Here is a 144179-nt window from a genome sequence, read left to right on the forward strand (position 1 = left end):
AAAAAAAAAAAGTAGTTCTGAAGAAGTTTTCTACGGGAAGACGTAAGGACTTGACTGTTTATTTTGGTTCAATTAAGTGGTCCTGAAAGGTCCTGAAAGGTTCCTGTGCCTCAACCATTTGTTCTTTTTGGTTCTTACATATCTAGTGTGTACATAGGTCAGTGATGGAGAATCTATGACACGCATACCTGTCAACTGTACAGATTTTCGCAGAATGTCCAGATTTTTGTCACATATTTTTTGTCTATATTTTATAAAATTGTGGTTTTCTGGCAAATTAGTAGCAAATCATTAAATACTAAAGTTAGAAAATAATGGCAGACGTTTGAGTTTCAGACTTCATACCCTTCGGAAAATTCATGCTAATGCAAAAACTGTTATTCTATCAACTTTCTAGGTTTGTAAGAGCAATATTTAAAAAATGTCCCTGTTTTGGGGCCTTTGTCCTACTTTTATTTACGACTTTGTCCAGATTTCTTGTTCTAAGAGGTTGAGAAGTATGATGGCAGGCGTGTCAAGGGTGACCCGCCATGATGTTTTGATGACACGCCAGCATTCACCAACACCTGAGTTACCAAAGAAACTGCTTTTGCATTCGTTGCTCTTGTGAAGTGCATTGAATTATTTTGTTCCAGGAGCCAGTTCAACAACACTGCTGCAGAGGTATGGAAGTTATTAACCTCAAAGACTATTCCGGTATACTGTCTTGAAAGAGTCTGCAAAGGGCAAGTGGTCTACATTTCTAAGCGTGTGCTGTTTTACATTCCTCTCAACTCTCACTCTTAATCCCTCCTAAAACTGGTGACATTTACACATAATAACTGCAATAATTAAATTTATAGACTTATTTTACTTCAGAAAATGTATATTAATTCACATTCTTTTTTTGTCAGTGTCTCAGATTAATAGTAATAGTAGTTTAAAACTGTCCATGCCTCTTATTTCTAGATTTGTCCCCATTCTGTTAAGATTTATCCCTGATGCATTGAGACCTATGCTGATTTATTTATATTTATTTATTTATTTATGTTATTTTATTTATTTATTTTTGTTTGGGGGGTGACACACCAGCAGTCATCTGCAATCTTGGTCAGCCATAGCCCACTGGTTTTGGCCTGCACCTAAGAGAAATATATCCCAAATAATAGAGGCCCCAAGACTCAGACTTCTCAGACTTCATATCCTCTAGAAATGCATTTTAATACATATCCTGTTATTCTAGCAACTTTCTAAGTTTATAAAAGCAATATTTAAAATCTGTCCTTATTCCCCCCCCCCCCCAGTTGTTTTAGGCTTTGTTATGATTTTGTGGGCTAAGAGGTTGAGATGTATGACTGGACATTCCCTCATTTACAGTACAGTAGGGAGGGAGGAGCAGATCACAGTCATTATCTGTTTCACATACTATATCTTCCTGTGATGGCATAGGTATCCAACTATGTGACAATGACCTGAGTGTTTGTAGCAGGACATCAATTTCAGCTGGGCTGAAATTGTCTATCCTTTGCCATCCAACTCATACTTCAGATGCATAGCACCCACAAGCACATGACACAGAGCTAAGACTGTATACTAATGGAATTGATAGACTGACCACTGCAGACAAAGGAATAACCTATATAGTGCATACACTAATTGATGGGATGGCTGTAGGGGTATACCACACTACAACTGGAGACAGATCTAGAAAGTGCACATGTCGATGGTATGTACTGTGTAAGACAGACATCCCTGCTGCTGACAGCTGAGGTCACCTTGGCTTCTGTCAGTGATGTGGACCCATTAGAGTACTGTGGAGGTAATTGTGAGGGAAGAACTTGTGTGTAGGCATAGCACTTTTATACTCAATACCATAGGCCAGCACATACTTTTGACCAGCACATACTTTTGACAGACCGTAACAGTTATGTAACAGTGATAGACATATAGGGTAAAAGACTGTCCTGATATTGTGGCCTGCCTTGTTGCCAGTACTATCTGTAAACCTGTGGTATATGCAAGCAGGCACACACATTCCAGTTGTCACCCTTTAGTAATGTGAATTTCAAGTGCATATCCTTCGGCAGATACAGGATATACAGCTTACCACACATATTTAGACTTCTGTGTGCCTCTTCACACTGCCTATAGATCCAAACAATACTGCTCTTTCTCCTAGTACTTCTGCCTAAATATGCAATATGTCTTCCCAATCCAGCATGGCTTAGCTTAGAGTATGATGGTGATCTGTGGTCTGAACACTGCAAGTTTATACTTATTTGGGCATTACATAGACAGATTAGACCAGAAGGCATGCATGTGTGTGAATCACTATATTTTGCCAGGGCATACCAGCAGCATATAGTGTAGCCTACTACATATACTGGCCTCTAACAGCTCATGTCCACAAGTTCATGCTGGAAACCTGTGTGAGTGTGCTCCTTTTGATACTTTGTGAGTAGCCACTCTACAGTAATCATATTGTAGGCATACCTCATGAGCTACCATCCTTTTCCTTTTGAAAGTGACGCCATTTTCAGAGAATAGTGAAAGTGATAACAGCTTCTGTGAGTGTTCACCAAAGAACGTTTACATAGTGCATGAAGGAGAGCAAGATAATGCTTTATCTCCTTTACAGTTGATTTAGGGAGCACTTAACAGGGCCCTATTATGAAGCATTTAAGAAAATGGATGCCTGGTATAAACTGGCTGATGAGTTCTCCTCAGCCATGTGCATCACCAGGGCAGGAGAACAGTGTGGTGAAAGAATCCTAATGAACTTTTTGCTTGGGATGCTTATCCAAGAAATCAATTCTGCTACAGTGTGGCTCTTCCATGTTAGGTGAGGTGGTAACAGTGGAACTGCGTGTAATATGCCTATATGTTTTGTTTGGGTTTCTGCAGAGTCTAACTCTGGGTTGGGTTCACAGTGCATTGCATTACAGGGACTGCACACTACCTGTTGTGTCCCCATGTATACCCATGCAATATTCAATGTGTGTGTTTTAACATACATGTAGGGTCACAAACGTACCTGCTGTCTGCCATGCAGATAAAAGAGAATATTAAAGGGACTAAATATGGTGGTCTAACTTCTCAATTTACAATTGTCATGGTTCCTTGCTGCAGCTTTTCTCTTTTAGCATGAACAGAATGTGATGTAAACTGTCTCACCATCCACAGGAAACAAGAGTGGCTTAGGCTACCCATGGTTAGTTCCACACACAAGGGCTGACATGCTTAGCTTCTTTATTTCATGTGTAGGGTGCATTCATTTACGCATGCCTTCTCATTTTATCTCCTTACTACAGCTTCAAATAATAAATTTGCTCCACAGACACCTCCATTATGTCCCGCCCCTGCCAAGGTTGTGGCTGAGGTTCATGAGTTTTAAGAGGGTGATGAGGCTGTGAGCACCTAAATAAAGGGTAGTTTTACCTCTTCCCTGGCAGGTAGCTCACCTGTGTTGCCTGAAATGGCTTTGCAATAGCTGGAGCAAGTTATAGATTTTGCAGTGGAGTGAGCAATGGGCAGATATGACCAACTCCTACCGTTGGGTCAGCACGGGAGTGTTTTGCCCATACTACTGGTCATCCTGATCATCACATGGTAACAGATACCTGTAATGTCCCTCTGGGCCAAGATATGTATGGTACAACAACTGCATGTATCTGACCCTATCATCAGTCATACTTGCTCCCTTTCTCTTGTATTCCACCCCATACCCTGTGTATCGTTCAACATTCCTCTTCACAATGTGTCTACCCTCTGTTTATCTCTCTTCTTCCATTATCTCCCCATCCTACTCTCTGCACTTCCAATCCTATTTATCTGTGCTATTGTTTCTGTCTGCCCCTGTGAAGTATAATATCTTCAATTCTTACTCCCCTACTTCCCATTCACCCTTCTCTTTCCCTCTGCCAAAAAGTGGTGCCTCATGAATCCCAAAATGTTTACCTCCTACCTCTCTCCCAGCCTGCATATTTCTAAACGTTGTCCTTATGTGCTACCCTCTGCTTGTTCTTCCCTCTTTCTTCCTGTCTACTCCATTCCTTCTCTTCTATGAATCCAACAGGTGTCCACATATATGCACAGCCCAGCAGTGCAACTGTAAATAGTATATGGTTTATAAGCAGTCTGCAGTGTATAGTGCTAAGTTGTCAAGGAATTCATCAGCATGTGCAGACTAGCTGTTACAAATAATGCTTTATATTGCAACATAGTTGCTGGAGTTCGGGTTTTCTTTTACTGTGAAATTGTGCTATATGGCACACAGCTGCCATATGGATTGTTTTCTGCACTTTGGAGTATACATTTCACTGCATGGATTTGCCTTCACACAGAGTAACACTGCCCAGCAAGGTACACTTGCATGCTTGCTGCTTGACTCTTATACAGCTCTGAGCACAGCTAACCACCCATAAGTACTGAACATTTTGTTTGGATATTCATTACATCCTTCTTCCTTCTATTGACGTACAGTGTTGCTTGGTTGCATAAGCCTTGAGCAGAAGTACAGCTCATCTCTATAAATCCCAACTTACGTGTCAGTGTAAGGAGTCCTGCATCTTAAGATTCAGATGTGCTGACAGTGTGTTTTGACATTCCTTAAGTGCTTCAAAATTTCATTCTTTCTTTTTAAGCCAGTAAAGTCTGTTTTAGTTACACAGTCAAACTGGTGCTCTATGCATTTTAAACTGGTGGATTTCTTGCATACATGCAAATGCCTATGTCAATTAAATGCAGTAGAAAAAAGCATTTAGGAAGACATAAAAGGAAACAGTGTCTAGATTGTCACTTCAAATAGCATAATCAGCCATTACATTAGTTGTAGAGTGAAGGAGTGACTAAAAGGTTGCTCTGTGTGTGTGTGTGTGTGTGTGTGTGTGTGTGTGTGTGTGTGTGTGTGTGTGTACACGCACATGCGTGTGTGTGTGTGTGTGTGTGTGTGTGTGTGTGTGTGTGTGTGTGTGCATGCCCGCGTGCATTTGTTGGAAGAGTTATAGCATGTATTTCAAATTGTTTGAGTATATTGTGTGAATGATGTGACATGTGATTGCTATCTGAGTAGGGTGTTTGTGCAACTCTGTGACCCAAGTGGCATTTACCCGAAGGGAAATGTGATCTCATTGTTGATGCTATACATTTGGGGGAAAGAAAACTTGCCTTTATTTAAAATGTGTATTTAGTGTTAGGTTGTATGGATGTTGACCAATGTGTTATTTGTTTATGTTGGTGTTTGTGTGCAAATCTATGTATTCCGTAGGTTGCTGTGCTGACTAGCTGGTTAGCTGACTACTGTGCTCTGTAGACACCAGCTCCAACACTTGGCACTTTTCAGTCTGAACTTCAGTCCAGTCAGCATCTCTTCCAGGACCAAAGCGGGCCTGAAGGCTTCATACAGCCTCCTTCAGAGTCTCAAGCAGAGTTTTCTGGGGTTTCAGATGCATCTCCACTGGATCATCCCAAGAAATGAATGTATAAAAGGAGGCACACTGACTTTCCAATAGAGTTACTTACTTCAGACACTGATTTGGATGAAATTAAGTATTCCCACATTCCCGTCTGTAAGATGTCAGATTTGGTGAAATTCTGGATTGGATGCACAAGAGGCATTGTGTTCCTTCTGACCCCCCCCCCCTAAAAAAAAAAGAAGAAGGAGTAGTGTTATTTAATGCATTCAGGTATGGCTGTCTACTTCCTGGGTGATATCACCCCCTCCCCCTGCTGATCACTTAATTGACCTGATGGTAGGGAGTGCATTACAGGAGCAAAATTCCTTGGAAGCTATGACTAGAAAACTAGACAAAGTTGGTCATCTTCCAGAGGACAAGCAGCATTGCAGTAAGGCCCTCTGGTGGCCTCTATCATTGTTGTGGCAGCCACCAAAAGAAAATTGTCAGAAGAAAGAGTGGCTGTCCTTCTCCCAAGAAACAATCTCATACATTGGGCAGAATGGAGAAGCATGCCTACACACTGGGCATGTTTGCCCTGAGAGCATTACATTATATATTACTCACATGAACCACTTCCAAATTGACATAGCTGAGCATTCAATGGACTCCTTAATAAAGCCAGCCACTACAGAGTCTAGAAAACAAGTCAAAGCTCATGCAGCCACAATGTTTACTATTTCTAATACGTCCATGCAACTGCTACACAACGCAGCTGAAAGAAGAGGCAAAGTGGTGGCAGCAGCCATAACTATAAAATGACAAGTATGGCTCTGCCTTTGTGATTTCACAGACAAGTTTAAATCACTCTTTGTTCATGCCCAATATGATGGATCTCATTGTTTGGACCAAATGTTAAGGAGAAACTACAGAAGAGTGACTAGGAAGAAAATTTTTCTCTGCTGTATCAGTTTAGTTTGATACCATTACCCCCACAGCAATCCTACAATAGATGGGTCCCAAATCATTCCATTTTGAAAAGTCTTGTTGTCAATCCTTTGACTACACTTCTGACAGGAGTGACCAAAGCAGAGGTGGTCCCTTCAATGGGCACTGCTCCAGGAGCAGAGGTGGCCTGCAAAATCAATTATTTAGGGGGTCCCTTTATGGGAAACAACCTCAAAGTCCTTGAAGACTTCTCCCTTCTGTAGACCATTGGGTGTCAATTATTTCATTACTCAGATGCATGGATGACATCACACAAGATAAATGAGCAAGGAGGATAACATCCAAATGCTCTACCATACCATACCCTTTTACACCCCTCCACATCAACAGTCTGTACTGCTCTAAGAAGTTCCATCCAACCAGTGTAGAGCAATAAAAACAGAGATCACCAGTCTATTAGAAGAAAGGGACATCCAAGAGACCCCCCAGACCAGAAAGACTCCAGAGTTTATTCCAGATTCTTTTCAGTACCAAAGAAAAAACTGGACCTCTGGCCACTTATAGATTTCAGTGGCCTAAATCAGTATGTTACAAAGTCCCAGTCCAGGAAGGTCACTGGGAAAATGAGTTTGCCTTGTTTACAGGAAATGACTGGATGTACTTGATACACCTCCAAGGCACCTACCTCCATATCAAAATGTTGAATGGGTCCAGGAAGCTCTTGCCCTTCCAGTAGGGAGCCAATCACTATCAGTTTTGAGACTTGCCCTTAGGTCTTAACACGTCCACCTCCACCTTGGTATTTACTAATTTCATGACATTATTTGCAGCCAATCTGCAGCTCAAGGTAACTGTATTTCCCATATCTAGACAACTGGATCTTAACCATTACATTGACAGAATCCCTAATCACTGCCAGAGATTTCTTACTGCAGGTCAGCCTGTCCTTCGATATTTCTGTAAACACAGAAAAATTCCATTTTCAGCCTTCTTAGACATTGTTTCATAGGCTGTCATCTGAACCATCTGAACACAAAATCTTGCATACTAAAATTACCAAATAACAGATTGCAATCAATAATGAATACCATTTCCTCTCTACTAGACCTCTGCACTCCCCCAGCCACTCTAGTCTCACAAGTTCTCAGAAGATGGCTTCATCCATACTTCTAATTCAATATGCTTGAAGTACATGAGAGTAAAAAGTAATGTCTTTCGGCTTTTCCCAATTAGGGGTCGCCACAGCGGAACTCCGATCCACTAATGACTGGCAGTGGATTTTTACAATGCTGGGTTGCCAGCCCGATGCCCAACCTTCAAAGAAGGCACACCCATTCACACACGCACCTACCTGCATGTTTTTAGACATCACTCGACCATGGGGAGGACATGCAGACTCCACACAGAAGGCGCTTCAGCCAAGAATTGAATGGGAGAGCCTCTTGCTGTGAGGTGACAATGCTAACCGCTGCACCACCGTGGCTTCTTGAAGTACATGAGAGTACTACAGTAGATTCTAAGTGTACAGTACTCCCTGCTTAACAGCTGTATGAGCACTCTAATTCATATGACTCCAATATGCAGACATCACCTGACCTAGTGGCTAAAATTTCCTACAGTTTCTCTGCTGAGACCACTTGACTGTATCACTCGCAACAACCATCACAAATGCCTCTGTTTTAGGGTGGGGAGCAGTATGAAAGATGGATGGTCCAAGGAACCTGGAGATACTTAGAGTTGAATCTTCACATCAACATCTTGGAGATGAGGGCAGGTCTCCTAGTGTTGCAGGCCCTTCAAGACTATCTTCCTCCAAGAGTAATGACCAGTCACTCAGATAGTTTGAGTAGTATTGCATCATAGCCTCACAGTGCCTATTGATAGCAATGCACATCCCAAGAAAAGCCAACAGCAGATTTGTTTTAATGTCTCACAAGTGATCTCTCAGTCGTAAAGTATCACAGCTCATATTATGGCACTGGGGCCAGTCTTGCTGCAATCTCTTTGCAACCCCATACAATACCAAATGTTGGAGCTACATTGTTCTGACCCCTCCATAAAGACAGTCACAGAGGGATACTCTATTCTAAGAACCAAAATAAAAAGGAAATGCACATGCGTAGCAACCAGGAAGCATGAATCAAACCATGAGGTACAGCACAACTAAATTTATTTGAATCTGTGAAAATTTTAAATTTCAATGCAAGTTGAGTTTATAGCTTTCCTCCTACTTAATGTGAGAACTTCATCAGAACTATGCTAATCTAGTAAACTCAGTAAACTCAAGTATACATAATTCATGAACACAATTAAAGTCACATAATTAATCTTGTACTCCATTTAAAATGACTATACTATACCTCACTTGCACTTTGATAAATTATAAAATATATTGTAAAATAGATTATGAAACATAAACATGTTTTAACAATAATATAAGCTAAAATATTCAACCTATATTTTAGGATCATCTCTATTTTAAAAAAAATATTTGGTCTAGAAAATACAAGCTTAATTCATTCTATTAAAAACTTACCATATTAAATACCTTATCGGTTGTTTAAATACCCTCACCCAAAATCAAGATCTTAGAATAATGAAACCTGTTAAGGGTGGGAGTATTGTGTTATATGATACCACTGATTATGTATCTGAAATGTTTACAGTTTTACAAACTAATGAAGTGTATTAAAGACATGCTGTAGGTGGATTGGACACTCTAAATTGGCCCTAGGCGTGAGTGCATGTGTGTGTGTGTGTGTGTGTGTGTGTGTGTGTGTGTGTGTGTGTGTGTGTGTGTGTGTGTGTGTGCCTTCTGTGTAAGGTTGGGCACCGGGCTGGCAACTCAATACCGTAAAACTCCACTGCCAATCATGAGGGGACAGGTGATCCGCTGTGGTGACCCCTAACCGGGAAAAGCCAAAAAAGAAGAAGAAGATTCTGAGATATTTAAAAACAAGGTTAATATAGCCTATAGGGGTATTGATTTATACCTGGAAGACTGTTTATCACAAGGATTAATATCTACTTTTTTGTTTGATTTCTTATCTAACTTAACACCAATTATTCAAAAAACATTTGGAATTCCTAAGGTACACAAAAAATGCATCAAAAGCACCATTCAGGCTGACAAAAGCATCCTAGGGGTCCAAGGTGAACCCATTAGCAATATATCTTGACAGGATGTTGAAACCAATTTTGTGGAATTTTCCCCACATTCTGAAGGACTTGTGGAATGTTTTTATGTAGATTTAAAACTCAAGTTTGAGACAAAAATGGAAACGTAATCACTGATGTGGTAAATTTATTTAGTTGTTTACCAAAAGATATAGGGTTGGATTTTTTTTAATGAAGTCCTTACTACTTGTGTATTTTTAACAGACAGACAAGCTAGGTTAATTTTAGATTTTATGGATATTATGTAATCCAGTAATTTGAGGGTTTTTTTGAGGACAAACTATACAAACAAGTAGAAGGGGTTGCTAAAGGAGCAGCCTCACATTTGTTAACCTAGTAATGCTTACATAGGAGAAAAATTACTTATGCACATCAGTTTCTTTAAATACTGTAAATTATTTTTACTTTTTCTGGATCTGGATGACATCTTTATTTTATTGGATGGAATGGAGGAATGCATCCCAACATTTCTGGAATATCAGGAAAGAGCCAGTGGATTTTTAAAGTTTACTTGTGTTTATGATTTACATCAAATTATCTGGATACAGCAATAATAAAAGGAGAATCAGGGTTTATATCTATTTTTAGAAAACCACGTTTTTCTAATATGTATTTCCATTATATGAGCTGCCATCCATATAGTTTCGAGAAAAGTTTAGTTAAGGGGCACTTTGTAAGGTTGGCCAAGATGATTTCAGATAAGGAACTGCTTATTAAGGAATTTAATATTTTGGAAAAAATGTTTATCAATAGAGGTATCCAAAACTATGGTTAAGGGAATTAGTGAAAATATATTAAAGAAATTGGGTGGTCTCTATCAACCTTTATTGGGTAAAGAATTAGTCCAATGTGAGAACAGTAAAATAAATATATGTAATAGGGCCATTAGTGACAAAGAATCCAATAATGATGTCAACAAAGATTTTAATAAAGCCCTAGTAGTACAATACAACCTAAAGTCGGTGGTTAAAGATACAACTGAGAAAAAATGGAATATTTTAATATTTGTGAATATGTAAAAAGTGTAATTGGAGACACCCAATTATTGTATATAAAAAAGCAAATAGTATTAAAACTTATTAGAAAGAACAAGTATAGGAGACTATCCTAGGTTAGAGAGAAGGGACACTAAAAATGTGGTTTGTGCAACCAATGATAATCCATTTTTGAATGAGATGAAATAAGTTTAGAAAATGGTATCAGTTCCAAGATACATTTAGATTTTGGCAATTGTGATACTAGGGATCTCATTCATATAGCAATCTGTGATTCATGTCCTTTTTATATTGGTATGACATAGAGATGTTTCAAGAAGTGTATATATGAGCATTGGTATGATTTAATAAAAAGGCACACTGACATTATTTAGACATAAGGAGTCTTCTGTGACACACAAGACATTTTATTTTGTCGTTTAGGAGATGTAAATGTGAACCAAGAGGTGTTTAATGGGCAACCAAGATTGAATATAAGGAATTATTTTGAAAATTAAAATTGAGAGCTAACCCCCCCCAGGTTTGAATGATTATATATCCTTTTTACCTGTGATTAAATTGAGAGCTGCAAAATTGTAAACAGTAGATAAGGTATTTAATATGGTTAGTTTTAACAGAATGAATTAAGTTTGTATTTTTTTAAACCAAATGTTTTTAAAAATAGTGGGGATTCTAAAATATAGGTTGAATATTTTAGCTCATATTATTATTAATATGTTTATCTTTCATAATTATACATTTTAACACATTTTCAAATAAATTTTACAATATATATATTACAATATATTTTATAGTTTATTGAAGTCCAAATGAAATATAGTATAGTCACTTTAAATGGATTAGAACCTTAATCAAGTGACTTCAATTGTGTTCACAAATTATGTATGTATATGTGTATATATATATATATATATATATATATATATATATATATATATATATATATATATATATATATTTGAGTTTATTAGATTAGTTTATAGGTTCATAGGTGTTTACTAGGCTAACAATCACAAGGGCCTTTTTAAGCCTAACCATGCATCCCATATTTAGTTCTAAAAAAGTCTTCACATTGAGTAGGATGAAAGCTGTAAGCTCAACTTGCATTGGATTTTAATTGTATTTTTGTTTTTTATTTTTACAGATTCAAATAAATTTGTTAGCTCCATTCTTAATGGTTTGATATGTGCTTCCTGGTCACTACATATGTGCATTTCATGTTTTATTTTGGTTCTAGGATGGTCTATTGCACATTCGTTGTTTTTTTTGAGTAGTGGATGCTGTGTTCTGTTAGTGGTCTCTCAGAGTTCTCTTTGCCTTTCCTCCTCTTCTCTGCTCACCAGATTTCCAAAGAAAGTCTTTGTATGCAAAGCTAATGGGATCCTCATTGTACCACTCTAGCCAAGACAAATATGGTTTCCCTTGTTGTGGCCTCATCTTATGAACCAACCATGTCTTCTTGAGCTGAAACTGGATCTGTTGTTTTACCTGCCTAGCAAGCCTCACCTGAACATTCTCTTTCTCAGACTAACTGCTTAGTTTTTCCAGTTCCAGTAATGGCTTCTGATCCTGCACTTCTCCAAAGAGTCATTCAAATACTATCAGCACAAAAAGAATCCACTTAACAAAATTTACAAGAAAAATGGAAAATTTCTCCATTTGGGCCTACAGTCATAGATTAGACCCATTCTTTACTGCAATTCTATCAGTCTTGTATTTCCTCTTATCACTGTTTGATGCTGGCTTGAGGAATCTACAGTGAAAGTTCAGTTGGCAGTCATCTCTAATTTTCATACAGGCTTACAAATTTTATTGCTTTTAGCACATAAACTGTGCAAAGCTTTCCTAAAAGGGACCTTCCTATTACACTCTCCCAATAAAGATCCAATACCATCTAGGGAGCTTAACTTTGTGCTTGAAACCTTAAACTCACACACATATTTGAGTCAGCATCCTCCAATGAAATTAAATGAAATACCTTTCATAGAAAACACTGTTTCTAGTTGCTATTACGTCAGCAAGAAGAATTTCAGAATTACAAGTACTCTTGTCTGAGACTCCCTGTTTAATTTTCTACAAAGATGGAGTATCATTGTGAGGTAATCCTACATTTAGTTCTGAAGTAGGCTAAGTCCATCCTTAACCAGCCCCTTCACTTTCCATTTTTTCCCAAATTATTCCAGTAGAGGGTAATATCTACTTCATACCTTGGATGTCCACAGACAAATATATGTCTACTTTAACCAAATAAAATGTAAATAATAAAACCTAAAACTCATTCAGCAAGGATGGTATTAGTTCGCACTGCCCTCTTCAAAAACTCTTCAGTGGATGAGATTTGTTCAGTAGCAACTTGATCTACATTGCATTCTTTTTCCAAGCACTACAAACTGGATATTGTTTCTAGGTGTAGATCATCCTTTGGTGCTACTGTCCTCAAGGGGTGAAATATTATACTTAAGTTATGTATTTAGCCTAATACTGGAACATTTTCATCCCTGGTCCATTCAGTTTAACAACCTATCCACCTTCCCTGTGAATTTGTCTCTTTTTGTCTGGAGGGACATAGTAGATCTATTTGAAGTCCATCTTCTCCTCCACACTTTTCATATCCCGTAGCTCAGTCCACTACAAAACACACACACAGCAAACTAAATCTGAGGTTCGGTTAGGTACAGATGCAATATGGGAGGTTGAAGTAGCTCAAGGTTTAAGTGCTGGCTAGATTTACTAGACTGGATCCATGAAATGGCTGCAATCCCATTAGTTGAACTGGATAGACTAGGGATGTAAAGGAACTAGTATCATGGTAAATATAGAAGATATTTATCATTAGATCACTGTCCAGTAGAATAAAGCTATATGGGACATATCCTGCCAAGGCATCCACCCAGTATACTAAGGTTTTTGGGCACCTTGCTATCACACCATATATCTGCTAAAGCACGACAGCATCCTAGTATAAAAAAGATTGATGCACACCAAAATTCAGAACTTTCTTGCAGTTGATGTGTTTAGTCAGATGCCTTATCTTCTCTGTGTGTTTGCTATCAGGGTCTGGGTTGCGACTAGATCTTTGTGAACAGATAAGCACCCCAGTAGGGATCTACCTTACTTTTTACAGAAAAGTGTGTTATATTACTGTATTTAATTTATTTATTTGTGTTTTCCACTGAATATTAACTCAACTGAAGTTGTGGCTGTCTCTTTACAGTGTACTTTTTAGAATTTCTGTGTAGCCATTGATAGCAGTGGGGGGTAGTTTCACATATCACTGACATCCTGTCTTGCCTTATATAAGTGATACATTTTGAGTTATCTCTGCTTAATATTTTATTTATTTATTTTATTTTACATTTGTTGACCGGGCTAGTCCAACTGGATATATATCCGTTTACAGTAGAGGCCCGGGGAGAAAAGCTCCACTACATGTGAAAAAAATATCACTGATATATCACAAAAAGTTATTATAAAACAATATAAAAGTTTAAAAGTTTAAAAAGAGAGATTACAAAGTCAAATCTAAGAACATATAAGATAAGTACAACAATTTGAAAAATAGGCTAGCTTTTAAGAAGTAACTCTCAACAATAGAAGTGTAAGTTTTGAGCTCAGTGAGGGGGAAGGGTAGCAAAAATTAATGTGGGGAGACATACTTTCAGTCGGGATTAGTACAAGGACATAGCCATAGAGTTTTAAGATGTTCCTTGATATGTTTTTTGAAGAGTGTAGAGTCTTGATTAGTCATATGTTGAGGTAGTTGATTCCAATGTTTACCTATGGAATTTGAAATTAATGCATCTCCAGCTTTATTGTAAGATTTAGTTGAGGATAGTAGGAGTTTATTAGCAGAGCGAAGTGTGGCTAGATTTTTATAAGGAGAAATCAGTCTAGCCAGGCTAGGAGTATTATCTGGGAAGTGAAGGGTCTTGTGAATAATTAGTAATTGTTGGTAGAGTATGTGGTTGTTAAGCTCTAGCCAGTTTAGTTGTTTGAGGTTGTGACAGTGGTGAGTTCTAAGGGGAGTAGCAGTAATGAATCTGGCTATACTATTATAACAGGTAGAGAGTTTGCTAATGTTATTTTTAGATAAGGAAGTATATATAGCTGAGGCATAGAAAAGGGTGGAAATCAGGTGGGTCTGTGCAATGGTTTTCCTGGCTGCTGGGGAAAGGAAGGGTTTAATTCTGTAAAGTGTCCCAATTTTTTTATTAACAGCTTTAATAGTAGTGTTAATATGGTCATCAAAGTTAAGATGATTGTCAATGGTTACACCTAATAGTCGTGTGGTTTTATCAGGGTTAATAACTGTAGCATTATTTGAGGAGATAGTGAAGGAAGGTATAGGAGATTTATTAGTAGGAGTAAAGAGAAGAAGCTTAGTTTTTTTGGCGTTAAGGAGGAGGCAGTATTGCATAAACCATTTTTCAACGTTTTGGAAAGTTATTTGGGTGATAGACTGGAGGGAAGAAACATCTTTAGCAGTGCAGATCAAAGTCGAGTCATCTGCATATTGGATGCAGGTAGCTTGTGTCACATTCAAATAGAGGTCATTGATAAATAAAGAGAAAAGAAGGGTCCTAGGATTGATCCTTGAGGAACACCAATATTTACTGGAAGTAAGCTTGATAGATTGTCCCCCCAAAGCACTGATTGTTGCCTGTTTACTAGATAACTTCTAAACCATTGTAAAGAATGTGAGCTCAGAGAGAAAAGGTTAAGTTTATCAAGAAGAATATTATGGTTAACCATATCAAAAGCTTTTGATAGATCTATGAATAGTGCTGAGGAGAAACAATTATTATTGCGATTATTATTTATGGTGTCAGAGAAGGAAAGGAGAGCAGTGGTAATGCTGTGGAAAGGTCTAAACCCATGTTGACAGTCAGCTAGAAGTTTGTTTTGAAGAAGGTAGTTAAGAAATTGTTTGTGTATGCATCTTTCCATTATCTTAGCTAATGGGGACAGTAAGGCAATGGGGCGAAAGTTGGAGAGCTCAGTAGAAGAGCCCCCTTTATGTAGAGGAATTATATGAGATATTTTCCAAATGGTGGGGATGTTTCTTTCCGAGATAGTCCTATTAATCAAAATAGATACAGGGAGATAAATAGCTTTTGCAGCTATTTGTAAGTATTCAGAAGGGAGTTTGTCAGCAGATGGGGTACAAGGTTTGAGTTTACTGAGAAGCTTGTAAATAAAGGATGAAGAGACAGGTTGAATTTGAAAGGCTTTAGATGAGACTGGAGGGGTATGTTGTGGGGATACAGTAGGAGTGGGTAATAAATTAGCTAGGGTTAGTATGGCTTCTGTAAAGTATTTATTAAAGGCATCAGGGATCTGAGAAGCATTGTTGAGGTTATAGCCAGAAGGGATGGGGGTAGGCGAATATCCTGGTTTAAGGAGTTTATTAACACCTAACCAGAATTTTTGAGGGGTATTTTGATTGGCTTTTTGTAGGTGAAGATAAAATTCTTTTTTGTCTCTAATAGTATCTTTCTTGGTGGAATTTCTTAATTGTTTGAAAAGGAGATGATCAGATGGACATTTGGTAGCTCTCCATTTAGCCCAGATTTTGTTTCTAAGGATCATTTTTTCTTTAGTTTGTTTTGTTAGCCATGGGGCAGTCTTGGCTCTTAACCTGGTAGAGCGTAATGGAGCGTGCTGATCAAGAACTTGAAGGAAGGTTTTGTTAAAATAGGCCACTGCTTCATTAAGTTCAAGGTGTGTCAAAGGTGACCAGTCACATGCTTGCAGTTCAGCAAGGAAGTTATCAGGGTTAAAAAATCTTTTTGAACGGCATATTCTTAGATTCTGGGTATTAGGATTATTTAATTTTTGTCTGAGGACATATGTAAGTACATGATCGCTAATGCTATCTGGTAGGGTACCAGGAGTATAGCTATTGTGGGGGTGATTAGTAAGGATCCAGTCCAAAATTGTCTCTTTATGATTTGGTTTATGGATTCTAGTTGGAGTTGTTATTAATTGGGAGAAACCATAAAGATTAATATGGTTGGTAGGCTGCTGGGATGAGCAGGTTTTCCAGTCAATGTTAAAATCGCCAAGTATTACGGTTTCTTGGGGTAGGTGGATTGCTAGTGAACTGAGTAAGTCTTCTAATATTTGAATATTATTACCAGGGGGAAGGTACACGCAAATTATATAGATAGCTTTATTGTTGTTGATCTGAAGTTTGGTTGACAAAATTTCTGCTTTATTGCCTGTTGATGGAAGCTCATTAAAAAGGGTAACTTGTAGATTAGATTTATAAATTATGGCTAAGAGCTTTGGCCGGCTAACATCTACCTGAAATCAGCTGGACGTATAAGTGAATTTAAGTACACTTTTATCTGCTTTTTTTGCATATAGTACTGCATTTAATTTACTTATTTGTGTTTTTCACTGAATATTAACTCAACTGAAGTTGTGACTGTCCCTCTACAGTTAGTTTCCCACCCACCCTCACTGTTCTTGTTTTGGTATTAATGTTGGTGGCTTTGAAACTACCTGCCCCTCTTGTTGATGTGTATTTGGATACTCCTGGGCCCATCTCATTTGCTCACTCAACTGAGTGCAATGAGATCATATTCTAATTTCAGGTACTCCTACTGTGTACAAGGAACATTTGGGAAGGACAACCCCTGTAGCCTCTTAATCCTGCTCTGTTTCTTCCCTCAAAAAAAAAAAAAAAAATATATATATATATATATATATATGTATATATATGTATATATATACATATATATATATATATATATATATATATATATATATATATATATATATATCTTATTCATCTGCTCTTACTGTAACTGTCTTCGTTGCTCTTCTGCGTGCTGTTATCTGTTCATTCGCTCTTACTCTGCACTTATTACTGCTTGTTAGTAGCCTTCTAATTTACTGCCTTCTGCACTTGTTTTTTAGTCATTTATTTATTTAATTGCATTTATTTGAACTGTATTTGCCGTAGTGTTGCTACACGCTCGGGTGTGCTGTCCTGCACTACAATCTGAATTGTATTTACTGCTGTTTTAGCTGCTTTTCTGTAACAAAAAAAAATTCTAAGCTTGTTTCCTGCCTTTCCTGTAACTAGTCAAGTCCAGATACAGACTTGCTGTATCCAGGACTGTTGGTAAGCTTCTGAGCTCCCAAGCCTTTCTGTGTTGGAGGGAAGCCTTCTAGCTTATCAGTGGGAGTGGTAAGCACTAGGTAGCCTATCTACCATGGGTGGGTTTTGGCCCTGAAATTGTAGTTCACTGGCCATTTGGGCAGTTTTTCCATCTCTTTCTACTTTCTGGTTAAAAGCCCATTTTACGTTTGGTCCCCGCCGTTCCTATAACTAGTGTAATCCAGGTACAGATTTGCTGTATCCAGGACTGTTGGTAAACTTCTGAGCCCCCCAAGTCCTTCTGTGTTGGAGAGAAGCATTCTAGCTTATCAGTGGGAGTGGTAAGCACTAGGTAACATATCTACCACAGGAGGAGTGGTTTCTGACCCAGAAAGTATAGTGTATTTGACAGTTTGGGCAGTTTTCCATCTCTTTCAAATTGCTGGCTTAAAAGCCTACGTTTGTACTTGTTCCCCACCTTTCCTGTAACTAGTCTAGTCCAGGTACAGATTTGCTGTATTCCAGGACTTTTTGTAAGCTTCTGAGACCCCAAGCCTTTCTGTGTTGGAGGGAGGCCTTCTAGCTTATCCGTGGGAGTAGTACACATTAGGTAGCCTATCTACCACAAGAGGAGTGGTTTCTGGCCCAGAAATTGTAGCTATTGGCCATTTGGGCAGTTTTTTTCCATCTCTTTCAATGTTCTAGTTTAAAAGCTGCACTTTTGCTTGTTTCCCACCTTTCCTGTAACTAGCCTAGTCCAGATACAGACTTGCTGTATCCAGGACTGTTGGTAAGTTTCTGAGCCCCGCAAGCCTTTTTGTGTTGGAGGAAAGCCTTCTAGCTTATCAGTGGGAGTGTCAAGCAGTAGGTAGCCTGTCTACCACGTGAGGAGAGGTTCTTGGCCCAGAAATTGTAGTTTATTGACCATTTGGACAGTTTGTCCATCTCTTTCAACTTTCTGGTTTAAAAGACCACATCTGCACTTGTTTCCCATCTTTCCTGTAACTAACCTACTGGGTAGCACTAGAAAGCCTTAGACTGATACAAGCCTTCTAGCTTAGGAGAGAGACTTTGGAGTGATTAAGTTTCAGTTTTCTGTGCTTTCTTGCTGTACTTAACTGTTTTCCGCCTAAACGCAGATTTTCCAGCATTTATTGTGATTTAAAAGCTTGTTTTTTTCACATATTGTACTTATTTGACTGTCTGCACTTTTAAAAAGTTGTTTTTTGCTTAAATAATTTGTTTAACTGTTGTAGGCTACACACTAAAGTGAGATAGCCTTTTCTGATTGTTTGTAGTCGTTTAAAGCTGTTTTAAGTGTATTTTTTACTGTTTTTGCCTTATCTTTTCAAAAAACCAAAAAAAAAAAAATTCCTTGTTTCCCACCTTTCTAAGCTAGTATAGTCCAGTTTTCAGGCTAGTGCTGAATTCAGGGCTATGATACTAGTTTCTGAGTTGCCCATACCTTACTTGGATAGAAGGAAGTTTCTCTGTTCACCTGTGAGAGAGGGGAGCTTTGAACAATCTATCTGTCCCTGGAGGAGTGGTTCCAGCCCAGACGTTAGTAGTTTATTGGCCATTTTGGGCTAATTTCTATCTCTTTCATTTCCCTGCTATAAAAAATGCATTTGCATGGTTTTGCGCACCGGGCAGTGCCAGTTAGCTACGGTTAAATTATTCCCGGCTCCACTAAGTCTCCTCTTCAGTTTTTCCCTTGAAACTAGTCTAACTCTCAACCTAAGCACTCAAAAAGCATTTTACAGCCCAGCACTTGCTCAAACCTAATAGCAAGCATTAATATACCCTGATACTGATTGCCCAGCAGGGCAAGGCTCTTTATTCACAAATCACCAATCAAGCAACTAAGCAGCTCACCCTACTATTCAGTCCAGCTGGTGAATCTGGGTATCCTGAGGCAATGTTCCAACTGCCTCATGTACACAGACAACCGTCTCCTCCTACCTCAAAACACTAACATATGCAAGAGATGCAATTATACAGCCAAACTGGAAGCTAAGCTGTCTCCACCCAAGACTGGAACAGACAGTCAAGAGGAGAAGGTTAACACTTGCACCACAACTCCAGCCGCACACAGACCTACTAAAACAGCACTGGTAAAAAATACACACAAATACACAAAATCATACTTGGAGGCTCTAAATAAAAACCTGCAAAAGCATCAGAGACCTCCAAAGCAGACACTCAAACAACCTGCACTTACCGTCACAAACCAGACAACACATAAAACACAAAATCAGTGTGCCGCACAATCATAGCTCTTAAGGCGAAATAACATACCTAACACACTAGTAATAGGTGACTCTATAGTCAGACACACTGACGTCCCACTTACAAGCTAGACAAGCAGAAGGTTACTGTTAGCTGCCTGTCGGGAGCCAGAATCCGCCACATAACACCAGCACTCAGGTCACTCCAGAACAAGTACAAATAGGACTCTGTCATTGTTCATGTTGGTGTGAATGACCTGAGACGTACCTCTCTAGACTGCATGAAAAGAGACATGGAAGAGCTCTCTGATCATGTAGCCCAGGCTGGTATGACCCTGACCCTGAGTAGCATCCTGCCCTCACCAAGAATGATACCTCAGTATAAAGAAAAAATGATCAATTGCAACAATTGGCTAAGCTTCTGGTGTCATTCAAAGGGGATCCAGTGTCTGTCAGCCTGGGACGACATGCTCGACAAGCCACGTTGCTTTGCAAGAGATGGCTTGCACCTGTCACTCCTAGGCTTTTGAATATGGGCCAAGGTTCTTGCTGCCGCCATAGTGCCTTTTTGAGGCAAGGCTCAAAAGTCAAACCCACCTCCATAAACAGCACAATTAACAAAAAACTGAGACTTATGCTACTCAATGCCAGGAGTTTAAATCTCAAAATGCACATGCTCGAAGCACTCCTCAGTATGGAGAATGTCGACATCTGTGCAGTAACTAAAACCTGGTTCAAGGCTCCAGAGAGCACCCCAGCACTAACGGGCTACAACTCATACCACATGTTTTGGCCACAGAACACGGACCGAAACACAAAAGAGGGGGTGTATACATATTCATCAAGTATACCTACACCTCCAGGTTAGTGGCGCAGCATGATACCTCTGAGATCATCCATGTGCAACTAACATTGGGCAAAACTGCAATGCAAATTGTGGCCTGCTACAGATTACCCTCCATGACCCAGGACCACCACTCCACCTTTCAGGAGACACTGGAAAACATGAAGGTCCTACCGAACACCCTGATATTGGGTGATTTCAATTACCCTACCATTCACTGGGAAAACTACTCGAGTACAAATTTCCAGGCCCAGCGCTTCCTGGAATTCATCAACTCAAACACCCCGGATCAGCTGGTAAACTCCCCTACCAGAGTTGAAAACATATTGGACCTGGTCATCACCAACATGGGCGACAGGTGTTCCACACCATAGGTCAACCTGTCACTGGTTAAATCAGACCATAAACTAATCACTCTGGATGTTCACACCCTACCACCACCCCCAACTAAGGAAACCACAGTAAAATAACTTTTCTAAAGCAAACTTCACCTTATTTAAGACAGAGGTGGTAAGTTTCACAGCCCCCACACTAAAGGATAATGCTGCCCAAGATGCAGAAACCTTTACAAATGCACTCTATGAGCACCTACAAGGATGCATGGATCATGCCATCCCTAGCAAAACCAAGACTCACTCCTCTAAGAGAAGGAAACCAGTTTGGTGGACCCCTGCAATAAACAGGCTATACAATAGAAGGAGGAAACTAGTTCAGAAAAAAAGCAAATCCCAAGAAGGAAAAACATCTCTGATCAGTATCAGTAAGAAACTGAGGTCCCTCATGAAATCATCCAAGGCTAACTTCGAAAGAAAAATAGCTAAGTACTCAAAAGATAACCACAAAGCCTTCTTTAGCTATGTTAAGAATCTAAGTGGCAACTCGCAGATATGTACTGAACTAGTGCAAAATAGCACAAAATATACTGAATCTACTGATATTGCCAATATCCTGGCAGATAGATTCAGTGCAAACTTCACCCCCCTCTCACCTCCAAAAGGGCCCACAACAATACCGGAAAAGTGTAGTGTCCCAAAAGTCACAGACGCACAGGTGAAAACAGCCTTTTCAAAAGTCAAAAACACAGCGTCAATGGGACCTGATGGTGTCCCAGGCTGCATCTTGCACGAACTACAGAACGAACTAACCTCCCATCTAAACATGCTGTTCAGCCTCAGACTCTCCACAGGCTACGTGCCAATAGAATGGCGCACAGAAACGGTTATTCCTATCCCAAAGGAGGGGCCACAACTGACCCTGGTAACTATTGTCCCATAAGCCTGATTAGCCTGGTCTGTAAGGCTATGAAGCGCATCATCATGGAACTCATTAACAAAGACATTGGGAACCTCCAAACACTTGACCCGACCCAGTTCAGCTTTGTTAATGGCAGATCATGCCTACTAAACCTGGTTGACTTCTTTGAGACAGTCACCAAGGCCATAGACAAGGGAAAGGTGGTTCACACAGCCTACTTTGACCTCGCCAAGGCTTTCAACACCATTCCCTACTCGGGTATTACAGAAAAACTCACCAGCCTGAACATAAACCCCTACGTAACAAGATGGGGTGGCAACTGGCTTACAGACAGAACTCACACGGTAAGAATAGCAGGCTCCAGGTCCGCCTCTAAACCAGTCACAAGTGGTGTCCCACAAGGCTCGGTCCTGGGACCCCTACTGTTCGGCATATACTTCTCAGAAGTACAGGCAAACACAGGAAGACTATGGCTAAGTTTGCCGATGACTGCAACCTGGGAGCCATAATTGACTCTCCGGCTGACATGGACATCTTCCAAAAGGGCCTTACTGAGACGGACACCTGGTGTCAAAGTCATGGCCTCAAGCCAAATGCCAAAAAATGCATATTCATCCCATTTGGGAAAAACAAAACACCCATGAATTACCACATAGGTGGCAGCCCCCTTAATACAGAAGAGGTAATAAGAGATCTGGGGACCCAGGTAGATAGTAATCTCTCCTTTGACAATCATATTGCCAAAGTAGTTAGGAAATCCTTCTATGTGGCCCATCTAATTACTAAAGGGTTCACATCTAGAAATAAAGAGGTTATAGTGCCCCACTACTTGTCACTCATTAGACCCATCATAGAGCACAAAGTCCCATTTGGGATGTACCTCGCAAGACACTTCCATCAGCTGGAAAGACCACAAAAGTACCTCACCAAGAGGATTACTAGTCTCAAACATATGTCCTATACAGCCCGACTGAAAAAACTCCGGCTGTGCTCAGTGGCATATCGCTTACTCAGAGGTGATCTCTGCCTGACTTACAAAGCCATGTCCAACTCAGAATTGACGGACATGCTTCACCTAAAGAAATCCAAGTCACTGCGAGCCACATGCTCTAGTGAGCTAAACCTCACCACAACAATAAATAGAACATGGTGGAGGGATATATTCCTGTCACAGAGACTCCCCATGCTTTGGAACAAAATTCCAAATTACATCAGGCAGAGCCACTCACTAACACTCTTCAAGAGAAACCTTGACGAGTGGATGGGTAACAGAAAATACACCCCTGGGATCACTTCATTGGCTCTGCTTGACAGAGGATCAGTTAGCTAATCAATGGGGCAGCAAAAGCCGACACACTCTGGCTAGGCTTATAAATGCCCTCGGGCAGATAGCCTATTCCCTACCTATGAACCTATATGTGTATCTTACATTTGTTAGAAAGGGGAAATTTTCATGTGATAGGCAGATTCCATACAAGGACTTCCACAATGTTTATGTTGTCTGCCTCAAAGAAGGTCACAATGTATAGTCTTGACAGATTGTCTTCCACACTGAAAACTATTCATAGTAGACTGAATAAGCTTAGACTTTTCTTGGAGAACTGGTGTTTGAAGGCCTTGGTGTGAGTTTCCATGGCTACTAATTCATCTTCCTCATATGTCCTCCGTCAGCTAAAAAATAAGGGAACATTTTTGAAAGAGGTTATTGATGGATGTCTTCCTTTTTTGAATGGTCTTGGACAGATGGTTCCACTGTAGTACTGTTTGAACCTTTGGACCATCAGTGCAATCTTTCAGGCCCCCTCTAGCAATTCATCATGGGAAGCCACTATAGACCAGGGTTTCAGCATATCCAGTAAGACAGTACATTAAAAAGGGAGAACCCTGCTTCATTTTGAAAGAAGAAGAAGAAGGAGGAGGAGATGAAGGTGTTCATCAGCTCTTAGGTACCTAGTTTGCTCATGGAAGTTCAGATGTCTGTGTTGTCCAAAACTATCTACTGTGAGATCCCTAGAAAATAGTTCCTAAAATATGAGCATTTTTACCCCTTCATCTCCATCCAATTTGAAAGTTTTCCAAGAAGACTGGTATACCTTTGCTCATGGCCTTTTCAAAGATTTCTAGTACTTCCAGTCTTCACCTCCTGGGTCTTCACATTCCTAGAGAAAGAGATACTATTTTTCATCTTCAGAAGAGGCTTTTTCTGATTCTGAGAAAGAAGGTTTGAGTTATGCCTTGCAGCACTTCTCTCCTATCCCTTATGAATCTGAATCAGAGGACAATATACCTTCTGTTTCTTATTCTGAATAAATTTTAGGAAGGGAGGTTTCAGAGGCATAGTAAAGGCATTATGACCTGTTGAATTTGGATTCCCCCAAACCCATGGCTGTCCCTTCATACTAGCGTCTTTGGAGGATGCTTTTCTTTTAGTCTTTGCTCCTCCAAATTTGCAGTCTCCTGCACCTAAGAAGCCTGTATTAAGTATCTGATTCACACAAATACCATTTTTTAGGAATCCTTCAGCTGACCCTGCTGTGATTTCTGTAGACAGACAAGATGGATATAAACCTTTGACCTCTGCTGTTCATGTCTCATTCAGAAGGATATCAGGGTATTTGACATATAGAAAGAAAGTGTATACATAATCCAGACTTGCTTTCAGGGTTATTATCTTCCAGGCCCACATGGCTAAGTATCTGCTCTCTTTATGTTCTGATGTGCAGAAGGCTATTTCAAACCTTCTGGCGTCAAAGACTCTAAGGTTACTTTATCAGTCTTGGTATCTTTATCTTCACATGTCACAAACCATTCAATAAAGTGCTTTTATGATGCAGTAAATACTGTGTCTAGGGCTACTACAGCAAGCTCTGTAATACATAAACATGTCCAGGTGTGACTTCAGAGCTTACTAGGGGGACATAAAATCTACTACAATTAGAAAAATACTTTTTTGGGAATTCCTCTGCAGAGGTCCTTAAAAGATTAAAAGATTAGAGAAAAGAAATACGTTAACACAAGGGGAGAAACAGCTCTTTTTCTCTCTATTTTTTAGGTACCAGAGGAACTACCACTCAAACCCTGGACCCTTCTTTAGAAAGCCATTTAAAGCCAGTAATCAAAAGTCCAGTAAGCAACAATGCAAAAAGAAGTGGCAAGGAGATCCAAAGAAGAAATGGAGTGGTCCTCATAGATCAGCATAAGAAAAAAGAATGGCTATCCCTGTGCCTCTTTCTCCTTTATCTCTCACCACACAGGCCATCCTATAAAGCTAACCAACAATTTATCGCATTGTCTGCACCTTTGGAGACAAATACCCATAGATTTTTGGCACTGGAAATAATTCATCACAGTTGCTAGTGCAAATGGACATCCCATCATTGGCAGACAATAATACCTCTTCCTCCAAACAATCAAAACCATTTATTTCCTCAGATTCTAATAAAGATGTTAGCACAAGGAGTAATATAACCTCTTCCCCTTCCCAATGGGAAAAGGTTTCTATACAAGGATTTTCCTTGTATCCCTCTACCATTTCTCCTCCAACTATCACAAAAGAATAGGTCCTCATTGCACTCTCTAGAGCTTAAAACACTGCATCAATGGGTCCTGATAAGATTCCAGGATGCCTCCTAAATAGCTTGAAACATCACCTGTTGGGACCATTAAAATCTCTGATCAGCTACAGACTTCAGATATGCTTCATCCCTAGGAAATGGAGGACTGCAACTGACATCCCTCTACATAAAGGCAGGCCATTAACAGACCCAAAGAACTACAGACCCCCACGTTTGACTATGAAGGACTTGGAAAGAATTCTTATGGACCTGATAAACAAAAACAAAGGAAATCTTCAAACACTAGAATCATCCCATTTCAGTTTTGTCAAGGGCATGTCATGCCTACTAAACTTGGTGGACTTCCCCAAGTAGGAAATAGAGCCGTGAATGAGGGCAAAGCAATACATACTGCCTATCTTGACCTGGCAAAGGCATTTGACACAATACCTCACTCAGGTATTATAGACAAACTCACAAATTTAAGCTTAAATCCCTGTGTCACCCGATGGGTACCCAAATGGCTCACAGATAGGACACATGAAGTTAGGGTGGGGAAATCCACCTTCTCCAAGAGGCATGATACTAATGGCATCCCACAGGGCTTGGTACTGGGACCTTTCCTGTTTGGAATATACTTATCTGAAGTCAAGGCAAATATAGAGGGCCTTTGGCTGACCAAATTGCTGACACCTGCAAGTTTGATGCAATCACTGAATCCTCAAAGATGTAGCTATCCTCTAGAAGGGTCTGACACAGACAAATAACTTGTGCCAGAACCATGGCCTAATACTCATTGCAAAAAATGCATACTTATACCCTTTGTGAAGACAACTACCCTTGGAAATTACAACATTGATAACACTCCCATAAGAGGAGAGCTGGTGGTAAGGGACTTAGGAAGTCAGGTTGACTGTAACCTGAAGTTTGATCACCATGCGTTCATGGTGGTGAGAACATCCTTCTACATGGCACAACATATAAGTTAGGGCATGGCATCCAGATCAAGGAGATCATAGTCCCACTATACTCAGCCCTCATTAGACTAATAGTTGTGTACAACGCACCCTTCAGCATTTACCTGACCGAGCATTTGCAACAACTGGAGTGGCAATAGAAGTTCCACACTAAAATAATACAGGCTGCAAATGGTATGTCCTATGTGGACCACTTCAAATCCATGTCCCTTTATTCTGTCTCCTACAGACAACTGAAGTGCAATATATGTCTAACCTTCAAGACAGTCTCTGATCTAGCCCTGATCGATCTGATACACATTCACAAAGCAAATAGCACTAGAATTATGTGATCTAAGGATCAAAATCTCATCAGTGACATAAACAAAAAATGCTGGAGAATAGGTGTATGTCTCAGAGATTACCTCTTCTCTGGAACAGACTCCCCATTTATGTGAAACAGAGCTCTTCCCTAAGTCTATTTAGATGCAGTTTAAATGAATGGATGGGAAAACGCAAATTCACCCCTGGTTTGTCACCTGTGGCCCTTATGAACAGGGGCAGTTTGTTGATATCCCAAGTCACAGGCATATACCAAATCTGTTCTAGCCAATGGGCATTGATAATTGGGAAATTTGGGGGATGAATGGCTAGGCTGAAAAAGGTTCTAGGGACATTTGTCTAGCAACCTCCTATGATCCTAAGATCCTATAAGAAAGAGAGTACCTGGAGACCAGTGTTAGACTTGTCAATTCTGTACACCTTCCTTACTACAACAAGGTTAAACATGTTAGCTTTGCAGTCTCTTTTTCCTCTTCTTACACAAAATGCCTTCTTGGTCACTCTAGATCTCAAGGATGCATATCACCAAATTACTGTTCATGAAAATCACAGGTGCTATTTAAGGTTATTTGTTTAGGGATTCCACTTTCAGTTGTTTATTTGCCTTTTGGTCTATTCAGATCTCCAAGGGTGCTCACAAAGTGTCTGGCACCAGTCATTGTCTTCTGCAGACTTCTGGGAATTCACATTTACATATACTTGGATGATTGTTTCATCTTATCGTAACATAGTCCATTCAAGAGACTATAAACTCCCTCCAGTTTACTATGAGCCTTTTCCAGAGTCCAGGGTTTCACTTAAATCTATAGAAATCTTCCCTGATTTCATCTCACAGGATATTTTTTCTAGGATGACTTATAGACACCTTAGGCATGATGGCTTATGTCCCTCCACAAAAAGTTTCATTTTACCAGCTTCATTTTGAAAATCTTGTTCATCAGACCAGTTACACAGCAAGAGATTTCCTCAGAATTTTAGGCTACATCTCATTTTCCATCCTCATCCTTTCATTATCCAGGGTTCACATGAGGAAAATTCACTGGTTCCTAAAATATGTCTGGTCCCATCACCAGTATTTCTTATCCTTTCCAATTCCATTCTTGGACTTCATAAAAAGGAAACTTCTTTGGTGGGTTAATCTGGTCTAACAAAACCAAAGTCTCCCCTTTTTCCCCTCCATTCCTATCCTTCAAGTTACAACAGACACCTTAGACTTTGCTTTGGGGAGCATTTTCTCATATAATCAGAGTCTAAGGGGGTGCAGGAGCCCCATTTCAGGAAAAACATATGGACTTCAAGGAGATGATGGCTCTGATAAAGGCAGTCAGGAGCACTCAATCAGTTGTGGACTGCATGAGCAGTCTTGCTCATAACAGACAATACCACTATTATGTGGTACATAAGCAAACAAGGGGGTTATGCTGTCTTACTGCCTGTGTAGGATAGCCATGGTTGCTTGGGAAATGGCAATTCAGCACAGTCTGTCTCTTCAAGAAATATGCATCCTGTAGAGCTGCTTATAATGGTAAACTCTCTGAACAGATCCAGGGCAGACCCTCACAAATGGATGTTACATCTCCAGGTGTTCCAGGAAAGAGTCCACCTGTGGGGAACTCCCAAAATAAATGTGTTTGCCTCCATTGTCCATTCACAACAGACAGTTAAAGAAGCTCTGCGCCAGGACATCTTGCAGAAATGCTTATAAAAATATTCCTTTTCTTTCCTATGGACAGGAATGTTCCTTTATACCCCCCCCCCCCCATTAACCAGAGTCCTATTAGAGATAAAGAAATCTCCAAAGATACTCCTGGTAACTCCCTTTTGGCCTACACAACATTGGCTCTCTTTTCTCATGCAGTTGGCTATGGCAATTACCAAATATTTCCTCATGGAGTGAACCTGCTTGACTGTTTAGATAATAGGCTTTTGATCCCATTTAGGCACAAATTTTTTTCTGAGGATGTGCAATAGGTGTTAAAGGAAATTTAAAACTTGCAAGAGATTTTCTAATTGGAGCCAAGGAAGAATTCAGAACCCATTCCAAGCAAAGGTTCTTCTGATTCTCCACTAACTGTTTGAATTTCTCAAATCAGGTCTGTCTTACACTTAAGTCAAGTACAACTCTTAGCCATTTCTGCTTGTCTGTCATTCACTCTCCCCTTTCTTCCTTATTCCAGGTCAATTAATTTCTGAAAGGGGTTTTACATGTCAGCCCCGCTAGGAAACAGGTGGCTCCATTCTGGGATCTTAATTCTGTATTAGAAAAATTAACTCTGTCTCCCTTTGAATCTGCTTCTGACACTTCCCTGAAGTACTTAACTTGGGAGATCACTTTGGCTATAGCTCTGAATTTGGCTAAGTGAGTATCTGAGTTGCAAGCCCTCATGTCTGCCAACCCATTTTGGTCTTTCAAAAGAAACAACCCTTCATTCATGCTTAATGTTGTTTCGGACTGTACCTGGAATCAGTGTATTCACTTTGCTGTGCTCTTTCCTGAACCCAAGAATATGGGACAGAGAGGATTCTGCACCCCTTGAATATCAACAGGCAGCTCAGATACTGCCTGTGCAGAACAAAAGACTTTAAAATGTCAGACCAGCTCTTTATTTCTTATAATGGCAAGAAAAAAGGCCAAACTATTTCAAAGCAGACTATTTCAAAATGGTTGTCTCAGTCCATTCAATTCTGTTATTCTGACTATAGAAATACCCCCCCACCCCCACGAGAGGGCCAAAGCTCACTCTTCCAGAGTTGCGGCTATCTCTAGTGTCTTTTAGGAATGGGATGGGCTCTACATCTATTCTAGAGACAGCAGCTTAGTTATCTGTGCATACTTTCACTAAGCACTATAAAACTGATTACTTTTCCAGAGCCAGGACAGTATCTTTTAAGTCTATTATTTAGGGACTTTAGGACTACAGTTGTGTTTCCTCCACCATTTCTGTTTAAGTCTTGGCAATTGACTCATATAGCTTTATGCTACCGCAACAGTGATTTAATGATGAATATTGTACAGTTGTGTAAGTAAGCTTACCATAACAGCAGATATTTGAATATGTCATTTTGCAGTACAAACACCATCCCTCCTTCCTCCTTTCTTTTTCTGGGCTATTTGCCCTTGGCCAGGGTGGGGTCCTGTTCAACTTTGTTTCTGGAATATCATATTTTGACACTCCTGGACATAACATATCTTTTGGCTGCAGACTCCCATTTTGAGGCAAGAAAGTTATGAATTGTGGTAGTCATGAATTCTTTTGATACAAACCAGATCTTAGGCTTTACTGTCTGTATGGTGCACAAGGAAGGAACCCATAAGTTTTAATATACTGCCCAGATGTCTAATATCCTTGACAGGATTTATCCCATATAGCTTTGTGCTACTGCATCAGTGATCTAGTCAAACATCTATTGTATTGTTACAGTAAGTTTACTTACAGTTTTTTCTTGTCTTATACAGTGGCAGTAAACTCAAAGGCAGCAGGTATTGAAAGTGCTTAAGCAAAGGAAAAAAAATTGCTGTGAGTCAGCTTCATAGTTGAGAGATCACTAGATAGGTACAGTTTCTGGACAGAAGTACTATGACTTTTGGGAGTACAAGCCCATAAAAGACAATTTTCTTTATTTTTAATGAATATTAAGTTTATTGACTTATCTTAAAATTTGCCACGGATCAGTAATAAAGTAGAGTCACCTGGTCCTAATGCCAGAAAAAGACTTTTATTGTAATATTAGTCTATTGTTAAAAATCAGAGTGTAATTAGTTATCCTTTATATGCATACTGTTATAAGATACACTCCATTGATAAACAAGAATGTTAATGGAGTTTAGATTGGATGAATAATCATTGTGGAGGGATTTAAAATTCAAACAAGATGAACTGATCCATTTGCCAAATGATATTTGAAAACTGGAATACAGAGTATTTTGTTGAAACTAACCTATGTATTGTTATATTACGGTGAAAGAGAATTTTTTTGAAAAACTGTGAGAAAAAAAAAATGAAATCTGAGGGGAAGAGGGTATACAACATTTATTTATTTATTTTATTTTATTTATTTTACATTTGTTGACCGGGCTAGTCTAACTGGATACATGTCCATTTTCAGTAGAGGCCCGGGGAGAAAAGCTCCAAGCAACAGTAATAACAAAAGAAATACAGTAAAGAGAAATATTAAAGTGAAATTGTGGTACATTTTTTTCTTAAGGGTCAGATCCACTTATACAGAGTCCTTTAGTAAATATAAACTGAGAACAAATACAAAGAGCAAAAATTTGAGAGAGAGCAAAGAAAAATAATGTAATTTAATTTTTTTTTTTTTGGTTCAATAATAGAAGTCCTTTGAGTTCAAAAAAGAATGTCCTTTTACAGGTAGGCTATATAGAAAAGTGGAGTAGAAAGTGAAGAGAAAGAGCAAGAAGGAGAAAGAGATATCAGTCAGGGTTGGAACAGGGACAAAGCCAGTGAGTTGTTAGATATTCTTTAAGATGCTTCTTATAAAGAAGAGTGGAAGCAAGGTTGGAAAGTTCACTAGGGAGATGGCTCCAACTTTTCCCTATGGCGTTGGTGAAAAGTGAGTCCCCAGCTTTGTTGTTGGATTTAATGGATGAGACTAGGAGTTTATTTGCTGAACGTAGTGTAGCAAGATTTTTGTAGGGGGTAATGAGGTTGGTGAGGATTGGGGTGTTATTAGGGTAGTAAAGGATCTTTTGGGTGATAACAAGTTGTTGAAAAAGAAGTTGGTTCTCCAGTTCTAACCATCCCAGTTGTCTGAGGTTATGACAGTGATGAGTTCTAAATGGGGAGCCAGTAGCAAATCTGGCTATGTTATTATAACTGGTGGAAAGTTTGGAGAGGTTGGTTTTAGATAAATTAGTGTAAATAGCTGAAGCATAGAATAAGGTGGAGATCAGGTGGGTCTGGGCAATAGTGATTCTAGCTACAGGGGTAAGGAAGGATTTGATTCTGTAAAGGGTGCCTAGTTTTTTGGATTGGAACATAGAGTGAAAGCTGTGGGAGGAAGGACATACAAACATAACTGTTGTTGAATGCTCCAAATGCAAACATAATGGATTTTGTATTGTCCAGTCTCTGTTTGGAAAATAAGGACAATTCTTTTTTTTTCTCAAATTTTTTTTTATTTTTCAAATACATTTGAATGAATTCCATAGTATTTATACATAGCATCTTAAATAACTATGTACACTATTTACATTAGCCTGACACTATAACAGATCTTAATGTATACAGTTACTTTATAAGTATGTCCAATCCATTATCAGAGTGTCTGATCAATTACTGTATAGTGTCAATCAGTGATAAGACTTTTCCCCAAGGGTTGTCAATAAATGGCTTTGGATAAATTCTTAGTTCTTTAATTTTAATTTTTAATAATGCTGTGGTCTTCAGTAGGCTGTAGAAGTCTTCCAAAGTTGGTATTGTGTTTGCTTTCCATCTTCTTGTTATACACTTCCTTTAAATTGCAAGTATAGTCCATACTAGATACATGTTTGACCTATTCAAATGAGGACCTTCGTTCACATTTAATAATATAAGAGCTTTAGTTAAATAAAATGATTCATTAAATAAAGCGTGTATAAAGTTATTAATACCATTCCAAAATGGCTTAATTTTAATACAATTAAAGAAAATGTGGTTCCAATCTACATTGTGTACTTGCTCACATCTCCAACATATTCCTTTTATGGAAGAACTAATTTTACTGATTCTAATTAAGGTTAAAATGCTCTGTGCAAGCATTTCCAATTAAAAACATTCCAGTATTGTGTAAAGGGTGTATATTTTATTGATAATAAGATTTTTGTTTTACTATCGTCAGTTAACTGTATTGAGTGTCCTTCTGTTATATATTTCCAGTTTGAGGTTTTGGGTGTTGTTTTATAGTTTATCAATATTTATAAAATTTTGAAATACTGTTTCCCATGTCAAAGTCATTGTATATGATTTCATATATGTATTTTGCAAATTTAGGTATTTCTTTAAATGAAGAATTGTTAATTATTATACTTAAATAAATCTTGGGAATATGACAGAATATTCTGTAAAATTAGCCAGTCCTATTGTGGAATTTTGTATGTTGTTTTTATTACTTGCATATCTAAAACATTTAGTTCTTTGATAAATTGGAGCCAACAAACAAATCATTTCTGTTCCCAGGAATTAATTTCTCTATATATTGTACGTAGAAAGTTCTTTGTGACTATAAATGGTGTTAAAAGATCATACCAGATTTTTAAATCTATATTTGCATTAATAATTTTCCTAAATGAGTCAATGTAATAATTAATTGTACAGATTTTAGTGGGTTTAATTATGTTATATGGCATACTAATACATATGTGCCATGGCAAATTGTTTTTATCTAGTTGAAATTTTTTTTGTAAATTAAATTCATTTATTGATATTACAGTTATTAATTCTTTCCAATTTGCAGAGTAATTTGGACTTATCCAATCTGAGATTGTTTTAGATATTGATGCTTTTATATATGTTTCTATAGCAGGAAAGTTTAACCCTCCCTGTTTCCATGGTCTGATATGATGTATTAAAGTTATTCTGTTTCTTTTGGGAAACCATAAAAAATTTATTAGGCATGAATTTATTTCTTTAAGTATATTCCTTTCTAGTAGCAGTTGTATTTCCAAGGCTATATAGAGGATCTTGGGCAGTAAAACCATTTTTATTAACTGTAGTCTATCTTCAAATGCTAATATTATGTTGCTCCATTTTTCCACAGAGATTTTAATTGTATTGATGATATTATTGTAGATTTTTTAGACTAATTCATTATTATCCTTGCATAACTCAATTCCTAGATATTTTAAGGTAGATTTTTGTTTCCCTATGACATGATTCCCCCTTAGTCTGCAGTTCTTTTTTTTTAATTTAAAAATTAAAATTTTGATTTTGATTTATTGAAATGGAGTCCTGAAGTCATGTGAAATTTGTCAATTAATATATCTAATTCTTCTAATGTCTCTTTTGTATTAGATAACGTTGGTAGTATGTCATCAGCAAATAGCATTACTTTAGAATTGTATTGTTCATAAACATCTATTCCTTTGATTTTTATAATGTTACAGATTGAATCTGCCAATATTTCAATAGTCAGAGCAAATAGAATCGGTAGCATGGGACATCCTTGTTTAGTGCTTTTTGTTATATGTATAGATTCAGAGGTAAAAGGACCTAATTTGACATATGCTAAATTATTTGTATATATATTCTTTAGGAGAAGAACAAAGGATGCAGGAAATTCAAATAGCATTAGGATTTTAAACAAATAGTCCCAATTTAGGGAATCAAAGGCTTTCTCTATAGCTAATCCAATTATGAGTGTTTCTTTATTTTCTTTATTCATAATCTATAGTAGAAATTATCCTTTTAATATTGTCATGTGTGTGTCTATGATATATAAATCCAGTTTGATCATTATTTATTGTTTTGGATAGTGGCATTTTCATTCTGTTAGTTAATATTGTCATAAATATCTTATAGTCATTATTTAAAAACGATATAGGTCTATATGAGGTACAGAGGTTTGGGGATTTATTTTCCTTTAGGATTGGTGTGATTAATGAATATCTCCAAGAGGATGGTATTAAAGCTTGTGACTGAATTTATAATAGAGTTTTTTTGGAAGAGAGATAGTATCTTTGAAGGAAAAAGTTTATATATTTCCATAATTATGCCATCTATACCTGGAATTTTATTATTTTTACCCTCTTTTATTGTATCTGTAATTTCTTTGTAGGATATGGGTGCTTGCAGAACTAGTATTAATTTTTCTGGTATTTTTTATATTAGAACATTTTTCATCTAGATTTAATTGATTGATATGTATATTTTCTTTTTGGAAATGTTCCATATAGTGATTTCTGTAGGCATCAGGAATGTCACCTATTTCTGAGACATTTTTCCCTTTCTTTTCATGGAAAACACTTTTAATGTTATTAGCTTTTGATTGTACTTTGATTCTTGTGGATAAATTATGTAGATATTTGGGAGACGTGGCCAAGGTATTAATCTTTAGTTTTTCTAAAGTTAAACTAGTTTTATGTGTTAGAATTTTGTTGTATTTATTGTTTAATACTTCTACTTTCTTTTTCATCTCCAAATGATTTTGATTTTTTTCAGCTTTTACTGACAAGTTTGGATTGTAGATCTAATAATTCAGAATCCTATTCTCTGATTTTTTCATACCAATTTAGGGTTTCACCATATATGTAAGCTTTTAATAAGTCCCATATCATTATTTTATTTATCTCTGTGGTGTAATTAATATCTAGGAAGAGCTGTAATTCAGATAATAACCAGGGTTTGAACTCTTTAGTTTTAGTTATATATGCTGGAATTCTGGAGTTAAGGATTAATGGATTGTACCCATTTTGAAGGTTTAGTATCAATGAATTGTGGTCTGAAAAGGGGCAGGGAGTGATTGAGAAATTAATGATTTTAAAGTGTAAGTCATGGGCAGCAAATATTTTATCTATTCTAGTTTGGGTACCAAATCTGTGCTCTTGATGAGAAAACAACAAAGATTTATCTTCTTTAAAATGGAAAGTATCTACAAGATGAAATGATTCTACCCACTTGTTTAAAGCTTTTGATACAGCAGATGTATGCAGCAGTCTTTTATTTGTAGTTTCAGAAATATTAGATATATACAGTTAAAATCTCCTCCTAATATTAAGTTGCCTTTATAATTACTGGAGATGAAATCCAAGTGTTTATTAACAGTTCCTGTTCCAATGCCTGGGAACCAGTATAGAGTGGCTAGGGTCCATATTCTGTTATTATATTTAACTATTACTAATGCCATTTGGTTTTCTTTATCTTCATACTTATAAATGATTTGTGGGTTAATCACATTTGTTTTCCATAAAATTGTTACCCCTTATGTCTTTGTCTTATAAATGGATTGCACCAATATCATATATTCCTTAGGATTGCATTTGTAATTGTCATTTGTTTTGAAATGAGTTTCTTGAAGGAAGACAATTTGTGCTTTGTTCAATTTTAAACATTTCAGTTTTTTGATCTCTTGCTTTGTTCACTTTTAAATATTTCAGTTTTTTTATCTCTTGCTAGGATTGTTTAAGCCATTGGTATTTAAATATAATAAAGTTAAATCCATCTTAGGTTATTTAGACTATGTATTTTTTTATTTATTGTGACTATTAATCATTTTCCTCTGATAACTATAAAGTATATTTTTGAGCTTTTAAAGGAAATTATCAGTTTTATACTTTGGGTGTTTACCAATAAAGTAAAGTTTTGGTCAGACATACTAAAATGTTTTTGTGAAATTACAAATTTTAATGAATAAATGTTAACAAAATTAAGATCTGCACTACCCATGGAATAAAAATGATTCCTAATCTGATGAATAAACCTAAGTCCATCAGATTATCACTCATACCTTTACAGTACAAAACATCTGAACTCCATAAATCAAATTATCATATGGAGAATATTTGTAACAGGAATAAGCAATATTTATATTATTTTGAACAGGTATAGTACTATTGTAGATTAGATAGAATTCTAATACAATATAAATGTCTACTTAGTGTATAAGCAATTAATATTTACATGAAAGATAGATGACAAGCAATACAATCATAGTAAAGTAGGATGTATCATATATAAAACCTCAGTAAAAGATTATAGCACACAGTTATTTAACATATTCACCCTTATTGATGAAGTCTTTCAAAACGTGTTACTTAATATAAATAGATGGTAATAATATTTATACCTAATGGTTATAATACAATGTATTTTACTGGATATATCAGAAGTTATATTTCATTGCTTGCCTGCATTTAAGTAATCACTTTGTTTGTTGTTAACTTATTTAAAGCATCAAGTTTAATTTATGTGAACATCGATGAAAGTTAGTGCATTTTAATTATCAGTGCATCCCTCTTCCCCCATTTCCTACACATAAGGATTTTCATGTCTGTCATTTCTTATTACAAAATGAGTGAAATTATAGGCTAAAAACAACAAATTCACTTATTGTGATTGATGATTACAAGTTCCATTTCCATATTCATAAACTGCCATTTTACGGCATATACTGAAAGTTTTTAGATTAAATTGGCAACATTCTATTTTGTATAATCAGCAAAGGTTAAACTGAGTGATTATTGTCAATTTAATACTATTTGTTCAGAATGTGATTGTTAGATTCTGTGACATTCCTAGTTCAGGCTTCTATTGTTTCCCATGAACAACTTTGTCAGTTTGATGTCATGTATAAAACATTAGTTACCTTGGTAACAGCTCAAGTATTATGTATAGTCAAGATGGGTTACAAAACCACAATTCAAGTTAAAGCAATTATATGACTTGTTATGCACATTTGCTTATATGAGAAAATCATCATATTTCCCCTTGATGTTCAATATAGTGTATGTCATTTTTGACAAGTTAAAACAGTAATGTTATTATGCACAAGCCCATGTTATTAAACTGAGTGTCTATTGTCAATTTAATACTATTTGTAGAACATATTTATTGTATAAATAACTCTATATGTACAAATGCTTTGGCTAAACATATTACATCACAAGACGCATCACATAATTTTAAATTTATGGCTCTAGAGGTAATCCATGAGAATGTTCGTGGAGGTGACATAGAGAATAAGGTTGAATCCACTGAGCTCAGATGGATTATCAGAATGAGAGGTAATAAAGGTAGTGGGTTGAATGATAACATTTGCATTAAGCCCATTTTGAAGAATAGAAGGTTTAAAAAATAAAGAATAAGAATAAAAACAATGGGTTGAAATAGAATAAATATTATTGGCATGAATGGTTTTATTTACACATGAATTTTATATAATAATTTACATAATAATTTATATAATTTTATATACAGGCTTTTGTATAGATGTATTTTATATTATATGTTACACATTCCTAAGCGCTGTTGTTTTAGTATGTGTATTTTTTAAGTGTGCTATATTTCTTTAATAATCTAATTGATGCTTGTTAATGTGCTGTTATCAGGAAGTAAAATTCTTTAAAAAGCAATGGTTGACACTGATTTTACTATGTGTGATGAAGCAACAAGTTTAAGCCGTGAAAGCGCTTACATCAATAAAACTGCTTTATGATATTTTCGTGGATTTTGTGCCTTGGTTTGCTCTACCAGTACTTTAAGATAATTGTTCTGTTAGCCACAGTCGTGGCTTTATCTGGGGGTGCATTTATACCTCTGGAGAATGACTGTCTTCATTTCTTTCCATTAACTTACATTTATTTGGTGACACTGTGGCTGCTCCTGGAAGCCTCACTGCATTGGTCAAACACTACCATTTGTATTAATATTAATTTCACTAAGTATAATTGGGTACCCTTGTAAGAGCCTTAGAGTAGCTGGCTTTGAAGTGTCTAGTGGCAGTGAATGCCTTATAATCTGTGCCAGCCTTTCCCAAGTGTGTGTGTGTGTGTGTGTGTGTGTGTGTGTGTGTGTGTGTGTGTGTGTGTGTGTGTGAAAATCAAATCTCAAAGTGTGTGTGTGTGTGTGTGTGTGTGTGTGTGTGTGTGTGTGTGTGTGTGTTGTGTGTATGTCAGCTACTTGGAGCAGGGACACAGAGCACTGGTTTCACAGAGAAAATTGTGGAGGACTTGGCTTGAATTCTTGGCTGAGGACTAAACTCTACAACTGTGCCAGTGGGGAGTCTTGTTGGTGGCCTGGAGAGAAATGGGGGGACCCAGATCCCGGACTGAGTGTGTTCCCTGTGTGCTCCTAAGAGAAATTATGCTTGGTGAAGACAGTTGCATCTGGAAATACTGTGTGTACCTATCTTTGTTACAAGTAAACATCCCTCACTGGTGTCAGTGGTGAGGATTCAGGTACCTTGATTACTGGCCCAGAGGGAGAATGTCACAGAGGTTTTGAAGGAGTGCAGGTTAGTAACGGTTTTGATAGTTAAAGGATGGGAGTTCCACAGTTTTGCCACAGAGCAGGAGTAAAGGCTTAGGGCTGGGGTTTGTTAGGTTTATAAGTGTTTAGGAGATGCTTGTCTTCAGATCTGAGATGCTTATTTGGGATATAAAACTTAATGAATAGGCTAAGAGCAGGATACGTTAGTAGGCTGTGGATGATTTTGTATACCGCAGTATGTATTAGAGGTGGTGGGGGAGTTCAAACCATCTAAGGGAATGTAGGGCTTTACAGTGATGAGTTAGAAAGGTTCCATTTATGGTAAATTTGGCAATTTTGTTATATTTATTTATTTGTTTATTAGACATTTGTTTACCAGGGTGGTCCTATTAAGTCTCCAAAGCCAGTTTTCAGTGGCGGTCTGGGGAGAAAAGCTCCACACTAAGGTGTACAGGGTCCTGGGTTCAAGACTGGGAAGGGCTGATTATTTGGCATACACTGTTAGAATTTCCTTGTGTTCTGACTGGAGTGCTTCTCAAACAATCTGGTAAGTATATTCCTTGACACTTTAACTTTTCAGAGTTCTGCATTGTCTTAATTTTTCAGAATTATTTTATATATTTGCTGACTTTGTTTGCTGTTTTCTCATCTGTTCTGAAACCTGTTTTCTCCCTCCCACCCACTCTATTCCTGTGGTGTTGTTATAGTTGTTGGCTTTGCAGTTGCCCGCCCCTACTGTAGATTTGATCTGGGACACCCCTCCCACTCTAGTGTTCATTCTATCTGATCCAGAGGGAAGATTTGAGAAGGCCAAAACACTTAGGTTCTTAATCTTGAATTATCTTCTGCTCCTCCTTCCCCCCTTTGCACTTTACTAACAAAAAACATGTGTCTCCTTGTGTTCTGACTGAGTGTGCTTCTCAGCTAAGTATGTTTTTTGCCATTTTTGACTGTTCAGAGTTGAATTTAGTTCAGATTACATTTTTAATAAATTGCATTTATTTAAACTCTATTTGCTTTAATACTGCTACAGACTCAAGAGAGCTAGCTTGCACTGTACTTGAATTGTTTTAGTGCTGTTTTAGCTGCTTTCTGGGAAAAAAAAGAAATACATTCTGAGCTGGTTTCCTCCCTTTCCTGTAACTAGTCTAGTCCAGCTACAGATTTGCTGTATCCAGGACTGTTGGTAAACTTCTGAGCCCCTCAAGCCTTTCTGTGTTGGAGGGAAGCCTTTTAGCTTATCAGTGGGAGTGGTAAGCACTAGGTAACCTATCTACCACAAGAGGAATGGTTTCTTGCCTAGAATTGTAGTTTATTGGCTATTTGAGCAAATTTTCCATCTTTTTCAACTTTCTGGCTTAAAAGCCCACATTTGCACTTGTTTCCCGCCTTTCCTGTAACTAGTCTAGCTCAAATACAGATTTGCTGTATCCAGGACTGTTGGTAAGCTTCTGAGCCCCTCAAACCTTTCTGTGTTGGAGAGAAGCCTTCTAGCTTATTAGTGGGAAGGGTAAGCACTAGGTATCCTGTCTACCACAAGAGAAGTTGTTTCTGGCCCAGAAATTCTAGTTTATTGGCCGTTTGGGCATTTTTTCCATCTCTCTCAACTTTCTGGTTTAAAAGCCTGCGTTTGCGCTTGTTTCCCACCTTTTCTGTAACTACTCTAATCCAGATACAGATTTGCTATATTCAGGACTGTTTGTAAACTTCTGAGCCCCTCAAGCCTTTGTGTGTTGGAGGGAAGCCTTCTAGCTTGTCAGTGAGAGTGGTAAGCACAGGGTAGCCTATCTACCACAATAGGAGTGGTTTCTGTTCTTATTTGAACTATTTTTTGAATTCCTATATTGGTGCACTTTAATTGATCAGTTTAAGTGTTTTTTCATCTGTTTAATTGTAAAGGGCTACACATCCAAGTGTGATAACATTTTCCTTCTTTAAAAGTGTTTTTTTACTTGTATTTGCTCTAACTTTTGAAAAAAGAAATCCTATCTCTGTACTTGTTTCCCACCTTTCTAGAGCTAGTAGAGTCCGGTTTTCAGATTTTGCTGAATTCTGGGCTGTTTGTAGGTTTCTGTGTTACCCAGACATTTCTGAGATAGAGGGAAGCTTCGCTGTTCATCAGTGAAAGTGGTGAGCTTTGAAACAGCCTATCTATTGCCTGGAGGAGTGGTTTCAGCTCAGAATCTTAGTTTTATTGGCTGTTTTGGGCTATTTCTATTCCTTTTATCTCTCTGCTTAGAAACCCATGTTTGCACGTTTTTTTGTGCTTTTATTACCTCAGCAAGAGCCTGCCTGGGTGTCCTGCAGAGTCCTACAGTGGCAGAGAGAGAAAAGGAAGACTTTGAGTGGATTAAGTACCTCTGTTTTGCTTTTTATTGCTTATTTTTGCTAGATGCATTATTCCGACTGTTTTTTATTAACTGTGATACTTATTTGAACTGTTTTTTTTTTTTTAATTCTTATATTGTTGCACTTCAATTGATTGTTTTTAAGTGTTTTTTCATCTGTTTAATTGTAAAGGGCTACACATTGAAGTGCGATAGCCATTTCATACTTTAAAAGTGTTTTTTTACTTGTATCTGCTCTAACTTTTGAAAAAAACAAAACAAAAAAAATCCTATTAGTGTACTCGTTTCCCGCCTTTCTAGAGCTAGTAGAGTTTCAGATTTTGCTGAATTCTGGCCTGTTTGTAAGTTTCTGTGTTGCCTAGACCATTCTGAGATAGACAGAAGCTTCTCTGTTCATCAGTGAGAGGGGTGAGCTTTGAAACAGCCTATCCGTCACCTGGAGGAGTGGTTTCAGCTCAAAATCTATAGTTTTATTGGCTGCTTTGGGCTATGTCTATTCCTTTCATCTTTCTGTTTAAAAACCCATGTTTGCACAGTTTTGTGCACTGTGCAGTGGCATTTAACAGCAGTTAAACAATTCCCATTGCCAGAAAGTCGGCTCTTCAGTTTTTCCCTTAGAACTAGCCAGTCTTCTAGTTTTAGCACTCAAAACTGTTTCTGCACCCTTAAACTAGCCAGTCTTCTAGTTTTAGCACTCATAACTGTTCCTGGTGCTCCGCACTTGTCCAACTCTTGCTGCAAGCACTAAATAATCTACAAATTACTGCAGCATAACTTTCCTCACTAATCAAGAGGAAATCAGCTCCCAGTACTTACATTAATAAGTACTAACCAGGCATGTCCAATGGTCAGCTCCTGGTGTTTTCTCCTGCCCACCTGATGAATCTGGGCATCTTGGGGCAATGTAGCAATTGCCTCATGTACACTGACAACCCTCTCCTCCTGCCATCCAACACTATAACCTGTATGAGATGCACTTATATAGCCAAATTGGAAGCCAAACTCTCTCAATCCAAGACTGGACTAGACAGTCAAGAGGAGAAGGTTAACACCACACCGCACTCAACACATAGTCCATCAAAACCTGCACCTCCCAAACCCACACATAGTAATTCAAAACACACATCTACATTCATGGGGGTTCTCAATAAAAATCTGCCCAAACAACAGAGACCTCCAAAGCTGAAACATAAGCAACCACCACCCCCAACACTACCCGAATGACACATAGCCCAAAAAATCAGTGTGCCACTCAACCTCAGCCCATAAGGCAAAACTACGTACCCAGCACACTAGTCATTGGCGACTCTGTAGTCAGGGACACTGACATCCCCCTCACCAGGCTGAACAAGGAGAAAGTCACTGTCAGCTGCCTGTTGGGTGCCAGGATCCGCCATATAATGCACTCACTCAGGTCACTCCAAAACAAGTACAAGTATAACTCTGTCATTGTCCATGTTGGAGTGAATGACCTGAGACATACCTCCCTGGACTAAATGAAAAGAGACATGGAGGAGCTTGCTGACCATGTGGCCCAGGCAGGTATGACACTAGCCCTGAGTAGCATCCTGCCATTACCCAGAATGATGCCACAGTACAAGGACAAAATGATTGACTTCAACAATTGGCTAAGATTCTGGTGTCATTCCAATGGGATCCAGTATCTGTCTGCCTGGGATGACATGATTCACAAGCCATGATGCTTTGCCAGAGAAGGCCTGCACCTGTCACCTCTGGGATTCTGGATACAGACTAAGGCTCTTGCTGCCCTATAGTGCCTTTTTTAGGCAAGGCTCAAATGTCAAACGCACTACCATAGTAAACATAAACAAGTGAAATCTAAGGGTAATGCTACTCAGTGCTAGAAGTCTAAAGATCAAAATGCACACACTCGAGGCTCTCCTTAAGATGGAAAACATCGACATCTGTGCAGTAACTGAGACCTGGTTTAAGGATCCAGAGTGCACCCCTGCATTACCAGGCTACAATTCTTACCACACCTTTTGGCCACCCAACCCGGACTGAAATACTAAAGGAGGAGTCGTGTCCATATTCATAAAGGATATCCACACCTCCTGGCTAGTTGCTCAACATAATGTCTCCGAAATTATCCAAGTACAATTAACACTGGGTAAGACTGCAATTCAGGTTGTAGCGTGTTACAGATCCCCCGCCATGCCCCAGGATGCCCACTCCATGTTTCTCGATATACTGGATAATATTAAGATATACAGCCCAATACCCTAATTTTGGGAGATTTTAACTACTCCTTCATCAACTGGGAAAACTACTCCTGTAATAACTCATTTGCTCAACTTTTCTGGAATTCATCAATTCCAACACCCTGGACCAGCTTGTCCATAACCCTACCAGGGGTAGCAACATCCTGGACCTGGTCCATGCCAGAGGTCAACTTCTCGCTGGTCAGATCCGATCACAAGTTAATCACCCTAGACATCCATATCCCATCCCCCCTCCCCATTAAGGAAACTACCGTAAAAAACTTCTCCAAAGCCAACTTCATGCTTCTTAAGTCAGAAGTGGCAAACTTCATTACACCCACACATGGAAAATAGTGGCACAACTGCTGAATCATATACAAATGCACTGTATAAGCACATACACGAGTGCATGGACCATGCCATCCCCAAGAGAACCAAGACAATATCCTCCAGAAAAAGGAAGCCAATCTGGTGGTTCCCTGCCAGAAACAAGCTCTACTACAGAAGGAAAAAACTGTTACAGAAAAAAGTAAAATCCCATGACTGCAGGAACTCCCTGGTCAGCTTCAGCAAGAAGCTGAGATCCCTCATAAAATCCTCCAAAGCTAGTTACAAAAATAAAATTGCCTTGGATTCTAAAGACAACCACAAAACTTTCTACAGCTATGTCAAGAATATCCATGGCAACACTCAGATATGCTCTGAACTACAGCACAATGGCACTACATTTACCGAACCAACTGATATTGCCAACATACTGCCCGACAGGTTCAGTGCTAACTTCACTCCCTTACCCCCCAAAGGACCCATCCCCATACTGGATGATTGCAAACACTCTGAAATCACGGCTGCACAGATGAAGACCACAGTCTCCCAAGCCAAGAAAACAGCATCTATGGGACCGGACAACAACCCAGGCTGCATTCTGCACGAACTACAGAACAAACTGACACCCCACCTGAGTACCATGTTCAACCATAGCCTCACTTCAGGCTTTGTGCCTAAGGAGTGACACACAGTGACAGTTATCCCAATCCACAAAGGGGGTGCCACCACAGACCCTGTGAATAACTGCCCCATTAGCCTGACGAGCTTGGTCTGCAAGGCCATGGAACGCATCATCCTAGAGCTCATAAACAAAGACATAGGTAACCTCCAAACTCTGGACCCCACTCAGTTTGGGTTTGTAAAGGGTAGATCATGCCTCCTAAACCTGATTGACTTCTTCAAAGCAGTCACTAGAGCCATAGATGAGGATAAAGTAGTGCACACAGCCTATCTTGACCTCACCAAGGCTTTCAACACCATCCCCCACTCTGGTATTACAGATAAACTCACTGAACGAGGCATAAATCCCTATGTCACAAGATGGGTGGCCAACTGGCTCACTAACAGAACCCACACAGTAAAAGTAGCTGACTCCAAATCTGACTTCAGACCAGTGACAAGTGGAGTACCACAGGGTTGGGTCCTGGGTCCTACTCCTCTGAAGTTCAGGCAAATAAACCTGGTCTCTGGCTAATGAAATTCACAGATGACTGCAAACTAGGATTCACCTAAGGATGTGGACATTCTACAAAGAGGCCTCACTGAGACTGATACTTGGTGTCAAAGTCATGGCCTAATGCTCAATGCCAAGAAGTGCATTGTCATCCCCTTTGGGAAAAATACCGTACCCATGAACTACCACATAGGCGGTAACCTACTAAACACCGAAAGTGTGATTAGAGACCTTGCGACACAGGTGGATAGTACAAACCAAAGGAAGCCAGCTGACGGTACGCCACTATGCCTTGAAAGTATAATCACAAATACGTACACCAGTAGGAAAGAATACTCAAAATAAAAGTTTATTTAAGCTCACGCCTATAACCTATAAGCTTAACCATCTTTGCTTCATAGTACAGGATTGGAAGGTTTGGATGCAAATGTACATGTTGGCCAGTAGCAGAATCCGGCCGTATGGTCAGACAATCGTGGGGTGGAGAGGTGAACTTGCTTGAAGGTAGTAACAAGGGTGGTAATTCTTTGACTGCTGCTCGGCATACGAGTGGATCTAATACAGGTCAGTTTCAATCCAATTTGAACCAGTGGTTGAATCGACCTTTTTTGTTTCAAGATGTAATGGGAGGGCGACAGTTAAATCAAACCTCTCTGAGTGAACTTCATGTTTCCCAGAAACTTTCTATTTTTGACCAGAAGCTTATTAAGCTGAGGAAGTTGCAACTTGAAGTGGCTTATTTCGGGGAATGTGAGAGTTCTAAAGTAGTGCCCAAGGGGCTCCGCTCTTGGCAGTACCCGACGGGTCTGGCGGAAGGTTCCACTTTTCATAAAGATCTTTTATTGTTGTTCGATAGGCATGGTTTTGAGCTGCTTGGTTTGATTTGTAAACATTACAAGGGGGCCATAAATTCCCTGTCTGGGGAGTTAAATTTATTGGATGAGGCAATACGGAATGACATTAATTTTACAAACTATAGGTACGACTATGATCGTATCTTTACTAGTATCGATCAACAAGTGATGAAAATTAATGCAAATAAAGTGAGGAAATTACAAAAGGATATAAGGGCATATAAAGAAGGGGTGGCTTACCCCAAGCCACCCGCGTCTCAAGGTAATTTCTTAGCATCTAATTTATGTCCGCCTGACATCGGGGTAGACAATAATGACATTAGACCTAATAGATTGCCTTATGGTAATGAAGCAGTTGCCTCTGGGGTCCCCGATCAGCAGAACCTGGTATGGCGTAGCGACCGCGTGGTTTCTCAGTCACAGTCCTCGGATCTGGTACATGAGTCTGGGGACTTAAATTTTCAAGAAACTGCCTCATTCCAACAACAATCGTCGGGAAGGAGACAGAGGAATAGACCCAGGATGAGGAGGAATTAGGATGGACTTTTACCAGTTTACCACAGTCGGAGTTGGAGTCTTGTCAGATTGTGACTAATACTGGGATGAATTTTAAGATTTACAATTATTCCACATTTGTGTTTCCTCCTTTGTTGGTGGACCTTTTAGCCAAAGGATTGTCTTTTGTACCCAGTAGGAGGGCTGGACTAGCTAATACCTTGATAGATTTAAAGCTTTTTATTAGAAAACTTAATTTGAATCTCTTGTTTGGTGGTAGGTTCATGCCCCAGAAGTCATTTTATGTACCCAGCACTTTCAATCCCCCATTACATCCTTCCTTAAGTTTATTCGAACGTTTGTGTGATATGGATATTCACCATTTATCGAAATTTAAATGAAATGTTGAATTTAACATTACTAAGGAGGAGAGGAGTTTGTTAGAATTGCTTGGTAATTCGTCTGTCAGGGTTATGCAACCGGATAAGGGGGATGGGTTGGTCGTCATGGAGGAGGAAGACTACAACAGGAGGATGGAAGCCATTTTGGCATCTGAAACCTATGGTGAGGTTTCGAAAAATGAGTTGAATTTGGAAGTAGCTCGGGTATGTTCTTATTTTGAGGATATGTTTATTAATGGTGTCATCAATGTGGAAATTTATAATTATATTTCCATAACAAACCCAATAATTCCAATTCTTTTTGGGAATCCCAAGATACATAAGAACGTGCAAGATCCACCCTTGTGACAACTTGTGAGTGCAAGGGGCAGTGTGACTTACGCCGGGGCCAAGGTGGTGGATATAATTTTGAAAAAATATGTGACTAGTGAGCCCCATATTTCCAAGGATTCCTAGTCATTTTTAGCCAGGTTAAATACTATACCATTTAATTCAGAGAATAACTTCTTGACAATTGATGTCATAGATTTGTATTCTTCAATTCCTCACTCCATTGCCTTGGAATGGATCCAAGCAATTATGATCACTAAGCAGGCACCCACTGGGGAGATATTAATGGTGAGGGAGTTATTGGATATTATCCTAACTTGCAGTTTTGTGTCATTTAATAAACGGTGGTTCCACCAACAGGTAGGGGTCCCCATGGGGTCCGCTTGTGGGGCCAGCGTAGCTAATTTAGTAATGACATATTGGGAGAGAGAATTTGTGTTTTCCCATCCTTTAGTTATTGAGAAAACACATATGTATACTCGATTCCTGGATGATATTTTTATCATCCTGCAGGGGGATAAAGTAGTGGCTGATTCCCTAGTATCAAGTTTTAATGCCTCCACTAGTTTTTTGAGATTTACTTCGATTTTTTCTGAAGAGCGGGTTGTTTATTTGGATGTGGAACTATATAAGAATCTAGTACAGGGGCATTTCGTAGCCAAAATCCATCGTAAAGAAACTTGGTCTAACAGTTACTTACACTTTGAAAGTAATCATCCCTACACCCAGAAGAGATCAATTGTTAAGGGCCAACTGGTCAGGGCGGCGAGGATGGTATCTTTGGATAGTGACTTCCTGGTAGAAGTTGACTTCATTCGAGGCCTCTTTCTGAACAGGAGTTATCCTGGCCATTTGATCACCGAGCTGACCAAGGAAGTTTGTTCTAAAAGGGAGAATGGTGTTTATTTGTCTATTTTAGGAAATTCGGTAGTTCAACCGGCTTCTATTTCATTTACTACAAAAACCACCATCCCCTATCTATGTAGTTTTATCACCACTTTTAATGTAGATGCAGGGGATATTTTTTTCCATCATAAAGAAAAATTGGCCATTATTACTGCCAGATTTACAGATGTCCGATCAGACAGATAATACCCCCAAAGTGGTGTTTAGGAAGGGGTTGAATTTAAAGAAGATCTTGGAAATGAAACCTAAGTATCCCTTAGTTAGAGCGGGGATGTTCAAGTGTAATATGTGTAAGTTTTGTCGCTATGTGAAAGCAGGGACCATCTTCACCATTGGGAACAATAAATATAACATTAAGGGTAGATTTAACTATACTAGTTCACATGTGGTCTACCTAGCTAGGTGTTCCCTATGTCCAGGGTTTTATATAGGTAAAACTGATAGGAAGTTGCAGGAACGCCTATATGAGCATCTTTATGTCATCAGAAAGTGGAAAATGTATAATGCATTGGCCAAGCATATTAAAGAATTTCCGAACCATGAATTTCATTTTTTAGTGATTGACTAGGTGGTTCCTGGTAACAGAGGTGGGCCAGAGTCCTTATGCCTGGAATTAAAAGAGTTACTATGGCAGTTAAAATTGGAGGTGTATCATCCCCCGGGGCTTAATGGAATGTTATCAATTTCTTATGTTTTGAAATTAAGGAGTCTTAGGAGATGAGTTAATTGGTGATGTCTTATTTATTTTAGGCATGGCTGTCTATGCTTGGATGTTTTTATATGCATTTGTTTTTATATGCATTTGTTCTGAGGTTGAGCCTGAGCCGCAGAAGTAGCATACAGTGCATGTTTTTTGTTGTTAGAGATTTTTAATTGAAGTCATGTGTTTTTAATTTGTTCTTAATTAGTATTTAAGTATCCAATGTGAAGGTAATGTGTTTTTATCTTTCTGAAGAAGTTGGTGAGAAGACACCAACAAAAAGCTTATAGGTGTGAGCTTAAATAAACTTTTATTTTGAGTATTCTTTCCTACTGGTGTACGTATTTGTGATTATACTTTCAAGGCGTAGTGGTGTATCATCAGCTGGCTTCCTTTGGTTCATAGTTTGGTTTAATGGCCTTTCGTGAGTGGACACAGGTGGATAGTAGTTTCTCTTTTGATAATCACATTGCCACAGTAGTCTGGAAATCCTTCTACATAGCACACCTCATCACAAAGGGGTTCTCCTCCAGAAAAAGAGAGGTCATCGTTCCTCTCTACTCATCCCTTATTAGACCCAGCATAGAGTACAATGGCCATTTGACATGTACCTTACAAGACATCTGCAACAGCTGGAAAGGCCATAGAAATACCTCACTAAGAGGATTACTAGCCTCAAACGGATGCCATATGCCAACTGTCTCAAAAAACTCCAGCTCTACTCCGTCACATATCGCCTACTCCGAGGTCACCTTTGCCTAACGTACAAAGCCATATCTAACCCAGACCTGATGGACATGCTACACTTAAAGAAATCCCAATCTCTCCAAGCCACACATTCCAGGGACCTAAACTTGTCACCACAATAAACAGAACATGCTGGAGGGATAGATTCCTGTCCTAGAGACTTCCTCTGCTTTGGAATAGGCTGCCCATTCATGTCAAGCAAAGCTCCTCATTAGCCCTCTTTAAGAGAAATCTTGACAATTTGATGGGTAATAGGAAATTCCCCCCGGGAATCACTGCTGTGGCTCTGCTCAACAGGGGCCCAAGAAAATAATTTTCTTGGGTGGCGAAAGCCAGGGAACTCATTTGGCTAGACTTGTATAGGCCCTAGAGCTGATAGCCTAGTACTTACCTATGAACCTATGAACATACAGTACAATACAAATACATTATAGTCCAAAAACAATACAAGTGACATGAGGAATAATATACAAAAATAAGTTGACTGCAGCTTTCTAGTTTCTTTCTTAGAGAGGTCTGTAAGTTAGTTAGAATTGGGGCCCCATATAACAGTGATGGCGAGAGGTAGGATTTGGCCAGGGTAATTTTGGTAGCTGCTGTGTGGAAGTTTTAATTCCTGTATAGCATGTGTAGTTTTTTGGTGTTTTTTTTTTTTTTTTTAATACTGTTTTGTACATGTAGGTCAAACTTGAGATTATCGTCAATTGTGACACCTAGTAGTTTGGTATGCTGAACCAATTCAATTTCAGTATATTGGCTGAAAAGATCTTCAAGTTTGTTTTGTTGGAGCTATGGGGTTTGTTGGTGAAGAGAAGGAATTTTGTTTTTTTGGGTTCAGTAGGAGTTCAGCATTGGAGAGCCATGTTTCTATGGAAGAGAAAGCTTATTGTGTTATGTGTTGTAGGTGGTTAATGTGTCTGATACACAGATGTTAGTGGAGTCATCTACATTTTGGATTAGAGTGCCTTCGCAGGAGGATACATGTAAGTCATTGATGAAGACATTAAATAGTAATGGGCCAAGGCAGGATCTTTTAGGTACACCTGTGGGGATGATGTGATATGGGTAGATAGACCACTGCCATTTTACTGCTTGCTGCCTCTTAGCTAGGTAGCCAGAAAACCACTGAAGTGAGGAGTAGGATAGACCAATGCTGGAAAGTTCTTTAAGGAGTTTTGGGTGAGAAACCATGTCAAATGCTTTTGACAAATCTAGAAATACTACAGATACTAGTTTGCCAGTGTCAAGGGCTTTGTTGACAGAGTCCATGGAAGGTGATAAGGCTGTTGAGGTACTGTGTGCAGGTCTAAAGCCATGCTGAGTGTGAGAACATAGGTTGTTGTATGTGAGATGGTGAAGAAGTTGTAGGTGCACACATTTTTCTAGAATCTTAGAGAGGGGGAACAAGATCGCAATAGGACAAATGTGATCTGGATCTAAATCTGGATTACATAAGAAAAGTAGTAAGAAAGTGGATAGAAGTTATATGATTTTTATGCCTACAATAAGAAGGACAAACATATATGTAGTGGAACAAAATAGCAATACTTATAGGCAGTGTGTTATGACTAAGACCGTTTTTAATGATCAAGACTGTTTGCAATGATCAAACACTATCTCAGCAGCATAGGGTTGGAATAGAATGGTTGACTTCACTAACCATAGAGTAATTTATTTAAATTCAGGGAAAGGGTAGTTAGAAACAAAACAGAGAAAGACTTCTTTGGGTTAGAAGTAAGTTTAAACAGCAATAAACATAATTGGATATTTCAGGAAATTATGAGGAAACCATTTAGAAATGAGATTTTGTCATAAGGAAATTCTGAAAAGCCCACAGTATGAAGCTCAAAAAAGTCATATATAGCACTGAGGATAAAAGAAAAAAAGTAATTTACAATAAGTAGATGACATACATGTTAGCTTTTAGAGGTAGATAGTCTGACATATTATAAGAAAGAAATGAGGTTGTATAAGGAAAATTAAAAAAATGATTAGCAAAACAAAAATAAATAGTGAATGGAAAAAGACAGGAAATGAACACACTATTGGCTAAAGAAATGCAGAAAAAACTAGTGGACAAAATGGAAGATACAAAACTCAGGAAGCTACAATGAGTACTGTAGATGATTATCTGAGAGAATTACATAAAGGTAAGAATATTAAATAAAAAAGTACACAGTAATGGATGAACAAAGTCAATTTTGAAGGAATTAAAGTTGACGTAGTCAAAGAAATTAAAGCATTAATACAAAATATATAGGCAGATAGAGACCCTGGTAAAGGTGGTTTGATGTTTGTTTTATACAAGACAATAGAGGAAAGTCAATTAAAGATTTTGAGGGAAGTCTTATAAGGATGATGAATTAAAAGAATGATCAGGAATTTAGTTATCCAGTCATTGTTAACTATGTGTGGAAGGGCAAGCTAAGAGGAGGACATAAGTAATAGGAGGCTATTAACTAAAGCAGATACTGGTTATAAGTTACTCACAAAGATCTTGCAAGTATCACTGGCTAAAGTAACAGAAAAACTGAAACAGCTTGAAGTATATAGGATTGCAAAAGGAAATATACATATAACTACTGCTATATTTAATAAAATAACTAAATAAATAAGAAAGTCAAGAAGGAGAACTGATTACAGGAGGCATCTTGAAAGCTTTCGGCAAGATAGATCATGAGGTAGTGCTAAACATTTTGCAAGATTATAGTTTCAGGACATTTTTCAGGGATTGGTTGTAGTGATTTATACTGATTTATTTATTCTACCTTGTGTAAACAGATTTTTCAGGAAAAATTAAAATGAGTAATGGAGTTAGACAGACTTATGCATTGAGTGCTTTATTGTTTGGGCTGATGAATGCAGTTATAAAAGGAGGCAAGTATATTTTACAAGGATGAGAGTGACGGCTAGAAGAGAGCCTGTTTATACCAATTTGTTTTTCATATACAGATGATATTGTATGCATAGTACAGGAAGAAAAGGAAGGTTCTCAAATGATGGAGCCATTGCAGGGAGCTTTAGGTAGGACAAGGCTGAAGTTAAATAAAAGGAAGTATAAAGGATTTGGAAATGTCATACGAAAGGAGGGTGGTTACAGAAAAACAAGTTGGAAGGAGTGAGAGGGACTTATAATATATGGAAGACATATGATATAACATACAAGAAAAATGTGCAGTTAATAATGTATGTTCTAAGAGGAAAATAAGGTGTTATAATCAAGTGTATCCTGTGTGAGAAAATGGAATAAGAATGTATGGATGTTGTAGATCAGAGTGTAGTGTGTGTGTGTGCTATGTTTTTAAGAAGCATGCGAGACTGTGCATGGACATATAAGTTCCAGATATATGCAATCCATAGTGCCATTTCAAAGAAGCAGCCAGTATGTAAGCATATATGATCACAAAAGTTAGTTTGTATATAAGTTACTTAGTCATAGTCAAATAAGCTTTACAGTAATGTGTTTGTATAGAATAAAGCTGCTTAAACAGAACCCACAAAAACTGGTTTATTTGTGTAGTAACACAAAAGTGACACGGTGTCAGAACCGGGATAGAAGGGAACAAAATATTTGGAGTCATGAGATGTAAAGGTGATAACGAAGGTAAAACCAAGAGAAAACAGTGCAAAAATAACCAGAAGGAATTAAAGGTAATGTAAAGCAACAGAAATTATTTACTTGATGCAAAGAGACTAGAAAAGATGAAACAGAAGCATAAATGACATTATTAGGCAAGTGGAAAGCTCAAAAAGTTTATTAACTAAAGAAAATGTTTAAGATAAAAGTGTTTGATGAAACAAATGTGTTAAAGATAAAATGAGCATGTTAGAGTACAAAATGAGCATGTTAAAGATAAAATGAAAATGTTAAAGAACAAAAAAAGCATGTTAAAGTATAAAACAAACATGTTTAAGGCAGAAAGAGTGTGCTTAAGGTATAACTGGGCATGTTTAGAGTAAAATGAGCACAAAGAAAGTACGCTGGGGATAAAAAAGGAAAAGGGTTTAATCGAGCACAAAGAATAATAAGAAAAGAAAAGGGGTACAGTAGATAAAAAAATTAATAAAGCAAGGCGATTGTTGTGTTGGGCAAAGTGCTGTCTTTTCTCATAACTACGGCTTCATTTTGGTATCAAAAAGTAATTAAAGTCATTTGAAGTATCTCAGAGTGTGTAAAAGTGCTTACAGGGTGTGCTTATTACTGTACATGTATTTCAAAGAGTTCCCTGTGTGTAAAGTGCAACAATCTCATGAGTTCAATTGAAGCATGGTTGTTTGAAGAAAAGTTCTTGTGCTTGGTATGGCTGTTTGCAAAGTGCCACCATTACAGAGTGCTTCTTGTAATGTAAAGAGTTGCCTGGGAAGGTGCCACCATTTTGGGAACATTTCAGTGTATTGATCTAGCCATTTACAAAGTGCATATACCTTAAAAGACATTGAATTTGGGCAACCAAAATCTGATTATTCTCATTGTGCAATTGCTTAACAAGTTTCTTGTATTAAAGAAAGGTGTTTTTTACAAAAGATTACAAGAGTATTACAGTACTCATGAATTGCTCAGTTGCATTGCAAAGTTCTTGAATGTTTCTTAAAGCGACGACTTTAATAAGTGATAATGCATGACTGTTGCATGCCTGCTTTTATTGATAAATTTCCAAGCAACTACTTTAGCATTTTAGCCTTTACCAATTCTGAAAGCCAATGATTTTAGCATGTCTGCCTTTACTTATTGAAAATTTCATAAAAGCATTGCAAAGTCAGGGAAAGTACTCCATTAAGCTCCGTAAAGCAGTAAATAAGTTGAAAAACTATTCTGCTGAGTTTCGTAAAGCAGCGAGAAAGCTAAAAAGTTATTTCGCAAAGTACAATAAAGCATAGAGAAACTTAAAAAGCTATTTTGTAAAGCACAATGAACCATTAAGAAATCTGAAAAGGTATTTTGCAAAGTGCAATAAAGCATTGAGAAGCCCAATATGTTTATTTCGCAAAGTCCAGTTAATTGAAAGCACTACGTGGTTATTCATTCGCACAATACCGATAAGCACAAAGAAAAAAAGTGCAGATATCAAGCAGAAGAACATTAGCCAAATTGAGTCTTCATGCCAATTTCTTATGCATGTGTATGGGTATTTATTTTATTTTTTATTTTATTTTACATTTGCTGACCGGGATAGTCCAACTGGATGCATGTCCATTTTCAGCGGAGGCCCGGGGAGAAAAGCTCCAAGGGTAAGCAGATACAGCATTACATAATACCAGCATTACATATTACAAACAGACTATTTACAGAGATTACATAAGTAAGCAAGTTAAACAAAGTTCCACAGGTTACAGTTAATCCTGAGCACAAGTCAGGATTAAATTAAATTACACAGTAAACTGGTTAACAGATTTTTACACATTCTAGAGGGAGTTAGCCAGGCTTGATACATTAACATAGCCAGTTAAGTGACAAATGTTGTTTGAGTCTAGTTTTAAATTGACCTAAGGTGGAAAGTAAGGTAATATCAGCTGGAAGAGAGTTCCAGGATCTACTTACAGAGTTTGCAAAGAGAGAATCACCGGCTGTGTTATTAATTTTGCTAGTCTGAATTAATAGTTTGTTAGAGGATCGAAGCGGTCTAGGATTGTTATAGGGGGTGATAATATTTTTAAGTGCAGGAGTATTGTCCGGCTTATAGAGGATTTTATAGGCCATAATCAGTTGGTTATACTGGATTAGGCTGGGTAGTTCAAGCCACCCAAGCTGATTTAGATTGATGCAATGATGTGTCCTAAAAGGCAGCCCAGTGGCAAACCTGGCAATGTGGTTGTAGCAAATTGAGAGTTTGTTAAGGACAGTTTTGTTTAAATTCGAGAGTAGAGGGGATGCATACAGAAGGGTTGAAAGAAGGTGAGAGCGAGCTATGGCAATTTTAGCTGGAGGGGTTAGGAAGGCTTTTATTCTGTAAAGTGACCCTAGTTTTTTATTGATGGTTTTGATAGTTTGGTTAACATGTAGGTCAAATTTTAGATTATTGTCTATGATGACACCTAATAGTTTTGTAGATGGGTCAGGGGAGATTATTGTGCCATCATTTGATTGTATGGTAAAGGTGAAAGCAGTAGACCTACATGTTGGTGAAAATAACAGCATTTTAGTTTTTTTGGGATTTAGGATCAGACGATGTTCAGAAAGCCAGTTTTCTATTGTATTAAAGGTGGTCTGGGTAGCTGACCATAACTCTATGGGAGATGTGGCTGAGCATATCAGAGTAGAGTCATCAGCATATTGGATACAGATGACTTTTGGGATGCAGTATAAAGGTCGTTAATGAAGATGGAGAACAGCAAGGGCCCTAGTATAGAGCCTTGTGGTACTCCAAGGGTGTTAGGTAGAAGGTTAGAGAGTTTGTTCTGCCAGAGGACAGCCTGCTGTTGACCATTCAGGTAGGATTGAAACCACTGGAGGGCTCCAGTATCTAGACAGAATGTTTGCAGGGTGTGGATTAAAAGTTGGCGATCAACCATATCGAATGCCTTGGAAAGATCCAAAAAGAGAGATGAGGATATATAATTATTGTTGCAATTATGGTTTATGGTGTTAGTAAAGGCTAGGAGGGCTGAAGTAGTGCTGTGATGAGGACAGAAGCCATGCTGAGTGTCTGCCATAAGGCGATTTTGGATTAGGTGGTGCATGAGTTGTCTATGAATACATTTTTCCATAATCTTTGCAAGTGGAGAGAGTATAGCTATTGGCCTATAATTGGAGAATTCAGTAGAGCTGCCTCCTTTGTGAAGTGGGATTACATAGGATATTTTCCAGATGGTGGGAATTTTAGCTTCTACTATGGTTCGATTGATTAGTACTGAGACGGGGTAAGCAATAGCATCAGCTGATTTTTGCAGGTACTCGGCAGGGAGTTGATTGGCAGAAAGTGTAGTGGGTTTTAATTTTTTGATCAAGGTATGGATAAGTGAAGTGGCGATTGGTTGGAAGCTGACCGCGAGTAGGTTTCTAGGGGTGCTACTTTCAGGACCAGGGGAGCTAGGAGGTAGTTGGCTAGCTAGGGCTTGAATTGTCTCAGTAAAGAATTGGTTAAAACTATCAGAAATATCTTCAGGGGTTTTATCAATAGTAGCAGCAGGGATTGGGGTTGAAGTTTGTCCAGGATGTAGTAGATTATTTAAACCTGCCCAAAACTTCTGAGGGTTATTTTGATTTACTGTCTGTAAATTACAGTAGTATTGTTTTTTGTCTTGTAAAATTGATTTTTTGGTTTCATTCCTGGATTGCCTGTATTTAATGTGATCTTGAGGGTCTTTAGAAGAATGCCATAAAGCCCATGCTTTGTTTCTAAGGGAAATTTTGAGTTTAGACTCTATAGGAAGCCATGGTGCAGTTTTTGCCTTGGTTCTCTTTGAACGAACAGGTGCATGCAAATCAAGGATCTCAAGGAATTTGTTGTTAAAGTATGCTACTGCTTCCTCTAAGGGGAGGTGTTTTAGAATAGACCAATGTGTATATTTATAGACCATATGTATATTTCTAAATATTTGCAAGAGCCTTCGCTGGTATGTGTTAATATGGCAGACAGATTTCAAAAACCACAACCGCTTGTGTTTGACCAGAATATTGCAGAGAACTGGAGAGTATTTGAACAGGAATACAATATTTTTATACAAGCAGCTTATGCAGATAGAGATGCATGCACAAGGGCATTTACTTTGCTAAATATAGCAGGATCTGAGGCTATAGAAAGAGAGTGATCATTTATATTTGCACCAGCAGTGTATAAAGGTGAAGGTGCAGACTGCCATATTGTTGTGCAAGCTGAATCCAGAGAAGACCCAGAGTGTTTAAAGCATAAGTTCAGAGAAATGTACAACCCCAGATAAACATTACATTAGAGAGGCATTTGTTTTACACAAGAAATCAGAAGCCAGAGGGAAACATTTGTAGCTTATATAACTGACTTGAGGAACAAGGCCAAAATGTGTTTGTTTGGTAACTTAAAAGATGAGCTGATAAAGGATAAACTTGTATGTGGTATTAATAGTGCTAACAGGCCTAAGTAAAGGGCAACTGTAGGAATTCTAAAGAAGGTGCCGGGTTTTCCAGAAAGTTCTAGGAGAAGTGCAAGCTCCACTGCCATCTCAATGCCATACAAGCATGAGTCAGCAAAACCCAAGTGTGGCTTTATTGTTAACTGTTGAAATTGTGGTGTAAACCATGAATTTAAAAGAGAGAAATTCTTAGCATATGGTCAACAGTGCCATAAGTGTAAGAAATTGAACCACTTTCCAGAGTTTTGAAAATCAAGTAAGCCTCACACAGTTGTAAAGAAAGGTTGTACAGGAAAACAAGTTAATCAAGTAAAGCCAAAACAATCAGCTTTCTACATAGATGGGATGGTGTATCAGTGCTGGTCGGAAGAGTTGACGCAGTACACTTATTGACAAGGAGTGAAGTGTTTTGCACAGTTTGGATCAATGGGAAATCCACAGAGCTCAAAGTGGACACTGGATCAAAGTGCAATGTTACATCAGCAGATACATTTGCAAAAGTGAGAACCGACAAACAATTCAATGTAAGCAGCAGTGTGAGACTGGCTGCATAGGGAGGTGAAGAAAGTCAAACCGAAGGTTCAGTAATACTTCCATGTTATTTGGCTGAGAACTGTTACAACTTATTATTCTATGTAGTCCGACAACCAGTGCAATCTTTACTAGGTCTCAAAGATAGTTTGAGAATGAATCTGCTTTCTTATGCTAAAGAAGTTCATCATGTGAGTGCTGTTCCAAGTTAAAATTTTGCAGAAGCCATTTTCTCAGAGTATGCTGATGTTTTCGATGACAAGTTGGGCAAGCTTCCAGTTGTGTGTTCTATGAAATTAGACCTTGAGGTCACTCCAGTGGTCAGACCAACAAGAAGAGTTCCCATAGCTATGCAAGATAAAGTCAAAGCTCAGTTGGATAAGACGGTGCAGCAAGGTGTGATTTGTCTGGTCATAGATTAAACTGAACGGCTGTCATCCATGGTAGCCACTCACAAGAAATGTTCAGATGAAATCAGAATATGCATTGACCCTAGAGATTTGAACAAAGCATTAAATAGACCATATCATCCAATACACACAGTTGAGGAAGTCACAGTATCTAACTACACTTAGTACCCTGCTTGGCAGATACAGATTTCTAAGGATGCCATTTGGAATAAATTCTGCAAGTGAAGTTTTTCAGCATGCAATGAAACAATTTTTTCAGGTTATCCTTGTGCCATAATAGTAGACAATCTACTAGTTGAAGGAAATGGTGAAGCACAGCATGACAGAAACCTCAAGAAAGTTCTAGATAGAGTACATGAAGTCAGTTTGAAGCTCAATCTTCTGAAATGGAAATTCAGACTGCCAGAAGTAACCTATGTAGGACATTTGTTTACAAGTACAGGCTTAAAACCCGATCCAACCAAGGAAACAGCTATTTTAGAGATGTCAGCACCAGATAGTGTGCAGAGTTTACAGCATTTTCTGGGCATGGTCAACTATTTGGGCAAGTTTATACCTGATTTCACTGAGTTGACAGCACTGTTAAGACAGCTAACACAAAACAATGTTGTATGGTCATGGTTACATCATCAGAATGCATTTGATGACCTTAAGCAGAAAATTGTGACACCCCTACATTAAGGTACTATGATGTGAATAAACCAGTTGTCCTATCCTGTGATGTTTTCAATTTTGGTCTTGGTGCAGTTATTCTACAAAAGGGCAGACCAGTAGCCTATGCATCTAGGACACTTACTCAAACTGAGATGCATTATGCTCAAATTGGGAAAGAGCTTCTAGCAATAGTTTTTGCATGTTCCAAGTTTCACTATTAAATTTATGGTCAAGCTATTCAAATTGAAACTGATCATCAGCCTCTAATTACTATTCTAAAAGAAACCTATGCATTCTGCTCCAGCGAGATTACAAAGAATGATGCTCAAATTCCAAAAGTACAATTTCAAAATGATCTACACTAAATGTAAATTGCTTTATCTAGCTGATACTTTATCCAGACTACCTAGAAGGACAACAGAACAGCTTGATGCTGAAAATGTAAACATTGATGTAATGTCAGTGCGTAATTTTTCCACCACTGTACTTGATGAGTTGAGAGATCACACTATGACTTGATCAAATTTCACAAAAGCTCAATCACTACATCAATGTTGGATGGCCATCAAAACAATCTAGTGTATCACATGAGGTGCAATCATATTTTCCCTACAGAGATGAATTGTTGATGGAAGATGGTATTATTTTCAAAGGTCCTAAAATTGTTGTTCCTGTTTCATTACAGCATGAATATATTCAGATTTTGCATCGTGGCCACCCAGGTTTATTATCCACTAAGAGAAGGGCAAGAGAACTAGTATTTTGGCCTTCATTATCAAAAGACATCTATAGTGTTCTTTATTCTTGTTTGATACGTAATAGTACCAGAGCACATTTGCAAAAGGAACCACTTCAGCTAAATCCAATACCTGAACTACCTTGGTCTACTGATGCAAATTATATCTTTGAATGGAATAATCAACAATATTTGGTTTTGGTAGACTCTTACTCGAACTGGTTTGAGATTGATCTGCTACCAAACTTTACCTCAACAGCTGTTATCACTAAGCTTAAACGTCATTTTTCAGTTCATGGTAGTCCTCACAAACTTTATTCTGACAGTGGTACTCAATTTACTAGCCAGTTGTTTCAGACATTTGCGAAAGAATGGAACTTTGTACATGTCAATAGTAGTCCTGAATATCCTCAATCCAATGGTCTAGCTGAACGTGCAGTACAGAGTGTAAAGCAATTACTTGAAAAGTCAAAGTGTGACAATACCGATGTATTCTTGAATTTACTTAATCTCAGAAACATACCTCATGACGATATTCTTGGCTCACCTGCTCAAAGACTACTTTCCAGACAAACTAGAACTATGCTACATATTTCATCAAGATTGTTGAAGCCTAACTCTAAGAAAAATAAAACCATCAAGGCTCAATTGTTGAAGAAGTGTAATATCTAGAAATCTAGTTATGACAGATTGAACAGATTACTTCATTCATTGAGAAAAGGAGAGACAATACGAGACAACTAAAAGGTTTTGATTGAACAGGACAGATAACAAGCATCTGTGCCAAGTTGAGATCTTATTGGGTAAGCTCTGAGGGTGTAGAGTATAGGAGGAATCGCATACATCTTCTTCCTGTACCAAAATCATCACCATTGCAATCACAACATTGTATCTGTGATGCAGACTCTAAATCAAAGACTGAGTCAGACATTGTTTCCAGACCAATATGTGTTCAAAAGTCTGATTCTGCTCTAGACAGTAATTCGAACATTCCTCAGGTCAACCATTTTGCAGAGACTGTTCCAGTTGCTAAAACTGATTCCCAATTTTATGTCACATGATATGGACAAGTTTCTAAGCCTAGTGTGAAATACACAGCAATGTGGACTTGATTGCATATATATGTGTACTTAGCATTGTATAATGCATGTCTCTAGATTATTTGTGATTTCTGCATGCTAAATATCTCATGACAAATTGCATGATCTATTTCTCAAAGGGGGGAATGTAGATCAGACTATAGCATGTGTGCGCTATGTCTTTAAGAAGCATGCAAGGCTGTGCGTGCACGTATAAATTCCAGACACATGCAATCCTTAGTGCAGCCAGTGTGTAAGCATGTATGATCACAGCAGTTAGTTTGTATATAAGTTACTTAGTCATAGTCAAATAAGCTTTACAGTAATGTGTTTGTATAGAATAAAGCTCCTTAAACAGAACCCACGGAAACTTGTTTATTCGTGTACCAACACGAAAGCAACAGATGTTTTCTTAGTAATATTAGGGTTGGGGCTAAACCCATTAAAAACGTGCATACCAGTGAGAAAGAAGGAAACTGAAGATGATATAACTAGTACTGTTTGTAATATTGTTACATCTGAGGAAAGTAGATAAAATTGTATTTGGTTAAGAGAACTGCTTATGAAAACTAATGCAGACAGATTATATATAGTACATATGTGGAAGAATTTTAAGGGAGGAAAGTTAAAAGAAGGGAAAGAGAATTTTAAGCATTATATTTAAGTAAGTTAAATTTGTGGAAGGAGGACATTGAATTATGAAAAAGGGAAAGGGTGGTATAAAAATATTCTTCTGAACTGGTCTTTTTATACTGTAAGCAGTTTTCAGATAATTTTTTCCTCAGGTAGACAGCAAATGCTGGAAGTGTGATGGGAAAGAGAGATAATTGGGAATATTTTTTTGTTTATTTGCTTTTTTTTGGGGGGGGGGGGGCTGTAATGAGTTGGCAGAATTTAAAAATTCCCTATACTGTACTTTGTCAGAAATGTTAAGTGAACAAATGATCGTAAATTAGGAAATCATTCTTTTGACCTGGGATATAGGATCTAACGTTTTTAGACTTAGTAAGGCCTTACTGATTTTAATGTTATTGGTTGTATAAAAAAATAAATCACTAGAAAATGGAAATGAAAATCTAAACTAAATATGAGTGAAGGTTTGAATATTGTAAAGGATATAAAATAACTAGAGGTAGGATCTTTAGAAACGGGACAGAACAAACAGTACATGCAGAATAATGTTCAGGAGGAGGAATGAGGTTTAAGAGGAGGCAGTAACTAAGCAAATTACATAATTTTGGAGTGAATGATGATTGTTAAAAAGAAAACAAATGTATACTGTATTTTCTATTAATGTATGTGTACCTATGCCTTTGCTTAAAATGTAATTTAATAAAGATGTTTTAAAAAAGAAAATATTCCCAGCTGGAACATTTTATATGGTTTGATAAAGAGAGATATACTAAGTAGGAAGAGCATGTGGGATTTTTTTCTTGAGGTCACCACATAAAAACATATCAGTGACAGGAGAAAGGAGATATAAAGTAAAATAAAAGCATATTTATATGATGGTTGCAGTATACAAGTAATGATTAAGGTTATGCTTCTGAATGTAATAAAAACAATAGGTTTGAGGAGAAATTAATACAAAAAAGTATGTTTAAAAATATAAATGAGCATAACCAATTTTGTTAAAATGTGTTAGAAAGGAACATGAAGAGGCTGATGAACTAAACTATCACAGCAGTGTTTTTTTTTTTTTTGCATGAGGAGGTATGTAATAAAAAGTGGGATAATGATGATGGTACATAACACAATGATGAAACTGTTACATATGCTAAACAACACGATTGATAAAGTCTGTTGCGACACAAATCAAGATCTGCATGACATACAGTATGAAAATGTTATAGAGAAATATGTTGAAATTTAATAAACTACTCCCACTCTTAACAGGGTACAAGAAAATTGTCAGTATAACACTTGAGATGAAAGAACAGGAGGTTGCCATGTTGAGCAGGGTGGCAGCTGAGTGTGATTTCTGAGATTCAGAAATGTTCTGTTGTGTGTGGTGAATTATCTGATTAAATTTTAATTAAAATTATAAAAGAAACATAACCTGATTGCAACTGTGCATTGTCCTGGAATGAGGCTGTTGAAACTCGTTTCTGTTGTCAAATGAACCTGCTTGATACATTGGATTTGCACTGTGGTACGTCTAATTCCACATCTTCATCTTCCCAAGTAGCAGATACGGACTTTGTATTTCCTGGACAGGCAAGATGGATGTTGTTTCAAGATGCCTTGGAACATGAGATGCAATATTGCAGACTATGCTACAGTAACTTTTTAGAATGGAAGATATGATTGACAGACCACGATACTTTACCAGAGATGACCTGCATCTGTCTTACTTGGGCTTCAGGCTTCTGGCAAAGGCTCTTGCCTCCCCCATAGTGCCTTTTTTAGTAAAGGTGATGAGGTTAAAATTACCAACATAAAAATTTCAACAAAACTCAAATTACAGGTCATGCTGCTAAACGCTAGGAGTCTAAACATGAAACTGCACTCATTGCAAGCATTCTTAATCCTGTAAAATGCTGACATCTGTGCAGTTACAGAAATTTGGTTCAAAGCTGTGTAGGGCACCCCAGCCTTACCTGGTTACTCATCCTATCATACATTTAGACCCCAAACTGTGGGCAATAAAGCCAAAGGAGGTGGAGTTTCATTATATATTAAAGACATACACACCTCCAGGCTGGTCAAACATTATGAAGCACAGGAGACACTCCAGGTGACGTTAACCATTGACAAGACCCCTATACAAATCATAGCTAGCTACTTGCCCCCAAATCCCAAATCTGACTCAAGATGCCCATTCTGCCTATTTGGAGCTCTTCAAATCTATCAAGATTCAACCCTTTACCCTGATCCTGGGTGACTTTAACTGCCCAAACACAGAATGGAAGAACTACTCATGCAGAACACAAACGCTCAGAGATTCCTCGATTTTGTCAATGCAAAGTAACCACTGCAGCATCCCTGCAGTATCATCTTCCCTGGTAAGCTCCAACCATAAAGTGGTCACTTTTGAAGTCACCATCTCCCCCAACCCCCCCTCTAGCTAGGGTCAAACAAAAAACCTCTCCAAAGCTGATTACAGCCTCCTGAGGGATGGTATAAACAGCTTCACAGCACCTTCCCCCTCTCTAGGAACTGGCACCAGTGTCCAAAACTTTACCAAAGCACTATACAAGCATTTATATGGCTACATGGAATCAGGAATACCCAACAGGACTAAATCATCCTCCGCAAGGAGGAGTAAACGTGTCTGATGGACATCTGCAATAAATAAACTCTATAACAAAAGGAAAAAATTGCTGTCCAGAACCGAGAAGGAGCAGGTGCCCAATTGGAAGCAATCTCTCCTTAGCCTGAACAAGCAAATAAGAGGACTAGTGAAATCTTCCAAAGCAAACTTCAAGTCCAAATTGGCCACATCTACTAGAGACAATCATAAGGCCTTCTTTACATATGTCCGCAGTCTCAAAGGAAGTGCCCAGATCTGTTCAGAACTGGTCATCAAGGACACCACATATACAAATGCCATAGATATAGCAAACATACTGGCTGACAGAGTCAGTGAAAACTTCACCCTTCTGCCCCCCCCCCCATCAGTAGATCAGGACATCCCCAGTACCTGCCCCCTTTCTCTTACATCTAGGGAACATGTTATCACTGCTCTCTCAAAGGCAAAAAATACAGCCTCCATGGGACCTGACAACATCCCAGGCTGTATCCTACATGAACGTAGGCAGGAATTTGCAGTACAATTAGGCTCCCTATTCAACCAAAGCCTAAAAGCTGGTTTTGTCCCAGCTTAGTGGAAGACAGCCACTGTCATCCCTTTGCACAGATGTGGAGTGTCCACCATTCCGGGAACTTATAGACCCATCAGCCTAACCAGCCTGCTCTACAAGGCCATGGAACTCATTATTATGGACCTCATTAACAAGGACATTGGCAACCTCCAAACACTCGATTCCTCATAGTTTATCTTCATCAAGGGGAGGTCATGTTTGTTAAGTTTAGTCGACTTCTTAGAGACAATCACCAAAGCCATGGACAAGTGGAAGACGATGCACACCGCCTACCTTGACTTGGCCAAAGCCTTCAACAATATTCCTCACTCGGGCATAATATTTAAACTCTCTAAACTAGGCATCAGTCCATGTTACCAGATGGGTAACTAACTAGCTCACTGATAGAATCCACCTAGTCAAAATAGAGGAAGCCACCTCAAGCAGTACACCAGTAATGAGTGGCGTACCCCAGGGTTCAGTCTTGGGGCCTCTGTTATTTGGGATATACTTTTCTGAGGTGCAGGCCAAAACCAGTGGACTATGGCTGACCAAGTTTGCAGGTGACTGCAAGCTGGGCGCTGTCATCAATTCTCCAAGTGATGTGGACATCCTCCAAGAGGGTCTCAACCAAACAAATGACTGGTGCCAGAAACATGGCCTCAAGCTGAATACCAAAAAATGTATCATCATCCCCTTTGGGGAGAGTGACATCCCCACAAATTATCACACTAATAACAACGTCCTAAGCATGCAATCAGTCGTGAGGGATTTGGGCACCCAGGTTGATAGCAACCTGACTTCTGACCACCATGTTGCTTTCATTGTAAGGAAAGCTTTCTACATGGCCCACCTCATAAGTAAGGGTATCTCATCCAGGGACAAAGAGGGCATAACATCCCTGTATTCTTCCATTATAAGGCCCATTATTGAATACAATGCCCTGTTAGGCATATACCTCACAAAGTAAATGCATCAGCTGGAGAGACCCAGAAGTTCCTCACCAGGAGAATCCAGGGTCTCAAAAATTTACCATACACAGATAGGCTAAAAGCCCTGTCCCTCTACTCAGTTTCATACAGACTCCTCAGAGATGACCTCTGTCTGGCATACAAGGCAATCTTGGGCCCCAACTTGATGAGACTGCTGCATATCCTCAAGTCAAGCTCCACTCAAGTAACCCACATGAGTGGTCTCAATCTGGTCTATGACATCAATAGGACTTGTTGGTGGGACAGATATGTGTCCCAGAGACTCCCCTATCTGTGGATTAGACTCCCTCTCCACGTCAAGCAGAGTATTTCTTTACCCCTTTTTAAGTGCAACCTGGATAACTGGATGGGAAAAAGAAAATACATCCCTAGGATTCCACCCATGTCCCTGCTGGACAGGGGCATCGGGTGCTGACTTGTCTAAACATGGGCTAAACTCTTGGCTAGGCTTATAAGGGCCTCAGGGCCAATAGCCTAGTAACTTCCTATGGCTGCACTATTAACATTAAGGACATTCCAATTGACAAGTGTGCTGTTTGGGATCATGTAATTGGTATGCATGGTTTCAAAACATAGGACAATTGTTTTTCAATTTACTTAGATATTGATACCGCTCGCCTGTCCAGATTTTAGAGTTACAACCCCAATTTGTTCTATGACTTTTGCTCCATTTTTCCTAAAACTGGAAATTATTTTGAGAAGTTGAAAGTTAATGGCACCAGCATTAAAAAAGTTTCCTCATTCTGGGGATTGTTCCTAATTATTTTGTACTTTGTCCATAACTCTGAAGGTAAAAGCTGAGAAACAATTGAACTGATTTATGGCATGGCATTTGAGATTTTTGCATTGGATGAGCATTTCTTAGACACTCGAGATTAAAAAAATGTCAAACGTTTATCCCTGAAATTCTTATTTATTTTTTAATATGAATATTTAGAATAAGTGAAGGCTGCTGGTGCAGGTTTAGATCTGATGAGGTTTTCGCTTAAGTACTGTATATATACTTTAAGACTTGTTGTCAGACTGTGGATATGGTTGAGAGGGTAATGGATAAAATGGAGGTTCTTTTCATGCAACAGAGAATAGAGTACACTATTTACAGAGTACTATTGTTGTGAATGGCAAGAGATGCAGGGGGTTGGGGGCTGGCATAATGTTTCAGATGTTTCCCTTAGAGACACAAAGTACAGGGTTTGATTTTCACCTTTAGGGAAATTGGCTGGGCTTAAAATGGCTCATAAGAGCAGCTACGCTATTACCTAATATGAACCTATGTATTGTAGAGTACTGGAGTTACTTTGGTGGGGAAAACAGACACATAAGAAAGATGTTGGAAAACTAAATAAGGTAATACCAGAATTACAGCTGGTAAATACAAAGTCAAATAGCAAGTTTGAGGTGTTATAATCTGAGGAGGACAGAGTGGAATATTGATTCTGTCAAAGAAGAGGATAGGCTGTGATCTATAGGGCAAAGGGTCAGATGCAAACAATGAAAAATTAGAAATAAACAGCTCAAGATGCAAAAATAGAAAATGGTTGATTTTTTCTATTGCATTGCAACTGTTAATAGTGAAAAAATAGAATTCTGTTTATAGTGTTAAGTTGATATAGCCAGTTGACATCTAACATTATATGTTTACTAGACATTCGTTTTTTGTTAAGAGAGAACATTTTGAAAGATTATGGAATAAAGAGATACTATAGACATTTGGATTTATTGAAGGTTCATTGATAGTAGTGCACTTAATACAGAAATCAAAGTGCTTGATGTAATAGTATACTGTCTGCCTTACTCGTAAAAATGAAATCAATTAGATCAAAAACATATATATATGTATGTTGAATAAAGATTTATTTGAGGACTTAAAACAATATGTGTCACTAAATATGGATATTAATGTAGTTGGTCATCTTAACATCAACTTTAGGAACACAGGAAGCAAAATTTCACAAGACAGAAGAAATGTAAGGAATTAATGACGTATGCACAGTTATTGCTTGGTAAAAATCATGTTTAGACAAATATAACTTATATTTGTCTTCTTTAATGTACTTATAATAATCCACAAAATACTAGATCAACCTGAAAAAACACCAGCACTAAATAAGATCATCAAACCATACAGCAACCTGAGGACACTTCGCTCTGCTGACAAACTGCTGGTACAAACAACTAAGAGCATAAATGTGGCTGGGGACTCACTATTCGCCAACTCAGTAGGCAAAACTTGGAATATGCTACCTGCCGAACTTACTCACAAATCCTCCTTAACCCATTTCAAAAAAAGCCTCAAACTACACTTCCAACAGCATTGGCAGTGTCCCTGCTTAAACCGCGACTAATCACCAGACGCTTTTCCTGCAAACTCTCCCTAAGCATCTAATACTCTAATAAGTGTATGAATTCTTGAAGAGACTTAGCCCATAACTCTGTGTATTATTGTCTGAAATTGAAGCCGCATGATTTTGATGTTGTCTACTATGTTTTATCCATGTTTGTCACCCTACCGAAGACTGCATATAATACTTATCTCTAAATGTTTCTATAGTTCCTAATGTATTTATACTCTGCTTTCTGTAGCTTTTCTCCCCAGGCCTCTGCTGAAAATGGACATATGCCCAGTCAGACTTTCCCGGTAAACAAATGTAAAATAAATAAATGAAAGGTGTTTTTAAAATAAAAAATGATTTTCTTTATTATAAGAGCTTGAAAGAACTTGTGAGAAAGGAAAGTGATGGGTTATTTAGACTATTTGCCAGTTTTGCCTACATTCAGGGAAAAATTATAAAGTCGTAAAGGAAGTTAGAGGTGTGTAACATTTAACAGACTGATATAATAGTTTGTAGGTTATGAAAGAAGAAGAAAATGTTGTACAGACATCTGGTAGATGTTCTTTACTGGATCACTGTTGCAGTAGAATATAGGTATATGGCCTATGGGGCATATCCAACCAAGGACTGGATGTCCAGCCACTCTATGAAAGCTTTTGGAACATTTTCCATATTTACTGTACATCAGAGGAAGCATGAGGACATGCTAGTATAAAAACAGATGTATGGACACCAAAAATGAGACCTTTCTTACTTTTGAAGATTTTAGTCAGAATCAGTCTTTGCTACATCTTTAGTGGTTCTGTGGTTGGCTTGTTCGATCTTTTGAACATATAAGTACTCCTCTGAAGACTTTCCTTTCATTTTTGTGTAAAATTTGTATAAATGTTTATATTCTTTGTCTAGGAGAAAGAGCTAAAGTGTTAATATAGAAGACAAATTCCTTACAAGTATTCCCACACAGCTTGCTTGTTTTGCCTAAGGGAGTCAAACAATGTTTCTTCTTGTAGCATCTGTTTGTCCCTTGCTCTTAAGACCATAAGACATCATCTCCATGGCCTAAATGTATTTCTTGAGAACCAACGTCTTAGGGCCTTCACTAAATTGCCATTGGACTTTGACTCAAATACCTTGTAAATCCCTCTTCTGACTCCTAAGAAATGGAAAATGGGCAGAAAATTTTCTGAAACAGCCTCTTCCACAGCCCCTGATGCAAAACTCATCTGTGGCCTTACTGGAGTTCTTCTGACCCCTCTGGTGTTCCTCCTAAGGATGTAACTAAGGATTGGAAGTCTAGTGCATCCTCAACAGTCAGGAGTATGCTTACTACAGAGAAAGGAGAACTCTGCTTAGTGTCTTTGGAAGGGGCAGTCGATGCCTGTTAAGTACTGGTGAGGGAAGAGGTACTAGCTTTGCATACTGAAGCTCAGATGTCATATATGACAAGGTTCATGTCATTTGATACTTGTAGAAATAAAATTCTAAAAAGTAAACCTATTCTCCTCCTTCCACACCATCTGCCAAAGAGCTAAAGGAGGAATGGTAGTTTTGCCAAATGGCTTTTCAAAGCTTTTTAGTCTTTCCGGTTTGCTTCTTCTTCTCCTTCTCATTCAAAAAACAGAAGATCTCCTTCCTCTTCTAACAGTGACTCCCAATCAGATGCTAAATAGGTTAGATTAGATTATACCTTACAGACATCTTTTCCTGACTCTTCTGACTAAAAATGTGTAAGCAGATTCTCCTATACAAGAGTTATCTTTTCAGGGCATCATTTGTAGCATACAAAATTTCTTTAATTGGTAGCAAAACGATAATATGAATTACTCCAGGTGGATACTACCAAACTTCTGCCCCCCTCTTCCCTGTCACTGGGGGTCTGGAGAATGCTTTTTATGCTACTCGTGTTTCTGCAGACATTCACCTCCAAACACCCAAGAAGCCTGATAGGCTTTACAAGATTCCTCAGTCACATAAACTCCTGTTTGTAACCCTGTAGCTTATCCATCCATCCATTTAGCCAGAAACATTACTTTTAAGCAAATTACTAAAAATAATCTGGTGTGTTTAGACAAACATGAAAGGGTCTTTGATAGGTATGGAAAAAAGGAATATACATCCTCTACCCTAGTGTTTAGGAGAATCAGTTTTCAGAATCATATTGCAAAATATCTCCAAGAAATACAAATAAAGCAGTGGCTGAGATACTTTCTTCTGACATAAAATCATATTCACTCAGCATTATTTCTTTTTTATCTCCAATAACAAAGCGTTTCTTAAAACATCCTTATAATACTGCTGACATAGTGTCTTTAGCTGCAACAGGATCAGTCATGCACAGGTATGCCTGGCTTAAATCACAGAACCTTCCAGAAGATGTAAAGCTACAATTGTCCCTGGACAAGCAGGTTTTACTTGTTTCCTCTTCTGCTGAAGTTTTGAAAAAAAAAAGGATGAAAAGGGACAACTTATTCAAGGAGTAAAACAGATTTTTCAATCACTCATACCAAGGAATTGCAACAATTACCCATTCAGTCCTGGGTCCTTTTTAAAGAAAATCCTTTAAACAATTATAGCGAAAATCTTGAAGCATCAGTACAAGAAGCAGTGGGAAGTGAATTCAAAGAAAAAGGAGGGGCAGCATTAACCGAGCCCAACAAAAATGTATGACTCTATGATTCTTCCACCTCATCCCCCCCCCCCCCCCGCCATGCTGTCACTTTAGGAAGCAATCTTTCTCTGTTCTTCTACCTTTGGAAACTAATCACTGCACTTTTTGGGTACTAGAAATACCTCAGAATGGATTGTGGGGGGAGGGGTACCTTCACAGCCAGAAAATCAAACTCATCTCTTTCCCCTTTATGTCTCAAATGATATCTCATTTGTGTCATAGAACCAATTCTGGTTTATATTTTCAATTTTTTCTTTACACTTTTGACTTTCCACAGCTTCAAGTATAGTCACATATTGCCTGTTTCCTGTAATTGCTTAATGCAGAATGCAGAAATCCATGTTTTCTTACTTGATAATTGCCTTATTTTTGCAGACTCATTTTAAAATTTCTAGATTCTTCACATTTTGTCATGGATCTCTTTCAGAATTTAGGATTTTGTTTCAGTCTAAATAAATTATCCTTTATCCTTTTTCAGAGACTCAAAATTTTAGGATGCCTGCTGTACACATCTTTAATGATAACCTTCCTTCCTCCATAGAAGATTGCATTTTACCACGATCAGTTCGTGGACTTCACCCATCAAGCAATAACTACCGCAAGGTAATTTCTCAGGATTCTGAAATACAGGCTTCTGTAATCCTGATGATTCTGTTAGCCAAATTGCATATAAGAAAAATACAGTGATTTCTCAAGTCAGTTTAGACACAACAGCAGCATCTTTTATCCTTTCAATTTCCAGGGTTGAAGTTTATTGAGGAAGAGCTTCTATGGAAAGCAGGTCAGGCATTGTTTTTTTCCACTTTTTTAGTCCGATTGGACCTCATTTATACTGGCCAGCTCCCAGTGATGGGAGTAACACGTTACAAAAGTAAAGAGTTACTATAATATATGTGAAGGCCGCCAGCCTAGCCAGAAAGAATTTTATAGATAATTCTATAATTCGTAAATATCAATGTAAGACACAGGCTTGTTGTCTTAAATGAAAAAAAAAACTGCTGTTAGATGTGGAACTGAAAAAATGTGACAACAGTGCACTCTACTGACCAAAGTAAAGTATGTTGTGACCCTTTAATGTAGACAGTGGTGCCGAAGAGTCTAGATGAAGGAATTCTTGCTATTGTTTTAACCAAGAGTTAAATTGCTAGATTTAAACATGCAAACATATTTTTATTGCTCTGCATCCTGACCAGCTGCAAGATAACAAAAGGAGATGTCAAGAATGTAAATACAGTTTCTGTTAGCCTGGGAACCCAGGGAAGTGTGAAGAATGATGTAATGTGTAGCCTGGGAACCTCGGGAAAGTGTGAAGAATGATGTAATGTGAATCAAAATTGTATTTTCAATTTAAACAGAGAGAACCAGAGATTATTAAGCATTTATGTCTTGACCATCCAACTCACAGCACTGTCTTGCTCATATGTAAGTTATCTTAGACTTGTGTTTTCTTTTAGAAATAGCTAGTAACTAGAAAGGTTAGACTAAGTGTTTTTCTGTGATGTCAGAACTGTACTACTGAATTATTTTAAGTATTTCTCTGTGATGTCTGAACTCTTGTCTAGCACTGTGTAGTAGAAAGTATTGTCTTGTGTTTTTATTATTTATTATTAAATATTTTAAAACCTTCAGCTGTGGCTGTTTTGTGCAGAGATAATTTAAGCTCTAGAGTACATTGTATATTTATTGTGATTACTGTACCAAATCACTCTAATAAGCCTTGACTGTTTAGTTATACTACCAATTGGATAATAATATTGCACAGTAATAATTGGACACCCTTTTAAGGGCCTTTGAGTAGCTGATAAATATTAGCTGGGTGGTGGCAGGCGGTACTACCATATAGTCTGGGTAATAGGGGCACAGCTGGAGAACCTGTGCCAGCCTTTCCCAGGAGTGTCTGTGTGGTGGTATGAACTCTTATCTCAAAGTGTGGGTGTCAGTTACTTGGGCAGGGACAGGAAGCACTGGTTGGATAGAGAGGGTGCTGGAGGTTTTAGCTGCCCAGCTGGCTGAGACCTGGACCCTATAGCTGTGCCAGTGGGGTGTCTTATTGGGGACCTGAAGAGCAAGGGAGTGACCAGGCCTGGACTGACTGTGATCTCTGTGTGCTTTTAAGGGAAATTGCACTTTACTGTGTGTATTTGTTATCCTTACTTCCTATAGAAGACGCCCCTCATTGGTGTTAGTGGTGAGGATTGAGGCTCCTTTATTGCTGGGCCAGGGCACGGGCATCACATATTAATTGTTTGGCAGTGGTGGGATATCCACATCACATATTAATTGGTGGCAAATACTAAATGGCTTGTAGTGGTGTGGGTAGAGTGAATCTCTGTAGCTTTTGTACAGTGAGCTTTGAAGGTGTTTTGTACTCTAAACCAGCCATGCAGTGAATACTCAGAGTTCAGATCACAATTGTTTTAATTCTTTTGTTAGCTTAGTTAGTTAGGGTGAGCATTCAGCATGTCAGCAGAGGTATATGGAAAGCTGACAAGGAGCCAGCTGGCAGGGATGTGCCAGGCTAGGGTACTGGTGCATGGAAACCTGACTAAGGCAGACGTGATTGCAGCCTTGGTTACAGCTGCATCAGAAAACAGCAACCAGGAGGGCAATCAGACTGACAGTGGAGATATAATACCCTTGGAGAATGGACAGCTCAACCTTTCTGCAGAGGACTTAAAAATCCATCTGGAGCTAAAGAGATTTGAGTTGGAGTTCAGGTGTTTGGAGACAGAAGCCGAGGAAAAGGAGAGGCAGAGGTAGAATGAGAGAGAAATGTTGAATCTTCACCAGAGTCATGGAGGAAATGGGGAAGGGAGAACTGGATCCCAGAAGCACAACAGGTCAGTAAATTTCTTCAGTAGTTTAATGAAGGGGATAATTTTGATAGTTTCATTCATATGTTTGAGAGGGTATACAAACAGTATAGTGCTGACCAAAGGCTCTGGGTACGGTTACTGACCCCCATACTCCATGGTAAAGCTGTAACTGTATTGTTTAAAATGTCTGACTTTGCATGTTTTGATTATACTACTGTAAAAAAATTGTCTATTAGAGTTTTTTAAGCTAACACCTGAAACATATAGGAAAAAGTTTTGTGAACATAGACGCAAGGCAGATGAAAGTGTGTGTGAATATGTTGCTGAACTGAGCACTTATTTCCATAGGTGGGTGAGTGGATGTCAGGTCACCACTTTTGAAGGGCTGGCAGACCTTTTGGTGAGGGAACAAACCCTGAACACTTTGCCTGAGGACATGAGGATCTGATTAGCTGATAGACAATGTGCTACTTCAGATGAGTTGGGGAAGAAGGGAGACCTGTACCTGGCAAGCAGGGAAGCCCTGCACAGGAAGGGGACCCCCAGTATTGCTCTTGGGTTTAAAGGAACCCATGGTGGGCAGCAGAGATTGCCCCAACAGAATCTGCCAGTAGCAGGGAAAGCCACTAGTCCAGGTAAATGTCCAGGAGCTAGGGTTAAATGTTTTGAATGCAATCAGTGAGGCCATGTGGCATACAGGTGTCCACAGAGGCAAGGTGGGGAACAAAAGGTGAGGGAGCCAGTAAGTGGGAAAAACAAAATACCAATAGTAGGTTGTCCTGAGACAATAGGGGTACTAAACTACCATTCTGCAGATGTCCTGAGAGGGAAGGATTTGGATGAGGCAGTACCATGTGCTTATGCAGTTACATGGAGTCAGGCTAGGAGACAAGCATGTGGGTCTGGTAGCCTGGGGGAGACCCAGACAGACTGCATACTTGCAGCCAGGATTGGTGAGGTGGTTACTTCAGGGAGGGAGCTACTCTGTAGTAATGAGACTGAATGTGAGCCACAGCTACTTGGGGGTACTGATGGCCCTTGGACAGACTGACCGCAAAGGTAGAGGTGAGTAGTAGTACCCAGGCTGACAGTGAGGCACCACTGTCAGAGGATGCCAGACTTCCTGTGGAAGGGGAACTGGGAAGAGTTACAAGGACAGAGTTGAGACAGGCTCAGCTCTCAGGCCCTACATTGCAAGGCCTGAGGCAGGTAGCTAGGGAGGCACCTGATTCTCAAGGAAAGGAGGAATCTGTATACTGGGACAAAGGGTTACTATACAGAGAGTGGACCCCTGAGAGAGGGCTAGAAGGTGAGAGAGTACAGCAGTTGGTAGTGCCTACAGCTTACCGTCTGGCGCTTCTAGCCATAGCCCATGATATTCCCTTTGCAGGTCATATGGGCATAAAACATACAAAGAGGCATATTATGCAGAACTTCTATTTGCCTGGAATTTCCAGAAATGTAACAGGGTACTGCAGGACCTGTGAGCAATGCCAAAAGCTAAGCAAGGCAGGAGACAAGGTGAGAGCTCCTTTGATGCCTTTGCCTGTGATTGAGAAGCCATTTCAGAGGGTAGCTATGGATATTGTGGGTTCTCTGAGTACCCCACATTCCACAGGGAAAAAGTATATCCTAGTGGTAGTGGATTATGCTACACGATACCCTGAGGTGGTGGCTTTGTCCTCCATTGAGGCAGAGAAGGTGACAAAAGACTTGTTAGAGATTTTTAAGCGGGTAGGTTTTCCAAAAGAAATACTGGCTGACAGAGGTGCCACTTTCATGTCAGACCTGCTGGCTTGTCTGTGGAAGTCCTGTGGGGGTGAAGCACATGAAGATCACCCCCTACCACCCCCAGACTAATGGTCTTGTTGAGAGGATAAAGTCTACAATCAAGTCCATCCTATGGGCATTTGCAGATCAGTTTAAGAGGGAGTGGGACAAATATTTGCCCCATCTGTTGTTTGTTTACAGAGAGGTTCCCCAGGAATCCACAGGTTTTTCACCCTTTGAGTTGCTGTATGGGCATAGAGTGAGGGGACCTCTAGATTTAATTTGTGATGAGTGGGAATGTGAGTGTGAGTCTCATAAGGAGTCTGTTGTGGCATATATCCTAAACCTCAGGGCAAGGCTCAGGGAACTCATGGGCTTGGCCCAGGAGAACCTCACAGAAGCCTAATAACAGAAAAAGGTGTGGTATGACAGGAATGCTCAAGCTAAAGAGTATGCTTTGGGGCAGCAGGTAATGGTTCTCATTCCTGTCAGACACAACAAGCTGCAAGCAGCTGGGGAGGGACACTACAAGGTGGTAAGAAAGGTAAGTGATGTTAACTACATGGTGGAACTGCTAGGCAGAAGGCAGGGGCACAAATTGTACCATGTTAACATGATGAAACCTTACCATGATAGGGAGGCCCTTGTGCTGAGCATTTGCAGTGGATTGCACAAGGAGTCTGAGGGAGATCTGGGGACTGATCTCCTCAGTGAGGCTTGGGCTGACACCTCAGTGGAAGGGGTAGTAATGTCCCAGCAGCTGTCTCCTACCCAGGCTGGAGAAATCCGAGCAGTGTTGCAGGAATTTGGGGACTTGGGGACATGTTCACTGGAAAACCAGGATGCACCCACCTGGGGTAACACCAGGTGGATACAGGACCCCAAAGGCCTATTAGGCAGGCCCCTTATAGAGTGCCTGAGAGAGTCAAACAGACTCTGAGGGAGGAGGTACAGGAGATGTTAGAACTATGGGTGATTCAAGAGTCCAACAGTCCCTGGGCCTCCCCAGTGGTGCTGGTGCCAAAGAAGGATGGCAGCACCAGGTTCTGTGTGGGCTACAGGCAATTAGTCACACAGAGTCAGATGCTTACCCCATGCCTAGAACAGATGAGGCCTTAGAGCAGCTGGGTGGGGCTAAGTATCTTACAACCATTGATCTTACCAAGGGTTACTGGCAGGTGCCCTTGACTCCCAGTGCTAGAGAGAAGTCAGCCTTTGTGACTCCTTTTGGCTTGTATGAGTTCACAAAGATGCCCTTTGGGATGAAGAATGCCCCAGCGACTTTCCAGAGCTGGTAGATCATATCCTAGTAGGAGCTTATCTAGATGATATTGCCATCTACAGCCATTCCTGGCCAGAGCACCTTCAACATGTCAGAGAGGTGCTGGGCAGACTACAGAGGGCAGGGTTGACCATTAAGCCGAGCAAATATCAGGTGGGTATGGCAGAGGTCTCCTACCTAGGACATAGAGTGGGGAGTGGTAAGATAAGGCCAGAACCTGCCAAAGTGGAAGCCATTCAGGCATAGCTGGCACCTGTTACTAAAAAGCAAGTAAAGGCATTTTTAGGGAAAGCAGGGTACTACAGAAAATTTTATCCCAGTTATAGTACCATAGCTGTTCCCCTCACAGACCTGACAAGGCAGAACAGGCCAGATAAGGCAGTGTGGACCCCAGCATGTGTGCAGGCATTCCAGAAGCTTAAAAAAGCTTTGGGAGGACCCTGTGCTAGCCAATCCAGATTACAACAAAGAATTTGTTGTGCAGGTGGATGCCTCGAACCATGAGGTGAGGGCTGTACTTAGCCAGATTTCTTCAGAAGGAGAAGAGCACCCAGTATTTTATTTCAGTCGTAGGCTCCAACCCAGGGAGGAATGCTATGCAGCTGCAGAAAAGGAATGTCTAGCCATAGTGTGGGCACTGCAGAAACTTCAGTCTTATCTGTATGGAAGGAAATTCACTGTTATGACAGATCACAACCCCCTAACACTAACATGGTTAAACAGAAAAAACAGCAAAATGCCAAGTTGCTAAGATGGAGCCTGGGGTTGCAAGCATATGATATGTCAGTGCAGCACTGCAGTAGGGTTAGCAATGCCAATGCAGATGGGCTCTCAATACAGGGAATGGGGTAAGGTACACTCAGGTAGACCTAACCCTCTCAAGCAGCATTTCTCAAGGGTCACTTGAAAAACTAGCTTGAGTTCTCTGGGGGGGGGGGATGTGAAGGCTGCCAGCCCAGCCCAGCAAGAGAGAAATTTATAGATAATTCTATCATTTGTAAATATCAATGTAAGACACAGGCTTGTTGTTTTAAATGGGAAAAAAACTGCTGTTAGATGTGGAACTGAAAAAATGTGACAACAGTGCACTCTACTGACCAAAGTAAAGCATGTTGTGAACCTTTGTTTCTCAAGGGTCACTTGAAAAACTAGCTTGAGTTCTCTGGGGGGGGGGGGATGTGAAGGCTGCCAGCCCAGCCCAGCAAGAGAGAAATTTATAGATAATTCTATCATTTGTAAATATCAATGTAAGACACAGGCTTGTTGTTTTAAATGGGAAAAAAACTGCTGTTAGATGTGGAACTGAAAAAATGTGACAACAGTGCACTCTACTGACCAAAGTAAAGCATGTTGTGAACCTTTGATGTAGACAGTGGTGCCGAAGAGTCTAGATAAAGGAATTCTTGCTATTGTTTTAACCAAGAGTTAAATTGCTAGAATTAAACATGCAAATGTGTTTTTATTGCTCTGCTTTCTGACCAGCTGCAAGATAACAAAAGGAGATGTTAAGAATGTAAATGCAGTTTCTGTTAGCCTGGGAACCCAGGGAAGTGTGAAGAATGATGTAATGTGCAGCCTCTGAACCCCAGGAAAGTGTGAAGAATTATGTAATGTGAATCAGAACTGCAATTTCAATTTAAACAGAGAGAACCAGAGATTATTAAGCATTTTTGTCTTGACCATCCAACTCACAGCACTGTCTTGCTCATATGTAAGTTATCTTAGACGTGTGTTTTCTTTTCGAAATAGCTATAAACTAGAAAGATTAGTCTAAGTGTTTTTCTGTGATGTCAGAACTGTACTATTGAATTATTTTAAGTATTTCTCTGTGATGTCTAAACTCTTGACTAGCACTGTGTAGTAGAAAGTATTGTCTTGTGTTTTTGTTATTTATTATTAAATATTTTAAAACCTTTCAACTGTAGCTGTTTTGTGTAGAGATAATTTAAGCTCTAGAGTACATTGCATATTTATAGTGATTACTGTACCAAGTCGCTCTAATAAGCCTTGACTGTTTAGTCATACTACCAATTGGATAATAATATTGCACAGTAATAATTGGACACCCTTTTAAGGGCCTTTGAATAGCTGATAAATATTAGCTGGGTGGTGGCAGGTGGTACTACCTTATAGTCTGGGTAATAGGGACACAGCTGGAAAACCTGTGCCAGCCTTTCCCATGAGTGTCTGTGTGGTTGTATGAACTCTTATCTCAAAGTGTGTGTGTGTGTGTGTCAGCTACTTGGGCAGGGACACAAAGCACTGGTTGGACAGAGATGGTGCTGGAGGTTTTAGCTGCCCACCTGGCTGAGATCTGGACCCTATAGCTGTGAGAGTGAGGAGTCTTATTGGGGACCTGGAGAGCAAGGGAGCAACCAGCCCCAGACTGACTGTGATCTCTGTGTGCTCTTAAGGGAAATTGCACTTTACTGTGTGTATTTGTTATCCTTTCCTCCTATAGGAGACACTCCTCATTGGTGTTAGTGGTGAGGATTGAGGCTCCTTGATTGCTGGGCCAGGGCATGGGCGTCACAATATATTACATTCTTAAGTAACTAGTAATAGTATGCGTTACTTGTCAATATAGTAATGCAGTAATAGTAATATGTTCCTTTTTTAATAACTAGTAATGCAAATGTGAATTACTTTTGCATTACTTTTTGCTTGAATTCAGCCACATAGCTGGGGGAGCTAGAGGGGCAGTCTGCAACTGGCGGCAAACTTCAAAAACAAAACAAAACAAAAGCAAAACTTCTTAACACTGTGGAGTGTTCTCGTTTAAGCAGGACCATCCATGTGTCATATACATGGACACACACCACCTCAGAAGTAAACTTGTAATGTCATCATTACTTGCACATGGAATTCAAGTAAACTTGTAAAGTCATTATTACTTGCACAGTGTGAGAGAAGGTAAGAGTGTGTGTGTGTGCATGCGGCGTGCGCATGCGCGTGTGTGTGTGTGTGTGTGTGTGTGTGTGTGTGTGTGTGTGTGTATGTGTGTGTGAGAGAGAGAGAGAGAGAGAATAAAAGTTCATTAAACACAATGTGGTATAGGTTATGCAGGCATCAGCGGCAGAGGTATAGTTTGACTGCTATCACACAGTGACTCTTTATTTTACCTCTCCTTGATTAAAGGCATTGTGGTAACTCAAGAACAGTGTTAGTTACCATCTGCACCCCCCTAACCGGCAATATGTTTTGTTATTATGGCCTTAATCCTGTTTCATTAACTAGTTACTATTAAGGAAACTGAACATGTCAGGGAAGATAAGCACGTCTGAAAATGGTACTGACTACTTTCCAGAAATTTCAGACAATAAAATTAAGTACATGTATATCTGTGACAGTTTCTTTGGCTGTCCACTTACTATGGTGATAATGCATTTAGCACTCAACTCACCATCTGCTTAAAAGGTAAAGAAATGAGTACAAAATGTATAGTCAAAAACCTCGCTGACATTTATATGAACTTTCTGTACTTACATTACCCTCAAGCTTGAAACTCCTTGTTATGTTGTTCCTTTGACAGCACGTGAACATTTATCTGACATTTAACTTTTTCTAATTTTAATTCTTCAGTTCCTTTTTTAGCTTTTTTATCCTAATTTCTGTACACATTGTTTTGTGTCAGATTGTCAGTGTTTCATAACATTGTGTTGTACATATTGTCCTTGATGACTGTGTCTGCACTTTCTAAGGTCATGCCTCAACATATGTTCTGATTTTCTAATACACTTACTTAGTAAAAAAAAAGAGAATAAATACATGAAGCAGTGATTCTGAATTAAAAAAAGAAAGCAATTTAATTTTGGGTTTCATTAAAGTTAATCCAAGTTGATAGCTCACATAACATTTTTGGTGACAAATGCACCAGAGGTGTTATCTGCAAATAGAATAAAATACATTGGTAAATTTAATTTGGCTAAAAAATAAAGTTGTGCATAGTATCTATGTAGCCCACCAGGTACTGTAAGATAGTAAACAAAAGTGCACCAAAGCTAATATTTTGCTGAAGGCTAGATTCACAGATGGTTAATGTTAGCTACATTATAGAATTTATGCTGTTCATTTTATGACACTCAAGTGTTGCACAATTCCTTTTATTAAGACATGCTTACATTTTTATATTTTAATTTTTTTTAGTATTTGTAATAACCTCTATGCAATTGTGCTTCGAAGTGGAGGTAAAATATTTTTTAACTAAATGATTTGTCAGACTTCACTGGATTTGTAACTGTAGCAGCTTATCTCTTAACGTTATACTGGTATAAATGGATGAGTTGGTGTTATACCAGTAGCTTACAATTACTAAGCAGTCTATGCTTAACCAGCTACATGGCTCATTTTGAATATTTTAGAAACTATGCAAAATATTTAACCGATTCCTTCTTCTGTTCCATGTTCCTTCATCTGTCCGGGCTGTGCCTTTCCTGGTGGCTTGAAGCATACACTTGAAGCTCTGTCAATTTATATTGCTATAGTTTGGAAACATGCATAGTGCTATGGACAAGAACGTTGTTTAACGTTTCCTCTTTTGTGCTGGTAGTTCTGCTGTCATGCTTTATTTATTCAGTGCATGCAATGTTATTAATTTTAATAGTTTCCTACTTGGGTTTCTGTCTTATTTTATGACTGTGTGGAATTTACATGTAAATTAAACACTGCAGAGCTTTCAGTGCAACAACAAAGTTAACACTTCATAAATAAATTAATTTAACTTTATTTTACATTTGGATAAAATAATTTAGCTAAGATAGTCTAATTTACCCTGATGTAGATGAGTAATGAGGGCAAATAGTCATAAACTGTAGGACAAAATAATGGTTATAGAAGATAAGAATTAGGATATTATTCAAAGAATCTTACAACAGAAGTCGAACGGGACAATATGTTTATGTAAAAAATCCATAAGTAACTGTTGTGAGGAATGAATGGACTAAATGGATTAGAAATGAGTATATGAGAAGAAACGGCCAGTGGAAAACTTATTTGCTTATTCAGTGCTTAGAATCTCACATCCTTGAATGTTCAGGGGTGAGTGATCATGAGACCAGGGGTAATGGGAATGGAAAATAATAGCCGATGGTCAAAAGACAAGGAGATGAGGATAAAGATGTAAGGTTTGTAAACAGACAGGAGTTTTTGGTCACTGGATCTCAATCACCAACTGGGAATATAGTTGCATAGAAAGTGTTTTATTCCTGGACAGACAGATGGATGCTGGATAATTTCATAGGTATTAAGAAGCTGTGTATATGTTAATTGATGAGGCAGTTCTAACCAATTTAGGCTTTTTAGTGCTGTACAGTGGTGGGTTCTCAAAGGGATATTTGCTGCAAATTTAGCAACTTTATTATTGCATTGTTCAAGTTTTAATTTTTGTGAAGCATGCAGGTTAGTGAGGATGAGAGCACCATAAAGAAGTGTGGGGAGGGGATAAGTAGTGGCAAGTATAGTTTTAGTTGTGCCTGTGAAAAAGTTTTTGGCTCTGTAAAGCATTCCTAGTTTTTGATGAGTTTTTCTTATGTAATTTTGTATATACAGATCGAATGTAAGATTATCATCCACTATCACTCATAATTTGCTATGAGAAGTCACTTCAATAGTTGTATTATCGAAAGAGAAGACTTTAAATTTTGTTTTTCCATGACAGAGGGATTTGGGGCAAAAATAGTAGTTTAGTCTTTTTGGTTTGAGCTTGAGTTATGAGTTACAAAGCCATGTTTCAGTGGCTGTTAAAGCTTCCTGAGTAATTTTTTGGAGGTATACCATGTTTCAGATGTGCAAATGAGAGTGGATCCCCTGCATATTGTATTAGAGTGGCCTATTGTGTGGATGACCTCCACTGGCCAGATGCATTTTGTTTGAATGTGAAATTTAGTGCCATTTCAATGAATGTGAGTTTCAAGGGCAAAGATGTTTACTGTTCATGTTAAGTCTATTTTGACTATAATACTGTATTGTTTGTTTAGCAAATGGTTACCAGTAAGTGTGCTCTTTTATTTCAATATCTGTAATTATTGTAGAAGTAAGTAAGAAAGCAGCATGCAAACTGACAGGTTTGAACAGTGTTTATAGTAACTGGGAAGAAATAGCCAAGTAATGGAACATTGAAATTGCTGGGTATGGGGGCTGCTTTGGAGGGGTAGGGAGTTGCTGCAGGAGGGGCTGCTCTGGGGGACTTGATGTCAATTGGCAGTAACTGCTTTATATGGACCAATTAAAAGCTGTGTACCAGAGCCAAATCTGTTCAATGTGGAAAAGCAGACCAAGTGGGTTTATTTAAGGTCAAATGGGACAGGACTTCACTTTTTTTTGCTAAAATAAAAGCTTAGTCTTGCAGCATTTCAGATGTTTATGCTGTTCTATACACTATGTAGGTGTTTCAGATACAATTTTTTTTATTCAGCTATTAAAAAAAACTTAGAAAATTCATTCATGTTTTCAAAAGCAAAAGTTCTATACAGTTATCAAAACAAGCAAAATACCTTCTGAATTAATGCCTTAAAATCCAAGGAAAGAGAAAGATACTTGAGAATATAAAGATGTAAGGCAATACTGCAGCACTATGTAGTTATATGTTCACAGCAAGACAATGGCACCTTTTTCTATAATAAAAGCAGTCTATTTATTAAACCGGAAATAACGTAAGCACTTTCACAGTGTAACCAACTGCTTCTTCAGATGTATTTACAACAACTTCTAACATGAACATTTAAATACTTAAATTGTTTAATTAGTTAAAGAAGTATCCAATTAAAGTCTCTATGCCAAAAATACTACCACTTAAAGACATATTACAAAACTCAGAATAACTAAACTTAATGCATGTGAAAGCTTTCATAGAAAGAAAGATAAAAATATATAAAAAACATTTAAAAACACATACAAAACTACTATCTAGATATAATATATAAAATATATTATTATTAAGATAGTATATAGAAATGGACAACTATGAGTAAGTTGAGTATTATTTCCTAAGTGGTCTTGCTTTTAAAATAGGTTTTATCTGGACTTTATCATTTAGTCCCTTGCCTACATCAGCCCTTAGTCTAATTATCTATTTTGTCTCATTTACTTCTGTTTTATTACTAATATTCCCTAGCCTATTACTAACCCTGGTATTTTCTATTATATAAAACTTGAATGTATGTAAATTAGAGGTATTCATAACATGTTTGGCTAAGGCATTTGTAGAAACCTGCTTCTGTATATCATATAAATGTTCCCTAATTCTAAATTTAAACTTTCTATCTGTTTTGCCTACATAAAAGGCCTTACAGGTTTCACAAATATCAAGATGGACAAGATGTTCAGTGTCACATGTGCCTTCTGCATTCAACCAAAACATTTTCTTCAAGTCTAGGTGGAAAAACTCCCCCGACACTTCTACATATTGGCAGAAGTTACAGTTGTTACATGGTTTGACCCCCTTTCTAGGTCCTTTCTTAGTGCTATTGGAATAGCACAACATTCTCTTCATGTTAGTCATATTTTCATAGACAAAAGATGGATGACCACCTACCACTTTCCTGATTTCAGGGTCAGCCGTTAATACAGGCCAATATTTCCTGAAAAATGTCTGTTGCTACTTGCATATTATTAGCATATTTATTAACTGGCATTTTATGCTGTACATTATCTTGGCTACGTTTATAATGAATCATAAACCTTCTATCACTTATTACCCTTTCTAAGAAGTAGGGTCTACCTGTCGTATCTCTACTAGCTCTAACTTGATTTAAGATTGTTTCTAATTTGTCCTTATGGTACCCTCTCTTCATAAATCTTTCTTCCAGAAGTGTCATTTCTTTCTTGAAATCTTCCTTTTCAATACATAGTCTTGATAATCTCATGCCTTGACCTTTTACTACATTATTAAAAATGTGCTGTAGGTGCATACTAGTTCTGTATAGATAGGTGTTCTTATAGCATTTTTTTCTATATATTTCTGTAGTTATTTTACCTTATTCTGTAATGTTAATAGTGACATCAAGAAAATCTATACTTTTACTAGAATGCTTTAAGGAGAATTTAAAAAAGGTGGATGTACGATTTAAATGTTCAACACACTGTAGCAGTTGTTCCATGGAGCCTTCCCAAATGAAAAAGAGGTCATCCACAAACCATCTACAGAATTTTATATGTGCTCTAAAGTTACCTTTTACTATATGCTCTTGTTCTCATACTGCCATAACTATATTAGCGTAACTGTTAGCGCATGGAGTGCCCATGGCTACTCCATCTGCTTGGAGATATAGCTAGTTTTCAAAAGTAAATATATTATTCTCTAGAACAAGTTCCATCAGTAGTGCTATCATAGCTCTCTTCCTTGCTTCTAAATTGGAATGTTTTCTTAAATAGTGTTGTAGCATGGCTATACCTTGGTTATTCTGAATAACTGTAAATAAGGATTGTACATCCAAAGTCACCATAATGTTCCCTCTATGCTCCTTATTTGTATGGTAATATTGGTGTAGGTCCATTAAAAATTGTTTAGAATCTCTCCAAATGAGACAATTCTGATCTACATATGGTCTTCAAACTTTTTCTAAATATATGGAAATGTATTCTGTACACCATCCTTTGACTGAGACTATAGGCCTCATGGGTGGGTCTAGGAGGTTCTTATGGAATTTGGGTATGCCTTGCATCACCGGTATTAGGGGATCCTCTGTTATAAAATATTCATATAAGTTTAGTTCTAATAGTCTCATTGCTACATATTCCGGCAAAGTAGTCTTAATCCTAGTAACTATTCTATGTACATCTTCATAAGCAATTCTCCTATAAGAGATACCATCATTTAACATCTAATTCATTTTGATAACATAAAACACTCTATCCATGACTACTATCAGCCCACCTTTGTCTGCAGGTCATATACTTATAGCTTCCTCTTCCTGTAAAAACTTTAAGGCTGCCTTTTGTTTAAAATCTAAATAAAAAAAAATATTTTTCTTGGTACTATCTGAGTCACTATAAAAAGCTTAATATAGTGCCTCTGTACATATATTTTCAAAAACATTAAGAACAGGGTTATTAATGGGAATGTAAGTACTCAGTTTGTGCAAATTATTACTTATATTTAAGCTATTATTTGAATCTTATGTTAAATCATTATTCCCATACAAATTTTTTAACATTACTGTCCTAGTGTAGCATTTTAAATCGAGAATATAGTCCGTTACCTCTGCTGATTGAGTGGGCATGAAGGAGAGACCTTTCTCCAAAATCTGTGTTTGTTCACAAGTAAGTTCTTTAGTAGAAATGTTCCATATTATTGAATCATGTCGTTCAACCACATTTTCTTGATTGTATGTGTTGTATTGATGTTGTGGTTGTATTTCCTTTTCAGTCTGATTCTTCTCCTGGGCATGTCCCTGTCACTGGTTCCTTTTATAGTTATCGGTAAGGGGTAGTTTAAACTTGGATGTTTCTTTCCTGGCTGTGTATTTGTTGTCTCATTCGTCTTTGCTGAAAGGGGATTGATGTTATCCACTACTGTTGCAGGAGATGAGAAAACCTTCAGTCATTGGTTCAGGTCATGTCACACAGTCCAAGGTGGATAGTTTGATGATTGACTTTGTGGTGAATGACATGCAGTGTCTCAGCATTATTGAACAACCATCCTTCATCAACCTTGTAACTGGCCTGCAGTCAGGAAAGGTGGTCATGAGCAGGAAAACTCATGTTGAATGAGTGGAGAAACAGTTCAGTGATATGAAAGAGAATCTGATGGAAACCTTAGCAAGCATTTCAACTGTTTGCACTATGGCTGACATTTGAACCCATCAAAATCGTAGTTTCTTTAGTGTCACCACCCACTGGATCAACAATGGCATGCTTCAAAGAAAGTCAGCTGCTTTGTCATGCTGCAGATTATAGGGGAGGCATAGATACGATCTCATAGAATCAACTCTTGAGAGCATTCCCATCAAGTACAAGAAAGATCAGAAGGTGTGTGTCACAATTACTGACAATGGCAGCAGTTTTGTAAAGGCTTTCAATGTCTTCTTGGAATGTGAGAGATCTGAGACTACAAGCATTCTGTCCCAAGATGAAGATGATGATGGTGAAGTGATTTACAACAATGTGACAGCCATACTGAGTCAGTCAGGGCAAAGCGAGAACACCTATTCACTGCCTCCCCATCTGAGATGCACAGCACACACACTGAATCTAGTTGCAGTGCACGATGCTCAATTTGCTCGCAATGATGCACAGTATAAAAAGATCATGCAAAGCACCATGGCCAAATGCAATGCTGCTCGGAACAAGGCTAGTCACAACACCCAGGCTGCTAAGGTGGTTTGAAAGAAGTGTGATCTGTCACTGATTATTTCCAACGTAACACGATGGAATTCCACTTTCTATGTGATAGAAAGAATTCACCTCATTGCAACTCATGGTGAAGGCTTGCTGAATGAGATATGTGAACAGATTGTAATTGTCATCTTCAGACCTGCAAAAATTACCTTTGTTGCTAAGTTTGTGCAAGCAATGCAGTCCCTGGTAATGGCTCTAGACAACCTGCAGTCAGAGCTGAAAAGCTTCATTGGAATCCTGATCCCCACCATTACATGCCTGAAAAACAAGTTGTCTGAAGTCAGGCAGTCTGAAGCTTGTTGTGCCACTAATTGATGCTCTTCTTAAAGGCATTGAGCCTCGATTCAATCACCTTCTGGAGCATGAAGAGCTCATTATGGCTAGCATAGCGCATCCGCAGTTCCGTTTGTGATGGATGGAAAGCGAAGAGCAGAAACTCCGAGGCAAAGCTCTGCTCCTTGATGCCATGCACAAACTGGATGAACCTGCATGTGGGTCATCTGAAGCTTCTGCTTTAACTGCTGAAGACAGCTTCTTCAGCTTCAAAGAGTCGACACCAGCCAGTGACAACCCATCTTCTCAGATGGACGTATCTGACTGACCCTTCCAGAGAAACGTCTTCTCTCAACAGTTACCCTATAGTCAAGAAGATATTTCTGAACACTAATACAGCTCTGCCATTTAGTGCACCTGTTGAATGCCTATTCAGTCTTGGTGGACAAGTGCTGACTGCAAGAAGAAATAGACTCACCGACGAACACTGTGCTCCTTCTTTGAGCCAACAGAAATGTGTAGTCATTGTGTAGTCATTGTGAATAATTATCTAAAGTGATATTTTGGTTGACTTTGTTGCGTTAACAGTCTTGTTAGACCTATATGACATTTTCTGTAAGCATTTTTGCATTCTCAGCATTGGTTTTAGCAGATTAGTCTAATGTACGTTGTTGAAAATTTAATGGTTGTAACTTGTTATGGGTCTTGTGTTGCTGGCTGTGTGTACTTTGGTTTAAATATTAAATTATGACCCTGACTATAAAGACTAGTCTGTGGGACTTTGTAAACTGTAAAATGCTATTCATCAATATTGTAATACTGTGTATACAACTTTAATACACTCATATTCCTGTGCAATAAGCATGTATTCCTCACACACAAGTACTGTATGAGTAAATCTGAATATGAGAATTGATAAACTATACTTATGTAAAACTAGCAACAGTAACATGTTACTTTAGTTAGTAACTAGTAATAGTAATATATTACTTTTTTAGAAAGATAATAAGTAATAGTAATATATTACTTTAACTTAAAGTAACTAGTAATAGTAACATTACTTTTATAAGTAACTAGCACAACATTGCCAGCCCCAGTGGCCCACATCCATGCCGACTCTGCCAGCATCCTTCTATCCCCGGACGTGCTCTGGTGTTGCTGAGGCCGGATGTGGATCTTAAGGGTGTCCTGGGGACTTGACCATCTGTGCTTCTATATGGAGTGTTTTTTTTAACTTTTTAATTTTACATGTAGTACCCACTTTTTTCCCTTTCCCTGCCCTGCCCCCAAACTCACCGGTTGCATCTGAGCACAATTCCCCTCTTTGGAACATGTCTTTCCTTAGGGATCATCACCAGTGTGTGTCCACCCCCCCCCCCAGGATAGACATGACACTCCCCCTAGGCCCCCACCACATTGTAAGTCACCAGAGCCACTAATTAAACCAGGCCAGCTGAGTTGTAGTAGGCAGATCCAACATTGTTGAATCCAAATCTATCAATTACTCTCCTAATCCCTACTCAGTCTGTGGAAACAGAAGCATTAGGCTTTGCCGGGTCTTTTGAACTCCATGCTATAGCTTCCCTTTCTTTCTGTGAGGTACTAAAATTCTGATTTTTGGCTGTTTTTGTATTAGCATGCTCTCATGTTTCCTGCAATGTGTGGTGTGCTTGAAAGGTGCCCAAAACGCTTTTATAGACTGACTGAATGACCAACTCTTGGCAGTATACATCCGTTTTAGATATATGCAACTGCAGCTATGATCTAGTCAATCATCTGCTGTTATGGTAAGTTATTTACACAACCAAACGAAAATGAAGCAATGTACACCAAAGCAAAACTTCCACTCTTGGAAGAACCAGACCATTGGAAGAACGATGAAGTGGAAAAGACTTTATTGCTCTTGTCTTGTAAAAAACAACATTAAAAACTTCACTGTTCAGCAAAAATCTTTCATTTATAGCAGAAAAAACAGTTGAAATCAAGCACTTTCGCTTGGTCTCAATACCAAGCTTTATCAAGATAAAATGTGTGCTAAATAGGGCTATTATTATAGGGCTCACCTACCACCATGTGACAACAAGTAATAATTAGGCTTTAAAGCTATACATTCATTAGCTGACCTAACTACACTTCATTTAAAACATTATACCAATAATATTTGTTACATTAATGTTCATATAAATAAAACAAAAGTTGTTACAATATTTTTTGATATTAACCTTATTAAAATATTAAAATATTTGATTCATGTTCTTATGTCCTATAATACACAACCATTATTTCAGCCTTTTTATAACTCATGGACTGCCTAGTGGATAAAATATGACACAAGATATAGGAAAGCATATATAAAACAGAGAGTGGTATAAAAATACAACATACATACACATACACACACACACACACACACACACACACACACACACACACACACACACACACACACACACACACACATATATATTTAAGGAAAGAAAAGAAAAAATGTATGCGTTTCATAAAGAAAAAGTGAAAGATAACATTAATAGGCTAAACTATCTTCTTACATAGAAAATAAAGATATTACACTCTTTTAGGAAAAAACATTAAAAATGAAGAAAGTAGATATAGAGGAAATGAGAGAGATACTAGAAATGTGGTATATACATAAGTGCAGATTACAGTTGCACTTATAAAGAATTTAAGGACAGTGTTCAATGTTCAATGGATTTATAGCAAACTCAAAGCCCCCATTAGAGTCTGTCAACAAATTTGTAGCTAGCAGAATAAGGGTTATAATTTTTACCCCAAACCACTCATGCACATACTTTTTTTAAGTATTTCTAACCTAGCCTGACTGCAATTTCATACCACCTAACACCTGCAGAGTTCTTGCCTGGATAGGTTTTACCTGGGTTAAAATTTTGAGAATGCAGTTTTACAACCTACCTATAAATAAATGTTTACATCTCATAAACTGTAAAAGTTACAAAAAAAAGTATGAATTTTTTTCAGAACACTGTCCTCTTCATAATGATGATATTAATATGTCAGCCAGCCAGATATAAAGAAATTTTATGTCGAACAAGTAATTACATAATTATAATATGTAAATTTAGTCACTGTAATTATGCAAACAAGTATTAATATCTCTGCAACCATAGTAGACATGTAGAACAGAGTGTGTGTTGTAACTTTAAGAAGCATTTCAAAGTGAGGGCACATGCATATAAATAAAGAGCACATGTAGACAGCAGTGCTATTTTGAGAGAACAGTCAGAGGGTGTTAACATGTATGAGTGCAGTAGTCAGTCTGTTCATAGATTTATTTAAGTTTAAGTTACTAATCCTCAATCCTGATGTGTTTATATATAATAAAGCTGCTTGAACCGAACCTACAACTGTTCATCTGTTTTATCCTGACCGGACGAGTGACGGTGTCAGAACCAGGATAGAGAGTGCAACTTCTCCATCTGTAAAGTGCAGAGTTAATGGTGAAGGTACATTGAGCAGGTTGGGTGATACAGTGCTCAAATGATTAAAAAGGGTGAGAAACGAACTTCAGGTAACCAAAACTCGCATAAATGGTTTATTTTGTAAAGAAAACGATACGAAGCATTCAGAAAGCACAAAACGCATTATTAATTAAACGAGTAATACAAAACACATTATTAATCAAACAAAAGGCACAAAACGCATTATTGATTAAACAAAATGCTCGAAACCATGATATTTGATAGAATTATCAGAAATACTTATGATGGTGTTTAGAGTTACTTCTGATTTGCATAACGAGCATGTTAAAAGTAAAATGAGCACAAGAAAAGTATAGCAAGCATTATAAAAAGTCAAATGAGTATAACGAGTACAATAAAAGGGCAAAATAAGCATAAAAAAGGCAAGGAGACTGCATGTTTTTTAAGTAAACAACCATGTTTTGACATGAGCTAATATTTTGTATTTACCAGAGCTATTCAAAGTATAACTAGAGTTGTTCAAGGTATTTCAGAGTGTGCAAAGTGTTTGCAGTGTGTGCTTTATTACAGTACAATTATTTTGAAGAGTCAGAATACTATCTATATGGACAACAAATGTAAAATAAAAATAAATAAATAAAATAGGAATACATTAATTTTGAAAAGTTTCTTGTGCTGTGTACATTTTGTTCACAGAGTGTAGTAATTTCAAAGTTTTTCTCACACTTTACAGAGTTATTTCACAAAGTACAGCCATTTCAAGAAGTTTCTTGTGCTGTGTACAGTTCATTCATAAAATGCAGTAATTTTGAAGTGTTTCTTACAGTGATGAGTGGTTTTGCAAAGTATATTGCTTTCAAAGTGTTCTTGTGCTATGGAGACTTATTTCACAAATTACAGTTATTTTGAAGAGTCTGTTGTGCTATTGGGCATAATTACAAGTTCTGGCATAAATTTCTGGCATATATATGTGTATTTTCGTACATGATTCCAAGGGTCTTTATTACTGTGTGTTGATATAGCACAGGCATTTCGCAGACCCAGTCCACTTGTATTTGATCATAATATTGCAGAGAACTGGAGAGTATTTCAGCAGTAATATATTTTCATACAAGCAGCTTTTTCTGATAAAGATGCGTGCACGAGGGCATTTATTTTGCTTATCTTGGCGGGTTCAGAAGTCATTGAAAGAGAGCATTCATTTGTGTATGCATCAGCAGTATATGCAGGAGAAGGGCAAAACTATCATATTGTTGTACATGCTGAGTCAAGGGAGGGCCCTGACTGCTTGAAACATAAATTTAGAGAAATGTGTAACCCCCAGACAAATATTACATTGGAGAGGCACCAATTTTATACAAGAGACCAAAAGCCAGGAGAAACTTTTGCGGCTTATATTACTGACTTGAGAAACAAGGCTAAAACGTGCAGATTTGTTGATTTGAAAGATGAGTTGATAAAATACAGGCCTGTGTGTGGTGTTAATAATGCTGCAGTAAGAAAGATTTTGCTTCATGACAGTGATTTAATGTTGAGCAAAGCTACAGAGATTTGTCAGATACATAAGCTTAATGAAAGGCACACAAATATGCTTGCAAGTGATAAGAGCATGGTTTCAGCAGCCTCTAGAGCAAACTCGCACAATATGCAGCACATGACTAGCAGAAACAGGCCTAAGTACATGGCGGCTGCAGCCCCTGCAGGATTTCCAGGGAGAACCCATAGCTTTCCAGCAAGTTATAAGACTAGCTCAGTAAAATAGACATGCTCAGTGCAGCACAAGGGTGAGTCATCAAAACCCAAGTCAAGTCTTATTGTTAACTGTCACAATTGTGGTGCCAATCATGAATCTAAAAGAGAGAAATGCTTAGCATTTGGTCAGTAATGCCACAAGTGTAAAAAAATGGAACCACTTTCAACAGTTTTGTAAATCAAGCAAGCCTCTTTCATTTATTAAAGGTCACTCAAAAAAATCAAGTTGATCATATAAAAAGCGTAACTCTGCTTTCTATGTAGATGGTTTATCAGTAGTTGTTGAAAAGCTTATTACAGCGGATTTGTTAGCAAAGAATGAAGAACTTAAAGTAGACACTGGTTCAAAGTGCAATGTTATGTCAGCAGAAACATTTGCTAGAGTAAGAGCTGGTGAACAACTTAATTTGGCCAATTGTGCGAAGCTTATTGCTTATGGAGGTGAAGAGATTCAAACCGAAGGCTCAGTAGTGCTTTCATGCTATTCAGCTATGAACAGTTACAGCTTGCAATTTTATGTAGTCAGAAGACCTGTGCAGTCACTATTAGGTCTCAGAGACAGTTTAAAAATGAAACTGCTATCTTTTACCAAAGAAGTCCATCATGTAAGCACATGTCCTACTACCAGTTTCACTGATGCTATTTTCTCACAGTATGCTGATATTTTCAAAGACAAGCTAGGCAAACTTTCAGTTGTGTACTCCATGAAATTAGACCCAGAGGTCAGTTCAGTGGTCAGACCAGCGAGAAAAGTTCCGATAGCTATGCAGGACAAAGTCAAGGTCCAGTTAGATAAGATGGTGCAATAAGATGTGATTTGTACAGTCACAGAACCAACTGAACGGGTGTTGTACATGGTAGTTGCTCATAAAAAAGCTCATATGAAATCAGAATATGTATTGACCCAAGACATAGCTCTCAACCTGGAAAATATCAAAAATCTGGATAAGGCCCATGAAAAATAGGTACAAATCTGTATGCTGATTAACATAACATTTGCATACATAATTACATAACCCCGCCCACTCCAATGGAATTGTGAGATACCAGCTTTCAAACGTAATCCACAGAATAGACAACCAAAATATGGCACCAGAGTCCACCTGCAGCCATTCCAATGTCCCATTACCTGGCTATTTTGCCCCATTTACCATAAACACTAATGTGCATACTGTTTTACTTCTACAATGATTATTTGGATTTTATATTTGCATTTTATAGCACAATGCACAAACACTAATAGACATCTGCTAAACAAAGGAATACTGTCTCACAATGAAAATAGACTTAGCATTAAAACTCCTCTGCCCTTGAAACTCACATTCATTGAAACAGCATTGAAATCACACCACATCCAAAAAAATGCATCTGGTCAGTGGTTGATAAAGATTACCTTTGAGCCATTTTCAAATCATAGGCCCCTTGCACACAAAACAATAAACATGCATGTGTTATTTGATACACCTTCCTGACTTTATTAAATTATATTCCTTGTATAATACAGCACACCTTTTAGACTTAGAGCGCATTTTAAATGTATTGTTTGAACATTTTTCCAGTAGGCAATGAAACAAAATGAATAAACCAGTAATGAAAAAACTGTCCAATTCAGAACATTTCCATCATAACACACACACACACACACACACATATATATATATATAGAGAGAGAGAGAGAGTGACAGTAGTATAAGTCATGGGCATCTTGCACAGCTTCTCGAACTTATTTTCAATTTCAGTTTTTTGCTTGACTTACTCTGATATGTGTTATCAGACCACCTCAATAGCTATAAATGCACAACAAAATAAACTAGGTGGATTGCATGTTTTAAGACTTCCAATTTTTAGTCCAAGACCAAGTACTGACAGACTCTCTCCTACATTCATCCTGAAGCATCAAAACTATCATTGTAATCCAGGTGCTGTTAACTGGCCACTCTTGCTTCTCCACTGTCTGCAGTGGAAAAATGTGTTTTATCTTGAATGCTGGAAAATGTACTGAACATAATTCTGATTTTATGTTGCTGAATTTGGGTTAATAATATTTTTTGCTCTTTCCACTGAAGCACAACTGCCCTTGTGCATGACATTTTCTCACTTCTGTTGTATCTGTAGCTACATCCTTGACTTGTTACACCCACCCCCTTTAAAAGTATAACAACACAGTACAGTATCAGCAATGCATCTACATATTGTAGGAGTAGAAACCACAGCCTTCTGCATCAAAAACAAGTATTTAACCTGTTATGCTATTAACAGTGCAAGCAGACTCAGTATAAGCAACACTAAACTTCTCTTCCCCTGAAGCTCTCAGCTCCTTGTAAAATCCACTCGGCACTCAACTATATCTCTCAGCTTTGCAGCAAAATAAATCTGGAAAAAGCCAAAACGTATTGGGGAGGGGACAAAAGCCCCAAACCAGGGACACGTTTCTTGTATAATTTTGGAAAGTTGCTAAAATAAAATGTTGTGTTACCACCATGCATTTCACTGCCAAATCCTGAACCCAGGACCCTGTGTAGTACAGTCAGAGCAACATACCACTATGCCAAATCAGCAGTTTTCTAAACAATAGGAAGACTGAAACTTAAATGGCTATCATTTAGTAAATTCAGTTCTCACTTCTCAACCTCTTAGCACAACAAACCGGGACAAAGCCAATAATGGGGAAATACAGAATTCAGTTCTCACTTCTCACCATAGCTGTTAACTTCTTAGCACACAAAAAAAACTGGACAAAGCCAAAAATAAGGAAATACAGCCCTGAGTTACAGCACAATGGCACTAAATATACAGCACCAACTGATATTGCCAACATCCTGGCAGATAGGATCAGTGCTAACTTTACCCCTCTCTCATCCCCTAAAGGACCCATCTCTATACTGGAAGAATGCAAAGTACCTGTAATCACAGCTGCACAGGTAAAAAACACACTGTCCAAAGCCAAGAACACAGCATCCATGGGACCTGACAACATCCCAGGCTGCGTTCTACATGAACTACAGAACGAACTGGCACCCCACCTAAGTACCATGTTCAATCATAGCCTCACCTCAGGCTTTGTGCCACTGAATGGTGCACAGCAACAGTTATCCCACTCCACAAAGGGGGAGCCACCATGGACCCCGGATACTACTGCCCCATTAGCCTGACAAGCCTGGTCTGCAAGGCTATGGAGAGTATCATCATGGAACTTATAAACAATGACATTGGTAATCTCCAAACTCTGGACCCTACCCAGTTCGGGTTTGTAAAAGGCAGATCATGTCTTCTAAACCTGATAGACTTCTTTGAAGTGGTCACCAAAGCTGTAGATGAGGGTAAGGCAGTACACACAGCCTATCTAGATCTCGCCAAGGCTTTTAACACCATCCCCCACTCTGGTATTATAGATAAACACACTAAACTAGGTATAAATCCCTATGTCACAAGATGGGTTGCCAACTGGCTCAATGACTGAACCCACAATGTGAAAGTAGCAGACTCTAAATCCAACTTCAAACCAGTGACAAGTGGAGTACCACAGGGTTCAGTCCTAGGTTCTCTCCTGTTTGGTATCTACTTCTGTGAAGTACAGGCTAACACAGAAGGTCTTTGGCTAACAAGGGATAACTGGCTAGGCTTAAAATGGCTCACAAGGGCAGTTAGCTTAGTACTAATCTATGAACCTATGAACAAAGTTCGCAGATGACTGCAGACTAGGAGCCATAATCATATCTCCTAACAATGTGGACATCCTACAAAAGGGCCTTACTGAGACAGATGCCTGGTGTCAAAGCCATGGCCTCAAGCTCAATACCAAAAAGTGCATTGTCATCCCTTTTGGTAAAAACTCTGTACCCATGAACTACCACATAGGCGGTAGTCTACTTAACACCGAAAGTGTGATAAGAGACCTTGGGGCACAGGTGGACAGTAGTCTCTCCCTTGATAATCACATTGCCACAGTAGTCAGGAAATCCTTCTACGTGGCACACCTCATCACAAAAGATTTCTCATCCACGAAAAAAGAGGGCATTGTTCCCCTTTACTCATCACTCATTAGACCCATTATAGAGTACAACGCCTCTTTTGGTATGTACCTCACAAGACATCTACAACAACTGGAAAGGCCACAGAAATACCTTACAAAGAGGATTACCGGCCTCAAACAGATGCCCTACGCAGACCGTCTCAAAAAATTCCAGCTTTACTCTGTTGCATATCACCTACTCAGAGGCGATCTCTGCCTAACATACAAAGCTATGTCAAACCCAGAGCTGTTGGACATGCTCCACGTAAAGAAATCCCAATACCTCTGAGCTACACACTCTAGGGACCTAAACCTTGTCACCACAATAAACAGAACATGCTGGAGGGATAGATTCCTATTTGAGAGACTTCCCATACTCTGGAACAAACTACCTATCTATATCAAACAAATCTCCTCATTAGCACTCTTCAAGAAAAATCTTGATGATTGGATGGGAGATAGGAAATTCACCCCGGGGATCACTTCTGTGGCTCTGCTTGACAGGGGCACAGGAAATAATTTTCTTGGGTGGCAAAAGCCAGGGTACTGTTTGGCTAGGCTAATAGCCTAGTACCTACCTATGAACCTATGAACCTAAAACAGGGACAAATTTCAAATACTGATCTTATAAACTTAAAAAAATGCTAGAATAAAAGGTTTTGTGTTACCATTTATTTTCTGAAGAAAATGAAGTCTGAAATTCAAATGCATGTAATTATTTAGTGAATTCAATCCGTCACTGATTTGCCACAGATTTTATGAGGAACAGAACAAAAATATGAGACATAAATGTGGAAGTGGTGGCGGGTAGGGACTTTAGGCTGTCATTATCTGTACCTTGAGCCTGAGTGCTTCTAGCCACCAGGTATATTCACCTAGGGCATTTTATATACACACACACACACACACACACACACACACACACACACACACACACACACACACACACACACACACACACACAAACACACTTGATCTCAAATCTGTTCACAGCTATCGGTAAAAATTAACACTGGTGGCAGCATTCAGCAGGAACTTAACCTGTTCCCAGCAGAACTTGATTCAAGGCAAACGAAACACACTTTCTGTTCTTGGACGGCAGCACACACCTTCTGTTAAGCAACTTCATTCAGAAGGAACTTAACACCTTAATCTGTTCCCGGCAGAACTTAATCCATTAGCAGCATTCAAAGCAAAGCTAACACACTTCTCAAGCATTCAAAGCAAAGCAAACACACTTCTCAAGGAAGCACATTCTTGGTGGCATTCAAAGCAAAGCTAACACACTTCTCATCTAAAGGAACTTAATCTGTTCACAGTATTTATCGGTAACTCTACACAGCATTTCTCAAAGTTAAAGCTAACACACACAGCATTCATTCTCAAAGTTAAAGCTAACACACACAGTATTCATTCTCAAAGTTAAAGCTAACACACACAGCATTCATTCTCAAACTTAAAGCTAACACACACAGCATTCGTTCTCAAAGTTAGTTAAAGCTAACACACACAGCATTCGTTCTCAAAGTTAGTTAAAGGTGACACACACAGCATTCATTCTCGGAAAACTAAGTAAGGAACTTAACTCTGCAGCATTTCTCTACAGCTCTCCATTCTAACCTTGCCTTGCTGCTCGCGCCAAGTTCCTGCAGCTTAAACATGGTTCCATTCCCTCACGGCTGGCTGGAAATTCCCTCTGCTTGTCCTGCATCTTAAGCAAAAGATCCATTCCCTCATGGCTGGCTGGAAATGAACTCATGTTATTGTTTGAGCTCAATTCCGATAGGCTGGCAGGCTGTTTCATGGAGCTGATGTCATCTTGCATGTGATAACATCAAACCAAAAAGCCGGAAAAAGAAAATTTAAATAAAACAGCTGGGAAATTTGGAAATTAAGGGGTGCCACTCGGGAATTTTGGCACCCCATTATTTGGACCCCAAAACTTGGTAAAAACCAAGTAATTTGGTACAGTTGGGAGGTATGACCCAAGAGACGTAAACAAAGCATGAAAAAGACTCCACCATTCTATGCTTACAGTCAAGGAGGTTGCTACCATCATGCTGAATGCCACTGTTTTTTCTGTCTTAGATGCAAAGAGTTCATTTTGGCAAGTAATGCTTAATCGCAAATCTTCACTTTTGACTACATTCAGTACCACATTTGGTAGCTACAGATTTCTCAGAATGCTTTTTGGAATAAATTCCGCCAGTGAAGTCTTTCAGCATGCAATGAAGGAAATTTTATCAGGTTATCCGTGTACTATAATAGTAGATGATTTACTAGTTGGAGGCAATGGTGAGGCAGAGCACGACAGAAATCTCAGGAAAGTTCTGGACAGGGCACGTGAAGTGAATTTAAAGCTCAATCCTCTGAAATGTAAATTCAGAATACCAGAAGTTACTTATGTAGGTGATTCATTGACCAGTACAGGCTTATAACCAGATCTTTCCAAACAAACAGCCATTCTTGAGATGCCAGCTCCAGACAATGTCCAACCCTTACAGCATTTCCTTGGTATGATTAACTATTTGGGCAAGTTTATACCAGACTTCACTGAATTATCAGTGCCTTTAAGAGAGCTGACATGCAAAAATGTTACCTGGTCATGGTTAGAACAACACCAAAGAGAATTTGATTACCTTAAACAGAAAATTGCCAGTCCATCTACGTTAAGATACTATAATGTCCACAAACCAGTAATTCTTTCCTGTGATACTTCAAAATTTGGTCTTGGTGCAGTTATTCCTCAAGAGGGCAGACCAGTAGACTATGCATCTGGAACTCTTACCCAAACTGAGATGCAGTATGCTCAGATTGAGGAGGAACTTTTGGCAATTGTGTTTGCTGTTCGAAGTTCCATGATTATATTTATGGCCGAACTATCCAGACTGAGACTGATCATCAACCTCTAGTCGCTATTTTAAAGAAGCCTATGCATACAGCTCCAGCAAGACTAGAAAGAATGATGCTCAGATTACAAAAGTACAACTTCAAAATGGTCTATGCAAAAGGCAACCTTCTTTATCTGGCTGATACCTTATCCAGTTTGCCCAAAAATACCACAGAAAAACTTGATACAGAAAATTTTGACTTCGATGTCATGGAGGTGTGTAATTTTTCTACCACAAGACTTGATGAGCTAAGAGATCATACAAAGACCGATCCAGTTTTGCAAAAGCGCAACCACTTCATCAATGTTGGATGGCTGTCAAAGCAATCCTGTGTACCGCCAGAAGTACAACCATACTTTCCACACAGAGATGAGATGCTGATGGAGGATGGTATCATTTTCAAAGGACCTAAAGTTATTGTTCCTACTTCTTTACAACATACGTACATCCAGATTTTGCATGGTGGCCTCCCAGCTTCTGAAGCTACCAAAAGAAGAGTGAGACTAGTATTTTGGCCTTCTCTGTCGAAAGACATTGATAAAGTACTTTCATCTTGTTCAATATGCAATAGTACTAAACCGCATTTGGAAAAAGAGCCACTTCAGCTAAGCTAGATTCCTGAACTACCTTGGTCAACAGTAGCCACTGACATATTTGAGTGGAACAGTTGACATTACGTAGTGTTGGTCGACATCTATTCAAACTGGTTCAAGATTAATCTGCTACGTAGCCTAATGTCCAGTACTGTTATTACTAAGTTGAATGTCACTTCTCAGTCCATGGTAGTCCACACAAAGTTATTTCTGACAACAGTGCCCAGTTTACCAGTCGCTTATTTCAGAAATTTGCAAAAGAGTGGGACTTTATCCATATTACTAGCTGTCCAGAATATCCCCAGTCAAACGGCTTGGCTGAGCGTGCAGTACAAAGAGCAAAGCAATTACGGGTTCCTGTCAGCAGACCGAAGACGCATGTTTTCGAATGCGTCTTGGTTGAACTGACAAAACCGAAACTGCAAAATATCAAAGCGGCATGTAAGTGAATTCTTTCCCTGGGAAAAAATTTGCTTGGCCGCTTTGGTACTTTGCCATTTTTGGCACTGTAGAGCAGTCTCGGAGTTAGTATATTGAAGTAGGGGGGGTGTGGGGGGCATAGCCTCCCATGTCAGGGGGTGTGGGAGGGTGAGGCCCCCCACTTAATCGCATGATTTAATGTGCTTACTTTTTTTTTTTTTTTTTGGAACAGCGATTTTTTTCCAAGTTCTGACAGTTTGGTTTTGTAAGCTTTCACTTACATGGGGTCGATTAATCACCATTCGCTTACCTAAGCATTCGGTGATCTAATATAGACCCAGCAATTACTAGGGACATCAAAGTGTGACAATACCAGTATCTTCTTGAATTTGTTAATCTAGCAAATACACCCTGTGACAACTTACTTGACTCGCCTGCTCAGAGGCTTCTATCTAGACAAACCAGAACAACCTTGCCTATCAGTTCCAGTTTGTTGATCCCTAAGGCTAAAAACACCAGAGCAATTAAAGCCTGACTATTTAAAAAGCATTCCTTTCAGAAGTCCAGCTATGATAAAACAAGCAGATTTCTTCGTCCATTGAAAGAAGGAGAGAGGATGCAAACGGTGAAAGATTTTGATCGAAATTGGTCAAGTGAGAGGTATATGTGCCGAGCTGAGATCCTACTTAGTGGAATTTGAGGGTATAGAATACAAAAGAAGTCATAGGCATCTTCTTCCAGTGTCTGAATCTATATGGTAGCATTGTACCTCTGATACAGACTCTAGATCTCAGAGCAACCCAGATGATGTTCCTGTTGAAAGACATGTCTCAGTACCTATTCCTATTCCTGATGATGTCCCAGATAAAGTTGAACATTCATTAAAGACAGTCCCTGTTGCTAAACCCCAGTTCTAAATTTTATGCCACATGATCAGATCATATTTCTAGACCTAGTGTAAAATACATAGCAACCTGGACATGATTGTTTTATTTGCATTTAGTTCTGTATGACTGCATATCAGAGAATTAGTTCTGTATAATTGCATGTCAAAGGATCATTTCTGCACAATTGCATGTCAATGAATGTTGTCATTTTCAGTGTATGACCTATTTCTCAAAGAGGGAGGATGTAGAACAGAGCGTGTGTTGTAACTTTAAGAAGCATTTCAAAGTTAGGGCACGTGCATATAACTAGAGAGCACGTGCAGACAGCAGTGCCATTTTGAAAGCACAGTCAGAGTGTTAACATGTATGAGTGCAGTAGTCAGTCTGTTTATAAGTTTATTTAAGTTTAAGTTACTAAGTCTCAATCCTGATGTGTTTGTATAAAATAAAGCTGCTTGAAGCGAACCCACAACTGTTTGTCTGTTTTATCTTGACCGGACAAATCACAGATAGACCCCCAACTATTAGTATGACTTTAGTTCATGCAGATGTGCTTTTCATTTAGCTGCAAAGTAGTTTTGTAGATGGGACTCCATTTTTGAGATATTTGCTTAATTATGAATGATATTTATGTTTGCAAATTAAATGACAAATAAATGCAAATATCTGCAAATTAATGCTAGTTAGACACCAACTATCAGGGCAAAGCTTTCTCACCATTGTGTGAATACTTTCATTTCATACCATGGAGTACCATATAAACACCCTCTGGTTGAAGTTTGCAATATAATTATTAACATATGATATACATTTTGGTATATTTCAATAAAATAACCCAGATTTTCTCTGGTAAAGAGTACCCCAGTTTTGGTGACTAGGCCTATGAAGAAGAAGAGCTCTTCTACAATTCATCTTGAGGGCAATGCCTGACAGAGTTACAGAATTATAACATTTATGCATATATGTGTATTTTATTAATTAACAAGTGTAAACATCTGCTTATTAGTAGTACACAGCCAGCAGTTATTAATGGCAACTTTTGTAGCATTATGTAAGCTTTTATTTAACATTATGAAGTAACATATATGTACAATAATTGGGACTTTAACAAAAACATTAAAATTTCACATATTCATAATTTGGCAATAAAATGAAATCACAAATTCTGATTTACTGACTACTATATTTCGGTCAGCAAACATTCCTGACCTGTGTGCAGAGCCGTTCTATGAAATGCTGCTCCACCATGCTATGATGTGGACATATCACATTATTGCATCTCAGTCATAGCTCTCAATCTCTTAGCACAAAAAATCAGGTAAAGTCAAAAATAAGGGGGAGACAAAGCCCCAAAAATAGGGTCAAACTTTAAATATTGTTCTTATAAACTTAGAATGTTGCTAGAATAAAACATCTGTGGCGTCGGGCCTCATAATGGGCGGGCATTAATTACACATTACCACACACCCTGTCAGGCATTATTGCTTGCAGAATCCTCCCCAAAAACTCTTCTCTTTTTTAAGGACTCCTGGCACTCAGGATCAATCTACACATCTGACATATATCTCAGTACTCTTTTAATACCACTAATATTATTATTCTCACTTTGGTGATCTTCATTATGTAAAAGAATTAATGAAGTACTAATTACATCAATATTGTTATCTCAAATGGAAACATTTTTTCCATCTTGCGCTGAACTAACTGACCCATTACTAACAGTATCAAAATAAAAGAGGATTCCTTTGTCAGTTTGTGTCCATGCATCCAACTCATTTTCTACTATGATATTCCTAACAGTTTGAACTTCCTTATGTTTCAATATATTAAATGCTAGCTATAAATTATCAGGTTTAGCACTAGATAGGGTGTGAGTAATTATTTCACAAAAAATAGGCATCTATTTTACAGGTGTTTTATTACATTTAACACAAAACATTACTTTTCCTATTCCTGTATGTCTTAGTTATTACCATACACTCTACAAGAAATATATATGGATAAATAAACCCTCTCTGGCAAGTCACTTAGACACAATTTGTCCATCCCCATCATATTAGGAAGAAGAAAATAAATACAACCCTTAAACTGCACAGGAAGATGTAATTGAGCACCAGCAGCTATACCTATTAATAAAAGTAGCACATAAAATTACAACCAGCCTTCCACTTTCAACTCCTGAACATGCTGAACATGCAAAGACATGCTTTTGCATGTTTTTCCATCACTGCTAGCCACAATGGCTGTTCTATGTTCATGGCTACTTACAGCAATAACTTGTGTATGTTTTAGGGTATTTACTAGGATATTGATCTGTGAGGATGGTAGTTTCTAGCCCTTATATTTTATATATGAATAACTCAAAGACGGGCTGAACAAAGATATGTTGGAACATGTACCCCTATCCACGAGGACCAGGGATGCTAAACCAGGGTGAATTTGTGGTTACCTATCCAGTTATCCAAATTACATTTGAACAGAGTATGAGAAGTACTTTGTTTTATGTTAAGTTGAAGACGGTTCCAAAGAAGTTGTATTTTCTGTGATACAGACATATCCATCCAACATGTTCTATTTATTTTGCAAAACAGATCAAAACCTCTTAAAATAGTGTATACAATACCATTGGACTTAAGGATGTGTATAGGTCTGACAGAAAAGGGCTTGTTGAAGCTCTATTTGTGAGGCAGAAGTCACCTCTAAGTAGCTTGTATGATACTGAGAAAAGAGACAAGGTTTTGAGATGGTCTGCATAGTTTTTATGATTTAGGCCCATGATTTTTTAATGAGAAAGTGCTGTAGTCATTCAAGTTGTGACAAGTGTTTGGACACATACATATTGAAAGAGGCATTATATTCAGTGACTGTCCTAATGAGCGCTGAGTGCAGTGGAATAATTACATCCTTAGACCTGGATGCAATACCTTCAGATACAAGTTGTGCAATGAACAAGGACTTCCTTATAGCAGTGGATACATAGTGATCAAAGGATAGTTCATTGCTGACATAGGTTCCCAGATCCATATCTATGGGCTACATCAGGAGTATGTTGTCAATGCGATAGTTACAAGCGGAGTCAAAATTCCAAAAGGATGCAATTATACACTTCTTGGCATTTAGTTTTAGTCCTGAATCCAAACTCGGTTGGCTTGAAAGTCTGTAGGTTACCTATATCCTCATTTGTTAATTCCATGGTGATCCTTTCCATACCCTTACAGATGAGACTGGTCAGTCTTATGAGTTTATAATTACCCAGGTCCACTGAAATACCAACTTTATGCAGTGGAATGACTGCTGCTGTCCTCCATTCATCTGACATGAAACATGTTTTGAGATTAATATTGAATAGCTTATATAGGAAATGAGGCAAGTCATGTTTGAGACTTACCAGGGTGCAGCTTGGTATGTTATCTGGACTTACAGATATAGTGTTTTTGGCCTTAAATCACACCTTGAGAACTTGTTCTTGGGAGATTTGAGGGGGGTGTGCATGTGGGTATGTGAACTGAGGATAATGGAAGGGGGTGAGGGGGTGAATTTTGAGCTAAATTGTCTGCTGCTAGATTGAGTCTGAGTATGTGATATCATTTACTGCTAGCTCTGCACAATGCAGGGCATTGCTCTTGTGAGTTTTAACATACCTAAAGAAGGCTTTGTGGTTGTTTTTCACCTAGGTAGCTATTTTTACCTCATATCTGGCTTTGGTTGACTTGATAAGGGTCAGGAGTTCCTTGTTTAGTTCAACAAGAACATTTTAGCATCAAGTGTTAGATTTATTTTGTGTGCAATGAGTTTTTCTTCTTTTATACAGCCTGTTTAGATACACAGATCCTCCTTAAAGCACAACATTCCTATGATAAGGTAGCTTAACAAAAGTCCAAAAATAAAATAAGTAAAGTAAGTGTTCTATTAAGAAGATAAATAAAATCAATATTCAGTGTTCCTCCACAGCTGCTGCCTCACTTATGCATTCAGTTTCCTTTGGGAAAACTCACTTCAGAGGCAGCTTATGTACACACCTCCCTAAAGTGCAACACTCCTACAAGAAGGAAGCTCTTAAAACTCCGAAAATAAAATAAGTAAAATAAGTGTTCTGTTAAGAACAAAAATAAAATCAGTAGTTAGTTCCCCTCTGCAGTTGGTGCCTCATTAATGCCCTCGGCTTCCTTTAGGGAAAGACTGTATGCTGCAGCAGAACACTCCCATGAGAAGGCACCTTGTGAAAGTTAAGTAAAGAAATTTAAATAGATGTTCTGTTAAGAACAAAAATAAAATCAGTGTTCAATGCCCCTCTATAATTGCGGCCTCACTTATGCACTCGGTTTCCTTAGGGGAAACAGTGCATGCAGCAGCCGCAGCAAGTTAAAACACAACACTCCCATGAGAAGGCTGCTCACAAAGGTAAATAAATAAATACATAAATACATAAATAAGTTTTCTGTTAAGAACAGAAATAAAATCAATATTCAGTATCCCTACACAGTTGCTGCCTCACGTATGCTCTAAGTTTTCCAATGTATGGTATAGATGCTTTTGAATTCATTATACTAGTTAAGGAAGTTTGAAGTATTACATAAAGAAAAATATTTAAAAAGATGGATAAAGAATAACAAGTGAGGAGTTAGAAATGTTTTGAGAGTGGTTAAAGTAAGCTGTACACCAAAGCTTTAGGGCATAAAAATTAATATTGTGTAAAGATTTAAATGAGTAGTTAGATGACATCTTAAAATAAAATGAAGTGAATGACTGTGATTAGACTTATTTCGTGAAAAAGGAGAAAAAAAGAGTACTATAAAATTGAAAGTCAGTCATGTTGTACGACATATTATATTCATAAAATTACAAAACTAATTTGATGATGCAATGAGTGTTATCTTTGATGAGGTCTTATATAGATGATGCAGTTTTTATTGTGAAAAATGATATGTGAATTAAACATTTTTGAAGGAAGTGGTAAATAGGTTTAGAAAAAACCAAGGAAAATGTAAGTGGTTGTGGGAAGCAAAAGAATGTGGGGGTGGGGTATTATTTTTCCCAGGCAGTGTTTAACAGTGTTAGCTATAACTTTTGGTGAGATTTATATTATGAGAAAGCATTTGGAATATATTTTATTTGAAGTGAAATAAACAGATGCCAAATGAATACACTTGCTAGCTTTAAGACAGAATGTTTATTTGCTAAACTTGGTCTTCTCAGAAAGCTGGCTTATACTGGACGAGTTCTTTTATGTTCACATCTGATAAAAAAAGAGTATTAGACCAATGTTAGTATGATTTGGGGAATCAATATTAAGTTTGATTAAGAGAGGGATCTTGTGTAATTCACATAAAAAGGAAGATTCAGGTTCAGTTAATCTGGTGGTTTATTTACTATCTTTATACATATTTTGGATTTTAATGTATTTGAAGTATCATAGGAAGATATTGGCAGGTAACATTTATGAAAAAGTATGAACAGATTTGGGAAAGTATAAATAAAACAGAAGAGAAAAAGGGTTATAGGAGGAAAGAGTTTATTAGACTACAGACAAAATACTTTTTTTTATAGAAAATGAATATAGATGACACTCAACAACAAAGCTAAAAATGGTATAGAAATATAATGGTGGTATTTTAATCTAATCAGTAGCTGTCAAGACCTAGATTTCAGTAAAACAACTGCCGTAAGAGAAAGGCAAAAAGATTTAAAAGTGTAGATGGATGCCACTTTTTTGGAGACATTTATTAAATAAACTACAGTGAAAACTATTATATTTGAAAAGAGAAAAAAAGATCATGTCAGTTATTTGATGTAGAAAAAAATAGAGCATTTTTTGTTAAAATGTAAAAGAGTTCATCTTTAGAAAAGGGTAGGAATAATTTACATAGAAAAATTGAAAATTGTAGAAACAATATACACAGAATAATGTTTTGGAGGTGGAGTGAGGTTTAAGGGATGGTGGGAATTGAGCAAGTTATGTAATGTTGGATTAATGTTTGTAACTAGGAACATGTTAATTTGGTTTGTTTTCTTTTATATATATGTATGTTTGCCTCTGTCTGAAGTGATAATTCAATAATAGTTAAAAAAAAGATGTAAAAGAATTCAGGAGTTTTGGAAAAATACTGAACAAGTGTACAAAAATATTTTTTTACAGAATTTGAGCATGGATACAGTTGTATATTGGAAATATGATTTGAAAAACAGAAATTAAATTAATGACATGGGTAGGATTTTATTTTCATGTTTGTGATATCAATGAAAGGGAAGATGCAAAAAATTATATAATAAGAAATTGGAAGTTAGAGATGATGGCAAGAATAAAATTTTGTTTGTGGGAGAAATATGTTTATTTAGTTGCAAGTAACTTGCTCAGACTCATACCTCTCAACTGTACATATTTTGGCAGAAGTCCAGATTTTTGCCTCATAATTTTGGTATGTTCCTCATAAAAATTGTGTTTTTTGACAAATCACAGTTATGATCTAAGGATTAAAGTTAAAGTCACTAAATAATGACATGCATTTCAGTTTCAGACTTCATATCTTTCAAAAAATGCATGCCAACTAATCATGTTACTCTAGCAACTTTCTAAGTTTATAAGAGCAATATTTAAAATGTGTCCCTATTTTTTTGGGCCTTTGTCTACCAATAATGTCAAGCTTTGTCCAGATTTCTTGCGCTGAGAGGATTGACTCAGAGTTAGACAGTTAGACAGTAGAGGCTGAGGGAATCAAACCCTGGACTACAGGAAACATTTTATCAACAGCTCCTTAGTCCTCTGCCTCGAATGTTATAACATATTTTTATTTGTAATAAATGGAAATACATAAAGACAGTAAATATACAGATATGTAAATAAGACATCCATGTTATTTCTAACCAGAGATGTCTTCAGTTCCAGTCAAGTAGTATGAAGGTTCTTTAGGAAAATGAGAAATGCTGAGGGAGAGTATAGTAGAATCTCTAAGTGTAACAGAAAGTGCACAGACTGTGTAGCTAAGCTCAGGTGGTCTGTCTGTTGAAATGCTACTTGAAGTGGTGGCAGATCCTGTACTAAAGCTAACCAAAGTCAATAGGTACAGAGATCTAATATGGCAAAAGCTTGTGGAGAAGTACTAAGTTATGTAAAGTTAATTAAATTTCCAAATCATACGGTAGAATCTGAGAATGTCACTATTACATTCAGAAAGACACCTGTTGCCAAGTTAATGCACAGGAAATTGTTAAATGGGTGTAAAGATATTACATGCAGTATCCTATATAATGCAGAAATAGTGGAAGGACACAGTTTGTCTACAGAAACCATGGCTATGTGAAGGTTGTCAACAAAGGAAGAAGCAGTCAATGGCAGCAACAAATGAGTTATAGAAATCTTCTAAGGATTAAATGTAAGTTAGAAAATCCACCAAATCAGATAGCTTTTTAAAAGAGAGCAGAAACTACTTGGGGCTTATAGTATATAAACATTAAAACCATCATTCATTTTGTCTGTTTTTTTTCCAACAAACATCTTTATTAAATTTTCACATATGGCATAAGCAATCTTACATTTATATAAATGAAAAACAAATAAAATGACACCACTTTAGTTGCAAACAGTATACATCACAGACACCACTGAAACAACTGCAGTTGCAAACATTATACATCACTTAGAATCTATCCAGTCACTGTCAGTTAAGCATTATATGGCTCATTCAAATCCTGCCTCTTAAATCTCATTCCTGCTCTGCATATACTGTTCCCACAATTCCCATTTTTCCTATGTAGTTTGCTCCTTCCCTTTTCTAAAGATCCCAATTCCAGTTGTTTTATGACTGTTACCATATTCACTACTTCTAGTAAAGTTACTCTAGACTTTGAGTTCTATTTTCAAGCAATTGCTTTTTTGGCAGCCACCATAATCAGACTCAGCAAAGCTTTACTATGTCTAGGCAATTCCAATTCTGTATCATAACTCAAAAAAATCATCACCCCTCTCAATCCAATCTGCTCACCCATCATCTCCAACAGAGCAGTCTGCAGGGAATCCCTAAAGTCTGCCAGCTCATTACACTCCCAAAAACAATTTTCCCAGCCACCTCTTTCTTGCCTGTCACACCTCCAACATTTGCTATCCACCTGAGGAACAATTATTTTAAGTCAACTTGGGGGCATAAAAATATTCATGCAAATACTTCCAGGCAAAGATCCTAAATCTTTATGACTTTGTTGCACAGTTGGGAGATATGCATATACCCCCCCCCCTTTGTCTCTTTGTGAATTGTTTATCCAATCTCTCTTCCCAATCCTTTGTAAGATCACCTGATTGAGTCTTATAATCATGCAATATTTTATATGTTTTAATAGTTATTCCTTTTTTAATGGCAGCTTCTGTTCTAGATTCTGTTAAAAGGTCTACCAGTACTGATCTTTCATTCAGGAGCCACCTATTACTTTCTCTTTGCCTGTACTCTGATACCAGTCATTGATAGGGAAGGTAGTCTCTAACCTGCAGTCCAAATAAATTCTTGGCCTCTTCCCATTCTATTACCTTTCCCTTTCTAGTTATTTTGCTCCCAATACCTTGGTTCCTTTGTTAATTTTCTCCAGTAAATTCCAGCCCCCTCTTGTCTATTATCTGTATCCCTGGCCACAGTCATCCCTACTGGCAAAATCCCTTTTCTCCATTCTTGTGCTGTTTTGGTTCCTAGAATACTCCCTGCTGTTTTATGGATATAATACTCTGTATGATTTTTGTTGCTCTCCTTAAGAGTCTGCATCCAAAATTGCAATCTTTCCTTATTTCTTGGGATTCTTCCCTGTATCAGCATTATTCCTTTCCACTTTGAATTATAGTTTTCTGCTTGTTATATTTATAAGAGCCTTAACTGTGTTGCTCTAAAATACCCTATCAAATTGGGTAATACTAGTCTGCCTTGTTCTATTGGAAGAATCAGCGTATCCCACTTGACTCTTTCTGTCTTCCCTTCCCAGATAAAATCCATCAACTCTCTTTTAGGTGCTATCCACAGTTTCTCCTCTGATTGATAAAAATATGCCTGACTTGTGTATAAGACTAAAGGGACTAAAACATTTTAATGGCTTGTGTCTTAGTAGCCATATCCATGTAACAAACTTCCAGTTTCTCAACTTTTGTATTATCTTCTTAGTCTCTTCCCACATATCCTTAGCTGCCACAACAGAGTCATTTCTAATCCATACTCCTAAATACTTCATTTTATCATGTCCCCATAAATATGGCTATTGTTGGACCAATTCGTGTATGAGTACATAATTTACCACTATTGCCTTTGTTTTAGCTTCATTAATTCTGTATTCCAAGAAGATTTGAAACTGTCTTAAAATGTTCCACAACACTGTAATATCTCTTTCTGGTTTTGTCATGTATAAAATAATATCATCTGCAAATATTTATTTATTTATTTATCTATTGACATTTGTTAACCGAGTTTGTCCAACTGAGCTTTTGGCCCATTTTCAGTGGAGACCCAAGGAGAAAAGCTCCAGTAGTAAATTTTTAAACAAGTACAATTTTAAACACTATTGATATAATAGCAGTTATAGCAAAAAGATTCACATATGCTGGGTTACATGCATAAAGTTAAAGTTGCATTAAAAAGAAGCTAAGTAACAATTTTACATTGATATAGTTCAATAGGTCAACAATAAAAAAATTCTTTGTATAAAATTATGCAAATGCATAGTAGACACATTGGAGAGAGACATAATGAGGTACTAAGTATGGTCCTTTTGAGGGTACATAAAGGGAAGGAAGACTAGGTGGGGTCATGGCAAGGGCAGGTTCTGGAATTGAGAAAATAAGTTTTTAGTTCATTTTTAAAGTGTGAGGTGTGGGAGATTGAATGTAAGTCAAGGGGTAGTTTGTTCCAAGCATGGGCAAGGGAGTGTTTGTAGAGTAGTTTGCCTACTGACCTTTTTGGGTGGTAGATATCAAGTAATTGTTAGTTAGAAGTATGGGGGGTCTGGGATGGGATGCAGATGGAGACTAAGGAAGATAGAGATGGACAAAAGGAGGGTTTATAAAGAATAGAGTGTAGCATATGAAATTGATAAGATAGCAGAAATTGGGGAAGTTCAAGCCATTGAAGAGAGTTTAAAGAAATGCAGTGATGTGAGTTGTATGCGGAGTTAATAATGAATCTGTCTATTTTATGGTAAGTCTGTTGGAGTTTGTTTAGAGTGGAGGCCTGGATATTGGTAAGAACTGGGGTGGCGTATAAGAGGGAGGGGAGGAGGAGTGCCTGCCCAGGGTAAGTCTAGATACAGGGTTTAGGAATTTTTTGTTCCGATATAGCAGACCTAGTTTCTGGTTTGTTTTTTTATACATTGAAGTATGTGTAGGTTGAACTTTAATTTGTCATCGATAATGACCCCTAGGAGTTTTGTGTGGGTGTCAGGTTGGATAGTTGTATTGCTAGAAGATGCAATAAAAAAGGAGGTTTTGTGATGAGAAAGAGAACGGAGAAGGAAAAGTAGGAGTTTGGTCTTTTTGGGATTTAGGATCAATAGATTGTGATAGAGCCATTGTTCAGTGGATAGTAGGGCCTGTTGGATCAGAGACTGTAATTCAGGAATGTTATTTGAAATGGATATAAGTGTGGAGTTGTCGGCATACTGAATAAGGGAGGATTTTTTGCATGAGGTGTAAAGATCATTGGTGAAGATGTTTAACAAAAGGGGTCCCAAGATGGTGACTTGGGCAACACCAGTAGAGATTGGAAGGAAAGGGGAGGAGGAAGAGAGCCATTTGACAGATTGTTCCCTGCCAGATAGGTAACTATTAAACCAGGCAAGTGCGGAGGGGGATAGGCGGAGATTTGCAAGTTTGGATAGTAGTAGGGGATGAGAGACAGTATTGAAGGCTTTGGAGAGATCTAGGAAGAGACAGGAAATTAGTTTATTGTTGTCAAGAGCCTCTGCAATGATATGAGTGAAGGAGAGGAGGCCAGTGGTGGTGCTGTGGTGAGGAGGAAATCCATATTGGGTAGGGGTAAGTAAGTGGTGCGTGATGAGATGATTGAGAAGCTGCGAGTGAATACATTTTTCTAATATCTTGGAGAGGGGGGACAGAATGGCAATGGGTCGGTAGTTTGAGAGGTCAGTGGAGTTTCCACCTTTATGAAGAGGGATAGTGAAGAAAGATTTCCAAAGGGTGGGGACAGTTGATTCCAGAATAGATTGATTAATTAGTATAGATATAGGATAAGCAATTGAGTCAGCAGCAAGTTTGAGGAATGTAGGAGATAGATTGTCAGTGAAAGGAGAGCAAGATTTTAGCTTGAGTAGTAGAGATTTGATGTAAGTAATGGGAACTGGCTCAAAAGAAAACAAAGTTGTGTTAGTGGGACTTGGAGGGGTGGGTGTCGAAGTAGAGTTTGGCTTAGAGGTTACCAGATTTTGGATGGAAGAGATAAAGTGTTTGTTCAGGAGGGTAACTGTTTCCTGAGAGGAAGAGTTAGAGTATGGGGAGGGATTAGAGGGTTTTCCAGGATAGAGGATGTTGTTGAGAACTGACCAAAATTTTCGAGGATTGGATTTGTTGTTAAGCTGAGCAGAGCTATAGTATAACTTTTTGTCATTAGTTGTATGTTTTTTTTGCAAGGTTCCTCAGTTGCCTGTATTTTTGAAGAAGAGGTGGTTGTTTAGTTTTAGTCCAGGTTTTCCAAGCACGATCTCTTTGTTTCATAAGGGACCTAGTCACCTTGGAGAGCCAGGGAGCATGATTTGATTTTACTCTAATCTTCCTAGAGGGATCTAAGGAGTTTAGAGTACTCATGAAGATGCTATTGAAAGTGCTTACAGCATCATTTAGTGGGAGGTGTTTTAGGATGGACCAATCTATGTTGTGGAGAATGGAGTTAAATTGGGATGAATTGAAAGTTGATAGTTTTTGACAGTCTCTGATAAGGTGGGGTTTGGGAATATGGGAGTAGTGTCTTAAGATGGTGGTAGGGAGATGATCACTGAGGGAGTCAGGTAAGGTGGTGGGATTGTGGTATTGGTGGGGGGAATTTGTAAGGATCCAGTCTATGATGGAGCTGGAAGTGGAATTTTCATGGAAGCGAGTGGGAGATGTTATAAGTTGGTGGAAGCCGTGTAGGTGGATACTGAGTTGGGGGGAGTCAGTTGTGAGTTTGGACCAATCAATGTTGACATCACCAAGGATAAGTGTCTCATATGGTATGTTGTGGGCGAACCAGGATAGGATGTTTTCAAGAATGGACAGATTGTTACCAGGAGGAAGGTAGATAGAGGCAATTGCAAGTTTTTTGTGGGGATTCAGATGGCAGTTAAGGATGATGATTTCAGCTGGGAGGAAGTCAGGAATTGGGGAAGGATATGGTGAGAGGTTAAGGTTGTTTGAGTAGAGGATGGCCATGCCTACCCCTTTTTTTACAGGTCTATCAGATCGGAAGATATTATAACCTGGTGGGAGTATTTCACTATTTGAGATTTGTGGCTTGAGCCAAGTTTCAGATAGGGAGAGGCTGTGAGGGATGCTGAGAGCTATCCATGAGTGCAGCTCAGTAACTTTATTTCCTAGACTCTGAATATTCAATGAGTAAATAGTTAAGTATTTGGTTGGAGAGTGTAGAGGTAGTTTTGGGGAGAGAAGAGGGGCCAGGGTTGGGATGGATATCTCCAGAACAAAGTAGTTTTTTTAGTGAGGAGAGAGTGTGTAGTAGATGCCAGATGGAGTTTGTATAGTTTTGACTTAGCTTTGAGGGAAGGTTTAAAAAACTGTATTATGGATAGTTTATATAGACGTGAGGTAGAGGTAGTAAAGAGATTAGGGGATATAGTAAAAGATGAAGTAGTTGGATATATGTTGTATGAGTGAGAAGTTGGTGAACATAGGAGTGGGTCAGAGAGATTGGAGTGGTAAGAGGTGGAGATAGAGAGAATAAGGAGTAGTGTATAAGATATTAGAAAATAATACATGTTGGAATAAAATATGGTCAGATAGAGTAGGTAGAGACAGTGATATAGAGGAAGTGGTGTTGACAAGATTGACAGATTAGTAAGGTGGTTGTGGCAATAGGCAGGGAGTGGAATTGTAGTGGCTAGTGGGACAGGAAGGGGAGGGATAGTTAGGTATAAAGGTAATTGTAATGTGGTGTGTGGGAATGGGGTAGGGTAGAGGAGTGAAGTGAGCGAGGGCGAACGGAGCGCGGCTAGCACCCTGGTCAAGATGAATTCAGAGAAACAATCAGAAAAAGATAGTGAAAAACTAGCTTGAGAGACAAGGATATAAAGTTTATAAAGGTATAGTCACCAGAAATAAAATAAAAAGAAATAAAATATGAGCAGAAGTATGCTTACAAAAGGACACTGGCCTCAGGCTACACAAGTAGATTTACCTGAAGCAAACCCAGTGCTGTATGGTTAAACTAAGCTGCAATAGAGAGGGGCTTTGGAGGGGGAGAGAGAGGTATTACTAGCAGCTAAAAGCAGGGCAAAAAAACATTAATATGTAAGAGTCTGAAGACAGTAAAATAGGGCAGGTGCACTAGGAAAGGTAGTTATGAGCGAGGCTAGAAATGAATTCAGGGACGGGTAAAGTACAGAACAGAAGAATATACACAGAAACAGTATGAGGATAGTGGGTAACCAAAGAGAAAGGATAGGAGCTGCTGGTGTCTGCTTTTCGTGGCAACTAGCAAAAAAAGTGTAACATCTAAAAGAAAGCTCCTGCACGAATGCAAATGCACGGCTCAAATCAAAATACCAGCAAAACAAAAATCTTGAGCCAGCATACTGTGACCTGAAAAAACTTTTATTAATAAATAAACATGAAAAACAACAAAAAAACAGACCGGTTTCGGCCGGACAATATCACAGCCTTCCTCAGTGTAAAACAAATGGATCAATTGTTGTTATTTAAATATACCCATCTCAAAGATCATTGGTTGTTCCTAAAATTGTTCATTAAGACCAGGTGGGAATAATCCCCCTAGTTTCACAATCCACTTTTTTTCTTTAGTATTTAAAATAGAATGCCAACCTGTCTTGTTGGATCGATTCCCTTTTATAATATCAATAACCATGAAAGAAAATTTAGCAGTTTTATGTACCAAATGGCGTTTATAAAGTGCATTATTAGCCTTTTTGTTCTTGATATTGCTAATGTGTTCCAATAGTCTTAGTCTAAATGGACGGGAAGTTTGTCCAATATAAAATGAGCCACAAGTGCATGTGGCCAAATATACAAGCCTATCACTACTACAATTAGCGAAAAAGTTTAAGTCATAAACCAAGGCACAATTTCTGCTAGAAAATTGTTTGGATTTACGTACATTATCACAATTGGTACAGTGGCCACAAGGAAAACAACCCGTCAGAGGTTCCCCAGTTAGTGTGGTCTGTAAATATTGTGAGTAATTGTTCACATTACTATGTTTGTAGTGACTGAAACAGGAACTTAAATTTTTACCTTTGCGAAAAGAGAATAGACATCTGTCTGGTATAATGCTAGCCACTTCATGATCATATTTTAAAATATTCCAGTGTCTGTGCACACTCTGAATAAGAGTATCCAAGTTCCTGGCATAGGTAGTTACAAACCTAATGGGTTGTGGTGCAGTAATTGTGTGATCTTTATAACTCAGTAGTTCCTGTCTATCAAGTGCACTGGCATAGCTACTGGCCTTCACCACATGTCCCATACTGTAGCCCCTAGATCTAAACCTGCTGGTCAGGTCCTTCCTCTGTTGCTGAAATGAAGAATCCTGAGAGCAAATCCACTTTATTCTGATAAATTGTGATTTGGGAATATTACGTGCAATGTGTGGCGGATGGAAACTGGACGCATGGAGGACAGTGTTGTACTGAGGATACTTTCTGAATACTTCTGTACCTAATGTATGATCAGGTAGTCTGTTTATTAAAACATCCAAAAAAGTAATAGTATTCAAATCGTAGTGTACAGTAAACTGTAGGCCCCATATATTGTTGTTCAAGTAAGATATAAAATTGGTGAGTTGTTGTGCCTCTCCCTTCCACACCATCCAACAGTCGTCCAGATAACGTCTCCAGATATCAATGTGTTCAAGAAAAACATTGTTTTGGCAATCATAAATGATGTATTTTTCAACATAGGCCATAAATAAATCCTCATAAATCGGGGCAAATGAAGCTCCCATTGCTGTGCCCTTTATTTGCCAATAACAAGTATCTTGATAAAAGAAGATGTTATTGGTAAGAACATCGGCTAAACCAATCAAAAAAGAATTGAAGTCTGGTTGATATAAGCCCGACACATCAAGCCAATAAGCCAGTGCCTCCAAACCTGCTTGATGTGGAATGTTGGTATATAAAGCACTTACATCAAGCGTACACATGAGCCAACCAGGTTCGAGCTGGGTATCTGAAATAATTTGTAAAAAATTGGTGGTATCTTGCAATCATGATCGTACTAAATACAACAAAGTCTTCAGATGTTTGGGAAGGTATAAAGACAAAGGTTCGGTAATGTACCCCTTCCCTGATACAATAGGTCTACCAGGCGTGTTTACAGGGTCCTTATGAATTTTAGGTAGAAAATAGATGTATTGAGATGCCGGAGCCTTAATCATGAGCTGATGCATAGTATCATTGGTGATGATAGCTTCATTCCTAGCCCAGACCAAGAACTCCTCAATCTGTTTTTTGAACCTGAAGGTCGGATTGATGGACATTTCAGATTAGTATCTCTGTTCCGAAAGTTGTCTTTTAGCCTCATTATCATAATCACACCAATTTAGTATTACTACAGCCCCACCTTTGTCAACAGAGATGATAACTATATCCCTGTTGTTCTGTAGTTCCAGAATAGCTTGTTTCTCAGCTAAAGTGATATTATTTGATTTGAAACGTATATCAGAGCTGGAAAAATGAAGATCTTTGAGAATGCTATTCTGGAACTGATGTACCATAGGATGCATAGGAGGAACAAAACCCGATTTATGGTATACAAATTTGTCTTTACTGTAATTGCTATCTGTATCACCAAAATACAATTTCAGATTCAAATTTCTACAAAAAGATATAACATCTTGGGCCAATATGTCTTCAGGAACCATGAAACCCAGTATAAAAGTGAGACCTTTATTCAGAACTAACAAATGAATAGGTGACAAAACAAAACCAGACAAATTTAAAACATTCACATTTGTGTTAACATTCAATTCTGCTTTGCCATTTTCAATAGACTTTGTATATTGCTGATGCCTCCTATGTTTGCGCCCCCCACGCTGATATCTGGGCCTAAAGGGATTGGTCCTGGTGTCCTTTTGGGGGACGGTGAGCCTGATACTGCCTGCAACTCATTATCAGTGCAGGTTGAAATATCATCTGTCGATGAACCAGTATCTGCACTCCGTTTCCTAAGAATGGATCGGGGTCGCTTCCTTTTCGGAGTTCTTGTTGGATGGGATGTAAATCGAACATGTTTACTGGGATTGGAAAAAGGATTCGCACTTTGGTAGTCTGCTTGATCTCTTTGAAATTGTTTAATTTTCCTAATCCTAAATTGTTCTTCTAGATTATTGAGGTCTGTTACTACCTTATTAAGTTGTTTGTTGAAAAAGGATTCTCCTTCAAATGGTTTAACTTCACCAACCAGTTTAGTGACTGCATTTATTTCCTTGTCAATTACCCAATCATGAAATTTAGATAAAGCTTCAACAAAGGCCACAGTGGCCTGTTATTGTATAACTGACCATTCGTTATTGAGTTCTTTGTCAGCTTCCCCCACATGGGGTTGTATACATATTCTCACACCTCTTGGGGTTATACCTTTGGCAATGTATGCCTTAAACAGTTTGGAATGCTAAACATTAGATCTAAGAGATCTGAGATGTTTGTGTAATTGTTCGAAAGCTATGGCACAAATGGATTCAGGACCCAATTGGTCGCTTGTGCTAGTATTGTACTAGCAAAAAAAAACACTGTAAATTCTTGTTGTGCTTATAAAGTCTAGCATTAATTAAAAGATTAGCTTATCATGTCATAGTTATTCACTGGTATTCACTGGGACACATACTTCAGTGGTATTATTTTCAGCTTAAAATGGTGGCTTCCGGACCGATGGTTAGAGTTGCAGGGTATCTGTTAAGGTCCTCAAACCTGTGTTGCCTGTACTGTGGCCAGGAGAAAACCGCAGGGAAAAATCCACTAGGGCAATAAAAACAGAGAGGAGGGGGATTAGTTATGAGCAAGTAATTCAGGAAAAGAGCGAGAGACAAAAATACCATGGGTAGAGAGAAAAAAAGTAATACAGGTAGGCAGAGGCAGTATACCAAGCATTAATGTCCATTGTATGAGTTTCTTACACACATAGCTAGCTAAGAACACAGCAGTGTTTACACCCATGCATAAAGGAATGCATAACAACAGTAGCTAACAACAGCACAGTGTACACATACACAAGGCAATAATTCACAAAGCAGGAAAACAGAAATTCAGGATACTGAGGACAAGAACAATTGGTACACATTCAGGCAATAGTTCTTCCTTTTACTTTAGTACTACACCAAGAAATTACAGTGAAAATACTATATATACATCTAAATGTGAAGCTAAGGTGCTGGTGCTCCTTGCAACAAGAAACTTAAGTGGTAAATATTCACATTTACAGATTTCTTTCATTAAAAAACAAGAAAGTAGATGAGTACAATGCAAAAGCTAAAATACCTGTGATTGTAAGGTGCTGGAGCTCCTTACAACAGGGAAATTAGACTTTAAATATTCACAAAACTAGAGTCACGAGAAAAAGTACACCAGCGACTGCATATGCAAGCAATATTCATCTCAATATAATCACAAAATACTATATGACCTAAAGCAGATAAAGGGACAGAATAATCACCAAATATTGTATGATTTAAAGCAGTTAAGGTGACAGAAAGGACATTGCAAAACAGTTAATGACAAAGAATCAAAATTTTACCTTACACAGAGCAGCGGATGCTCAGCAGCATGAAGGTTTCAAAATGGTTCCTGCTGTTGTGAGGCACCTATGAAGACTAGGAAGAGGAAGTGAGGTGAGGGGGAGGGGTAATGGCTAATACTGGGCTGGGCTAGCACCCTGGTCAAGACGAAGTCAGAGAAACAATCAGAAAAAGATAGTGAAAAACTAGCTTGAGAGATGAGGATATAATGTTTCTAAAGGTATAGTCATCAGAAATAAAATAAAAAGAAATAAAATATGAGCAGAAGTATGCTTACAAAAGGACACCTATTCCTGACTACCATACTGATTATATCCTTGAATTTCTGTCCCTTATTTTCTTTGCCAGTGATTCTAAATATAATGCAAACAATAAAGGGGAAAGCAGACAACACTGCCTGGTTCCTCTACTCAAGGAGAAATTATCAGACAGGACCCCACCCACTTTAATTTGTGCCTCGGATCCCTCATATACTCTTCTAAACAACCTTATAATTGTATCAGGGAAAGCAAATGCTTCCATTGCCCTACTCATGAAGTCCCAGTCTACTCTGTCAAATGCTTTCTCTGCATCGAGACCCAACAAAAAAAGTGGTATTTTCTTACATTTTGTTTCCCTCTGGATCATCAATGTTCTGTTAATATCGTCAAATGTTTGCCTCCCCTCCGCAAAACCACACTAATCCATATCTAATAATTTTGGTATCACTTTTGCCAATCTTTTGGCCATTATAGACATAAACACTTTATAATCATGATTTAGTATTGAAACGGGCCAGTATGAAGCTGGAGCCAATGGATCTTTACCCTCTTTAGGTATTACTGTTATCACAACCTTCTTCCACAATGCTGGCACTTCTCCTCCTCTTAAAATACTGTTAAACAAAACCTTCCAGATCTTTATCAGTTTTTTCCTTCCTAATTTCCAAACTTCCACAGAAATACCATATATTCTTCTATTCCTGGGGACTTTCCTGTAGATTGGTTATACATAGCTATTTTTATCTCATTCCATCCTATCGTAACTGTTAGTAATTGAGCCTCATCTACCTCTAACCTTGGCATATTTAATACTTCCATAAGTATTTCCATTTGTACCTTTTCTTGATTTCCATATTTCTCTGCTTTATACAAACTTTTATAAAATTTCTGAAATATTTCTAATACTTCTACAGAGTCTCTTGTTTTCTTCCTTGTTATAGGCTCCCTAAGCTTGGTGACAGCCCTTTTCACTTTCTGTTGCCTGAGCTGTTGTGCTAACAGTTTTTGTGCTCTAGAATTATTATAAAAAACAGTTGCTTAACAGCAATCTTTCTAAACTAGTGCACATTATCGAGGTAATCCCTTATTTTATGTTTAACATTCTGCAGTTACTCCTTTTCTTGTTCTGAGAGATTCCCCCTATTTTGCAATACCTTAGCATTTGTTAATTCTTCTAAATAATTCTTGTTACTGCTTAACCATATCTCCCTTTCTTTTATTGACACCCTACTTTTAAACTTCGCTTTAATTTTATCCCATTGCCTAGCTATGTTTTCGGAAGAAAATTCTATATTCTCTAGTAGCTCCTGAATTAATTCCAAAACCCATTCCTTAAATTCCTCTCTTTCAACCAATAGGTAGGAAAGTGCCAGTGTCTCATTTTATTTCATTATCTTGCATTTTTATTTTAGTTATTATTGGCACATGATCTAAAATAGTTATTGGGTGCATTTCAAGGCCTTCAATTAAGTGCACATGTTCCTGTGAGATATAAAATCTATCTAGCCTAGGCCAATTTTTGTATCTCGGTGAGTAATATGTAAATTCACTCAGAACTCGTAGTACTGAATTTATATCTTCCATGCCAAACATTTTCATAAATTTCTTCAAAAATCTACCCTCCTTTGTTATATTTTCCCTTCTAGACCCCCAGACACATATTCACTGTTGCAAACCAAATTCTAGTCTCCACCAATAAGTAATATTCTTTTCTGAAAGCTAATTACTTCTCCCAGAATTTTATTAAGCTCCATTATAGCAGTTTTAGGGGGATGTAAATTCATGTCAGTGTAATCCTCCTCCCTAGCCAATAGCCCCTTGGTACTATGTATCTTCCATTATTATCTTTTTTCCCCTCTTCTATCACTATTGGAGCTCCTCTTGCAATTAATATAAGTATTCCTCTTTTCCTTTGCCCCAGATATTCCACTGAATAACCATCCTGAAAACCTTTCTTTATAATATTCACATGTTCAGTTCTTTCCAGGTGTGTCTCTTGTAGCATAGCTATTTGCACTCTACATTTTAATATAATTCTCTGCTCTTTCTTTTTTTTTATATTTATCTGTAAGACCATTCAGATTGAAAGACAAAGATAAAGCATAATTTTCTTATATAGTTATTACCACCTTTTATGTATAACTGCTTTTTTGTTAAATGTTTAGTTCCAGTTTTTATGTTACATGTATATGCTGTTCAGCAGGTTGGCCTTTCATGCATCTGTTTCTTGTCATATCCATTTGTGCCTATGCCACATCTTACATAACTTTTTGTTTTTTGAAAGCCCTCAAACAAAACAAACAAACCCCCCAAAAAGCCTCCTAAAACCTATTAACTTAATAATAACACACAAAACTATGTACATCTTCAAATATTGAAGCTTTTGATTTCTAATAAGAACATAAGTTCTAAGCTGATAGCCACACAGGCAGGCTAAAGTTAACCAAAAAGAAAGGTTAGTCATGCTAAGCTGCATGGTACAGCCTGTGCGAATAGTAAGTGCTATTTGATTTTGTCTATCTACATAGCACTCCCAGTTGAGAAAACACTTGAATGCTTTCTGTAAACACTTTCTCCAAGCCATTTCTCTTTATCAAATTGTTTTCTAGTGACATACAAACCAGACACAAAACTGCTAAGGGTACCTTGTTTATCAGATAAAAAACTTTACAATATTCATTATTCTTTTTCATTTGCATGCTTTGTGATAAATTTGTTACTGGATAATGTCTAGTCATTTCCCTACACAAGCATGGGAAACAGCACACTGATTTTTTTGTCATACTCTCTTAACCAAAACCTTCCGCTCACCTTCTCTCCTCCCCTACTCTTTTTTTTCATTGCAGTGCCTACATTTCTTACAACTGATAAAAAAAAAAACAGAGAGCAGAAGGGTGAAAAAGAAAAAAGCAAACAGACCTGTTTATATTAATATCCCCATTGCATTTAAAAAAATATTTACTTCAAGTCTAATTGGTTTTGTATCATGTTTAAAGGTCTCACAGAGAACATTTTATCCTAGCCAATTTCTCTGTTCTTTTTTTTCTTTTCCCTCAGCCAATCCCCTTCCACCACACTGTCTCCAGTTTCTCTTTATCAGATTGTCTCCATGGAGATATGAAGGCCAGCTGCAGAAATGCTACTTAGTATACATATATGCAGTTCCCAGAAAAAAGTCTCATAATATTCAATATTCTTTTTCATTTACTTGTTCTCTCTTAAAACTAATCAATTTAATGTCCTTAATCAGTCATTTCCCCATCCAAGAATGAAAAAAGCACATTTATTTGAACTTTGTCATGCCTTTTTAACCAGGCTCCTTTTTTCTTTTATTTTAATCATTGCATTACCTATATTTCTCGAAACTGTAAAAGAAGAAAAGGAGAAGTGGGAAGAAAAAGAAAAACAACACCACTTGTTTACAATCCCCATTACACTTAAAAATAACATGCAAAGAGAACCATGTAACACAAATACAATACTATTAAGAAAATAAAGTGTTTTATTTACTTACAGTTAGCATTCTCCCCTCTCTTCCCCTCCTCATAGCATTTTTCCAAACATTAATGATATGAAGTAGGGCATATACTTTAGAGTCCCCCACACATCAAACAAATTTTGAAAAAGTCCAATATTTCAAGATTTTCTTGTTCTGTCATATTTCACAAATATAAGTATTGCATTGTAATCCCACATTAAGTTACTGATTCTATTACTGTTCTTCTCCATCTCCAAAATCCTGTCTCTGCTTCATTTCCAATGTACTCTCAATTCTTCTAGCTAACTCTCATGCTCCCTTCCTTCTCTCCAACATTTTCTGTTGAAATACTGGAAAAGGTTTCACAGGTAAGTCTCCTTGTGGTCTTTATTACCAGAGGAACAAGAAGCAGAATCTCCTTCTGTTTCACAGCTCACTTTTTGTTGGATATACTTTTGTATTTCCTCCTTAGAATGCATGTCATCAAAAATTATTTTTTCCCACCAGGAAAGGATACCTTGAACCCAGCTGGATACAGCAGTTTGAATCTCATACCTGTGTGTCAACATTGTTTGACTAGTGCAATGAATTTACTCCTATTCGGCCAGGTGTACAATGAATAATTAGTCTCCAGACTCTGCTGTCTCCCACTTTTAGTATTTTGTCCTTCTGCCACAGTTTTGTCAGAATCAACTCCTTCTGCTGGTAGGATTGCATCCTTACTATTAAAGGTCCAGGTTGTTTTCTTATAGCTAGGTTTGGAGCATACACACAATGTGCCCTTTCAACTAACATTTCCTGCTGTGGAATACTAGTCCAGTCGCTTATTTGTGCTTTCATAAAATTAATGCAGTGTGTTCCTTACAGCTTTTCTGGTATAGCTGAAAATCTCAGATTTTCCCTATGTGCTCTGCCTTCTAATTCTATTATTTTTTAAACATCTCTTCCTGAGCAGTCTCATATTCAGCCAGCTATTTCTTTATTTTGACTTCTAATTTTTGCATCTTTATCATTATCTGAATATCTGTTTAAAGCGTCTTCCATTTGTTCCAGTCTTTTGTTGTTTATGTTGATATACTCTATCAGTGTTTTGTTTATTTTAGCCAGGTCTGTATGCAGTTGTCTTATATCTTCCTGTAGGTTATTGGAATTTATGTCTAAAGGTTGCATTACTTTTTTGCTGGACAGCTGAAGAATTGACCCCATTGTTTGTTCCTCACTTTTTGTAGATGATTTTTTTCAGGTTTTCTCTATTTCTTTATTCCTGGCATCCAGCAGTGCATTCACTAGCCAGTTACTAAAATTTACCCATACTGGCCTTCTTTGCTGAGTTTCTTTTTTCACACTGGGAGAGCTAGAAATACGCTCTTACTCAGTGTGCAGCCATCTTGGAAGTTCATCATTCATTTTGGTTTTGAGCAATTTTAACATATCTTCTGAGAAAAAAAAGCAGTGTTACAAAAATATATGCAGCTTTCAGTAAGAAAAATAAGTATCTACCTTGGTACAACTATGAATAAGTAAGTATACCCTTATTCAGAAGAGAGAGAGTATTTATTCAATTAAAGAAAGATGTGTAGATGGAAAATTTGGTAAAAAAGAGTTGCTGAAAATAACAAAAACAGCTGATACATGAAGAGAACTTTGGCCCAGTAGGGATATAGCTGGGGGGATGCATGACTGAAATATATGTAGAAAATGGATAATTACAGTATATACCAACTGTATTGTATATAAAAAAATATAAAGCAATTATATATTATTTTGAGTATCCAAGGACATTCAAAAAAGAATTGCATAGCACTTTCTAATACATGCTCACAAAACAGGTCATTTTGGATTAAATTAATGTAGACATAGGAAAAAAATGTACTAATCCCAAAAACATGTGGTAGGTAGATTGGCAACCTCTAAACTGTCAATAGGTGTGTGTGTGTGTCCGTGTACGTGTCTGATACAAAAGCAAGGCCAGGCAATCTACTTCCATTTTCTTCATTTATCAAGTAAACTCCATGCATGACTCTGGCTGTTCATGGGGTCATTATAGTTGTCAGCTATGACTCATAAGCGTAGATGGATGGATGGATGGATGGATGGATGGATGGATGGATGGAGTGACAGATGGCATGACAATGAAAGTGAAACTAAGAAAAGTAATGTTGATGTGGAAGACAGTATTATACTATAGAAACTGATTTAGGTAATAATGGGTGTAGAAAAGAAGCAAGAGAAATAACCTAAAATGAGGAGGGGAGGATAAACAATATAATTCTGTTTGTACAGGCAGAGGGGAATGAGGCAGACTATGATGATTACGGTTTATGGTTTTAAATGCATTATCACTAAATATTAATTTAAAAATATTTATTAGAAAATATACAAAGTTACAATGTTTAAAAAATAAAATGTAGGAGTGTTGTATATATGACATAAAAGGGCCTTAATATTAAAATCTTTGATGTATGGAGAGATACAACATTGTATGTAACATTGTTACATAAAATACATAAAAAGCAGAAATTCTCTTAGCAAAGCTTAAAATAAGTAACAGAAAAGCCATCAACCTAGTAACAGGATATATCCCACCAGGCAATAACATCCCTATCATGGAGACATTCCTTCAATGGTTATCTCAATCCATGCCTCAAGAGAGCATTGTATTAGGTGACTTTAATATAGACTGGCTCACATGCTCTGCTCAACTAACCATATCAATCTTCATACCTTCTCTCAAGTAATCAAACAGCCCACCAGAATAGTCAAAAACAGTAAAAAAGAAAGCCTATTAGACTGGATCTTACTAAATAAAATACCCTGCTCCTACTTAGCCGTAACCCTTCCAGACTCATTGAGTGACCATCAAACTACTTTCTTACTTAAATACAACTCCCATCACCCCCCAGAGTCCTATACTTCAAACAATTAGAAGCAAAAAACACTTTAACCCCCACTCACTTCAGACAAGAACTAAAGCTATATAATTGGTCTGCCCTTTATTACCTACCCTTAAACGAAGCTATTCAACACTTCAACTCCACCTTCGTAGATATATTGAACAGACATGCCCCTGCAAGAACTACTAGAGTAAAGTCAAAACCAGTTCCATGGTTAACTAGGGAAACTAGGCAAAAAATAGCTGAAAGAAATAGAGCCTGGACAACCTGGAGGTCCAATAAAAGCGCTAGTACAAGCAAGCCTACCAACAGATTAGGAATCTAACCAAAAAAATAGTTATCCAAGACAAGAGAAACTACTTCATTACCCATCAAACCCAACACATGAATAACCCTAAGAAATTCTAGGCAGGTTTAAACAAGTTACTACACCCTGGTAAAACCATTACCCCACCCCCATCAGGCTTAACAAAAGACAACATAGCAGAATCATTCAATACATTCTTTACTGAAACCGTAGAAGCTCTAGCCCAACAATATCTCACTGTCACTACAACAGGTGTCCCCACCTCCACTAACTACATGCTCACTTTTAAACTGCAACCCACCCCAACCTCCTACATAAGAAAACTACTATCCCAGCTGAAGCCCACAACACTAGGAATAGATTCCCTCCCCAATGAATTTCTAAAACTGGCAGTAGCAGAAATAGCTATACCAGTTTCTATACAAATCAATAGATCAATTACTGAAGCTATAGTGCCCCTGATTTGGAAAACTGCCTATATCATACCTCTTCACAAAGGTGGCACTTCCTATGACATATCCAACTACCGACCAATCGCTATTCTAGCTCCACTGGCTAAAATATTAGAAAAATGCATCCACCATCAACTTATGTCCCACCTTATAAATCAGGAACTCATATCTCCAACTCAGCATGGTTTCCGTCCAGGTCATAGTACCACCACAGCTTTGTTAGCATTCACAGATGCCATAAACCATAACAGGAACAATGGTAAACTTACTTCTGCCCTTTTCTTAGACCTATCAAAAGCCTTTGATGTGGTTAGCCATGACAAACTCATCTGCCACCTCAAAAACCTAGGATTAAACAACCAATCAATCTCCTGGTTCGACAACTATCTTAGGGACAGGCAACAAGCAGTAAAGTGGAACAATAACTTGTCTCCACCTTTACCAGTCACTCTTGTGGTTTAATACTGTGTCCCTTGCTATTCTCAGTTTTCACAAACAATCTCTACTCAGCAGCAAATAACACTAGCCTTATCCAATACACAGACGATTCCACTATAATATGCAGTGCCGCCCTCAACCCTGCAAGAACTACACAATAAAACCTAGGATAGTTTACACTCAGTTGAAAACTGGATTACTGACAATGGCCTCATTCTTAACCCCAAAAAGACCAAGATCCTGCTATTTCACCCCTCACAAAATACCAGCCTTACCACCACTTTCAATATTCACTCTAAAAATGGTACACTTAACACACCCGAATCTCACACAAAACTACTAGACGTCACCATTGATAACAAGTTAAAGTTTGATATCCACATTAATCTAGCTATTAGAAACACTCACAGAAAGTTAGGTAGTCTCTACAAACACAAATCTTACTTGACCCATACTGCTAGGACCACAATTGCTCGTACACACTTGCTCTCAACATTACTTTCTGCATCCCCAATCCTAACAAATCTATCCAAAACAGAAACCAGCAAACTGGCAACCTGCTATAATCAAATAGCCAAATTTGCTAATAACTCATCTTTTAGAACCCATCACTGTGATAACCTAAAACAATTGGACTGGCTTGAACTGCCAAATTTATCTACAATCAACTTATCATTACTTATAAGCTGCTTTCCCTCCCAAATAAAACACCAGCTTTAAACAACCTAATTCAGCAGTATTCCTGTCCTAGGCAACTCCGCTCCACAGATAAGATACTATAACAGTTACTAGATGACACAACCATGCCGGTGACTCCCTCTACTCATCTTACATATCCCTGCCTCCATCCATTACCCTGGAATCTTCTCTATCCAAATTTAAGAAATCTATCAAAAGCCATCTCAGCAACAAATGGTTATGTCCCTGCTCCACACCAGACTAGGCTGTCGCTTATATTTTCATAATCAGTTTAGTAATGTTCAAACTCTGGATTGAATGCTCTCTATAACACGGTACGTATTCACAATGTGATTACTGGAAATACCGTGCATTGTACTACCTGACATGTTGTATAATCAAATAGTATTTGTACATAGTCTGCCTGCAAACATACAGGATTACAGTACATAAATAGTATTTAAATATACCCAACTTACAAATACGCTACATAGAAATATCACAGTGCTGTTGTAAATTAAGTAATTACTATTAATTGTCACAACTATAAATATTATAAACTGCTGTTGTCTATTACTGAAATTATAGTAAATTGTTTTGTTCCGTGTTGCCCATGTCATGGCTACAAATTTTCCATTTGATTGGCCCAGCCTCCTAGATATCAAATAAAATAAATCAATAAATAAATAATTAAAGTAAATAGATATAGAATTTTCAGTGATCTGGCTTTTATGATTTGAAGGCAGGTGTGTTAATAGGTTAATCAAAGAAAATGGTTTGTTTTAAATGAAGAAGGAGCTGTTTGAAATGAAAGAGGTTAAAAGTTCAACAGAACAATTCTGAAGGGGATCATGAGAAAATGAGGATATTTTGCAAAGCACGGAAAGGATGGCATACTGCACTGAAGGAAAAGATAACAACAGAATATGTGGTACAAAGAAGAATTTTGAGGGACAAGCAGGAAAACAATCTAAATAGTTAGCAAACATATTTCATAATGAAGATGAGAAAATCAGGTAAAAGCATTTAAATTAGAACATTCTCTGAAAAAGATGAAAGGATGAAATAAAGGATATAATATTTGTATCACAGAACAAAAAATAAGTAGCCCCTCTCCATTGCTAAGCTATAAGACAAAATAAAAAGTGGGATAGACGGCGAGCATAAAAACAAGAAAGTGGTCAAGTTTATAAGCATTCAAATCATAGGTAATTATTTAGAAAAAATGTAAGGAGGATAATGGTGTTAATAGGATAGAACAAGAATTGAAGAAATTAATTAGACAGAGAATGACTGAATATGTCCAGAAAAATCAGGGAGATAAAAAACATAAAAAAAAGTTTAATTAAGGGAATTTCAGAAAAGAAGAATTGTACTCTGAGATCTTTATGGCATCATAAAGGGGTCAAATGGAACTGGTTTGCAGAGTATTTAAAAAATGGTGGCAGAAAGGTATAAAAGATGAAGAAAAAGAGAATGTAAAAAAATGGGAGCCTTCAACCATTGTGAATATCAATTATAAACTGTTAGTATGAAGAAAATGAGAATGTAAAAAATGGGAGCCTTCAACCATTGTGAATATCAATTATAAACTGTTAGTGAATATTTTGCAGGTGGGACTGATTAAAATATTAAGTAAATTGCTAGAGTTAGAAGTATTTGATTTAGTATAATGGAGAAATGCTGTTCATTTATTATTAACTGTGAAAGAGACTATAAAATATAATAAAGGGAGAAGGAGGACATTTGAGATGTGATATCAGCAAAGCATATGATTGTGTAGATCAGTTCCAGGTGATTAATATTTGTTCAAGTTATAGCTTAGAAAACAGTCTTTTGCAAACTTATTGAAAGTGTGCATAAAACCATATGTTAAGACTATAGTGAACATTTACACAGATAGAAAGCTATATGAATAGAGGGGACATGCAGTGCTATCTGCTTAGCCTAGTTTTGCTTGATTTGGTTGTAAATATTGTGATGAGTGGGACTGATGAGGGAACAAACGGCTGGGATAGGGAGATAAGGGAGAATTTGGAATGTCCAACTATAGTCAGTTTTGCAGCTTTACTTTGGAAGTGAAAGAGAAAATGTTTTGGTGATGCTTATATATTTGATAAAATACTTAGCAGATGTGAGTTTAGATTTAAAAAGGAAAAAAGTGTTGAGATGAGGCAAGAAAGCAGTGGTATATTTTAAGAATACTGGCGTAAATGGGGATAAAGTCTGGAACTGCAAAAACAACCTTGCAAGTATGGAGACATATTCTGGAAACATGAACACTATTGAATATACAATGCTCAGAACTTATTCAAGATAGCACCATCTACTCTGAAAAAACAGAAAGGAGTTTTTCAGTGTATTTTGATACTGTTTGGAGAGCTAACTTATACCTAAAGAATATGACCTTTTATATAATAAGAATAGGAAGGTAATGGGATGATCAGTGCTCTGGTTTTTCTTAGTTACATTTGTTGTAGATAAAGTGATGAGGTAAATAAATATTTTATATACAAGATATTAAACAGAAACTAGAGGGAGATAGAGGAAATTATGAGAAGTGCATATGAAAAGAAAACATAGAAGAAGGAACATTATTATATAAATATGGAAGAAAAGTAGCTCTTTACAAAGAGTAGAAGCAGACAACAAATTTATTTAGAGTTTGATATGAAGAAATACATTCTAGGTTAAGTCAGACCATTAACTAGTGATCTTCATTATTAGAACCTCTAAACCTGTAGAGACCAGTATCAGAATTCAATGATTTCAGACTATAAATCTCATTAAATTCTATGATGAAGTTTCAAAATTCACTTATTCCTGAATAACCCCAGACATCACCTCAGCAGGGCATTACACAAAAGAGTTCAACTCCCACTTTGATAGCTGCATAGAAATAACAGTACTTACCAGATCTGAATATAACAGGAAATTAAAAAAAACACAATGGTTGCCCACCAACATTAATAAACTCCACAATAAAAGGGAAAAAAACTTTGTAAAGTATACAACAAATACAGGGACCCTCAAATCAATGATTGTTGTTGTTGTTGTGTCTTTCAGCTTTTCCCGGTTAGGGGCTGTCACAGCGGAACTCCGGTCCACTAATGATTGGTAGTTGATGTTTACATGCCGAGTTACCAGCCCTGATGCACAACCTTCAATGAAGGTATGCCCATTCACGCATGTCTCCACGCAGAAGACACTCTAGCTGAGAATCGAACCGGACAGCGTCTTACTGTGAGGCGACAACGCTACCACAGCACCACCACCATGGAACCCTCAAATCAATGATAATATTAGAAAATTAATTAAAAACCTAAAAAATCTGTTTAGATTATGAATGCAGCTGATGTTAGCATTTGAAGCTAACTGAAGCTAAAGACAGCTACACATCTTTTTTGTCATGTTAGAAAACTAAGGAGTACCACCCAACATTGCTCAGAACTTATTCAATATGGCACCATCTACCTCCGATCTGACAGGGTTTCCAATGTACTAACAAAATCAGTGCAAACTTTGCTTTGCAAATGAGAACTGAAAATCCACATATCCTGGAAGCCCTCAAATCCACCATCATCACAAAGGATCATGTACTAAAGGTGCTCTCAAAGACTTAAAATACTTCCTCCATGGGACCTGATAATATACCTGACAGTTTAATAAATAGTGTTTGGAGTTAGTTTACAATAATACTGCACTCTCTGAACCAAAAGAAAGGCATTTACGTTTCTAACCTCCCAATCATAAACCAAGACCTCTGTTTGCAAACAACTGGAAAATTGGGAAACACTTTCAAGTTATACTCTGATACTCAAGCCCTGCAACAAGAACTTACACTTATAAACATCTGTTTTATTAAAAATGGCCTTTAATTAAATTCTAAAAGCATAATACAATAGCATTTAATAATCCATCCCACCCCAGCATAAGGCTTAGACAATACACCACTCCAAAATGAAAATGTTAGACACCATGGAACTTGGGTTGATAACTCCCTCTCATATGACCATCACATAATAACAGTAGTTCTGTTTTAAGACCAATTTTTGATTTCTTTCCACAACCCTGTCAAATCTGAATCCAAATGAGCTACTGAAGAAAATTTCTAACCTTGCAGACTTGGGCCAGATGGCCCTTACTCAAAGTTTAACAAGGTATGTAGCACCCATTCTTAATCTCAACTTATTTCCCCTACGTATGGAAATAATCTGCAGAAATACTTTACCAAAACTACATCCAGCAACAGCCATATCCAGCTATAGCTCTCAACTGTTTCTGATTTTATCTCATATTTTTGTCCTATCCCTCATAAACTACTTAATTTTCTGGTAAATCAGTGAGAATTACTGTCAGTCAGTAAAGGCATAGATTAAGAGTTTCATACTTTTTATTCTTCAGAAATTGCATGCTGTGTTCTATTAACTTTTTAAGTGACTTAAAATAATATTTCAAAATTGTCTCTGATTTTGAGCCTTTGTCATTCCATTATTTTTGGCTTTAGTTGAGAGGTATTTATCTAGCTGCTGAGCCATCTCACTTCTGACCCACCCTAAACTTGTCAACACAACTGCTGCTAATAAGCTCAACAGCCTTCTTTGCATCCATAAACTCCACTGTGATAAATGACGCAGCTTACTGAAGTGTCATTTGCAGCTGTGGCACCATTCTCTTTAGCAAATTAATTTATATATATATATATGTTCATAGGTTCATAGGTAAGTACTAAGCTATCTGCCCAAGGGCATTTATTAGCCTAGCCAGAATGTGTTGGCTTTCGCCACCCCCTTAGATTAGTTCCCTGTGCCTCTGTCCAACAGAGCCATTAGTTCCCTGCATCACTGTCCAGCAGAGCCATTAGTTCCCTGTGCCACTGTCCAGCAGAGCCACTGCAGTGATCCCCGGGGTAAATTTTCTGTTTCCCATCCACCCATCAAGGTTTCTCTTGAAGAGTGTTAGTGAGGGACTCTTCCTGATGTATACTGGAATCCTGTTCCAAAGCATGGGGAGTCTCTGGGATAGGAATCAATCCCTGCAGCATGTCCTATTTATTGTTGTGGTGAGGTTTATATCTCTAGAGCATGTGGCTCTCCGGGATTTGTTTTTTTCTAGGTGGAGCATGTCTATCAATTCTGAGGTGGACATGGCCTTGTATGTCAGGCAGAGATCACCTCTGGGTAAGCGGTATGCAACCAAGCACAGCTGGAGTTTCTTGAGTCGGGCTGCATAGGGCATCTGTTTGAGGCCAGTAATCCTATTGGTGAGGTACTTTTGTGGCCTTTCCAGCTGTTGTAGGTGTCTTGTAAGGTACATCCCAAATGGAGCATTGTATTCTATGATGGGTCTAATGAGTGATGAGTAGAGAGGCACAATAACCTCTTTTGTTCTAGATGCGAACCCTTTTGTGATTAGGTGGGCCACATAGAAGGATTTTCTAACCACCTTGGCAATATGATTATCAAAGGAGAGATTACTATCTGCTTGGGTCCTTAGATCCCTTATTACATTTTCTGTATTTAGGGGACTACGACCTATGTGGTAGTTCGCAGGTACTTTGTTTTTTCAAAAGGGGATGTCTATGCACATTTTGGCATTTAGCTTGAGGCCATGATTTTGACACCAGGTATCCATCTCAGTGAGACCCATCTGGAGGGTGTCTGTATCAGTTGGAGAATCAGTTATGGCCCCTAGTTTGCAGTCATCTGTGAACTTAGTCAGCCATAGTCCTCCTATGCTTGCCTGTACCTCTGAGAAGTATATACCGAACAGGAGGGGTCCTAGGACTGAGTCCTGGGGGACGCCACTTGTAACCGGTTTAAAGTTGGACATAGAGCCTGCAACTCTCATTATGTGGGTTCTATCCATGAGCCAGTTGGCAACCCATGTCGTGACGTAGGGGTTTATGTTCAAGCTGGTGAGCTTGTCTATAATACTAGACTGGGGAATGGTGTTGAAAGCCTTTGTGAGGACTAGGTAGGCTGTGTGGACCTCCTTTCCCTTGTCTAATGAATTGGTAACTGTCTAAAAGAAGTCCACCAGGATTAGAAGGCATGATCTGCCATTAACAAAGCCAAACAGGGTAGGGTCCAAGGTTTGGAGGTTCCCAATGTCTCTGTTAATGAGTTCCATGATGATGCGCTCCATAGCCTTGCAGACCAGGCTAGTCAGGCTTATAGGGCGATAGTTCCCAGGATCCATTGTGGCTCCACCTTTGTTGAGTGGGATAACTGTTGCTGTGCACCACTCTCTGGGTACGTAGCCTGTAGAGAGGCTGAGTTTGAACAGTGTGTTTAGGTGAGGGTTAGTCCATTTTGGAGCTCTTGTAAGACACAGCCTGGGACTCCGTCCGGTCCCATTGAAGCTTTGTTTGTTTTGGGCTTTGGATAGGGCTGTTTTAACCTGTGTGTTGGTTATTGATGGGGCCATACATTCTTCTGGTATGGTTATGGGCCCTTTAGGGGGTGAGAGGGGGGGTGAAGTTTGCACTAAACCTGTCTGCCAGAATGTTTGCAATATCAGTCAGTTCAGAGTATTTTGTGCCATTTTGCACTAACTCAGAGCAGATCTGAGAGTTTCCACTTAGGTTCTTGACATAGCTAAAGAATGCTCTGTGGTTATCTTTGGAGTCATTGGAAATTTTTCTTTCGAAACTAGCCTTGGATGATTTAACGAGGGATCGTAGTTTCTTACTGATACTGATCAGGGATGTCTTTCCTTCTTGGGATTTTACTCTTTTCTGTACTAGTTTCCTCCTTTTGTTGTATAGCTTGTTTATGGCAGGGGTCCACCAGACTGGTTTCCTTTTCTTGGAGGAGTGAGTCTTGGTTTTACTTGGAATAGCACAATCCATGCATTCCTGCAGATGCTCACAGAGTGCCTTTGTAAAGGTTTCAGCAGCTTAGACAGCATTGTCCTTTAGCATGGGGGCTGTGAACCTTTCCACCTCAGTCTTAAGTAACATGAAGTTTGCTTTTGAAAAGTTTTTCATGGTGGTTTCCTTGATTGGGGTTGGGGGCGGAATGTGGATATCCAGAGTGATTAGTCTATGGTCTGATCTAACCAGCTAGGGGTTGACCTCCTGTGTGGAACACCGGTCGCCCATGTTGGTGATGACCAGGTCCAATATATTGTTCCCTCTGGTGGGGGTGTTGACCAGTTCATCCAGGGCATTTGAGTTTATAAATTCTAGGAAGCGTTGAGCAAGGGAGTTAGTACTTGAGTAGTTCTCCCAGTTTATGTTTGGATAATTGAAATCACCCAGTATTAAGGTGTTTGGTAGGACCTTCATATTTCCCAGTGTCTCCAGAAATGCGGAATGGGGGTCCTGGACCATGGTGGGTGACCTTTAGCAAGCTACAATTTGGATTGTAGTTTTGCCCATTGTTAGTTGCACATGGATGATCTCTGATGCATTGTGCTGCGTCACTAACCTAGAGGTGTGGGTATCCTTGATGAATATGGATATACTCCCGCCTTTTGTGTTTTGGTCCTGGTTCTGTGGCCAAAAGGTATGGTATGAGTTATAGCCTAGTAGTGCTGGGGTGCTCTCAGGAGCCTTAAACCAGGTTTCTGTTACTGCACAGATGTCGATGTTCTCCATACTGAGGAGTGCCTCGAGTGCGTGCATTTTGAGGTTTAGACTTCTGGTGTTGAGTAGCATTGCCCTCAGTTTTTGGTTACTTGTGCTATTTATGGTGGTGGGTTTGTCTTTTGAGCCTTGCCTAAAAAAGGCACTATGGGGGCGGCAAGAGCCTTGACCAGTATTCAAAAGCCTAAGGGTGACAGGTGCAAGCTATCTCTTGCGAAGCAATGTGACTTGTCGAGCATGTCATCCCAGGTGGACAGATACTGGATCCCCTTTGAATGACACCAGAAACTTAGCCAATTGTTGAAATTGATCATTTTTTCTTTATACTGTGGCATCATTCTTGGTGAGGGCAGGATGCTACTCAGGGTCAGGGTCATACCGGCCTGGGCTACATGATCAGAGAGTTCTTCCATGTGTTTTTTCCTGTAGTCCAGGGAGGTACGTCTCAGGTCATTCACACTAATATGGACAATGACAGAGTTGTATTTGTACTTGTTCTGGGGTGACCTGAGTGCTTGTGTTATATATATGTATATATATATATATATATATATATATATATATATATATATATATATATATACATTCATTGCACGAGCTGCAGTAAACAAGAATCCCTGTGCATAGACTTTCCTAACACCTTTAATTTGGTCTCTCATCCCCTCTTTATATTTCAGCTGTAGAAATAAAGGCTAAACCAGAATGCTGTAGAATGATATGAGCGTTACCTACATATCAACCCCAGGGGCGGATCGTGCTATTGGACTGCAGGACTGCAGCCCTCCCAGCTGTAAAATCAAATAAATAAACATTAAAACAAAAAATAAAATATCTAAACAAAAATAAAATAACCAAAAATAAAAAAAAAAAAACGTGAGTCCCAAACATCGTGCATGTGCACTCGCGCATTTTCCCATTGTCAGACTGCTGGTGAATCAGTCTGGAGCATGTGCACAAAATCCAAACTGTCTCACCAGCAGTCTGGATTGACATCGCAATGTTTAACTCCAGATATCACAGCCATCTATGCAGTTGGAACTGCATAGACTGGAAGAGGATCAGACTGCAATGTCCGCAGTCTGGTGAAGGATGTGCGTGCTCTCTCTCACAGGATTGGACCATTGACTTCACTCTCTCTCACAGGATTCTGCAGGGACCATTGACTTCTTGGCTGGATACTTTCATGGATGCATCGTGGCTCACAGGATGGATTATTTAGCTGGATCATGGCTTGATTACTGGCAGGTACATCGTGGCTTCTGGGATGGATTATTTAGCTGGATCATGGCTTGGTTACTGGCAGGTATGTGTGTGTGTGTGTGTGTGTGTGTGTGTGTGTGTGTGTGTGTGTGTGTGTGTGTGTGTGTGTGTGTGTGTGAGCACTTCCTTCACTTCTCTGATTCTTTTTCTTCTGTAAGGAAAAATTAAGACAAATTTAATTGCTTTGCTTCACAATGACAAGACTGTCGAGGGAAAGCTGCATCATTAAAAATGTGGAATGATTGCCAAACTGGTTGTGTACCGATCAGTGAGGTGAGAGTGATTGTATGTATTAGTTTGCAGTTAACCCGATTCTGCAAATATTGCTTAGTTTTTTATGAGATTTTCATGTCATGGGCAATTTACCTATTTTGAGAAAATTATGATTTTTGTCTTTCTTTCCATCTATATGCACTGTGCAGTGATTGCTTTAATGATAAAGCTAAATGTTCTTTCATGTGCAAACATTTTTGGCTCTACTTAATATTTCAAATACAGTTTTTAGATGTTTATATTCAGGATCTTGGAAAGGTACAGAAGTAGGGGGTTTATTTTATTTCTGTAGATAGTAAAAAGTCAAAGTCAAATGCTGCTTTTAAAGTAAGTGTGTGTGTGAAAATGCTCTAGTTGCAGTGGCTATAGAGAATATGTAACTGGTGGTGGTTAGAGATCAGGCTTGAACCCTGTACCTTGAGGTGCAGGTAACAAGAGCCTGAATTCCCTACTCACCACCATTTGTGAAATTGTGCAGATTTTTGCCTAATATTTTGTTCTGTTCTGTTCTTCATAACATCTGTGGTTTCTGAATACTTCAATTCTGAGATATTTTATGGTGCAGTGGCAGCATTGCTGCCTCACAGCTGCAGGTTCTCTGGTTTGATCCTTGGCTAGGGTGCCTTCTGTGTAGAGTCTGCATGTCCTCCCTGTATTTGTGTGGGCTTGTTTTGATGGTGTAGTGGTAGCATTGTTGCTTCACAGCTAGAGGTTTTTTGGTTTGATTATTGGCTGGGGTGCCTTCTGTATGGAGTCTGCATCTCCTCCCTGTGTTTGTGTGGGTTTGCTCTGGTGTCCTCCCATGTTACAAATACATTTGTCTGCAGTATTTCTCCCTGGACCTCTGCTGAAAATTGTTTTTTTATTCCATTAGACTTTCCTGGTTAACAAATGTTAAATAAATAAAATTGACAGGCATTTGAATTTCAGACCATATTCTTCAGAAAGTACATAGTAACACAAAACCTTTTATTCTAGCAATTTTCTAAGTTTATAAGATGAATATTTGAAATTTGTCCCTATTTTTGGGACTGTATTCCCCCATTATTGGCTTCATCCAGGTTTTTTGTACTAAGGTTGAGAGCTATGGCAAGAACTGAATTCACTGAATATGTTTGAGGGCTGTATTCCCCCATTATTGGGTTTTTCCAGTTGTTTTGTGTTAAGAGGTTGACAACTATGGTGAGAACTGAATTCAATAAATGATAGCCATTTAAGTTTCAGTCTTCCTCACTTTCACAAAGTAGCTGATTTGGCAGAGTGGTATGTTGTTCTGACTGTTTTGCACAGGGACCTGGGTAGGCAGTAAAACGTATGGTGGTAACACAGCATTTTATTCTACCAACTTTCCAAGATTATGCAAGCAATTTTGTGTCCCTGGTTTTTGGACTTTTGCCCCCCCCCCCCAATAAATTTTGTCTTTTTCCAGATTTCGTGTGCTGCGAAGTTGAGATATAATTGAGTATTGAGTAGATTTTACAAGGAGCTGAGAGCTGCAAGGGAAGAGAAGTTTAGTGCTGCTTATGCTGAGTCTGCTTGCATTGTTAATAGCACAGTAAGTTGTGTACTTGCTTTTGATGCAGAAGGCTGTGGGTTCTACTCCCACAAGGGGTAGATGCTGCCGTACTAAGAATGTCCTCTTTGGCGAAGATACTACCTAGCAGCAACCTCTTCATTAGTTACAGATCTCTTTAATGTGAAATTATTTAGATGACTTACTTCTGCAGAGATTGTGCATATTTACTGATACTGGTGTATTGTATAAGTTTTAGTAGACTTTTTTATGATGGAAATGTTCTCAATTGGGCAGTTTTGTCATTATTGGTGCATGCATTTTGTTTCATTGTTTACTGGAAAAATGTTCAAAACAATAAATTTAAAACACCCTCTTTGTTTCATTGTTTACTGGAAAAAATGCTCAAAACAATACATTTAAAAAACCCTCTAACAACTGTACTGTATTATACAAGGAATATAATTTACTACAATCAGGCTTCTTTTTGATTTGTTCCTCATAAAATTTGTGGTTTTCTGGCAAATCATTTAGGAATTAAGGTCATTAAATAATGACAGACATTGAGTTTCAGACTTCATAACCTTCAGAAAAATGCATGCTAAAGCAAGACCTGTTCTATCAACTAAGTTTATACAAGAGCAATTGTTATTACTGTTTGTATGTTCCCCCAGTATATTTGACCTTGTCCAGATTTCCTGCGTTAACAGGTTGAGAGGTACATGCAAATTGCTTTACAGAACTGGGCACATCCAAACCTCTCAACTGTCCCAGATTTTGATTCAAAATGTTGCTCTCCCTGTAATCCCTCTGCAAAATGTAAATTTTGGAAGAAAACATGGAGGGTTTACAATTAATAAATAACTGTAATAATCAGAGTTATAGATTACTTTTATTTCAGAAATGCATGTAGATTTGTTTATTTTGTCAGCTCCTCAAGCTAACAGTGTCCCTTCATTGACAGGTTCCCAGCTATATTGTGCGGCTATTTTATATTTTTGCATCACATTTTTGGTCCATTTTTCATAAAATTGTGGTTTTCTGACAAATTAGTGGCAAATCATTAAAGACTGAAGTAAGAAAATAATGACAGACATTTCAGTTTCAGATTTCATACCCTTCAGATAATTCATACTAATGCAAGACCTACTGTTCTATTAGACAGTTTATAAGAACAATATTTAAATATTGTCCTTAATTTGGGGCCTGTCCAGATTTCTTGCTCTGAGGTTGAGAGGTATGGAAAATGTGTCAGGACCTTTGCAGTCAGCAGAGACATTTCAAGTTGTGACATACTTGTTGCACCCCATTCCCCCATGTAGTGACTCTGAATGTGTCCAAGCAAGGCAAGGAGCAGTTATGCAGTGTAAGTGTGCAGAGTAGCCCCCCCCCCATCCAAGGTAGACACAAGTACTACAGTGGCTTTTCATCTGTCTGGCTTGATTTTGCAGAATGTTCTGGTTTTCTGTCTTATTTCTATACTGTTGGTTATGCTTCTTATTATTCAGAAAGTGCCTGTTGCTCTGTGTTTAAGTAGCAATGATTTCATGACCATCAGGTAAGCATGTCTGAGATTGTAAGATGCAAGTAAGCTTGCTGTTAAAGAATTACCAACATTGAAAGCCTTTTTGTTGTTGTCATGCAGAGAATACTTACATAACTAGATAACGTATAAGCCTTGGGTATTGAAATGCATATGACAGTATTTTAATAAAGGGCAGGATTACATCATTTTAAGAAGTTCATTTCCTTTGTTGGAGCCTTGCCGTCATCTTTGTAGGCTTTACCCATAAACTAAACAGAATGCCATTCTATCATGCCTGGTCTATAACCTGTACAGTAATCCTTTAAGCAATTTATCTTGAGCTTGTTTCTTATTTGCTGTTCATTTTTTACTTTGATCATGTTTTCCCAATGAATCAAGTAGATAGTTGTCAGACAGCAGGTCTTTTTTGGATAAGAAACATGTTTACAAGTGGGGGGTATCGTTGCTACTTTCAGCATGTTATTTGGCACATTTTATAAAGCTGAATATACATTATAATTAGAACTGCAGTGCAAGGAGAAGTGGTTTGAGATGAGTGCTGCTTGTTTGTCTTGTACTTGATTTTGACTAGCAATCCAGTAATATTTAAAAAGTAATTTATTTTTTCATGCCTCACAACCTTTTTGTTTCCATCTAGATATTAAGTAAGCTGTCATGCAGCCAATGCATTGAAATATTTTTTTTCTTCTACACTTCATTTTATCTCGATTGGACTCTCATAATGATGGTTTGGCACCCAGGGCAACATATTTAATTAAAGTTCCAGTTTTTGTGGTTGTTGAGCATAGTCCCTCCCCTTTCTAGTTGGTCACACCCTTCCCATTGGCTCCACCCATTCAGCTGTCTCCTGCAGCCCCCCCTTCGATTTGAAGTCACCAGCTGCCACTGATCAATCCCATGGCGTATACACACATGAACATTTTCTAGTCAATCCCATACCTGTGTAAGTCTCCCATGAATCCATGCAAGGCTTCTTATATTTCATGATTTGTAACAATACTATCAACATTTCTAGCAAAACAACAGTTTGAAGGATCTCATATAAAGTACCTTGTTGAGCCTACATAGCCATTCACAAGATACCATAACAGTCTACCATGAGGAGATTTATATCTAGGAAACTAATCCAGTCTTTCTCTAGACTTCTGAAACAAAGGATCCCTGGGCAGGTCTCAAGCCACTGGAGCCATTTAAATGGTGTCTGGAGCTACCATGGATATCAGTGATAAAATGTCTTTCACTGGTAGCGCATGTTAAGAAAGATGTACAATTGCTCTGCATCTGGGGAAAGTCATACGAAGAAACCTGCACTGATACAAAAAATAAGGGGTGGTTCAGGGGATATCTGAAAAATATAAAGAGAAAAGCAGTTTAAAAAACATTATTTATTTTATTTATTTTTTATTTTACATTTGTTGACCAGGCTAGACTAACTGGATATATGTCCATTTTCAGTAGAGGCCCGGGGAGAAAAGCTCCACATAAAACAGATAAAGAAACAGAACATTAAAACTTCAGTTACAGAACATTAGAGTTACAAATAGCTTGGCAGACAAAAAAAACAGGTGTTACAAGGCAATTTTGCATACATGGAATACAATAGAACATGTAGAACAAACATGAGTTAAGATAACCCTTTTTGATTCCCAGCTGAAGGTTAAGAGAAAGTAACATGAGAACAGACTAGTTAAAAATAGGTTTGGAGAGTTAGTGGGGGGGTGGATAGTCATAAAAGAGACAGAGAGCTGTCAATTCTGGCTTTCCTGGGTACAATAAGTACATCTAGAAGGTAGAGGGCTTAAAGTGGCATGTGCACACTCTCATAGCATAGGAAAAACTGATAAAGATGAAAATAGACAGAGAAAGTTTTAGTCAGGGTTAGTACAGGGACATAGCCAGTGGCTGGTAAGGTGTGATTTGAGTTTCTTTTTGAAAAGTGTAGCAGAGGACAGAGATGTAAGTTCACTAGGAAGGAGGGTCTAACTTTTCCCCACAGTGTTAGAGAAAAGGGAATATCCTGCTTTATTGTTGGGTTTATGTCCGGATACAAGAAGTTTATTAGCTGAGCATAGGCTTGAAAGATTTTTATATGGGCTGATTAGACTTGTGAGAATTGGTGTTTTATCTGAGTGATAAAGGGTTTTATGGGCAATAATCAGTTGATGGAATAAGATTTGATTATGCAATTCGAGCCAACCCAGTTGATTCAGATTTTGGCAGTGGTGGGTTCTAAAAAGGGGAGCTGGTGGCAAATCTATTATTGTAGGAAACTGTCAGCTTGTGGAGGTTGGTTTTGGATAAATTTTTATATAAAGGAGAAGCATAAAAGAGAGTTGAGATAAGGTGGGTGTGGACAATAGTAGTTCTAGCTATGGGAGTAAGGAAAGGCTTAATTTTAAAGAGGGAGCCTAATTTTCAGTTTACTGATTTTATTGTGGTGTTGATATGAGCATCATAATTAAGGCTGTGGTCAATAGTTACTCCTAAGAGTTTGGTGGTAGTGTCAGGAGATATGACTGTACCATTTTTTTAATTTGATAGAGAAGTGAAGTGAGGTGGACTTTTGTGTAGGTGTAAATAGCAATAGTTTTGTCTTTTTATGGTTAAGGAGGAGACACCGCTGGATAAACTATTCTTCTACAAGTTCAGAGGTATTTTGGGTGAGGGACTGCAGTTCAGAAGGCCCTGTGGCTGAGGATATTAAAGTGGAGTCATCAGCATATTGTATTGCTACAGCTTGGGGGATGCTAATGGACAGATAAAGATAGAGAATACATTTTACAAACCTCACTAGCTATACCATGTCTGTGGCTGTTTTGCTGTAGTTAAAGCTATCTCTACATTCTTTGAAGCTTCCATCAGCATAAAGGATAAATCTGGCACCTAGGGCTTTCTCTGCCATATGAATTATATACATTAGAATGGCAAAATAAAGAGGCATAACACAGACTTGATGATGCTTTTTGAAAACAAACACTGCAACTCCCACATCCTGAGTGAGCACATAATTTGTATTCATTCTATTGGAAACTTCCTTTCTTAAAATCTGTATATTGCCATGTACTATACACATAGTTAATGTTAATAAACACAGTGTGGATAATATTTTGGCAAAATATGAAATGGAGGTGACTAGTGTAAATTTTCTTTCTCTCAGAAGGACACTTTAGAGAGATCGCTTTTGGATGAGAATGACACAGCTAGATTATTACACTTAGAAAACTTAACACAATGCAAACCAGAACCAAATGAGGGCTTTGGTCTGATTGATGTGATTTGTATCATACAACTGCCATGCCTAAGAAAAATTGGTACATGGATAACTTTGCATATCTCATCACTTGTTTACATGTTTTTTTCTTGGATTTTCATTTTTAAAAGTTCAACATTTTTTGGTGCAATTTATACTATGTTGTATAACGAAGAGTATGTGATCCTGAAAATGCTTATCTGAATGCAGTTACATACTCCACAGGTGTAGATGCTAAGCAATTTGTTCTATCAAAAGGTTTACTGATAATTCATTGTGCTTCAATAACAATTGTACAAAGAATGTGAGCATTGTAATAGTAACATGTGAATGTCTATAGAAGTTAATAGTGATGATCACTTAGTGTTGTTGTCTTCTTTCGGCTTTTCCCAGTTAGGGGTCGCCACAGCAGATCTCCGGTCCACTAATGATTGGCAGTGGATTTTTATGGTGCCGAGTTGCCAGCCCGACACCCATCCTTCAAGGAAGGCATGCCCATTAACGCTTGCACCTACTTGCATGTCCTTAAAGTCATTCAACCACGGGGAGGACATGCAGACTCCACACAGAAGGCGCTCCAGCCGAGAATCGAACGGGAGAACCTCTTGCTGTGAGGTGACAACGCTAACCACTACACCACCGTGGCAGTGATGATCCCTTACCTTTTTTCAGTCTGTACTAAGTGATCATCACTGAAAAAAGATTTGGATTGATCTAAATATTTTTTCAGTGATGATCACTTAGCACAGACTGAAAAAAGATTTAAATCAATCCCCATAAAAGACACTATGTTAAAAACACTAACTAATAGTAAAGCTGAAGGACATTTCAACAAGAGATGTTTTCTTGACTCTCCATAACTAGGAAGCCTTAAGTCGCTGTATACACAAGCTCCATAAAAACAGGCATGAGTAATAGGCTCATAGGTTGGTACTAGACTATCGGCCCTAGGGCCTATACAAGCCTAGCCATAACAATTCCCTGGATATTTCTTCCCACAGTATTTACTTCCCTGGACCCCTGTCTAGCAGGGTGACTGATGTGATCCCCAGGGTGAATTTCCTATCTCCCATCCAATCGTCAAGGTTCCTTTTGAAGAGGGCTAAGGAGGCACTTTGCTTGACATGTATGGGCAGTCTATTCCAGAGTATGGGGAGTCTCTGGGTCAGGAACCTATCCCTCCAGCATGTTTTGTTCATTGTGATGACAAGGTTTAGATCCCTGGAGCATGTGGCTCTGAGAGATTGGGATTTCTTTAAGTGGAGCATGTCCAACAGTTCAGGGTTTGACATGGCCTTGTATGTTAAGCAGAGATCGCCTCTGAGTAGACGATATGCCACAGAGTATAGCTGGAGTTTT

The sequence above is a fragment of the Protopterus annectens genome, chromosome 11.part0 (assembly GCF_019279795.1).
Source record: "Protopterus annectens isolate FY-2018-M chromosome 11.part0, PAN1.0, whole genome shotgun sequence".
NCBI lineage: Eukaryota > Metazoa > Chordata > Ceratodontiformes > Protopteridae > Protopterus > Protopterus annectens.